The 144,179-nt window shown below is 42.0% G+C and overlaps 1 protein-coding gene across 4 annotated transcripts; it reads left to right on the forward strand.

Moving 5' to 3' along the window:
* Window positions 1-47,171: 47,171 nt before the first annotated feature.
* On the forward strand, window positions 47,172-94,198 carry NLRP3 (NLR family pyrin domain containing 3; the record flags this gene model as incomplete). 4 transcript variants are annotated; one of them, XM_081093253.1, is made up of 9 exons in its annotated part: window positions 47,172-47,448; window positions 54,216-54,320; window positions 54,732-56,526; window positions 59,175-59,345; window positions 63,165-63,335; window positions 65,818-65,988; window positions 89,109-89,279; window positions 89,799-89,969; window positions 93,621-94,198. In XM_081093253.1, the coding sequence occupies 9 exons, from the start codon at window positions 47,172-47,174 to the stop codon at window positions 93,718-93,720; spliced, it is 3,132 nt and encodes a 1,043-aa protein (XP_080949379.1). In that variant the 3' UTR covers window positions 93,721-94,198. The 4 variants fall into 4 exon arrangements, with proteins under 4 accessions (XP_080949379.1, XP_080949381.1, XP_080949380.1 ...); XM_081093255.1 differs by lacking the exon at window positions 65,818-65,988; XM_081093254.1 differs by lacking the exon at window positions 59,175-59,345.
* Between the last annotated feature and the right edge of the window lie 49,981 nt (window positions 94,199-144,179).

Here is a 144,179-nt window from a genome sequence, read left to right on the forward strand (position 1 = left end):
AAATTATCAAACCTGAAGTGGAGAATGGGCATGACAACCCTTCAATTTATATCCATTTATAGCCAGTCAGTCAGAAGTACCAGAGACAACTTGGGCTTGTGATTGGTATCTGAGTGGGGGCAGTCTTTTGGGACAGAGCCTCAAACCCATGAGATTTAACAGTATCTCTAGGTTGATGGTGTCAGAATTGAGTTGTAGGACATCTAATTATTGTCTAGAGAATCAGGAAATTGGTTGTTGAGTGAAGAGCAAACCCACACATTTGGTGTCAGAAGTGTGAGTAAAATAATTCAGAGGGTTCAATAAGGTTGTGTCAGCAAAGTGTTTTACAGTGCCCTGGCATGTGGTTTTTAAATAATGATTACTGTGAAATTACTGAGAAAAAGGAATCGAGTATAATCAAACAGACACTGTGTACTTATCCTTTTCAAAACTTGGTGCTGACCCCTGGAAGAGGTGGGCAAGGAAGCAACTGTGTGTAAGATGGACTGGAATTCTGCTTTAATGGTTAAGGATAAATGAACATAAACAAACCTGGATAGTGAGACATTCTTACCCATTGGGTCATCTGCTTCTTTCTCCTTCTACTCACTTCTGGTTTATTCTAGAAGTGGGTGTCTGAGCATCAATTTATCAGACATATGCCACCAAGAAAGATGAGAATTGGGGAATGCTGGAGGGAGGGCATTGCAGGGCCAAGGTTCTACCATGGAGCCTTAGAGACACAAGCTAAGCAGGCAAAGCTTTGCCTTAGTGAGTGTGGGCTGCTATGATAGAATATCACAGACTGGGTGCCTTCCATAACAGAAATTATACCTCACAATTCTGTGGCCTCTAAGTCTGAAAGCAGGGTCCTGATAAGGTAGGTTTCATTTTGATGTCTCTTCTCTTGACTTGTAGGTGGCTCTTATCTTGTGGAATGCTTACATGGCCTCTTCTTTGTTTTTGTGGAGATATCTCACTCTTCCTCTTTGTATGAGAGCATTAACCCCAACACGAGGGCTTTGCCTTCAGGACCTCATCTAACACTAATTACATCCCAAAGGCACCACTTCCTCAGACCATCACATTGGGGGTTAGGGCTTCAATATATACATTGGGAGTGAGGGACACAAACATTCAGTCCATAACAGGCTTGAACCACAGCTTATCCCAGTCTTGAAAGACCGTCTTGTGATCCCCTGGAACAAGGAGCTGCTCTGAGGTTGTCCCCCACTCAAGTTCCTATTTCCTTGGGAAGGCTGTCATGCATTTTCTCAGGACTTTTGAGGTTCTAATGAGGTGTAGAGCCTCTGGGCCACCCTGTTTGGAGTAGGACTGCAGAGTACAAAGCTGCTTAGCTATAGTCTGGGATGGGTTTCTCCACTTGGGCATCCCACAACTTGTACTTCTTGTTGGTGTGTGGGATGAGGGCCACAGAGATCTGGCAATTTTGATTACTTTTCCTTTTGCTGTGTAAGTAATCAAGTGTCTGGGCCTAAAAATGGCTTCTCGTGTCTTCACCTGCTGAATCAGTCAAGCCTTGCCTTGTCTTGTGTGTGCTTCATACAAATTCAAAAGAGGGCCTCCAGGATGTGGTGGGTAATGTGTTCCCAGTTGTCACAAAGACTGCTAGGTGGGGGCCAGGATCTGTCTCAAAGATTATTCCTCTTAAAGTGTGAATACCAGCTACCATTAGGAATACTTATAACTGGAGGTTTGTACCTTTGATCATATTTATCCAATTTCCCACCACCCCAACCCCTGCTTCTAGTAATCATAATCTGATCTCTTTTTTTATGTATTAAAAAAATTCCACAGATACTAGTAAGTGAGATCATACAGTATTTGTTTTTCTCTATCTGGATTATTTCACTTAGCATAATGCCCTAACTTCATCAATGTCACAAATGGCAGAATTTCCTTCTTTCTCATGGCTGCATAATATTCTTACACTAGTGGCCTGGTGCACAAAATTCATGCGGGGGGGGGGGGAGGGGGGCGGGGGTGGTGGTTGTCCCTCAGCCCGGCCTGAACCCTCTCCAATCTGGGACCCCTCGGGGGATGTCCAACTGCCAGGTTAGGCCCAGCAGTCGGACATCCCACCTGCTGGCCTGATCACCCCCAGCTGCCCCAGCTGCCAGCCCGATTGCCCCCAACTGCCCCCCCTCTGTCCTTCTCACCCCCAACTGCCCCCCCTTGTCAGCCTGATCACCCCCAACTGCCCCCGCTGCTGGCCTTCTCGCCCCCAATTGCCACCCCTGACTGCCTGATTGCTCCCAACTGCCCTCCCCTCCTGGCCTGATCACCCCTAACCACCTCTGCCTCAGCCCTGCCGCCATGGCTTTGTCTGGAAGGATGTCTGGAAGATCTCCTGGAAGGTCTCCCAGTCTAATTAGCATATTACCCTTGCATTAGTATAGATAGAGGCCTGGTACTTGGGTGGGGGCTGGCTGGTCTGCCTTGTAGGGGGTACTGGATCAGGGTGGGGCTCCCCTTGGGGGGCAGGGCCGGCGTGGGCAAGGGGCCTGGAGTGGTTTTCAGGCCAGCCACACCCACATCAGGCTGGGGGTCTCCATTGGGGGGCATGGCTGGCCTGGGCGAGGGGCTGATGGCCGTTTGCAGGCTGGCCACAACCCCCTCAGGGTGAGGGTCCCCACTGGGGGTGGATGGGCCTGGGAAAGCAGCTGATGGCCATTTGGGAGTGGTTTGCAGGCTGGCCAAGCCCCTGGCTTTGTCCAGAAGGACATCCAGAATGTCTCTGGAAGGTCTCCTGGTCTAATTAGCATATTATTCTTTTATTAGTATAGATATTGTGATTAATAGAGAGGTGATGTTATAAGTTGTGAATTCCTAATTGGGCAGGTCAAAATGAGTTGTGGAGAGGCAGAGGGAGACAGGCAGATGCCATGTCTGCAGAGCCCTCTATTCTGTGGTTCCTGGACTAAAACACTCCTCTCTGCAGTAACCTTTGTTGACCTCCTAATGATGGGATGAACACAAACAGTCCTCAACTCACTGATTGGCCCAAACCCCGTGAGCTAAACCACTAACTACCATTAAATTAAAGAAAAGACAACAGGACCATTTTTCACTATGGAGTGCATCACATAGAGTTTTCATATGAGAAAAACAGTTCAATATCCAGCAGCTCCCATCTGGAGTGCCAAGCAAAGGGAATGTACTAGAAACCACTGTTCTGTTTTTTTTTTCTCTCATGCACCCACAAACAATATTTGAACCTTTCTTTTATAATTCTAGTTCAGTTTCTGTAAAGAGAAAACCCGAGTCTTTTTTAAAAAAATATTTGCTTTTTACTTTTAAAAAAATATATATATTTTATTGATTACAGAGAGGAAGGGAGAGGGATAGTTAGAAACATCAATGAGAGAGAAACATTGATTCAGCTGCCTCCTGCACACTCCCCACTGGGGATGTGCCCGCAACCAAGGTACATACCCTTGACCGAAATCGAACCTGGGACCCTTCAGTCCGCAGGCCGACGTCTATCCACTGAGCCAAACCAGTTAGGGCCCGAGAGTCTTTTTAAGTGACTTAGAACATCTCTTTTCAGTCCTGACATCCCTAACATATTTTCTACATCTATATATATAAAAGCCTAGGCAACTGACTGACCATCTGTCCGACCGGTAGCTATGATGTGCACTGACCACCAGGGGGCAGACGCTCAATTCAGGAGCAGAAACCACAGGCACGGAAACATGGAACAGACTGATGAATCTCAGAGGGAAGAGTGGGAAGAGATTAACCAAAGATCTTATATGCATACTAGAGGCCTGGTGCATGGATTTGTGCACCGGTGGGGTCCCTCGGCCTGGTTTGTGGGAATTGGGCCAAAACTGGCTCTCTGACATCCTCTGAGGGGTTCCGGATTGCCGAGGGCCTCTAGTTTTCCTATAAAGTTCCATTTAATTAGTTTATTTAACATTAGCAGTTGACATACAATAGTATGTTAGTTTCAGGTGTACAACACGGGATATTTTTCAATAGGTAAGAGGTAACAATGCACAGTAGGGTGGTAAAGGCAGCTCATGGAGCTTTGGGAATCAGGGACTCCAGATGAGCAACTACAGCTCTCATATGGAGGCAAAGAATGCCACCTCATTAAACCCCATGGCCTTTCAGGGGATCTGCAAGGTCAAACAATTTTTTTCACTCTCACAAAGGGACAAGGGAACTCTCAACAGGCAACAGGACATGTGATATCACAACAAACTGGTTTCGAAGAATGTGTGAGAATCCAGCTGGTTTGTATGCAAAGTATAAGACAGTGTTACCCCCCTCATGAGACTTTAATGTTTGTTTATTTTGGGAAACAATCATATATATATATATATTCCTAGCTGGTTTGGCTCAGTGCATAGACCGTCAGCTTATGGATTGGGTTCTTCCAGCTGGTGTGGCTCAGTTGGCCCTTATGTCTGGGTTGCAGGCTCAATCCCCAGAAGGGGGTGTGCAAGAGGCAGCTGATTAATGATTCTCTGTTATTGATATTTTTATCTCTCTCTGAAATCAATAAAAATATATTTACAAAAAGAAAACAACCCTCTAACCCCCAAATCAATAAAAACATATTTTTAAAAAGTCCTGGGTTCTCATTTTTGAGACCAGATCTTCCTGGAGCTGCTGCTGCAGTTGGAGATTATTTTAGACCCTGAGCAAATTGACTTTCCAGTTTCAGGTATCCTTCTAGAACAGTGATGGCAAACCTATGACACGCGTGTCAGAGGTGACAGGCAAACTCATTTTCTTGGTTGATTTTTCTTTGTTAAATGGCATTTAAATATATAAAATAAATATCAAAAATATAAATCTTTGTTTTACTATGGTTGCAAATATCAAAAAATTTATATATGTGACATGGCACCAGAGTTTAAGTTAGGGTTTTTCAAAATGCTGACACGCCGAGCTCAAAAGGTTTGCCATCACTGGTCTAGAAGGGAAGGAGGATCTCTAATGTCTCTTGATTTCTGACAGTGACAGATGGTTTCCCTTGCATACAGGTTTCCAGGAGCCTGTCTTGTGGGTGGGTTTGGTGAGGATGAAGGGCAGGGCACCCATGGAGATCAGTGGTCCACAAAGTGAGGCTCTGGGTTCCAAAGAGAGGGAATACCTGCTTCCCTACTTTGCCCAGGGCTTAGGTGTTTTTCTGTCCAGATGTAAGAAACGGAGAACAGGGCCAGATGAAAATACTGCTTATATAATCTTACTAATCAACATCACTCAAATAAATTCAATAAAAAAATTCTGTTGGGCATGGGTATCGGCCATGGCATAGTGTTCCAGGGTCCCTGACCTCCAGGGACAGAACCATACACAGCAGACTGGGGGCCACCTTCCCAACAAAGGGGAGTTGGCTGCCATGTCCACAGCCCCAGCAGGGAGCAGCATTGCTGGGCTGACCCTCAGAGGGGACAGGAGCTACAGGAAAGGAAGGTGGGCCCAGATTTGTAGAAGTCAGATTTCAGGACTGAGTGCTTTTGTAATGGAATGACTTTTTGTCTTCCAAAAGTGCAAAATAATAACTGTATACAAGAGTCACTCCCACCTCTCTGCTCCCCCATCCCTTTGTCCCCTCATCCACTCCAAAGAAAAATATATTAGTGTTCATCCAAAAAAGCATTGTCGTTCTCCAGTATCTGGTCCTTCACCAGCCTCCTGGAGTGCCAAGCCTCCATGACTCTACATTAGTGACAGATGCCCTCCCTTCTCCAATGCTATTTGCACTCCCCTGTGCTCCTTGCTTTTCTTTCCTATTGTCCCATTCACCAAGATGCAGGGCTGATTGCCACTAACACTCACAACAACAGAGAGCAGCAGGAGCAAAGTGGGGGATCCCTCGCGTCTAGTGAGGCAAAGAGTTTGGCTGTGGAGACTGAGGCCAGGCGAGGGAGTTAAGGCAGCCTGGTTTTGCTTATGTGTCTGGGGGAAGAGAAAGAGGCCAGGTTCAGGTGCTGAGACTGCTCCCCTCCACACCTCAAGATGCAGCTGCAGCCAGGTTCTGGAAAGGAGAAGTGTCCAGAGTATAGGGGTTAGTCTGAGGGAAGTCCAAGAGCCAATGCATGCACTAGGTAGATGGTGACGCAGATACTGGTCCCTTCCTGGAACCTGTAACAGACCAGTGCACCAGGTAGATGGTAAAGCAGATACTGGTCCCTTTCTGGAACCCGCAACAGACCAATGCACCAGACAGATAGCGACACAGATACTGATTCCTTCCTGGAACCCGTGACGGACCTGCCCACGGCGGGAACTCCCACAGTTCATGCTCCCCTGCCCTCACTGAACAGCTGAATAAAAAATGCCTCCACTCCCTCTTGGCACCACTTCACGGGCCCCGCCCTTGGACCCATGAACCTCGCCCAAGAGTGCAGATTAAAAGTTCCTCTTTTTTACTTGCCTGACTCTCTGACCTTGTCTCCTACGCCACAAACCTTACAATAGCAGGAAAAGTGACAGCATTTCTAGGCCACATTCATTTTTTTTTCTTTCATTTTTCTTTTGGTTTGAGAATCCCAGTGCATTATAAACAACAACAGAAGAAATGACAGAATTACAAGCTGTGGTGTATTTTAAATTTTTACCTTGAGAGAAACCTCCATTTACAAAAAATTCAAGGTCTAGTGCAATAGCTAATTTCTATGTAAAAAAAAAAAAAAAAGACATTGATGGGAACATCTGACTCAATGCAAAACTTTGAACTTTTTAAAAAACTTTTTATTTATTTATTTATTTATTTATTTTATCACATTGATTTCACTCAGGACTAGATGAACCAGGACTAGATAGAGGCCTGGTGCACGGGTGGGGGCCAGCTGGTTTGCTCTGAAGGGTGTCCCGGATCAGGGTGGGGGTCACCTTGCAGGGCAGGGTGGCCTGGGCAAGAGGCCTGTGGTGGTTTGCAGGCTGGCCATGCCCCCATTGGGGTGAGGGTCCCCACTGGGGACGGTGTTGGCCGGGGCAAGGGGCTGTGGCAGTTTGCAGGCCAGCCATGCTCCCATGGTGTGAAAGTCCCTGCTAGGGGGGAGCCTGGCCAGCCTGGGTGAGGGGCTGAGGGCTATTTTCAGGCTGGCTACACCCTCTTCAGGGTGTGGGTCCCCGCTGGGGTGCCTGGCCAGCCTGAGTGAGGGGCTGATGGCTGTTTGCAGGCTGGCCATGCCCCCCAGCAGGGACCCTCACCCTATGGGGGCGTGACCAGCCTGGGTAAGGGGCTGAGGGGCATTTTAAGTCTGGCCAGTCCCCCCGGCAGGAACCCTCACCCTGATGGTGGTGTGGCCAGCTTGGGTGAGGGGCTAAGGGCCATTTTCAGGCCCCTCCCTGGGCGGCCGGCCTGGGCTACCCAGGCGGGAAGCTTGGGTCACTCCTGGTGACAGAGGAAGCCAACCCAAGCCTCCTGCTTGCTCTGGCCTGCTCCGTGGCTGCCGCCCACAGGCCCCTCCTTTGGCGGCTGGACCAGGTGGACGGGAATCTTGGCGTCCTCTGTTGCCAGGGGCGACCCAAGCTTCCCGCCCGCTCTGGCTGGCTCTGTGGCCACCACCATCTTTGTCCTGCTAATTTGCATATTCACTCCTGATTGGTTGTGGGGTGGCTTCATGGAGGTATGGTCAATTTACATATTTGTCTATTATTTGTGTAGATTGTTATGTGTTTATGTTGTCCCACAGTTCCCTTAAGCTGTCCTCCTGTTTTTTAATTGTTTTTTTCTCTTAGGTTCTCTGATTGAGTGATTATTTCAACTTTGTCTTCTAATTCACTGATTTGATCCTCAGCTTCCCCTAATCTGATGTGTATTCCTTCTAATGTGTTCTTTCTTTGTGCTATATCATTCTTTATTTCTGTTTTCATAATTACTATATTTGTTCTATGCTGTTGAGCATCTTTATCATTATTCTGAACTCATTTAGCTCTTCTTCTGCAGAATTCTCTTGTTCTTTCATTTGGGGGTTGTTTCTTTGTCTTCTCATTTTGGCTTCCTGTTTGGGTTTGTAACTATGTATTAGGTAGATATGCTACACCTCTCAATATCTAGTGCAGGACAGTGGCAAACACTGTTTTGACTAATTCAATCGGGCAGAGACTCAAAGCCTCCAGACTGTCTCTGCCTACAGGTTGGTAGATTCTGTGTTGAAGAGCTCTCAGGGAATCATCCACAGATATGGCAAGAGATTTTATTCAATAGGGTGGGGCAATTGCTTCTGCCTAGAGGCTAATTATTATTCTCAGTTTCTTAATGGGCCTCAGAAACTCCACACTATGGCACAATAGAATGGGTCAACTGTCTTTCCTCCAGACAATGTGTCCTGTATAGAAAATGTCTATGTGAGAAAGATGACCTCGGCAGCATGAGAGAATGACTCAACACAGGAAACCAGGGTATCTGCCTTCTCAGCTCTATCCCCAGAGTGCCCAATCCTGATTTCTGTTCACACAGCTCCAGTCCACTGTGCCAGAGCACAAGGAGAGTGGCTGCAAAGGGAATTTTGTGCATTGGCCCTTTTAAAGGGTTCCTGAATTTCCAGTCATCTCTCTCTGCCAGACAGCAACCAGTTTCTTTTCACAGCCAGATGTTATGAGGGTACCCTTCTCAGTTCTGTGCTCTCTGCTGGGGTGCCCAGCTTGGTGATTTCTCAAGTGGCAACCCTCCACGGCCAAGATATCTCTTTGGAAGTTCAGTTGCTGTCTGTGGGAGCCTGGCCAGCCCTTGCCTGCCTCTGCCCCCTCCTACTAGTTTCTATGCGGTCTCCACTTCTGTCCTCAATTATCAGGGTTCTCTCCACCTAGTCTTTTATTCATTATTCAGAGAGATTTTCTGTATTTTAGTTGTAGTTCCAGTTTGGTCCTGGGAGTGTGTCTGTGCATGATCCACTTACTCCACCACCATTTCTAAACTCCAAAGTCTTTATTCTTTATTAGTGCTATGTCAGTCTTTATTTCTGACTGGTGTTTTTTCAGTTACTATATATTTTTGCATGCTGTTGAGTGTCTTTGCCATCATTATTCTGAACTCTTCATCAGGTAAATTTCTTATCTCCATTTCATTTAACTCTTCTGTAATATTTTCTTATTCTCTCCATTGGGTCTTATTTTTTTAAAAAATTGTATATTTCTTTCTTTTTTTAAAAAAATGTATTTTATTGGTTTTTTTACAGAGAGGAAGGGAGAGGGATAGAGAGTCAGAAACATCAATGAGAGAGAAACATCAATCAGCTGCCTCCTGCACACCCCCCACTGGGAATGTGCCCACAACCAAGGTACATGCCCTTGACCAGAATCGAACCTGGGACCTTTTGGTTCGCAGGCCAACGCTCTATCCACTGAGCCAAACCAGTTAGGGCTGGGTCTTATTTTTTTGTCTTCCTATTTTGGTTGACTGCTTGGGTTGTTATCTATGTATTAGGTAGATCATCTGTGAATCCCAATCTCTAGTGCAGGACAATGTCAGATGCTGTTTCTGACTAGCCCTGACTACCTTGTTTGGGGCTATCAGGAGTCCACATCTTGTGGCTCCCTCTGCTGGGGCTGGGTACCTTTGGAAAGGATGTGCACCAGGGTCTACTTTTCCTAGCCCCAGGCCCAGAGGTGATCAGGCAAAGATTCTAAAACTCTAGAGATCTGCCTCTGCCTGCAGTTTGATTGTTAACAGCCTTGATTAGCCTCAGGATATTGATCACAGGGTGGGGCGAGTGGTCTTCCAACAGGGTGGAGCAACTGTTTTTCCTCCAGGCCAATACTGGCTGGATAGCAAAGATCCATTAGAGCAGTGGTTCTCAACCTTTCTAATGCCGGGACCCTTTAATACAGTTCTTCATGTTGTGGTGACCCCCCAACCATAAAATTATTTTTGTTGCTACTTCATAACTGTAATTTTGCTACTATTATGAATCGTAATGTAAATATCTGATATGCAGGATGTATTTTCATTGTTACAAATTGAACATAATTAAAGCATAGTGAGTAATCACAAAAACAATATATAACTATGTATGTGTTTTCCAATGGTCTTAGGCCACCCCTGTGAAAGCGGTTGAGAACTGCTGCAGAGAAAGATGCCCTCTGCAATGTGAGGGAATGTCTCAGCACAGGAAACCCAGGTGTCTGTCCTCAGAGCTCCAACCTCAGAGCCCCCAAACCTAGCTTCTGCTCACACAACTCTAGTCCACTCTGCCTTCCCTCTCCTGGAGCCCAAGGTGAGTGGCTGCACATGAAATTTTGTGCATTATCTCTCTAAGAGGGTGTCTGCATTTCCAGCCCCCTCTGGCTGGCAGACAGCCATCCTGCTGCTTTTCACAGCCAGATGTTATGCGAGCACCTTTCTCAGTTTTGGTGCTCTGGCCTGGGGAGACCAGCTTGGGGTTTAAACCTCAGAGTTCTCAGTAGGATACCCTACACCTGAGATATCCTTCTGGACGTTCAGCTGCTGGGAGTCCAGTCTCCTCTTTCGCACCTCTGCGCTTCCTGCCAGTCTCTATGTGGTCTCCATTTTCTGTCCTTGTTCTTCAGGGTTCTCTCCACGTAGTCTTCAGTTGATTTTTCAGGGTGATTTTCTTTGTATTTTAGTTGTATTTCCAGTTTGGTCCTGGGAGAGTGTCAGTGTAGCTTCCACTTACTCCATCACCGTTTTTAATCGTAATTCTCTGAAGATATTTTCCATTGATTTCTCCAGAGCCCCCGAGAGTGGAAGGGGAAGACACACACACACTGAGAACCTTCAATTTGAGAGAGCAACATTGATTGGCTGCCTCCTACACACACCCCAGCTGGAATCAAGGATTGATCTGGGTGGCAAAATTTTTAATCTTGATTTTTTTCTAATGAATGCAGGCGGCCCAGCCCAGTAGTGTCTCTAGAGCAGCCATGGGCAAACTACGGCCCGCGGGCCGGATTCGGCCTGTTCGGCTGTTCTATCCGGCCCACGGAGCCAAAAGAGCAGAGGGTTCTCTTGCCTCCCCTCCGCTCCTTCACCAGCAGCAGTGTTAACATGTATTAGTTCACACAAACAATCCATCCATGCTTTTGTTCCAGCCCTCCGGTGCAGTTTAAGAACCCATTGTGGCCCTCAAGTCAAAAAGTTTGCCCACCCCTGCCTAGAGCCTATTCATTTGTCACTAGTAGAAATTAGAGATATTTTCAAATTACTTTACAGTTGATAGGCTGAAATATCAATTATCCTTATCACCACTTCCAAATTATACCAGTTAATAGGTCCACTGCTAGACCTCATTAATTGGTGCATATATATTACAAACTTAAAAAAATTTGGGAGCTGCATTTCACTATAAGGCTGTCTTTAATAGCTTATGTGTTTTATTTTATGCACTTGGAAACATTGTTCTGAGAAGGGTCCATCCATTTCTGGCTCTCACTTCTCTCTCTATTGGCCCTCCCCAGTAAAGGAAGTTCCCTTGACTCATGTCAAAACCCTGCCCTCACAGATTGTGGTGGTTAGTTGGCCTTGTCTTGGCTGATGGCATCAGCATGGGTCAGGCTGCAATTACTCAGCATCTCTCCACACTGGTCACAGACTCTTAAAAATGAACAGCCCTGTGTCATCCTGTTACTGGCATTGGGTTTTTGGGTTCTCCAAGATAAAAATTGAGAGGAGACACAAGAAATTTCCAGAAAGATTTTACTAAGCTTATTCTCCAGCACAAGGGAGGCAGCACAGAGAAAATGAAGGTCCTCTGAACTGGCTCTGCTTGGCTGTTTTTATAAGCTGGGGACAAAGCCGCTTTTCGAAAAAGGCAGGCTTGTAAAATTTTCCACAAGGGAGTTGGAGAAGCAAGTGCTTAAAAGAGAGATACAATTTTTTATTTATTTTTTATTTTTATTTTTTTTAGCAGAGAGTGGAGGGGTGGTGACATTCTTGTGGTCAGCTTATCTGGCATTCCTTCTGGCCACCTGGCATCCACATCCTTGGGATCAGGGAAGGGGTGGTGGGGTAGAGCCACTCAGATAAATCTTTTTTTTTTAAATTTTGTTTTATTGCTTAAAGTATTACAAAGAGTATTACATATGTCTCCCCTTTTTTCCCCCTTGACCTTCCTCCCGCCTCCCCTAACCAATGTGTCTTGTGTCCATTGGTTATGCATGCATACAAGTCCTTCTTATCCGGTGTTCCTGGGATCCCAGGCCCAGGTGCTTATGCTGTCTCAATCTGAATGTCCTGCCACTGTTGTGGTCCACAGGGCTCAAAAATATTAGGTGACTTTCCCATATACTAGAACTTGCAGTGCTCAGGCAGGCAAGGCTGGGCTTGAAGCTGTCCCCTAGTATGTCCCCTACTCTAGAAAGCCCTGGTTCTCTGTATTTCCTTCTGGAGGGTTTCCTTCATCATTTCCTTCCTCATCTCAGTTCCTGGTTCCAAGTGCCTTTGGAGTCTCTCATGACTGGTCCTTTTTCCGTTTCTCTTTCTTGTTTTCTGGATTAAGTTTAGAGATGACACAGGGGTTAGTTTCTCCTGCCCTGTTTCGTTGTTGTTGTTGTTTTGTGTGTGTGTGTGTGTCTGTTTAGCTTTCTTTGTAACTTTTTAAAAGTTGCTGAAATTCTTTATAACAAAGAGATGGCACAGAATCACCTGAAGCAGAAACATCATAGAGATGATCTCAGAGGCAAAAATGTGGTATGTGTCTGTTTTCCAGTCTTTTATGTAAGCTTATATAAATATTTGAAATATTTAATTCATCTGCATGTACATGAGTGTCTCTAATAAAGTGAAATATAACTGTTTACTTTTAACTTTGAGCATCAGGAGTAGCATTGATGCTACATCTTTTCTTTACTCTCTCCTGGGCTTAAGAGAGAGTAAATCAGGGGAGGAAATGTATGAAATAATTGATTTTTATAAATCGTGGAACACACACACACACACACACACACACATTACATGAAATTGACCATTTTAACCATTTCAAATTTATAGTTCAGCAATGTTAAGTACGTTCAAATGGTTGTGCAATGATTACCACCTGTCGAGTAAGACTCCCTCCACGTTCTGCGTGGAGTAGGGTTCGGTATCTGAAAGAGGAGCTGCACAACAAATGAGAGTGTTATGCCCAGAATTCAAGATCCCCAAGAAACCACGCCAGGGAGCCAGTCCGATGCAAAAGCAGAGGGTCTCTTATACAAGCTCGCTTGGTCCCCCCCTTGCCTCCATTACTGGATGCAAGAGAGAGCCCCGAATCCCAAGAGAACAAAGAATTTATAGGGCTTGGGGTAGGGGGTTCAGGCAGGGTGCAGCTAGGGTCTGGTTACACAAAGACAGGGGGGTGGCCAGCATACTTTTGGCCTTGGGCTAGTTTCCCCGGCTTTCCCATTGGCCGAGATAAGGGCAGGCTGAGTAACTGATACACCCTGCGGCTTTTTCTTGAAAGAGGGGTTAAGGACACAGCCATCAGTCCTGCTCTGTCCTTTCAAGAGAAAAAGACACAAGATAATTTTGCAATATTGGGGGACCAGGCAGCAAGTCCGGAAGGACTTCCTCCGTGCTCAGGCCTCACCAAGCTTTTATTGATCTGGGATGCACCCATAGCATAGCCCTTAGACAGGTGACCCCCTAGTAACAAGCAGACTAGCCCATCAGCAAGGATTTACATAATAATAAATGGGGGAGTAGTTTCAGCTACCACTGTCTGGACAAACAGAGGTGGCGCCTAGCTCCGACCTTTGCTAGGGCTTCAAAGGCACCCAGCCTTGGCTGGGGGGGGGGGGGGGGTGTTCTCTGTCTATGCTTATCAGATAGTGAAGGCAATAAACAGTTTCCCACAACCACCATCCATTTCTAGAACTCTTTTTGTCTTGCAAAACTAACATTCTGTCCCCATTAAACAACTCCCCATTCCCCCTCCCCTCAGTCCCTGTCAACCACCTTTCTACTTTGTATTTCAAGTACTCTAGAAACCTCATATAGGTGGAATCACACAGCACTTGCTCTTTTGTGACTGGTTTATTTCAGTGGAGCTTAACGTTCTAAAACTTTCTGTAGCAAGTATCAGATTTTTCCTTTCTTTTTAAGGCTAAATAACATTCCATTGTATGTATAGACCACACTTTGTTTAACCACTTATTATTTGATGAGCACGGAGGTTGATCCTACCTTTTTGCTATTGCAAAAAAAAAAAAAAATAAAAAAAATGCTGCTGCAGACATGGGTGTAGTAAGATAACTGTTCTTTTGTTTTTATATATAACCAAACTTGACCAAACATCCCTTCTTTCTGATGAAGACACTGAAATGTTTTTCTTTGTTTAAATATAGGCTTTCAATTATAGAATGAATAAGTTCTGGGGATCCAAAGTACAGCAGTGACTATAGTTAAGAATATTGTATTGTATACTTGAATTTTTTTTATATATACTCGAAATTTTTAAAGAGAGTAATCTTAAATATTTTCACCACACATACAGAAGTAACTATGTTAAGTGACAGATGTGTTAAATGACCTTGTGTGGTAATCATTTCACAATATATAAGTGTATCAAATAATCACCTTGTATACTTTAAACTTGCACAATGTTATTTGTCAATTATCTTAATAAATTTGGGAGGAGGAAGAAATGATACGGCTGAGAGTCAGAAGTTGGCAATTCAAAAATCTTAGTTTCTAGCAGGCAATATGAATGAGAGGTGTGGACTGAGTCTAAGAGGTACAGAGAGTGATAGAGGATGTGGAAAGCTGAAGAGTTCATACTCTAGCTCAGTCAGGCCACCTGCCCTAGCTTCAGGTTTCATGTTACTTGAAGGAATAAGATGGTTGAATTGGTTCTAGATTTCAAAGACTTAGACAGAAACCTAAAATCTATTCAATAAAACATCTCCGATTTTATTTGTTGGTAACTAATTTATTTATTTACTTTTCTTGTTGATTTTAGAGAGAGAAGAAGGGAGAGGGAGAGAGAGAGATAAACATCCACTGGCTGCCTTCCACACTCCTACCAGGGATCAAGCCCACAATTTGGGTATTTGCCCTGACCCGGAATAGAACCAGAGACCTTTTGGTGCATGGGAGGATGCTCAACCAACTGAGCCACACCAGCCAGGGCTGTTGGTAACTAATTTAAAAATGAAATTAAACTGTGAGGCCAAGATTTTGCTTTTAACCCTAATAACTAAATATTTGCCTTTTCTTCCTAGGAAGAATTAATTATAAATTTATATTAAAGGAGTCAAAAATAGTAAAAAAAACAAACAAACAAAAAAAAAAACCCAACAGCACTGAAAATTAAACAGAAAAAAAATTCTAGAAGGAATTGAATATATCCCTTCTTATGTGAAAATGTTTATTGTTCATCAATAAGATTGAAATGTAAATGACTTGCTTATTAATCTTCTGTTTATTGATGTAAGGTTCACAAATTCTCACCACACCATCAGCTGCTTCTGAGATGCAACTTATCTGTGTTTTCTTTACCTCTAGAATGTTTGTTTTCCTCCTAGTTTCAGGTTTGCAATAAAGGTCCTAGATTTGCTTTAACTTGGAATGAGCCCTCTCCAAATACTATGGAGTCCTAAGGGAGAATCAGTTAAGGTAGATGAGGTGAGGACCCATAGTTGGCACTTTATCATGAGGGTCTCTGACTGAGGTGCTCTTCATGAGAGTAATTTTAGAGAAAAGTTTATAAACACAAAACAGGGAAAGTTAAATGGAACAAAAATGCCATTTCCAAATAAGGTGCATAGGTGTTTGTACGGAGGACTTGTCTGTTATAGAGCAGGAATTGACAACGTACTTTTTACAATCATAAGTCATATCTTCTTCAATCCATGTTCCAGCAAGTGTTGGGCCCCAAGAATTGTGGGACTTGTGGACGAAAGGAGCCACATGCTAACCTGACAAGCTCAGGGGAGGCCTGCTTGGCAGTCTTGCAAACTCAGAGATCTTAAATAACCACAAAGGATGGTCTGAAAATTAAATATTTAACTACAAACAGGTTATAGTGGGTAGTCATGTCATAGGCCAGGGGTGGGCAACCTTTTTGTGAGTGCGTGCCAAACCCAGCAAAATCTCTGACTCAAAATTCTTCTGCGTGCCAACCCTAATTTTTTGAGAACATGTTACGCCTACTTGATATCTCTTAAGGTGTACGTATGTGAAGAACCTTGAAGAAATAATAAAATTCATTTGAGCGACAAAAACACAGTATATGATGATGAAAAATACATTTATTTTTTTAATGTATACATGTACACTGATAGTCTGACAGAAAACTTTATGACTCCGTTTGATATTATCAATGGGACTTTTGCTGCTGCATCACTGATGGCAGAGATTTTACATCAGGTTTATATTTCGTGACCTTCAGAGATATGCACGAGCTACTACTTTCATCTGTCAGGCTACTCCTATTGCGAGACTTAACAGAATTCATCACTGAGAACAAAGATTCACAATTGTAAATGGAAGATTATAAGAGAGGGTTTTGCGTGCCAGCAAAAGTTACTGGTGTGTTGTGTTTGGCACATGTGCCAGGGGTTGCCCACCCCTGTCCTAGGCCAATATTTTTCCCGACAAAGATTAACTTTGATCTTTACTGAGCCCATTTGCCTTTCGGCCTCTAAGATAACATATCTGGGAGATGTCTGGGTAACTTGTAACTTCCTTTTCCCCTCTCCCCCCCCCACCCCTCAGGGCACAACACATGGCACCAGGACATTCCCTCATTGTTATTGTTATCAAGTTAATCATTAACTGTTAATTATGTTAAACTATCCTGTACCCATCTGTGTAAAAGAAGCACATGTCCATCATTTCACTTTTTACCCTATCCCAGAGGTTCCTCCCCCCCTGCTTTGCTTAATTCCACCTCCTTAATCTATCACCAATGAATTTCATGTAACTCACCTACATCCCTTTCCTTTGACTGCTATGTATAAATACAGATGTAACTCTCCATTCTCCAGAGCATTATCGCATTTCATTGAGGTTCTGCTTTCCGGCATAATTTGACAGTTTGGCTCAAATAAATTCACAAAAATTCTTTACAGGTCTGAATTCTTTTTTACGTTAGCAGACTGTGAAGCAATTGGACACATAAATGCATGGAAACCAATCTCATCTGAGACACTGGGGATGGCCACTCCCAGTGGCCCAATCCTAGGGAAATATGCCTCCATCAATAAGGAGAGTGCAATAGGGACAGGGCCTATGCCAGCTTCCCCTCCATATAAGGACTCACAAAGACTCAGCAATGCAAAATTATAACTTTACTTTCTAACACTGAATTCCCCCCCTCTTCTTTTCTTTATTAATGACTTGAGATACACACAGATGTAATAAAAATTTACATAAAAGGCTCAAGCATCTTCGAGATCTTCAGGCATCACGCTCATTTCATGACAATTGCCTCCTGTTAATACTGTGTAACAGAAACTGGGCATTCACAGGTACGCCATTACTCAAATATATTCCTATCTTTTTCAAAATAATTCTTTATTGTTGAAAGTATTACATATGTCTCCATTTCCTCCCTATTGACCCCCTCCAGTCTGCCCCCACCCCAGGCACTCACCACTCCATTGTCTGTATCCATGGGCCATGCATGTATGCATACAAGGTTCTTGGTTGATTATCTCCCACCCACCCATGCTCCCTCACCTTCCCTCCAAGAGTCCACACTCTGTTCCATGCTTCCATGTCTCTGGATCCACTTCTTCATCAGTTTATTTTGTTACTTAGATTCCACATATGAGTGAGATCATATAATACTTGTCTTTCTCTGACTAACTTATTTCACTTATCATGATACTCTCCACTCCCTCCATGCTTTCTCAAAGAGTAAGATATTCTACTTTTCACTGCTGCATAGTATTCCATGGTATAAATGTACCGCAGCTTTTTTTGGTATTTTTTTTTATTGATTAAGGTATTACATATGTGTCCGTATCTCCCCATTGCCCCCCACTCCCCACTCATGCCTTCACCCCCCTGTTGTCTGTGTCCATTGGTTAGGCTTATATACATGCATACAAGTCCTTTGGTTGATCTCTTCCCCTTACCCCCACCCTCCCCTACCTTCCCTGTGAGGTTTGAAGGTCTGATCGATGTTTCTCTGTCTCTGGATCTTTTTTTGTTTATCAGTTTATGTTCATTATTGTCGAGTAAGACTCCCTCCACGTTCTGCATGGAGTAGGGTTCGGTATCTGAAAGAGGAGCCGCACAACAAATGAGAGAAAAAGACACGAGATAATTTTGCAATACTGGGGGACCAGGCGGCCAAGTCCGGAAGGACTTCCTCCCATGCTCAGGCCGCTCCAATCTTTTATTGATCTGGAGTAGCCCTTAGGGTAAGGAGGTTTCAATGACACACAGATCATCAAACAATTTCCAGGAATAGACAAAGTATCTGATTAGCTCATCAATAGATTTCCGGGAGTATCTGATTAACAATAATCAACAAGGATCTACATAAGTATCTAAGGAATTAAGTGAACTAAGGTGGGGATGCTTCAACTATTATTACCTAAATTAACTGAGTGGCTCCTAGATTAACTGGGTGGTGCACAGCCCTGACCTTTGCTAGGACTTTCAAGGGCTACTAGCTTTTGGGGGGTCTCTGTCTAAACTCAGCTAGTGAAGACAATGAATGGACTCCGGCACATTATATTCTACACATGAGTGAGATCATGTGATACTTATCTTTCTCTGACTGGTTTATTTCGCTTAGCATAATGCCCTCCAGTTCCATCCATGCTGTTGTAAATGGTAAGAATTCATTCTTTTTTACAACAGCATAGTATTCCATTATGTATATGTATCATAGTTTTCTAACCATTCATCTGCTGATGGGCACTTAGGCTATTTCCAAATCTTAGCTATTGTAAATGGTGCTGCTATAAACATAGAGGTGCATATATCCTTTCTGACTGGTATTTCTGGTTTCTTGGGATATATTCCTAGAAGTGGAATCACTGAGTTAAATGGGATTTCCATTTTTAATTTTTTGAGGAAACTCCATACTGTTCTCCACAGTGGCTACACCAGTCTGCATTCCCACTAGCTGTGCACGAGGGGCCCTTTTTCTCCACATCCTTTCCAGCACTTGTCTTTTGTTGATTTGTTGATGATAGCTATTCTAACAGGTGTGAAATGGTACTGCATTGTCATTTTGATTTGCATTTCTCGGATGATTAGTGACTTTGAGCATGTTTTCATGTCTCTTGGCCTTCCTTATGGCCTCTTTTGAAAAGTTTCTATTTAGGTTTGCTGCCCATTTTTTGATTGGGTTGTTTATCTTCCTTTTGTTAAGTTGTATGAGTTCCCTGTAAGTTTTGGAGATTAAACCCTTATCAGTGATAACATTGGCAAATATGTTCTCCCATGCAGTGGGTTTTCTCGTTGTTTTGTTGATGGTTTCTTTTGCTGTGCAGAAGCTTTTTACTTTGATGTAGTCCCATTTGTTTATTTTCTCTTTAGTTTCCATTGCCCTAGGAGCTGTATCAGTGAAGATGTTGCTTTGGCATATGTCTGCTATTTTGCTGCCTGTGGATTCCTCTAATATTTTTATGGTTTCCCATCTTATGTTTCAGTCCTTTATTCATTTTAGTTTACTTTTGTGTATGGTGTAAGTGGTGGTCTAGTTTCATATTTTTGTCCAATTTTCCCAACACTATTGAAGAGACTGTCTTGACTCCATTGTATGTTCTTGCCTCCTTTGTCAAATATTAATTGAGCATAGTGGTTTGGGTCGATTTCTGTGTTCTCTCTTTTGTTCCATTGATCTATATGTTTGTTCTTGTGCCAGTACCAGGCAGTTTTGAGAACAGAGGCTTTGCAATAGAGCTTGATATCTGGTATTGAGATCCCTCCAACTTTGTTCTTCTTTCTCAGGATTACTGCAGCTTTTCGGAGTCTTTCTTTTATTCCAGATGAATTTTTGGAGAGTTCGTTCTAGGTCTGTGTAATATGCTGTTGGTATTTTAATGGGGAGTGCATTGAATCTATAAATTGCTTTGGGTAGTATGGACATTTTAATGATGTTGATTCTACCAATCCATGAATACGGTATGTTCTTCCATTTGTTTATATCTTCCTCCATCTCTTTTTTCAGTGTCCTCTACTTTTCCAAGTACACATCTTTTACCTTCTTAGTTAAGTTTATTTCTAGGTATCTTAAATTTATTGTGTGTGATGGTAAATGGGATTCTTTTTAAAAACTCTTTCTGTAAGTTCACTACTGGTATATAAAAATGCCATAGAATTCTTGGTGTTAAATTTTTATCCTGCTACATTGCTGAATTCATTTATTAAGTCTAATAATTTTTTGATGGAGTATTTAGGGTTTTCTATGTACAGTATCATGTCATCTGTAAATAATGACAGTTTTACATCTTTTTTTCCAATTTGGATGCCTTTCATTTCTTCTTCTTGTCTAATTTCTTTGTCTAGCACTTCCAGAACTTTGTTGAACAGGGGTGGTAAGAGTGGGCATCCTTGTCTTGTTTCTGTTCTTAGGTGAAATGGTTTTTGCCCATTGAGTATGATGTTGGCTGTAGGTTTGTCATATATGGCTTTTCTTATTATCCCTCTATTCCCATTTTGCTGAGGGTTTTTATCAAGAAAGGGTGTTGGATTTTGTCAAACGCTTTTTCTGCAGCAAGTGATATGACTCTTTAATTTTTATCGTTCAATTTATTTATGTGATTTATCATGTTTATTGATTTTTGGATATTATACCAGCCTTGCATCCCTGGAACAAATCCTACTTGGTCATGGTGTATATGATCTTTCTGATGTAATTCTGGATCCAAATTGCTAGAATTTTGTTGAAGATTTTGGCATCTAAGTTCATGAGGGATATTGGCCTGTAATTCTCTTTCATAGTGTTGATAGTGTTGTCTTTATCTTGCTTTGGTATTAGGGTAATGCTGGCTTCATTGAGCTTGGAAGTTTCCTTCCTCTGAGTTTTTGGGAATAGTCTGAGGAGGATAGGTTTTAGTTCTTCCTTGAATGTTTGGTAAAACTCCCCTGTGAAGCTCTCTGGCCCTGGGCTTTTGCTTGCTGGAAGCTTTTTGATGACTGCTTCAATTTCCTCCATAGTTATGAAATATTGAGATTTTTAGATTCTTCCTGATTGAGTTTTGAAAGGTTGTATTTTTCTAGGAATATGTCCACTTCCTCTAGGTTGTCTAGTTTGTTGGAACAGAGTTGTTCATAGTATTTTTTAACAATCCTTTGTATTTCTGTGAGATCTGTTGTTATTTCACCTCTTTCATTTCTAATTTTGTTTTTTTGGGTCCTCTCTCTTTGCTTCTTGGTGAGCCCGGCTAGAGGTTCATTAATCTTGTTTATCCTTTCAAAGAACCAGCTCTTGGTGTTGTTGATCTTTTGTATTGTTTTTTTTTTTTTTTTTTTTGGTCTCTATGTCATTTATTTCTGCTCTGCTCTTTATTATCTCCTTCCTCTGCTCACTCTGGGCTTTTCTTATTGCTCTCTTTCTAATTGTTTAAGTTGTATAGTTAGATAATTTATCACCATTTTTCCTTGTGTGTGTGTGTGTGTTTTTTTTCAGGTATGCCTGTAGAGCTATAAACTTCCTTCTCAGGACTGCTTTCACTGTGTCCCATAGATTTTGGATTGTTGTGTTTTCATTGTCATTCGTTTCCAGGATGTTTTTAATTTCTTCTTTGATCTCTTTGGTAACCCCATAATTGTTTATTTTATTTATTTATTTATTTATTTATTTATTTATTTATTTATTTATTTTGTGTGTGTGATTGTTTAATAGCATGCTATTCAGCTTCCAAGTGTTTGAATTTTTTTTTAATATATTTTATTGATTTTATACAGAGAGGAAGGGAGAGAGATAGAGAGTTAGAAACATCGATGGGAGAGAAACATTGATCAGCCGCCTCCTGCACACTCCCTACTGGGGATGTGCCCACAACCCAGGTACATGCCCTTGACCGGAATCGAACCTGGGACCTTTCAGTCCGCAGGTGACGCTCTATCCACTGAGCCAAACCGGTTTCGGCGTGTTTGAATTTTTTTATTGTTTTTATTGTAGTTTATTTCTAATACTAGTGGCCTGGTGCACGAAATTTGTGCACAGGGGAGGGGGTGTTCCTCAGCCTGGCCTGCACCTTCTCCAGTCTGGGACCCCTCAAAGGATTTCCTACTGCCAGTTTACAGGGTCAGGCCTAAACCAGCAGTCGGACATCCCTCTAGCAATTCGGAACTGCTGGCTCCTAACCACTCACCTGCCTGCCTGATTGTCCCTAACCACTCTGCCTGCTAGCATGCTCGCCCCCAACTGCCCCCTGCTACTGGCCTGCTTGCCCCCAAATGCCCCACACCAGCTTGATTACCCCCAACTGCCTCCCCTGCCAGCCTGCTCACCTCCAACTGCCCCCCTTGCTGGCTTGATTGCCCCCACCTTCCCTCCCCACTGGCCTGCTCCCCCCCAACTGCCCCTCCCCCTGCTGTCCTGATCACCTCCAACTGACTCCCACTGATGGCCTGCTTGCCCCCAATTGGCCCCACTGCTGGTCTGCTTACCTCCAATGGCCCCGTCCCCCACCAGCCTGATCACCCACAACTCCCCTCCCCTCTTGGCCTCTAACTGCCTCTACCTCAACCCTGCCACTATGGCTTTGTCCAAAAGAATGTGCGGAAAGTCTCCTGGAAGGTCTCCCAGTCTAATTAGCATATTACCCTTTTATTAGTATAGATAGAGGCCTGCTGCATGGGTGGGGGCCAGCTGGTTTGCCCTGAAGGGTGTCTTGGATCAGGGTAGGGGTTCCCTTGGGGCATGGGGTGGCCTGGGCGAGGGGCCTGTGGTGGTTTTCAGGCCAGCCACGCCCTAATGGGGTGAGGGTCCCCGCTGGGGGTGTGTAGCCAGCCTGGATGAGGGGCTGAGGGCTGTTTTCAAGCTGGTCACAGCCCCTTCAGGGTGGGGGTCCCTGCTGGGGTGCCTGGCCACCCTGGGTGAGGGGCTGATCACTGTTTGCAGGCTGGCCACACCCCCTTCAGGGTGGGTTCCCACTGGGGTGCCTGGCAAGCCTGGGTGAGAGGCTGATGGCTGTTTGAAGGCTGGCCATGTCCCCCGGTGACCCAAGCTCTTTTTTTTCAGTGCCTCCTTGAGTGGAGGGAAGCTGGTATCTAGGATTTATTTATCTTCTATAATTGAAACTTTGTAGCCTTGAGCGGAGCCCAGGGTGGGCCAGACCAGGTGGGAAGCTTGGCTTCCTCCATTGCCGGGGGCAACCCAAGCCTCCTACTCGTTCCAGTTCCATGGCCACTGCCATCTTGGTTGCGTTAATTTGCATACTCACTTCTGATTGGCTTGTGGGAATGGTTTGTGGCTGTAGCAGAGTGATGGTTTATTTGCATGTTTCTCTTTTATTAGTTTAGATTATGCCATTGTGGTCTGAGAAGGTGCTTGATATGATTTCAATCTTCTTGAATTTGGAGAGACTTTTTCTGTGACCCAATATGTGGTCTATCTTTGAAAATGTCCCATGTGCACTTGAGAAGTTTGTATATTCCATGACTTTGAGGTGAAATGTCCTGAAGATGTCAATTAAATCCATCTGAACTTGTGAGTCATTTAGGATTGTTGTTTCTTTGCTGATTTTTTGCCTAGAGGATTTATCCAGGGATGTCAGTGGGGTATTAAAGTCCCCTACTATAATTGTACTGTTGTTGATCTCTCCCTTGATATCTTCCAGGAGTTTTTTTGTTGTTGTTGTTTTTGTTTTTAAATATTTGGGTGCTCCTGCATTGGGTGCATAAACGTTTACCAGGCTTATATCCTCTTGTATCGATCCCTTTAGTATTATGCAGTGGCCTTCCTTATCTCTTGTTATGGCCTTCACTCTGAGGTCTGTTTTCTCAGATATAAGTACTCCTACCCCAGCTTTTTTTAAATTTCCATTTGTCTCAAAGATATTTTTCCATCCCTTCACTTTCAGTCTGTGTGAGTCCCTTGTTCTGAGGTGGGTCTTTTGTAGAGAGCATATATCTATGGGTCATTTTTTTTTTAATCCATTCAGCCAATTGATGTCTCTTGATTGGAGCATTTAGTCCATTCAAGTTTAAAGTTATTATTGATAGGTACTTATTTGTAGCCATTTAAATTTTTTCTTTATGCCTGTGTTCCTTCTTCCCTTTTTATTTCTTCTTTGTACACCAGTCCTTTTAGCATTTCTTGCATTGCTGGCTTAGTAGTGATAAACTCCCTTAGTTTGTTTTGTTTTGTTTTGTTTTGTTTTGTTTTGTTTTGTTTGTGAAGCTCCTTATTTCCCCTTCAATTTTGAATGATAGCCTTGTTGGATAGAGTATTCTTGGTTTCAGTCCCTTGCTTTGCATCACTTTGTATACTTACTTCCATTCCTGTCTGGCCTGATGTGTTTTTGTTGAGAAATCATTTGACAATCTAGTGGGAGATCCCTTGCATGTAACTTTCTGTCTCTCTCTTGCAGCCTTTAAGATTCTCTCTTTGTCCTGAATGTTTCCCATAATAATTACAATGTGTCCTGGTGTGGGTCTTTTCAGTTCATTTTGTTTGGGACTCTCTGCTTGTGTGACTTTTTTCTTCCCCACATAGAAAGTTTTCTGATATTATTTCTTCAAATAGGTTTTTTAACCCTTGTTCCTCTTCCTGTCATTCTGGCATTCCTATTATTTGTATGTTGCTTTGTTTCATGTTGTCCCAAAGCTCCCTTAGGCTCTCTTCCTGTCTTTTAATTTGTTTTCTCCAATTGCAGTTCAGTTTGGCTGTATTTTGCTTCCCTGTCTTCTAATTCACTAATTTGGTCCTCTGCTTCTCCTAGTCTACTGTTGAAACTTTTCATGGTGTTTTTTTTTTTTTATTGCAGCTATATCACTCTTTATTTCTTCTTGATTCTTACCTAAGTTGTTGATTTTTTTCATCCATCTGGTTTATGAACAGCATGACCCTTATTCTGAATTCTTTTTCTGACATATTGCATGTCTCTATTTCACTTAGCTGCTTTTCTGGCAATTCTTCCTTTTCTTTCCTTTGGGGGTTTCTTTGTCTCCCCATTTTTGGTCTGACCGAGGAATCTAGTTGTCAAGTTGTGCAGGGTCTGCTCTTTGGGTGGCGTTTGCTTCTCGGGCAGTGACTGTTCCTCAGGTGGTCGTGACAGTGACTGCTCTTCAGTTGGAGGTGGCTCCTCTGGTGGGTGCTGCTCACAGAAGTAGTGGTTCCACTGGCTTCTGGGGGCAGGCTGCTCATGCAGCTGCTGCTCCTTTGACTGGGGCAGGCTGCTCACAAGGCTGCTGCTCCACAGACGGGGTTGGAATGCTCATGGGGCTGCTGCTCCTTGGATGGGGGTGGGCTGCTCACACAGCTGCTGCTCCTTGGGTGGGGGCAGGTTGCTCACAGGGCTGCTGCTCTTTGTATGTGGGCAGACTGCTCATGCAGCTGCTGCTCCTCAGACGGGGATGAGCTGCTTGTGCAGCTGCTGCTCCTTGGATGGGGACGGGCTGCATCAGGCTGCTGCTCCTCAAATGTGGGTGGGCTGCTTGTGTGCCTGCTGCTCCTGGGGCAGGCTGCTCACATGCTGTTTGCATGGTCACAATGCCCTGGGCTAAAGCATTGGTACAGTCAGAGGGGAGTATGCTTTGGAACTCACAGGAGCCCACACCTGGGGTGGCTGGAGTCTCGGTGATCATGGGACCACAGCTGAGGCAGCATGTCCCTGGTAGGGGTGGCTGTATTGTTCCAGGTGTTATCTGAGGGCAACCTGGGTGGAGGTGAGGCTGGAGTCCCAGTCACAGCAGCTCTCCCCTTCAAAAAGGTGCAGCCTCCATGGAAGAGCTAGCTGCTCCAGGACTGTTTGCAATGGTAGCAGAGGCTGCCTGGTTAGGCGTGCCCAGTCAGCCTGCCCTCAGAGGTCCTGCGGGAAATAACTGTGCCTCACTCATGCACAGACATGCACCCCACACGTCCACACACTCCTTTATTGGTCCTTTACTCACTCAGGCTCTCTCCCTCACTGCTACCTTCTTCCTGCCTCTGTAGTTTGGTCTGGAGTGTTATTGACCCATTCGTGGATGGAGTGTCCTCGCTGGGTCTCTGCTTATGTGGCTTGCTCTCTACCACATTGGTCAAACAGGATAAAATTTCACCTTGACAAGACACGACACAAAGGGAACAAAACACAAATGTACTCACAACACTGATAACCCTAATATAAGTGACCACCAGAGAAAAGAAAATTAGGAGAGAGCCGAAACCGGTTTGGCTCAGTGGATAGAGCGTCGGCCTGCAGACTGAAAGGTCCCAGGTTCGATTCCGGTCAAGGGCATGTACCTGGGTTGCGGGCACATCCCCAGTGGGAGATGTGCAGGAGGCAGCTGATCGATGTTTCTCGCTCATCGATGTTTCTAACTCTCTATCTCTCTCCCTTCCTCTCTGTAAAAAATCAATAAAATATATTTCAAAAAAAAAAAAAATTAGGAGAGAGAAAAGAGAGCACAAATGATATCGAAGAGAGAAAAAATGGTATGAGAGAAAAGAAAAAGAACAAAAAGGAAGAAAAAGGAAAAAAAATATATATGGGGAGAAAACACCAGAGAACAAACAGATAAACCAAAACATACAAACACCAACTACTCAGTTAAAAGGGTGGGGGCAGAATCTTATATACAAAAAGTAAGGTTAAGGAATTGCATAAATAGGGGGAGGACCTCAGTTCAGAATAGAGAAAGTAGAAAGAGGATGTGTGGATAAGAAGAAAGAGAAAGAGAAGAAAAAAAATAATAATAATTAATTAAAAAATAAGATGAAAAAAAATTAGAATGATGAAAAAATAATGCAAAAAGAAATAGAAAATAAACAAACAAAAAAGTAAAATAGAGATAGAGAACAAAACAATAATAAAATAAAATAAAAATAAAAATGAAAAAGTCAAGTGTTCCTTTCCACCAATTAAGATCCCACTCTTCTGTAATGTCTGCCACTTCTCAGTTTCCTGTTGCTGGGACTGAGGCCTCTCTTTAGGCCAATGCCTAAGGGCTCTCAGGGACTATTCTGATTTTTTTTTTTTTTTGTATCCTTGTGCCACTCAGTGTGTGGCGGTATTGGTTGCCTGGAGACTGCAGGGAGGGGCGATCTCTTCAGGAGAAAATGGCTGCCTAGGTGCTCTGTGTCAGGTATGACTCAATGCCAGACTCATGGCCACCTCTCTCTGACGCTCTCTTCTCCTTGGCCTCTCCCTAGACTCCACAAGTCTGTACCTCCACCTGCACCTCATTCATAGGTGAGTGTCTGTATTTGAAAGGTCCTACTAACTAGGTTCAGCAAGCAAAAGTAAAGACAAAAAAGAGGGGAAAGAGCTGAACCACTGTGAGCCCCTCTACTCCTGGCATGGCGTGGCCTGGGTAGCCGTCCAGGCTGCCCTCTTGGGCTCAGTCTTTCGTGGCTGTGGACCCAGATCTAGAATCCCCTGCCACCAACAGTCCTGTGGACCTCCTTTCCACAGTCAGATGCTGTGCTATGCCTGTCCCAAGGGACGTGTCCTCGGTGCCATGTGGTTTCCCTCTGACCCTCTGGGCTTGGAGGTCTTGCAGTTCTCTCCAGCCAGATCCCTGATTTTACCATTCTCTAGGCATCCTCTTCCCTTCCTGGCTGCAAATTGTCTCACCAGCAGTGTCTACTTTGTGAATTCAGGGTGGATGTTATTTGATTTAGTTGCTCATTCTATCTGCTGTGGGATAAGGCTCGGGACACATCCCTCTATTCCGCCACCATTTTGTCTCCTCCTGTACCACAGTTCTTTTATCCACTCATCTACTGATGGGCACTTGGACTGTTTCCAGATCTTAACTATTGTAACTTGTGCTGCTATGAACATAAGGGTGCATATATTCTTTCTGATTGGTGTTTTGGGTTTCTTAGGATATATTCCTACAAGTAATAGCACTGGGTCAAATGGCATTTCCATATATATATTTTTGAGGATACTCTATACTGTTTTCCATAATGGCTGCACCAGTCTGAATTCCCACCAGCAGTTTACTAGGATTCCCTTTTCTCCACATCCTCACCAGCACTTGTCATTTGTTGATTTGTTGATGGTAGCCATTCTGACAGGTGTGAGGTGATATATCAGTGTTGCTTTAATTTGCATCTCTCTGATGATCAGTGACTGAGCATCTTATAATTATTATTTTTTGTTGTTAATCCTCACCCAAGGATATTTTCCCATTGATTTTTAGGGAGAATGGAAGAGAGAGGGAAAGACAGAGAAACATTGATATGAGAGAAACACATTGATTGGTTGCCTCCTGCACGAGCCCAGGGCTCAGGCCAGGGAGGTGCCAGCAACCAAGGTACATGGCCTTGCCCAGAATTGAACCCGGGACCCTTTGGTCTGCAGGCTGATGCTCTATCCACTGAGCCAAACCAGCAAAGGCTCATATGTCTTTTGGCCATCTATATGTCCTCTTTGGAGAAGTGTCTATTTAGGTCCTTTGCCCATTTTTTAATTGGATTTTTTTGTCTTCCTTCTGTTAAGTTGTATGAGTTCCTTATATATTTTAGATATTGACCCTTTATCAGATGTATTATTGCCAAATATGTTCTCCCATACAGTGGGCTCCCTTTTCTTTTGTGATGTTTTCTTTTGCTGTGCAGAGGTTTTTTATTTTGAGATAGTCCCATTTGTTTATTTTCTCTGCCTTAGAAGATATATCCATAAATATATTGTTACTAGAGGCCTGTTGCATGAAGAAATTCATGCAATAGGTCTTCCTTCCCCTGCCTGCTGGCACCAGTTTTCCTCCAGCGCCCAGGACCCAGGCCTTTGCTCAGGCCGCAGCGAAGAAACCAGGCCTCTTCAGTCTTCAGTCGTCTTCAGCTTTCAGTCGTCTTCAGTCTTCAGTCATCTTCACTCTTCAGCCGTCAGTCCTTGCTCTGTTCCTGCACATGCAAATTAACTTCCATCTTTGTTGGGTTAATTTGCATACTCATCCTGATTGGCTGGTGGGCATAGTGGAGCGACACCAATTAGCATGTTTCTCTTTTATTAGTGTAGATGGGAGATGTCTGACATCCAGCACGGCCTAGGGTTCAGGATTTGAAGAAGGGGTCAACACACAAATGAAAACACTGACAAGAAATATGAATTATTAAGGGGTGAGGGCCAGATGGAAACCTCTCTCTAGGAGAAGCTCTCTGAAACCTTGGCCTTGTCAGCTTTTATTCAATTTTAGATAGCAGACAGACCATCTCAAAGGTCAGTAAAGATCAGTAAAGATTTACTTTGAGGCTATTAGGTCAGGAAATTGCTTCGAGCCATTGCTATCTCAACACAGAACAATTGGTGCATAGCTTTTAGCCCCGCTAAAGCTCAAGATTCATCAGCCTTCCAAGTTCCTTGATGCACTCTCATGATAACATTGACAATAGATGGCTTCCCGCATCTGACCTTTTGCTGCCTATGTTTTCTTCTAGGACAGTGGTTCTCAACCTGTGGGTCACGAACAATGAAAATACATCCTGCATATCAGATATTTACATTACGATTCATAATAGTAGCAAAATTACAGTTATGAAGTAGCAATAAAAATAATTTTATGGTTGGGGGTCACCACAACATGAGGAACTGTATTAGAGTCGTGGCATTAGGAAGGTTGAGAACCACTGTTCTAGGAGTTTTATGGTTTCACGACTTACATTTAAGTGTTTTATCCATTTTGAGTTTATTATTGTTTATGGTGTAAGTTGGTGATCTAGTTTCATTTTTATGCATGTATCTGTCCAATTTTCCCAATATCATTTATTGAAGAAACTGTCTTGACTCTATTGTTTGCTCTTACCTCTTTTGTCAAATATTAATTGAGCTTAATGGCTTGGGTCAATTTCAGGAATCTCTGTTCTGTTCCATTGATCTATATGTCTATTCTTGTGTCATTACTAGGTTGTTTTGATTACAGTGGCTTTGTAGAATAACTTGAAATAGGGTATTGTGATTCTTCCAACTTTGTTCTTTCTCAAGATTGCTGAGAATATTTGGAGGCTTCTTTGGTTTCATATAAATTTTTGGAGTGTTTGTTCCCGGTCTGTGAAATATGCTGTTAGTATTTTAATAGGGATTCCATTGAACCTGTAGATTGCCTTGGGTAGTATGAACATTTTAATGATGTTGATTCTACCCATTCATGAACATGGTATATTCTTCTACTTGTTTATATCTTCTATTTCTTTCTTCAACATCCTGCAGTTTTCTGAATACAGGTGTTTAGCTTCGCTGGTTAAGTTTTTTCCTAAGTATTTTAATTTTTTGTGCAATGGTAAATGGGATTGATTGTTTAGTTTCTCTTTCTGAGAATTAATTATTGGTGTATAAAAAAGCCATCAAGGTTTTTCAATATGGTGGCCAATGGAACAGGTAGGCTGCAAGATAGTGTGTGAATGAGAGAGCGAAAGGAGAGTGTATGGATCTGCGGAGAGTGTCTGTATTTGTGAATGAGGGACAGCTATATTCAATAGGACTGTTGGGGACTGGTGCACTAGGCTCCCTTGGCTGGGAAGCCTCTATTACTGCTGAAATCTCTCCCAGAGCAGCCAGCTCTGCTGCAGAGATCATGTCACATTGAAGGGGAGAGCAGCTGGGATAGAAGCCCAGCCTTACCTTCAACCAAGGAGACCTCCAGTACCTCCTGGGACCCTACAACCACAATGCCCAGGGACCAGCTGCCTCAGCTGTGAACCCATGAACACCAAGACTCCAGCCTCCCTGTTCTGCGGGTGCCTAAAAAGTTTGTCCAGGGGAGACAGAGTGGCGCTGAATATGTGGAAGGTCCTGCACCTTCTCACAGAGCAGATAAAAGAAACAGCTGAATTGAGTAACATCCACCTGGAATTGGTGAATTAAACACAGCTGGTGAGGCAATCAATGGACAGTAAGTCAGAGATCACCTAGAGCCGTGGTCGGCAAATTGTGGCTCGTGAGCACATGCGGCTCTTTGGTCCCTTGAGTGTGGCTCTTCCTAAGCCTTAGGAGTACCCTAATTAAGTTAATAACAATGTACCTACCTATATAGTTTAACTTTAAAAAATGTGGCTCTCAAAAGAAATTTCAATCATTGTACTATTGATATTTGGTTCTGTTGACTAATGAGTTTGCCGACCATTGACCTAGAGCAGTGGTTCTCAACCTTGGCTGCACATTAGAATCACCTGGGAATCTTTTTAAAATCCTCAGAGGCCCAGAAATCAGGATTTCAAAAATATTTCCAGGTGATTCTAATGTGAAGCCAAGGTTGAGAACCACTGACCTAGAGGGAGGTGAGATCTTGGATCCAGGCTGGAGGGAGAAATGCCTGCACTGGGGACTAGCGTATCAGGGGGAGACTGCACTCTACCAAACCTGTGGCCTTTGGGGTCAGTGTAGCACTCGAATGTGGAAGGGGGTCCACAGGGCTCCTAGCAGAGGGGGACTCTAGATCTAAGCCCAGAGCCATGGGAAACTGTGCCAAGAACGGCAGCCTGAAGTTCTATATTGGCCACGCAGTGCCAGGGGAAAAAGATGCAAGTCAGTGCAGTTCCTTTAACTTTTTTTTTTTTTTTAACAGCCTTGCTTTTGCTTGCTAAGTCCAGTATATACGATCTCCAATTAAAGACACTCACCGAGACTGCAGGGGAAAGTTGTTTTTTTGGAAACTGGGGATCAGAATAAGGAGAGATGAGCAGGAAATCAACTCTGGGTCAGTGCATCCCTCCAACCAAGCATTAAGTGGGGCAGGGAAAAAAGAATCTAAACACTGGGTAGAGGAGTCATTTGGTCCTGGAAATTAATACAGAAACACCACAACCCAGGGCTTGTGTCAGAAATTGACTCTTAGACACAGATGATTCTCACAGCCACTTGGCCTGGAGCTCAAATCCCCCTAGTATTACCTAAAACAATCAAGGCTTAACTACAACAAGACTGCACACAAAGGCCACTAGGGGGTGCACCAAGAAAGAATAAAAAAATGTGGAGACAAAGAAACAGGACGCAAATGTCAGAAATGGAAGCCATAGAGCTCAAAACCACACTTTTAAGGCCTTTCAATAATTTTCGAAAAACTGCCGATAAATGTAGTGAGATCCTCAAGAAATCTAATGAGACCCTCGATGTTGTGATAAAGAACCAACTAGAAATTAAGCATACATGGACTGAAATAACGAATATTATACAGACTCCCAACAGCAGACCAGGGGAGCGCAAGAATCAAGTCAAAGATTTGAAATGCGAAGAAGCAAAAAACACCCAACTGGAAAAGCAAAATGAAAAAAGAATCTGAAAATACGAAGATAGTGTAAGGAGCCTCTGGGACAGCTTCAAGCGTACCAACATCAGAATTATAGGGGTGCCAGAAGATGAGAGAGAGCAAGACATTGAAAACCTATTTGAAGAAATAATGACAGAAAACTACCCCCACTTGGTGAAAGAAATAGACTTACAGGTCCAAGAAGCGCAGAGAACCCCAAACAAAAGGAATCCAAAGAGTACCACACCAAGACACATCATAATTAAAATGCCAAGAGCAAAAGACAAAGAGAGAATCTTAAAAGCAGCAAGAGAAAGAAACTCAGTTACCTACAAGGGAAAACCCATACGACTGTCAGCGGATTTCTCAGCAGAAACTTTGCAGGCCAGAAGGGAGTGGCAAGAAATATTCAAAGTGATGAATACCAAGAACCTACAACCAAGATTACTTTATCCAGCAAAGCTATCATTCAGAATTAAAGGTCAGATAAAGAGCTTCACAGATAAGGAAAAGCTAAAGGAGTTCATCACCACCAAACCAGTATTATATGAAATGCTGAAAGGTATCCTTTAAGAAGAGGAAGAAGAGAAAGGTAAAGATACTAATTATGAACAACAAATATGCATCTATTAACAAGTGAATAAATAATCTGATGAACAGAATAAACTGGTGATTATAATGAAAAAAAAAAAAAAGAAATTGACTCTTGTGTAAATACAACTGAAGTGAGCAGAGAGATCCTGCCTGCTTGAAAACAAGGTTGTGGCTTATGAGCCAGAAGAGTGGTGGACCACAGGGAACTTCAACACTGTGCTGACTACCTGACAGGAAATAGACATTCCAGGCAGAAGAGTAGAGGAAGGGAACGTCCTTCACTAGTTCACTTTTGTATTTTTTTTCTTTTACTTAAGAAACTAAATTTTTTTCTCACTTGATTTTACTTTTTTTATTATATTTTTATTTTTAATTATTATTATTACTACTATTATTTTACTTCTTTTTAAAGTTTTTTTCCCTCTATTTTACTTTATTTTGGGATTAGTGTTCTATATTCTATTTTTTTTTCTTTTAGCATTATTTTACTCTATCTCAATTTTTTCTTTATGCCAACACTCTCTTCCTCATTTTTTCCATTTTTCGTTCTATTTCTCTTACCCTGTTCCTGCTTTAGTTTTTCTCTATCCTTTCTTTTTTGCTTCCTATTAAAAATTGATCTTACTCATACGTCTAATTTCCTCTCCCCTCCTCCAAGTCCATGCACACTTCTCTCTTCTCTTTCTTCACTAGCCATTTTTTTCTTTTTCTTTGTTTCTGTCTTATTGTTGCTATTTGTTTGATTTTTGGTTAGTTTGTTTTTGTTCTTTTTTTTGCTTCTGTTTTTCCTCTCCTCACTTGTTCTCTTCTTCTACTAATAGCTTAATTAATTCCAACCACCAACTCAGGCCTGTCTACTCTCTACTCTCCTTTTCCAGTAATAGATGAATACATAGATAGATAGATTAAAGAAAGGGAAAAATTGTATATATATATATATGTAAATATATATATATAATTTCCTCTCTTTTTTTATTTTTTTTATTTTAGTAAATCTTTATTGTTCAGATTATTACATTTGTTCCTCTTTTCCCCCCCATAACTCCCCTCCACCCAGTTCCACCCAACCCTCTGCCCTTACCCCCCCACTGTCCTCATCCCTAGGTGCACAATTTTTGTCCAGTCTCTTCCCGCATCTCCCACACCCTTTTCCCAATCAAGAATAGTGAGTCCATTCCCTTTCTATGTCCCTGATTCTATTATAACCACCAGTTCATTCTGTTCATCAGATTATTTATTCACTTGATTTTTAGATTCACTTGTTGATAGATGCATATTTGTTGTTCATAATTAGTATCTTTACCTTTTTCTTCTTCTTCCTCTTCTTAAAGGATACCTTTCAGCATTTCATATAATACTGGTTTGGTGGTGATGAACTCCTTTAGCTTTTCCTTATCTGTGAAGCTCTTTATCTGACCTTCAATTCTGAATGATAGCTTTGCTGGATAAAGTAATCTTGGTTGTAGGTTCTTGGTATTCATCACTTTGAATATTTCTTGCCACTCCCTTCTGGCCTGCAAAGTTTCTGCTGAGAAATCCGCTGACAGTCGTATGGGTTTTCCCTTGTAGGTAACTGAGTTTCTTTCTCTTGCTGCTTTTAAGATTCTCTCTTTGTCTTTTGCTCTTGGCATTTTAATTATGATGTGTCTTGGTGTGGTACTCTTTGGATTCCTTTTGTTTGGGGTTCTTTGCACTTCCTGGACTTGTAAGTCTATTTCTTTCACCAGGTAGGGGAAGTTTTCTGTCATTATTTCTTCAAATAGGTTTTCAATGTCTTGCTCTCTCTCATCTTCTGGCACCCCTATAATTCTGATGTTGGTACGCTTGAAGCTGTCCCAGAGGCTCCTTACACTATCTTCGTATTTTCGGATTCTTTTTTCATTTTGCTTTTCCAGTTGGGTGTTTTTTGCTTCTTCGCATTTCAAATCTTAGCCTTGATTTTTGTGCTCCTCTGGTCTGCTGTTGGGAGTCTGTATAATATTCGTTATTTCAGTTCGTGTATGCTTAATTTCTAGTTGGTTCTTTATCATAACACCGAGGCTCTCATTAGATTTCTTTAGGATCTCAGTAACTTTATTGGCAGCTTCTAGAAAGTTCTTGAGAGACCTTAAAAGTGTGGTTCTGAACTCAATATCCTCCATTGACAGTTTTTTCCTATTTCTTTGTCTCCGCATTTTTTATGCTTTCTTGGTGCACCCCCTAGTGGTCTTTGTGCGCAGTCTTGTTGTAGTTAAGCCTTGATTGTTGTAGTTAATACTAGGGGGATTTGACCTCCAGGCCAAGTGGCTGTGAGAATCAGCTGTGTCTGCAGTGGGAAAACTTCCGTCCTCTAGGGAGGTGCTAATCTTGCCTTTGCCTGAGGCTATCCAGCAAATGGCTCTGCGCTTGGGTGGGGCGGGTCGCACGGGATCAAACAGGTTGGGCGGAGGGAGCAGTTATGGCTGCTCTCAGTCCCGTCCCCAGAGGCTCTGCCTCTCAGAGTCCCAGCAACTGCTGCAAACCTCGGAGAGGAAACTGCCCTTGCATTCCGACTGATGCTAGACCGTCCCGCTTCTCCCGTTTGAGTCTGGGTCCCTAGAGACTCACCCAGAACTGGAGCTCAGAGCCTGAGACTCCCTCCCGATTGAAAACAACAACCGCGCCCTCAGCTACCAGCCCGCTCTGCGCATACCTCCGCACCTTTGTATTTTCCGCACTGCGCCTCCTCTGAGTCTCATATGCTGTTCTCTTTCCTTCTAGTTGAAGAATTTCCCCTCAGCCAGCTTTCCTGTGATTCTGGGTGATGTCCGTTCCGTCTTTTAGTTGTATTTGTGAAGTGGTTGTTTGAGGCAGCTAACTCCAATGTTTACCTATGCCGCCATCTTGGTTTTCTCTCCTCTCTTATTTTGTATTTTGTTTTTCACTTTTCTTCTTATACAACTCATTCTCTTTCTACCTCCTCTATACTAAATTGTGGCCATTTCCCCATTCATTGAATTCCTTGATCTTACCTTCTGGAAATAAGCTCCACCTCCTAGGATTCATCTGGGTGTTTTTTGTTTGCATTTTTTTGATTAGTTATTTTTTTTTTTTAGTTTTCTCCCCTTATACACATATTTTTTCCCTTTCTGTTTTCTTCTCTTTCTTTTCTCTCTCACATTTTTTTCCCTTTTTAAATATCATTTTTGCACTCTTTTCTCTTCCCTAATTCTCCTTTCTCTGGTGGTCACCTTTATTTGGAGTTATTGGTGTTGCCAATACGTTTGTGTCTGGTGCCCTGTGTGTTGTGTCTTGTTGTGTTGTATTTTGTGCCTTTAAGTCAACACAGAAGGGAAAGAGCCACATAACCAGACACTCTGTGAGGAGCAAACATGGGGAGACAAAGAAACAGCCTCTATTCGAAAGAAAAGAAGGAATCACTGGAAGAGGAAGTAAATGAAATGAAGGCAAGCAATATGTCAGAGAAAGAATTCAGAACAATGGTCATAAGGACGCTGAAAAGGATGGAAGACAAATTCAACAACGTGTAAGAACCAAGAGGAAATGAAGAAGAACTAAGAAGAAATAAAAAATGACATCACTGCAATAAAGAACACAATAGAAAGCATTGCTGGTTTCTGTAGTGTAGTGGTTATCACGTTCACCTAACACAACAGAAAGCATCAACAGTAGACTAAAAGAAGTGGAGGACCACATCTGTGAGCTAAAGACAAGGTGGAAAAAAATACCCAAGCAGAGTAGCAACTGGAAAAAAAAAACTTAAAAAAACAGGAGGAGAGCCTAAGGGAACTTTGGGATAACGTGAAATGAAACAACATCAGCATAATAGGGGTGCCAGAAGGAGATAAAACTGAGCAAGGAAGAGAAAACCTGTTTGAAAAAATAATGATAGAAAACATCCCTGATATTGGGAAGAAGAAAAAAACTCACACAAGTCCAAGAAGATGACAGAGTCCCAAACAAGATGAATCCAAAAAGACCGACACCAAGACACATTATAATTGAATTGACAAACACCAATGACAAAGTAAGAATCTTAAAGGCTGCCAGAGAGAAACAGAAAGTCACCTACAAGGGATCTCTCATCAGACTAGCAACTGATTTCTCAACAGAAACACATCAGACCAGAAGGGAATGGAATGAAATATACAAAGTCATGCAATGCAAGGGTCTGCATGTAAGAATACTGTACCTAGCAAGGCTATCAATCAAAGTTGAGGGTGAAATCAGGAGCTTCACAGATAAAAAAAGGACTAAGGGAGGTTATTACCACCAAACCAGCAATGCAAGAGGGGCTAAAGGTTCTGCTACAAAAAGAAGAAATGGGAAAGGATGAAGAAACACAGGCATAAAGAATAAAAATGGTGACAAACATGTACCTATCAATAATAACTTTAAATGTAAATGGATTAAATTCCCCAATCAAAAGACATAGGGTAGCTGAATGGATAAGAAAACATGACCCATATGTCTGTGGTCTAGAGGAGACCCATCTCAGAACAAAGGACTAACACAGACTGATGGTGAAGGGATGGAAAAAGGTTTTTCAGGTGAATGGAAATGAAAAGAAAGCTGGGGTAGCAATACTTATATCTGACAAACTAGACCTCAAAGTGGAGGCCATAACAAGAGATAAGGAAGGCCACTTTATAATACTAAAGGGAGCAATTCAACAAGAAGCTATAACTCTGGTAAACATATATGCACCCAATATAGGAGTACCCCAATATATAAAAAAACCTTTGGGAGGATATCAAGGGAGAGATTGAAAGCAATACAGTCATAGTAGGGGACTTTAATATACCACTAACACCACTGGATAAAATCCTCTGAACAAAAAATCAGCAAAGAAATATCAATCCTAAATGACTAACCAGATCAGGTAAAATTAATTGACATCTTCAGAACATTTCACCCCAAAGCCAAAGAATATACATTCTTCTCAAGGGCACATGGGTCATTTTCAAAGATAGACCACATATTGGGATACAGGAAAAGTCTTTTTAAATTCAAGAAGATAGAAATCATATCAAGCATCTTCTCAGATCACAATGGCATAAAATAATAAATAACTACAATAAAAACAATAAAAAAATAAAACACCTGGAGGTTAAATACCATGCTATTGAACAATGATTGGGTTACCAAAGAGTTCAAAGAAAAAATAAAAAGCATCATGGCAACAAATGACAATGAAATCACAAACTCTATAGGACTCGGTGAAAGCAGTCTTGAGAGGGAAGTTTGTAGCTCTACAGGCCTACCTCAAAAAACAAGAAAAAAAATGGTAATAAATTATCTAACCCTACAACTCAAAGAGTTGGAAAGAGAGCAATAAGAAAATCTCAGCATAAGCAGAAGGAAGGAAATAATAAAGATCAGAGTGGAGATAAATGACACAGAGTCCAAGAAAAAAAAAATACAAAAGATCAACAAAACCAAGAGCTAGTTCTTTGAAAGGATAAACAAGATTGATGAACCTCTAGCCAGGCTCACCAAGAAGCAAAGAGAGAGGACGCAAATAAAAAAAATCAGAAATGAAAGAGGTGAAGTAACAATTGATCTCACAGAAATACAAAGAATTATGAAAAAATACTATGAACAATTCTATTCCAATGAAATGGACAACTTAGATTAAATGGACATATTCTTAGAAAAATATAAGCTCCCAAAACTCAATCAGGAAGAATAAAAAAGCCTAAATAGGCCATTCACTACCAAATAAATTGAAACAGTGATCAAAAATCTTCCAGCAAACAAAAGCCCTGGTCCTGATGGCTTTACAGGGGATTTCTACCAAGCACTCAAAGAAGAACTAAAACCTGTCCTCCTCAGACTATCCCAAAAAATTCAAGAGGAAGGCACACTTCCAACTCTTTCTATGAAGCCAGCATTACCCTAATCCCAAAACCAGATAAAGACACCACAAAAAAAAAAAAAAAAAGAGAGAACTACAGGCCAATATCCTTGATGAACATAGATGCTAGAATCCTCAACAAAATTCTAGCAAATCAGATGCAGCATTACATTAGAAAGATCATACACCATCACCATGGGATTTATTCCTGGAGTGCAAGAATTGTACAATATCTGCAAATCAATAAATGTGATACATCATATAAACAAATTGAGAGACAAAAATCACATAATCATATCAATTGATGCAGAAAAAGCATTTGACAAAATCCAACACCAATTCTTGATAAAAACTCTCAGCAAAGTGAGAATAGAAGGGTCCTACCTCAACATAATAAAGCCTTATATGAGAAAACCTACAGCCAACATACTCAATAGTAAAAACTAAATTCATTTCTCCTAGGAACAGGAACAAGACAGGGTTGCCCACTTTCACCACTCCTCTTCGACATAGTACATAGCGATCAGACAAGAAGAAATAAAAGGCATCCAAATTGGAAAAGAAGCAAAACTGTCATTATTCACAGATGACATAATACTGTACATAGAAACCCCAAAGACTATAAAAAACTGCTAGTCTTAATAAATTGAATTCAGCAATATAGCAGGATACAAAATTAACACAAAAAATCTATGGCTTTAAAAAAAACATATTTTTATTGATTTCAGATAGGAAGGGAGAGGGAGAGAGATAGCATCAATGATGAGAGAGAATCATTGATCGGCTGCCTCCTGCTCATCTCCTACTGGGGATCTAGACTGCAACCAGGCATGTGCCAATTGAACCTGGGATCCTCCAGTCTGCAGGCCTGCGCTCTATCCAGAGTCAAACTGTCTAGGGCTCTATGGCTTTTTTATACAACAGCAATGAACTCACAAAAAGAGAAACTAAAAAAACAATCCCGTTTACCATTACACCAAAAAAATTAAGATACCTAGGAATAAACTTAACTACAGACGTAAAAGACCTGTACTCAGAAAACTACAGGACATTGAAAAAAGAGACAGAGGAAGACAAACAAATGGAAGAATATACCATGTTCATGGATTGGTAGGATCAACATCATTAAAATGTCCATACTAACCAAAGCAATTTTTAGATTCAATCCAATTCTCATTAAAATACCAACAGCATATTTCACAGACTTAGTAAAAACTCGCCAAAAATTCATCTGGAATAAAAACAAAACAAAACACCCAGCATAGCCACAGCAAATCCTGATAAAGAAGAATAAAGTTGGAGGGATCACAATACCAGATATCAAGCTATATTACCAAGCCATGGTTCTCAAAACTGCCTGGTACTGGCACAAGAATAGACGTATAGACCAATGGAACAGAACAGAAATCAATGAACCCAGAAATCAACCCAAGCCATTATGCTCAATTAATATTTGACAAAGGAGTCAAGAGGATACAATGGAGTCAAGACAGTCTCTTCAATAAATGGTGCTGGGAAATTTGGTCAGATACATGTGAAAAAACGAAACTAGATCACCAACTTACACCATACACAAAAACAAGCTCAAGTGGATAAAGGACTTAAATATAAGACAGGAAACTATAAAAATCTTAGAAGACTTCATAAGCAGCACAATATCAGACATGTCGTAGCAATATTTTTACTGATATAGCTCCTAGGGCAATGGAAACTAAGGAGAAAATATACAAATGGGACTACATCAAAATAAAAAGCTCCTGCATAGCAAAAGAAACCATCAACAAAACAACCAGAAAGCCCACTGCATGGGAGAACATATTTGCCAATGCTATTTCAGATAAGGGTTTAATCTCCAAAATTTACAGGGAACTCATATAATTTAGCAAAACGAAGATGAACGATCCAATCAAAAAATGGGCAAAGGACCTAAATAAGCACTTTTTGAAAGAAGGCATACAGAAGGCGTAGAGACATATGAAAACATGCTCAAGTCACTAATCATCTAAGAGATGCAAATAAAAACATCAATGAGATATGTCACACTTGTCAGAATGGCTATCATCAAATAGGTTTTCAATTTCTTGTTCTCTCTCTTCTCCTTCTGGCATCATGATGATGTGACTATTGGTACACTTGATATTGTCCCAGAGGCCCTTTACACTATCCTCATTTTTCTGGATTCAATTTTTCTTTTTGCTCTTCTGTTTGGGTGTTTTTTGCTTCCTTATATTACAAATTAATGATTTGAGTCTTGGCTTCACCTACTCTGCTGTTGACTTCCTGTAAATTATTCTTTATTTCAGTTAGTGTATCCTTCATCTCTGACCTGTTCTTTTTTATGCTATGAGGTCCTCACTAAGTTCCTTGAGCATCCTTATAACCAGTGTTTTGAACTCTGCATCTAGTAGATTGCTGGTCTCCATTTTGTTCGGTTCTTTTTCTGGAGTTTTGTTCTGTTCTTTCATTTGAGCCATGTTTCTCTGTTTCCTCAATTTGACTCCTTCCCTGTGTTTGTTTCTATGTATTAGGTAGAGCTGTTATGTCTCCTAGGCTTGGTAGGTGTCCTGTAGGGCCTACTGGCAGCCTCCCTGATCACCCCAGGTGGGCACCCGAGGTGCATCCCCTGTGTAGGCTGTACATCCTTCTGTTGTAAATGAGTCTTGATTTCTGTAGGCATGTCAATGGGAGGGATTTACCCAGGCTTATCAGCTACCAGGCCCAGCTGTGACAACTGGCCACCTACTTCTGACTACCTTGGAGGATCAGTTATGCAGGAGCCCACCACACAGAGCAGAACTTACTTCATTGGGGCTCTGGTATCCTCTAAGTCCATCACTTCTGTGTATCGCTTGTGGAGGTGGTTGAGTGGTGGTGCTTTGATGTGGTCTGAAATTGTCCACTGGGTGCACTGATGCTGGCACCTCTGGGGAGGTGCAGGCCAAGGTCATCCACTGCCTGTGTTCTGCCCGGGGCCATCTGACATAAGCTGCAAAGTAATCTTCAGGTAACTGCTTCTTGTCCTGGGCTTGGAGTTGCCCAGGTGAGGCCAAGCTGTGAAAAAACACCAGCTTCTGCTAGTGGTGGGCCTGGGGCCACTTAGTAAGAGATATGGGATTTGTTGAGGCCAGATACTGCTTTTCTTGAGATATTTTAGAAAAATCTGAAGCATGAGCCAAGAGAGGCTGTTCAAGGTAAAGGCTCTGGAAACAGCTCAGGTGGGCCCTGAAGTTGGGTGGGACAGGGCCTCAGGGAATCACCAGGGTGGAGCAAACAGTTGGAGCCAGGTGATGGAGTCTCAGATTTGGTGCCTGTCTGCTGTGAGGAAGGGCTCATCAAAAGAACAATGGCTTCTGCCAGCACTTCTATCTTAAAGAAAGTTACCCCTCCAGCTCTCTCCCTGATGCCAAACAATTCAGTTCCTCCCCATATGTCTCCAGTGCCTTTCAAGCTGATGTTCCTGTACTAAAGCTCAGAGGGAGTAAGTCCAGAGTAAGTCCATGTATAGGCCCTTTAAGAGGAACTGTCTGGGATTCCAGCAGCCTCAGCCTCCCTCAGTCACAGTCACCACTGGTTTTTACAGCCAAAAGTTATGGAGACTTCTCTTCCTGACATTGGAAACCTGGGATGGGGACCTGGTGTAGATCAAAGACTTCTCACTCCTCAGGGGGACCTCCACAGTTGAGATATCCCTTCTGATTTTTTCTGCCACATGTGGGTCTGGGACCAGCCCTTCCCCATCTCTTCCCCTTCTGCCAATCTAGATATGGCTTCTTCTTTATATCTTTAGTTGTAGGACTTCTGGTCAGCTCAATATCAGGTTCTGAATGATGTTTGTTCTCTAGTTTAGTTGTAATTTTGATGTGGTTGTTTTTGAAGGTGAGTACCACATTTACCTACACCGCCATCTTGGCCAGAAGTCCAGTTTCCTCATTCTTGCAAAGAAAATCCCTGGTTCCTGGTTTGGCCAATGAGCTCCTTTTACTTTGAAACTTGACCTTATTTGTTGTCAGTGGAGCCTCAGCCTCCAAGGTCCTCATTGCTCCTGTAGGACCCTGGCCCTAGAGACATGGACAATTGGGACTTGGGTTTGCTCTCTTGCCCTGGCATCAGTAGGAGCCAGGGATTCTCTTTCATCTTAGAGCTGTGTGTAGTTCTATAACTGTGGTAGTACCAGGAGCTAATCACTGATATTGACTTCTCTGAATCTGGCTCTGTTCAAAAGACCTCACATTTATCCATTTGCTCAGTCCTTATGACAGCTGCTGTTATCCCATTTTACAGATAAAGAAACTGAAGCACAAAGAGACAAAGTCATTGCCAATGCTGCTTTGCTAAACTTGGACACTTTTTCTTGTTCCAGAGTTCCTGCACCCACCTGGGATGCTGATTGCCCTTCACTCATCACACACTATTGAACTCATGCCATTGTCAGACTATGGTCCTGGGGCCACTGCAAGAGCCAGGAAAGCAGGTCTGCATGCTTCTTTTTCTCTAGCTCCTTCAGGATAAGGGAAGGTAGTTTCCAGCTTTGTTTTTGTGCCTGGTACACATTGGGTGTTCCATAAATGTTAGTCAAACAAGTGAGTCAATGAGTCTTAAAGTAGAATTTGTACCTATCCAAAGAAAATGAAATTAGAATTTTGGAGAGATATCTGTGCTCCCATGTTCACTGCATCTTATTCACAATATCCAAGACATGGGAGCAACCATTAAGGAATAAAATCCTGCCATTTGTGACAACATTTATGGAAAATGAAATAAGTCAGTAAGAGAAATAACATGTAACTTCACCTATATGTGTAATCTAAAATAGTTGAACTCACAGGTACAGTTTCTGTTATACAAGATGACTAAGTTGTAGAGGTCTACTGCACAGTACAGTGCCTAAATATAATAATACTGTACTGTGTACTCACTATTTGTTGAAAGGGTAGACCAGGGGTCCTCAAACTATGGCCCGCAGGCCACATGCAAATACAAATATTGTATTTGTTCCCATTTTGTTTTTTTACTTCAAAATAAGATATGTGCAGTGTGTATAGGAATTTGTTCATAGTTTTTTTTTAAACTATAGTCCAGCCCTCCAACGGTCTGAGGGACAGTGAACTGGCCCCCTGTTTAAAAAGTTTGAGGACCCCTGGGGTAGACCTTATCATCAGTGCCCTACACACATACACATATCATCATTATGTGGAAAGAAACTTTGGGAGGTAAAAACGTGTTTTTGGCATTGATGGTGATGGTGTCACAGTGTATATTTACCTTAATAAGTTGCTTAAAAATAACAGGCAATGGAGAAAAACTGCACTGTCTGCTGCTGCTTCCACAGTCTTAGAGAGCACTGGTTCTGTGGGTCACACTCTCCCTCTTTTTTTTTTTTTAATATATTTTATTGATTTTTCACAGAGAAGAAGGGAGAGAGATAGAGAGAGTTAGAAACATCGATGAGAGAGAAACATCAATCAGCTGCCTCCTGCACATCTCCTACTGGGGACGTGCCTGCAACCCAGGTACATGCCCTTGACCGGAATTGAACCTGGGACCTTTCAGTCCGCAGGCCGACGCTCTATCTACTGAGCCAAACCGGTTTCGGCCACACTCTCCCTCTTGATCCGCTACTCACCAGCCCGGTGGGATCCCATCTCACTCCTCTTTGTCCTCACAACACACATCACTGCTTCTCCCTTCACCCCCACACCACCCTGGTGGCTACGTAGAGAGGCCAGACCCTGTGATGTGACTAACCGTTAGTCTCTGCCTTTGCCTGTGATGCAATCTTGTTCACTCCACACTGAGACCACATCCTTCCTGCTCCTGCTGGGCTGGGACAACTATAAATTCATCAGGTTTCCTCTTGGGCTGTTCCTGAGGTAGACATCTTTGTGAGTCCAGCTTTTGGGTGAGTCCAGCTTCATGGAACAGGGTGGCAGAATGGGCCTGGGGAGGAATGGAAAGAGTTTTTAGGACCAGAACTTGACTAGGGATTTCTTCTGCCAGCCTCCTGTGTATCTTTCAACAAAGTTTATGAAATGTTCTTTTATATTTATCATTATGTGGGCTCTATATGTGTGTGTGTGTGTGTGTGTGTGTGTGTGTGTGTAGGGACAGGAGCAGCATCACAGCTTATCCCAGGACGCCCACTGATTTGCTAAGGTCGTGGCAAGTGCACTAGGGTTAGGATTAGGGGAGCATGGAGGAGAGTTGGAGTCCTGATGTGGATGGAAAAGTTGGTGGGGTCAGTAATTTTCAATCTTTCTCATCTCATGGTTACTAAAATTCTGCAGCACACCAAAAAATATATTTTTTGCTAATCTGACAAAAAGTAGATATAATTTTGATTCATTCACACCAGATGGCTATTGTGTTGGCTGCTGTCATTATTTTTTGTTGTTGTTAATCCTCACCTGAGAATGTTTTCTCCATTGCTCTTCAGAGAGAGTAGAAGAAGGAAGGGAAGGAGAGAGAGAGAGAGAGAGAGAGAGAGAGAGAGAGAGAGAGAGAGAGAGAGAGAAACATCTATGTGAGAGAGACACATCGACTGGATGCCTTCTACACGCGTTCTGACTGGGGGTAGGGAGTGAAACCACAACCAAGGTATCAAACCCGTGGCCCTTGGGTGCACAGGCTGACGCTCTAACCCCTTAGAAGCACAGGCCAGGGCTGTTGCCATTTTTTAATTTGACAATCTAAGGCAGAGATGGGGGATGTTCAGCCCTCAGGCCATATAAGGCCTGAGAAATCATTTGGTCTGGCCTTAGTAGAGGTGAGTTAATTAAATGTTTGACCAAATATAGCAGGCTAATTTTTAAGTTGATAATTTTGTATGGCCCAAGAATGATGTTATAAATATCCAAATGGCCCTTGGCAGGAAAAAGTTTCCCCACCCCTGATCTAAGGGAAAAGAGGTCAGGTATTGCATGTTTTAAAAATACTTGTGGTTCACCTGTTGGAAATCGCTGGGTGGGGTAGATAGGGAGGTCTGCATAGCTGATGGATCTGAAGATACCTCCCCCCGCTCCCACAAATGCATAGGGGATGGACTTGGGTGGATTGTGAGGCCAGAAGTGGAGAGGCAAGGTTGGAACTAGAAGAAGAGTGATGAGCATGTTTGAGGTCAAACATCAAACTATGGTCATCATGAATCATGATTTGGACACTTACTCTGTGATTATCATTTATGGCTTTGCCTGATTTTCTTTTCTCAACTCAGTTATATGAAGGGGAAAATCCCAAACAAAACCTAGGAGAGTGAAAGAACTGATTTATAGTCTTTGTGGAACTTGAAGTCTAATTAGGAAAACTGAGTTGGTGAACTCAATAATGAAAGTCTGTGTGATAGGAAGTGGGTAAAGGAGGAGAAAACGGGGACATCTGTATTAGTGTCAACAATTAATTTTTAAAAATGTAAAAAAGAAAAAGAAAGTCTATGTGTGATAAAGGCTGGAAAAGTGTCCTTGCCTTTTAACCATCTCTTTTACTGTCTTTGATCATTTCTGTTCTTATCTGGCAGAGATAACTAGTTAAGTAATGGAGCCAATGGTCTCACACCTTTTCAGGCTATAAAAAGTGCAGATTAGAGGCATGAGCTAAGAAATCTATGAGTCCAGTCTCAATTCTGGCTTTGTCCCTATCTAGCTTCATCTTCCTGACTTGGTCTCCACTTCAATCAAATGGGGTGAGGTATAAATGCACCTCACAGGGCTTTGTGCAGGTGAGATAGGAGGAAGCATCAGAGCCATGCCTAGCTCATGACACACTCAATCAGTGTGAGTTACACTAATTATTATGATCACATTTTACAGGAGACATTAAAGAGATGTATGTTCATTGTTCCCCTGTGCACCCAATTTCCGTCTCTCTGAAGGTTTTCTCCATCAGTGGGTTGTCAGAAGGACAGTCTCAGACCATGCCTTCCTCCTCCCACTGTGCATTCTCTCATCTCTCCAGTATTTCCTTAATTACTCATATTTGGGTCTTCTTTTTTTTTGCTCCCCATCCATTTTTCTTTAGGTCAACAGAGAAACAAGGAACCAGAGTCCTTCTGTTAGAACGAACTTAAGAACCATTTTTTTTTTCATTCTGTCATTTTATAGATGAGGAGACTAAAGTTTGCCCAAGATTGTAGCCCAGTCATTAGTGTGACCCACACTCTCCTGGTGACCCACAGAAGTGGCACCATGATGCAGTACTGGGCATCCACCACTGTGCTGGTGTGACTATATTTGTGGGTCTAATTATTGTTTCTCTCCACAGGGATGCTTTTCTTCTATGGCTCAGGGCACTCTTGAGTTGAGCCAAGAGTAAAATTGTCTGGTAGGTATTAGGCTTATTTTTCAAAACTTCAGATGGAATTCATTACAGTTCAGTGACATATTTTTTCTTTCAGTCTTCCTACTTTTTGATCATTTAGTTCTCTCTGAGGGTGAACTTTGAAAGAGACTCGCCTTACCCATATGCTGTTTTCACCCCTCTTTCTCAGTGTGGACCTATGCCCAAAGGTCCTGACAAGGGCTTCAGACAAGCATGGCCAGCGTCCGCTGCAAGCTGGCCCATTACCTGGAGGACCTGGAGGACATGGACTTGAAGAAGTTCAAGATGCACTTAGAAGACTATCCTCCTCAGAAGGGCTGCATTGCACTTCCTCGGGGCCAGACAGAGAAAGCAGATCCTGTGGATCTAGCCACCCTTATGATCGACTTCAATGGGGAGGAGAAGGCATGGGCCATGGCAGTCTGGATTTTTGCTGCAATCAATAGGAGAGACCTTTATGAGAAAGCCAAGAGGGATGAGCCAAAGTGGGGTGAGTAGAAGAAGACAGTAACTGTTTTAATTGTGATAAGATATACACACAATATAAAATTTACCATCTTAACCTCCTTTAAGTGTATGTTTCTTTAGTATTCAACACATTCATGTTGCTATACAATTAATTGACAGAATTCTTTTTCATCTTGCAAAATGCTATACCCATTAAACAATTATTCATCTGCTTTCCTCAGCTCCTGGCATCCACCACCTACTTTCTGTCTCTATGAATTTGACTCCTCTAGGTACCTTTTACAAGTAGAGAATTTGTCACCCAGGTTGTCACATAAGACAGTATTTCATTCCTTTTTAAGGCAGAGTAATATTCCATGGTATTTCTATACCTTGGGATATAGTCCTAGAAGTGGGATTACTTATCAATGGGTATTCAGATTGCTTCTAGCTTTGCATTATTGTGAATAATGCTGCTATAAATGTGGGTGTACAAATTTAAATTCTTTGGGTATATGCCCAGAAGTGGAATTACTCAATTATATGGTAATTCTATGTTTAATTTTGTTGAAGAACTGTCATACTGTTTTCCATAGTGCCTGCACCACTTTATACTGCCACCAGCAGTGCATAAAGGTTAGAATTTCTCCATATCATCACCACACTTATTTTATATTTTAATAGTAGCTAACTTAGTGGGTGTGAGATGCTATCTCATTTTGGTTTTGATTTGAATTTCCCTATTAATTAGTGATATTGAGTGCATTTTCATGTGCTTGTTGGCATTTAATCTTTGAAGGAATGCTTATTCCTTTTGCCATATTTCAATTGAGTTGCTTGGTTTGTTGTTGTTGACTTGCAGGAGTTCTTTATATATCTTGGATATTAAGCCCCTATCTATCCTAATAAAAGACAAAGATGCTAATTGACCATACCTTTGCTACGCCCATCAGCCAATCAGAAGAGTATGCAAATTAACCCAACAAAGATGGCTGTTAAATTTGCATACTGCAGGCGGGGCAGGACAGTGCAATCCGCCACTTGCCCCGCCGCCATCAGCCATCTGGGCCTGCTGTGTGCGACCTGGGGTGGTGGAACGGGCGGCAGCACGATCAGCTGCCCTGCCCCGGCGACCCAGCGCGGGATCCGGGCCTGCCATCTGCCACCCGGGGAGCAGGCCTAAGCCAGCAGGTGGTTATCTCCTGAGGGGTTCCAGACTGTGAGAAGGCACAGGTTGGGCTGAGGGACACTGCCCCCCCACCAGTGCACAAATTTTTGTGCACCAGGCCTCTAGTTAGATATATGATTTGCAAATATTTTCTCCCATTTCATCCATGGGTTGCCTTTTTAAAAAAATACTTATTTATTGTCTAAAGTTTTACATATGCCTCCTTTTTCCCCAATTGACTCCCCCCAGTCCCCCCAGCCATTCCCACCCCGGGCAAAACCCCACTGCCCCAGTGTCTGTATCCATTGGTTATGCTAATATGCATTCATACAAGTGCTTTGGTTGCTCTCTAACCCCCCCCCCCCCCCATCATTTCTCTGGATCTATTCTTTTTTTTTTTTTTTAAATATATTTTATTGATTTTTCACAGAGAGGAAGGGAGAGAGATAGAGAGTTAGAAACATCGATGAGAGAGAAACATTGATCAGCTGCCTCCTGCACACCTTCCACCGGGTATGTGCCAGCAACCAAGGTACATGCCCTTGACCGGAATCGAACCTGGGACCTTTGAGTCCTCAGGCCGACGCTCTATCCACTGAGCCAAGCCGGTTACGGCTGGATCTATTCTTGTTCATCAGATTATGTTGATCATTATATCCCACATGTGCGTGAGATCATGTTATATTTATCTTTCTCCAACTGGCTTATTTTGCTTAGCATAATGCTCTCCAGTTCCATCCATGCTGTTGCAAATGATAAAAGTTCCTTCTTTTTTATAGCGGCATAGTATTCCATTGTGTAGATGTACCACGGTTTTTTAATCCACTCATCTGCTGATGGGCACTTAGGTTGTTTCCAAATCTTAGCTATTATAAATTGTGCTGCTATGAACATAGGGGTGCATAAATCCTTTCTAATTGGTGTTTCCAGTTTCTTAGGCTATAGTCCTAGAAGTGGGATTACTGGGTCAAATGGGAGTCCCATTTTTAGTTTTTTGAGGAAACTCCATAATGTCTTCCACAGTGGCTGCACCAGTCTGCATTCCCACCAGCAAAGCAGGAAGGTTTCTTTTTTTCCACATACTCACCAGCACTTGTTGTTTGTTGCTTTGTTGATGATAGCCATTCTGACAGGTGTGAGATGGTACTGCATTGTCATTTTGATTTGCATCTCTCAGATGATTAGTGACTCTGAGCATGTTTTCATATGTCTCTGGGCCTTTTGTATGTCCCTTTTTGAAAAGTGTCTATTAAGATCCTTTGCCCATTTTTTGATTGGATCGTTCATCTTCCTTTTGTTAAGTTGTATGAGTTCTCTGTAAATTTTGGAGATTAAACCCTTATCGGAAATATCATTGGCAAATATGTTCTCCCATGCAGTGGGCTTTCTGGTTGTTTTGTTGATGGTTTCTTTTGCTGTGCAGAAGCTTTTTATTTTGATGTAGTCCCATTTGTTTATTTTTTCCTTAGTCTCCATTGCCCTAGGACCTGTGTCTGTAAAGATATTGCTATAACATATGTCTGTGATTTTGCTGCCTATGGAGTCTTATAGGATTTTTATGGTTTCCCATGGTACATTCAAGTCCTTTAGCCATTTTGAGTTTGTTTTTGTGTATTGTGTAAGTTGGTGGTCTAGTTTCATTTTTTTGCATGTATCTGACCAAATTTCTCAGCACCATTTATTGAAGAGACTGTCTTGACTCCATTGTATCCTCTTGACTCCTTTGTCAAATATTAATTGAGCATAATGGCTTGGGTTTATTTCTGGGTTCTCTGTTCTGTTCCATTGGTCTATATGTCTGTTCTTGTGCCAGTACCAGGCAGTTTTGAGAGCCGTGGCTTGGTAATATAGCTTGATATCTGGTACTGTGATCCTCCAACTTTATTCTTCTTTCTCAGGATTGCTGTGGCTATGCTGGGTGTTTTTTTTTTTTATTTTTATTCTAGATGAATTTTTGGCGAGTTTTTACTAAGTCTGTGAAATATGCTGTTGGTATTTTAATGGGGATTGCATTGAATCTAAAAATTGCTATGGTTAGTATGGACATTTTAATGATATTGATCCTACCAATCCACGGACATGGCATGTTCATCCATTTGTTTATGTCTTCCTCTGTCTCTTTTTTCAATGTCCTGTAGTTTTCTGAGTACAGGTCTTTTACGTCTGTAGTTAAGTTTATTCCTAGGTATCTTAATTTTTTTGGTGTAATGGTAAATGGGATTGTTTTTTTCATTTCTCTTTCTGTGAGTTCATTATTGGTGTATAAAAAGGCCATAGATATCTGGGTGTTAATTTTGTATCCTGCTACATTGCCAAATTTATTTATTAGGTCTAGTAGTTTTTTGATGGAGTCTTTGGGGTTTTCAATGTATAGTATCATGTCATCTGCGAATAAGGACAATTTTACTTCTTCTTGTCCAATTTGGATGCTTTTTATTTCTTCTTCTTGTCTGATCACTATGGCTAGCACTTCCAGTACTATGTTGAACAGAACTGGTTAAAGTGGGCATCCCTGTCTTTTTCCTGTTGTTAGGGGAAATGAGTTTAGTTTTTCTCCATTGAGTATGATGTTGGTTGTAGGTTTGTCATATAGGCTTTTTATTATGTTGAGGTATGATCCCTCTATTCCCACTTTTCTAAGAGTTTCTATTAAGAAATGGTGTTGGATTTTGTCAAATGCTTTTTCTGCATCAATTTATATGATTATGTGATTTTTATCTCTCAGTTTGTTAATATGATGTATCACATTTATTGATTTGCAGATATTGTATAATTCTTGCATTCCAGGAATAAATCCCAGTTCATCATGGTGTATGATCTTTCTAATGTAATGCTGCATCCGATTTGCTAGAATTCTGTTGAGGATTCTAGCATCTATGTTCATCAAGGATATTGGCCTGTAGTTCTCTTTTTTTTGTGGTGTCTTTATCTGGTTTTGGGATTAGGGTAATGCTGGCTTCATAGAAAGAGTTGGAAATGTGCCTTCCTCTTGAATTTTTTGGGATAGTCTGAGGAGGACAGGTTTTAGTTCTTCTTTGAGTGCTTGGTAGAAATCCCCTGTAAAGCCATCAGGACCAGGGCTTTTGTTTGCTGGAAGATTTTTGATCACTGTTTCAATTTCTTTGGTAGTTAATGGCCTATTCAGGTTTTTTGATTATTCTTGATTGAGTTTTGGGAGCTTGTATTTTTCTAAGCATATGTCCATTTCATCTAGGTTGTCCATTTTGTTGGAATAGAGTTGTTCATAGTATTTTTTCATAATCATTTGTATTTCTGTGGGGTCGGTTGTTACTTCACCTCTTTCATTTCTGATTTTGTTTATTTGGGTCCTCTTTCTTTGCTACTTGGTGAGCCTGGCTAGAGGTTCATTAATCTTGTTTATCCTTTCAAAGAACCAGCTCTTGGTGTTGTTGATCTTTTGTATTGTTTTTTTGGTCTCTACATTGGTTGCCTTTTTACTCTGTTAATGATATCCTTTGATGCATCAAAGTTGATAAGTTTGTTTTTTAAATCATTTCGTTTATGTTTCCTGGCTTCCTCCTCTTTCGATATGGTAGGAGAAGGTGGAAGAAAGCAGTTTTCTTTTTTCTAACTCCTTTAGAAACCCAAGTCAGGGCTTATGTACCCCTAAGAAACTTCCCTGATTAGTTCCACTTTATCCACATCTTTTCCGTGTCTGAAACTTCCTCCAGGTCTCCATCAAATTCTTTGTCTGTTTGCATGGCTAACAGGCTCTGGCTCAGGGGCAACCTCTCACCTTACAGAGCTATGTGATGTGTGTAGAAAAGCCTCTTTTATAAACATTACTTTGGGCATGTGAAGGGCAAAATATTGTCTTCCTTTTTGTGGACAGGGTAGGGGTGAGGTTCTTCCTTTGACTTGGTGTTCTGAGCAAGGGAAGACAACAGGGAAGGCTCAGAGGAATCTAGAAAATCATAGGATGATGATTTTGAGCTAGTGAAAAGGAAAGATATATATGAACCCGCAGATCAGAGGAAGCATGGCAAGGCGGGGCACCAATGTGGGTGTGATAAGGAAGAGAAAATGACATAGGGGCACCAGGAGGGGTGCATAGCTGTGGGTGTTCACATAACACAATTATAATTGTGTCAGTACTTACATACTCAGTAACCAAAGTTAAATCATAGTTGCAGAAGTAGTTCATTAAGTAGTTTTTACAGATTTTGTTCATTTTTCACAAGAACCCCATGAAGCCAGCACTTTCAAATGAACTTTCAATTTCATTATACTAAGGGCAATAAGCCAGTCACTAAAAGAGAAATACTATAAGAGTAGGCACAGAAAATGGTGGTTGCCAGGGGCTACAGGGAGAGGGGAATGGAAAATTATTTAATGGGCATAGATTCTCAGTTTTTGCAAGACTTCTGGAATTGATTGCCAAACAATGTGAAGAGAGCCTGTAAGAAGTTCTGATTGTCTGTGGCGGTGTCCTCATCAGGACCAAGGCCAGGATTCAACGCCAGGTGTGTCTTTGGTTCAAGCCTGGCTCATAACCACTACGACATCTTAGCTTCCACATCTGGGTTTTGAGGTAGAAAAATTATTACTAGAGTTAGAACTTCTTTTGGGGGTGGGGGTGGGAGGAGTGGCTAGAGCAAGCATGTCAAACCTGCGGCTGGCAGGACCCACTGGCTGTGAATTTGACATGCTTGGGCTAGAGTTAGGTTTTAAGTAAGAGTTAAATTGTGGTTTTGGTTTGAGTTAATGTTTGGATTTTATTTTGTGATCAAGTTACCAATAGCATTTGCATTAGGGGAAGCAGAGGCCTATTAGGAATCCTTCCTGTCCCTCTTGGGCTCCTGCCCACTTAAAGTTATCCATACTGTCTATTTCCCCTGAATTTCTCCTAGGACATACCTCTTTGAAATGTGTCATTTAGTGACTGTTTATATCTGTAGTTCTCAACTGTGGATGCAGGTTGGAACTTTATAAATGTAATGGTGCCAGACCCCACCTCACATGGGTTGAAAATCAGTACTTTTTTTTCCCAGAGGACATTCATTCTTTTACTCACTTGTTTGTGTTTTTTTTTTTTTTTTGAAAATAAGTATTTTTAAAGCTTTGTAGGTGAATCTAAAGTCAGCCAGGATTCTGCACCACTGAGTTAGACATAAACCAGATAGGTAATTCTCCCTCTTGAAGACCTAGAATGAGGGTAAGATGAATTCCAGGCACTTGGGGTCAGGGAGGGATGATCCTGCTGGCCCATGGTCATCTTGGGGATATTGGGGAGCATGGAGATGGCCTCAACAACAGAGCATTGTGGTGGTGGTGAGAGGGTTTGGCTGCCAAATACATATGAAGAACAGAGAAACCTGCCTGCCCCACATTTTTGCCAGGTGTTTTCTAGGCCTGGGAGAGAGATTCTGAGACTGGATTCTGTGGGTACACAATGCTCAGAGGGTGGATCACTGCCATTACTTTGAAATTAGGACCAGGAGAACACCCTTGACTGGACCTTTGGCTGCACACCTGTCATTTGCAACTCTGAGCTATGTTTTGGGTTGGCAGATGTCCAGGCAAGTGCCTTTGACCTGTGCCTAGTGCTGAGTCTCAATTATATCACCGTAGGCAAGAGTCCTAGTTTTTGACACTTCGTGTATTTTTCTTTATAATTTCAGATAATGCACATGTTTCTGTGGTATGCCGGGAAGAAAGCCTCGAAGAAGAGTGGATGGGTTTATTGGGGTTCCTTTCCAGAATCTCTATTTGTAAAAAAAAAGAAGGTAATCATGGGGGTGGTGCTTTCATTTGGGTTTGGAGACATAGTCTGGGAGGCACTGGAAAGCTGGTCATCCTCTTAAGTGCTCCTGCTCCTTGTAGCTGAAGACATGGATACATGTTCACCTGGCTCCTTGCTCGCCCCAAACCAAGGAGAGCCATTGAGTGTTTCAGATTTTAAAAAGCATGGCCTGCAGGGAGTAAGACTGAATAAAAAGGATTTTTGGCTGGGGGCAGCACAAAGGCACTTTGCTGTTCTTCTGATCAACTCTGTATAGGAAGATTTATAACCAAGTAGTGGAGAGGAACTGCACCCCATCTCTTAGCTCCAGTCACCACAGGCTCCTGTTGAGAGCTCAATTTAGGTGGATATGCTCAGGCTTCTCCCAGAGTCTAACTTTCTGTCTCTGCCATAGATTACTGTAAGAAATACAGAAATCATGTAAGAAGCAGATTCCAGTATATCAAAGACAGGAATGCCCGTCTGGGTGAAAGCGTGAACCTCAACAAACGTTACACCAGGCTGCGTCTCATCAAGGAACATCAGAGCCAGCAGGAGAGGGAGCATGAACTCCTGGCAATTGGTAGGACCTTGGCCAAGATGCAAGATGGCCCTATGAGTTCCATGAACTTGGAATTGCTGTTTGATCCTGAGGATCAACACACTGAACCTGTGCACACGGTGGTGTTCCAGGGATCAGCAGGCATTGGGAAAACAATACTGGCCAGGAAGATCATGTTGGACTGGGCATCAGAGAAACTTTACCAGGGAAGGTTTGACTATTTGTTCTACATCCACTGTCGGGAGGTAAGCCTGGGGATACGAAGGAGCCTGGGGGACCTGATGGTCAGCTGCTGCCCTGACCCAAACCCACCCATATGCAAGATTGTGAGGAAGCCTTCCAGGATCCTCTTCCTCATGGATGGCTTTGATGAGCTGCAAGGAGCATTTGATGAGCACACAGAGGCGCTCTGCACAGACTGGCAGAAGGTGGAGCGGGGAGACATTCTCCTGAGCAGCCTCATCAAAAAGAGGCTGTTTCCTGAGGCCTCGCTGATCATCACCACGAGGCCTGTGGCCCTGGAGAAACTGCACCACTTGCTGGACCGTCCACGGCATGTGGAGATCCTGGGTTTCTCAGAGGCCAAGAAGAAGGAATATTTTTTCAAGTATTTCTCAGATGAACAGCAAGCTCAGGAAGCCTTTAGGTTGATTCAGGAGAATGAGGTCCTCTTCACCATGTGCTTTATTCCCCTGGTCTGCTGGATCGTGTGCACTGGACTGAAACAGCAGATGGACAGTGGCAAGAATCTTGCTCAGACATCCAAGACCACCACTGCAGTGTACATCTTCTTCCTCTCCAGTTTGTTGCAATCACAAGCAGGAAGCCAGAAGCACCACGTTTCTGCCAACCTTCGGGGCCTCTGCTCATTGGCTGCAGATGGAATCTGGAACCAGAAAATCTTGTTTGAGGAGGGTGACCTAAGGAACCATGGCCTGCAGAAGGCGGATGTGTCTGCTTTCCTGAGGGTGAATCTATTCCAAAAGGAAGTGGAATGTGAGAAATTCTACAGCTTCATCCACATGACTTTCCAGGAGTTCTTTGCTGCCATGTACTACTTGCTGGAAGAGGAGGAACAGCAGGATGCAAAGAACATGCCACAGAGTCATTCGGAGCTCCCCAACAGAGACATGACAGTTCTTCTTGAAAACTATGGCAAATTTGAAAAAGGGTATCTGATTTTTGTTGTCCGTTTCCTCTTTGGTCTTATAAACCAGGAGAGAACTTCGTACTTGGAGAGAAAACTGAGTTGTAAGATTTCTCAGCAAATCAGGCTGGAGCTGCTGAAGTGGATTGAAGCAAAAGCCAAGGCCAAGACCCTGAAGATGCAGCCCAGCCAGCTGGAGTTGTTCTACTGCTTGTATGAGATGCAGGAAGAGGACTTTGTGCAAAAGGCCATGGACTACTTCCCCAAAATTGAGATCAATCTCTCCACCAGAATGGACCATGTGGTTTCCTCTTTCTGTATCAAGAACTGTCACAATGTGCAATCCCTTTCCCTGAGGTTGCTCCATAACTCGCCCAAGGAGGAGGAGGAAGAGGAGGAGGAAGAGGAAGAGGAAGAGGAAGAGGAAGAGGAAGAGGAAGCTCAACACTCTGATGTGGACCAGTGTGTTGTCCCAGGTCCTCATATGGCCTCTTCTCATCGGTAAGGAAACCAATTTCAGGCAGGTCGTAGAACATGCCCTCTGCTTTTTAGCCACCTTTTTCTTTGCTCTTGCTCCCTCTCCCCTCTTATCAACTGTCTTTCAAATGCAGTTGCCACAACAATGCAATGCAACCACCATTTCTAGTAGATACCTTCACTGGTAGAGACTGAGCAATAGAAGAAGGGTAGCTAGACAAATGGGATGAGAAAAAGCCAATGAAACAATAGAGTACTGAGTAAAAGTGTTTGTAAATTCAAATTGCTTATAATTCATTTGGGGATTCTAGTTCATATTAGCCAGTCAATACCAAAGGGGCAAAATAAGCCAAGTGACTTTGTTCCAGGATCACAGAGGACAGAGGGCCCTTAGCACTGAGCACCAAATGAAGTTTTCTCAGATTGAAGCCTGAGCCTGCCTTGATAGAGTGGTGGAGATGTGGGTGAGAGGAGTAAAAGGTAAAGGGATTTGTGCAGTGGAGTACGGTAAGAACAAGATGTGAATGTGGTCTGAGGAAGAGTGTGTGTAGGAGACAATGGGGAGGGACACAGCTTCATTGGAACAAATGCAATACGGTGAAATTGAGGAAAATAGGGCTAGAAAGAGAGAGCATTCCTAGGCCCCACTGTGCTTGCAATCAAGTTATCACCAACAGCACTACATCACAGTCTGTTCACCCATGTGCTGGGGGGTTGGAAGCCCGTGGTTGGTTGGTACAGTGAAGCAGTTGTTACCCAACTTCTGAAATCCTTGCATGGAACTGCCACAACCACAATAGCTGTGGGAAGGTGCATGGGTGTGACCTCTGTAGAAGACACTAGACATCAGACAAAATTAAGGAGAAAGTAGGCTGGACTCTTCCATCAGCAGCAATGAATTTTCAATAGATTTTCTCTGTCTCTCCAGCATCTTTATTGTGCTGTCATCAAGGACCATCCTCTGGTCCTAATCCCAGTGACTTAAAGTTCAGTTGTGGGGACAGTTGGGAAATGCAGGTAGACTGAGGAAGATGGGCGATGGAAAGAACACTTGAAGAATGCACCTGAGGCACCCAGAAGGGGAACTCCCAATCTGCCAGATCCTAAAGGATGGGGAATGAGAGAGTTGAGTTGGGCAGAGGCAGCCCAGACAAAACAGCAGAGGCTCAGAGGGTGGGAGGTGGGAAAGTGGGATATGCTTCTATAGTGGCAAATAGTTTCAAATAGCTAGAAAGAAGATAGGGTAGGTGGAGAGAGAAAGAGGCAGACCTGCTCATTAAAGCCCTAAAAGACATGACCAAGAATCCACAGATGTGAGGAAGACTCACAGAGACTCTGAAACACCTAATGAAAAGCCTGATGCAGTCTCTCCAGATCTCAGATCCCTTCTTCTGAGGGCAGGTGCTTGCTTCATGTGTTCTAGAACCTTCTTGGGACCAGTGGCAGGGGCATCCACTCAGTGCCAGTTAGAGGTGCAGGCCAATGCCTGGTCGGTGTGGCTCATGGACTAGGAGATCACAGTTCGATTCCCAGTCAAGGCACATGCCCAGGTTGGGGACTCGATCCCTGGCAGGAGGCAACCGGTCAATTATTCTCTCTCATCATTGATGTTTCTATCCCTCTCTCTCTCCCCTTCCTCTCTCTGAAATCAATAGAAAACATGTAAAATATTTTTAAAAAAGAAGTGCAGGCCCAACCCAAGACCTGTGGGGTCAGAATCTGCATTTGAACAAGAGCTGCACATTGGAATCACCTGAAAATCTTTAAAATATTGATGTATCTGGTCCCATCACTGAGAGCCTGATGTTATTTCCAGGGTGTGGCTTGGCCTAGGGCAGGGGTGGGCAACCCCTGGCACGCGTGCCAAACATGGCACGCCAATAATTTTTGCTGGCACACGAAACCCTCTCTTATAATCTTCCATTTACAATTGTGAATCTTTGTTCTCAGTGATGAATTCTGTTAAGTCTTGCAATAGGAGTAGCCTGACAGATGAAAGTAGTAGCTCGTGCATATCTCTGAAGGTCATGAAATATAAACCTGATGTAAAATCTCTGTCATCAGTGATGCAGCAGCAAAAGTCCCACTGATAATATCAAACGGAGTCATAAAGTTTTCTGTCGGACTATCAGTGTACATGTATACATTTAAAAATAAATGTATTTTTCATCATCATATACTGTGTTTTTGTCGCTCAAATGAATTTTATTATTTCTTCAAGGTCCTTCACATAAGTACACTTGAAGAGATATCAAGTAGGCATAACATGTTCTCAAAAAATTAGGGTTGGCACCGCAGAAGAATTTTGAGTCAGAGATTTTGCTGGTTTTGGCACGCACTCACAAAATGGTTGCCCACCCCTGGCCTAGGGACTTTTGAGAGTACTGCTGATGCCACTGTGCAGCCAGGGTGAGAACTGGTCTCTGCATCACTTGGTAGAGTGACAGCTGACCAATGCGGGGGAGAGAGAGGGATAGAAATATCAACGATGAAAGAGAATTACCAAGGCTCCCTGCCTTCTTCACTCCTTGGTGGGCAACCTTTGATTTGGTGATTTATTTCTTCATCTCTGGGGGGCCATTGTCTCAATGGGTACCAGGCACTCCTGGTTCCTTAGCTTGTTTGCTGTTCTTAAAGACTGATTTTCTTCTGCATTTTCCCTTCCTTTCTAGATGGGTGAACTGCTATCTCACTTCCAGCATTTGTCGGAGCCTCTTCTCTGTCCTGGGTGCTAACCAGAACCTCACTGAATTGAACCTCAGTGGCAATCCTTTGGGGGATGCAGGGATGAAGGTGTTATGTGAAATGCTACAGAATCCTGGCTGTAATATTCAGAGATTGTGGTAAGAATCTCTCTGTGGTGTGTGTGTGTGTGTGTGTGTGTGTGTGTGTGTGTGTGTGTGTAGAGAGAAAGAAAGAGAGAGAGAGAGGAAGAGAGAGAGCTGGAGGAATATCTCAGGGGACAGATCAGTGGTTTTAGTTTCTCAGGGATGCCATGGCAATGTACCACAGATTGAGGGGCTTAAAAAACAGAAATATATATTTTTCACAGTCCCAGAGGCTGGAAGTTTAATATGAAGTTCTGGGCAGGGTTTGTTTCTACTGTGGATTGTTTCCTTGGGTGTAAATGGCATCTTCTCCCCGTGTGCTCACATGGTCTTTTTCTGCATGTCTGATCTCCACTTCTTACAAGGATGATTAGACCTGCTCTAATGACCTCATTTTAGCATAATGACCTATTTAAAAAGTCCATCTCCAAATACAGTCACACTCTGAGGTCCTAGTGGTTAAACCTTCAATGTATGAATTTTTTTGTGGGGAGCACAATTCAACCCATGACAAGTGAGAAGGCAGAAGAGATAAGAGTCCAGTTATTTGGGAAGTATTGGATAGAGAAGGATGAAGGGGAACGGAAAACAAGTCATTTGCTGGTGGTGGGTTAAAAGAGATATGACCTTCAAAAGCTTCCATTTCCTCATTGGCCATGCTCATAGATGTGAATCTGAGAGTTTCATCACATACAATGATGGCTACTGGGCTGGGACCCATCAGGACATTTTGTACAGATTGAATTGTCACAGGGAATTTCTGGTAGCTTTATTCTAAAGTGCTTGTTTTGAGTCCACACATGAATCAGACTCATGTGCCCTGAGTTGAGCACAGGGTGTATGGGTTATCCCTGCAGCCCTGTTCCATAGCACAGCTGCATTCTTGACAGCCCACCACTCTGAGATGCCTTACCTTTGTCTCTTGCTCATCATACCCACCCCATCCCCAATCTTATCAATTTTTCCTACTTTACAAGCCATTGCCCAACTTTCCTCATCTTCACTCCACCAGCCCAGATCCAACAACCACAATCACTTTTTTTGGATATTGCAATGGCTTCCAAGATCATCAACTTCCAAGGGCAGGATTTGTGTTTGTCTTGACATTGCCTTAAGAAGTGTCTTAGCACACATTAGTGCTCAAAAATACACACTGGCCCTGACCGGTGGGCTAAGTGGTTAGAGCCCCCCCTCTCTATTTCTCTCTCTCTCTCTCTCTCTCTCTCTCTCTCTCTCTCTCTCTCTCTCACACACACACACACACACACACACACACACACCCCTTACACTTAAGGGTTGCAGGTTCAATTTCTGATCAAGGGCACGTACATGGGTTGCAGGTTCCATCCTCTGGCCCTGATTGGGTCACATGGGGAGGGGGAAAGGCAATCAATCCATGTGTCTCTCTCACATCGATGTTTCTCTCTCTCTTGTCTCTCTCCCTCTCCCTCCCTCCCTCCTTTCCACTCCTTGAAAAGCAATGCAAAAATTATCCTCAGGTGAGGTCTTACAACCACCACAACAAAATACATACCTGAAGGAATAACATGGCTGTTTATTCTCCCTGCATCCACTTTTGCTACACTCCAACCCCTTGTTCATAACAGAAGTCAGAGGGTTATTTTAAAAATTCTACCTTAATCATGACATTCCACTTGCTTAAGTGCTATCTCTTCACTTTTAAAAAATGGAATACAGTCTTTTTAAATTGATTTTATTGGGGTAAAGTTGGTTAATAAAATTATCTAGGCTTCTGGTGTACAATTCTGTAATATATCATCTGTATATTGTATTGTGTGTTCACCACCCCAAGTTAAGTCTCCTTTCATAAGCATTTATCCCCCCATACCCTCTTTTACTTTCTCCAACCCTCTTTCCCTCTGGTAATAACCATAATGTTGTCTGTGTCCATATTTTGTGGGGGTTTTTGCTTAATCCCTTCATCTCTTTCACCTAGGCCTGCAACCTCCCACCCCTCTGATAGTTGTCAATCTGCTCTCTATCTATGAGAGTGTTTCTATTTTGTTTGTTAGTTTATTTTGTCCATTAGATTCCACATATAAATCATGTGGTACTTGTCTTTCTCTGACTGGCTTATTTCATTTAGCATAAAAATCTCCAGGTCCACCCTAACCAGTCTGGCTCAGTGGATAGAGCATTGGCCTGTGGACTGAAAGGTCCCAGGTTCAATTCTGGGCAAGGGCATGTATCTTGGTTGCAGGCACATCCCCAGTGGTGGTGGGGGGTGTGCAGGAGGCAGCTGATCGATGTTTCTCTCTCATCGATGTTTCTAACTCTCTATCCCTTTCCCTTCCTCTCTGTAAAAAATCAATAGAATACATTTTAAAAAAAATCTCCAGGTCCATCCATGCTGTTGCAAAAGGTAAGATTCCCTTCTTTTTTGACAGGCACACAGTATTCCATTGTGCAAATGTACCACAACTTTTTAAAATATATTTTATTAATTTTTTTTAATAGAGAGGAAGGGAGAGGGATAGAGAGTTAGAAATATCGACGAGAGAGAAACATCAATCTGCTGCCTCCTGCACACCTCCTACCGGGGATGTACCCGCAACCAAGGTATATATCCTTGACTGGAATCGAACCTGGGACCCTTCAGTCTGCAGGCCAATGCTCTATCCACTGAGCCAAACCGGTTACAGCATACCACAACTTTTTTAACCAATCATTTACTCATGGGAATTTGGACTATTTCCAAATCTTGGCAACTGTAAATAATGCTACAATGAACATAAGGGTATATCTCATTGCTCTCTTGATAAATTACAAATCCTTTCTAATTTTTGCCTTGAAGACTCCTTCTTTCCTTGAAGGCTCTGGCTGGGTTTGGCACTTCACCTGCCTCTCTGCCCTCATCCCACACTACTATCCCCATTGCCCCTCTGGATGCCCCTGTGTGATCCTAGGGAGTGAAACATAAATAGGGAGGTGTGGGTGATAATGAGTTGCTTTGCAGATAAATACATATTTAGTGGTTCATTTGCTTCTAATTGGTGTGAAGATGGAGACAGAACGATAGGGTGGTCCAGAAACCTCTAGGATATCTTAACTATTGTCCTGGAAAGGAAATAGGTTATTGTTCTTTTTCCTATGACAGAGACAAATCATTATTTTTAGTAATGGTGAGTGAGCGTATGTGTGTTTGTGTGTGTGTAAAACAAATCAAGAATCAGAACTGCTTGCTCCTCCAGTATGGATGGGGATCTGGGATTAAATCACTGAGCAGAATAGCAGGAATGGGGCTGGCAAAGTAAAGTAGATGGGTATAACCCTAGAGAGCCCGGCATCTGTCTGAGGGAATTTCAACTGTTAAGAGCATGTGGTACAGAAGTGGAACCCACAGCTTCACTACCCTTTTTATTTACAGAACAGGAACATGCCATTTATATATTGGAGAGTTGACCATTATTTACAAAGGGAGTTCACTGCCTGGTGCTCAGCAGTTGTGGTCTCAGGCTGAGAGAGCTAACTTCCCTATATGACTTGGGCTGTATTCAGGAGTTGTGATAACTTTTCAAAAACTTCATTATGCGCATGAGGGCATGTGTGTGTGTGTGTGGCGGGGGGGGGGGGGGGGGTTGGGGGCGGTAGGGGAGACCGGGGGAAGGTCAATGGGGAAAACAAGGAAACATATGTACTACTATTTATAATACTTTAAACAATAAAATAAAATTAAATAAAAACTTCATTATGATTTTTCCTTTGTAATGTGAGAATACAAGTGTCCCTGTTTAGGCTAAAAACATGTGCAAACCAGAGGCAATATGAGGCAGCTGTATTCTGACACTTTCTGTTTCTGTGCTTGGCATCAAGGTTGAGACAGTGTTGCCTTTCCCATCAGTGCTGTTTCTACATCTCCTCGGTCCTGAGTAGCACCTATATGCTGGTGGAACTGGATCTGAGCCACAATGCTCTGGCAGACTGCGGAGTCAAACGTGTGTGTGTGGGACTGAGGCATGCATTCTGCACTCTGAAGAAGCTGTGGTGAGTGTGAACTCATTTCCTCCTTGAAGCATGAACAGTGGCTCAATGAGCTCCCACAGGCTGGAGTGTTAGTGAGGGGATGGCCTTGGCTGCTCAGATGTCCCCTGTGTTACCTCAGGTGTTAGTCAGTAATTCCATCAGTTAGTGTTTGCTGTGGAAAAAGCCACATGCTAAGCACTGGAGGGGGAACTCAGTCAAAGTACTATGTTGCCTTTAAGGTGTTCACTGCCTAGCTGAAGAAATACAACCAGTATAATGCAGTGGTCTGGAAGAGTCTTGGGACTTCATGACAGGCCCTTGGTTTCAACATTGAATAGGAAAAATGGTGCTAAAGCATTGCACACACTTAATATTCTGTGCAGCCCTTTACCAAATGCTTCTGAGACACTTGAATTTTGAAGAAGAGAAGAAAGCACTTGAAAATGGTACAGTTAATGTACACCTATTAGGATGGTTATTATAAAACAGTGATGGCGAACCTATGACACACGTGTCAGAGGTGACACCCAAACTCATTTTTTTTGGTTGATTTTTCTTTGTTAAATGGCATTTAAATATATAAAATAAATATCAAAAATATAAATCTTTGTTTCACTATGGTTGTAAATATCAAAAAATTTCTATATGTGACACAGCACCAGAGTTAAGTTAGGGTTTTTCAAAATGCTGACACGCCGAGCTCAAAAGGTTCACCATCACTGTTATAAAACAACACAAAACAGAAAACATCAAGTGTTGGTGAGAATGTGGAGAAAGTGGAAATCTCATACTTTGTTGGTGGGAATGTTAAATGGTGCAGCTGCTGGGGAAAACTGTGTCAGTTCCTAAAAACATTAAACAGAATTACCAAAGAGTTGAAATGAGGCACTCAAACATGTCCTCAGCAGCGTTATTCACAATAGCCCCAAGGGGGAAACAACCCAAGTGTCCACCAATGGATAGATTTAAAAAATGTGGCATATTCACAAATAGAGCCATAAAAGGAATTCTAACACATGCTGAAACACGGTTAAACCTTGGACATTATACTAAGTAAAATAAGCCAGACACAAAGGCCAAATTCTATATGGTCCTCTTATGTACATGAGGTTCCTAAAATGGTCAAAGTCATAGAGACAGGAAGTAGAAGGGTGGTTGTCAGGGATTGGGGGAGGAGAATTGGGAATTATTATTTAATGGAGACACAGTTTTAGTTTGGGATGATGAGAAAGTTCTGGAGATGGAGGGTGGTGATGGTTGCACAACAATGTGAATATACTTAATGCTACTGAATTGTACACTTACAAATGGTAACAGCCCTGACCAGTTTGATTGGAGCATCAGCTCATGAACCAACAGGTCTGAGGTTTGATTCCTGGTCAAGGCACATACCTTAGTTGCAGGCTCAATCCCCAGCCCTGGTCGGGGTGCATGTGGGAGGCAACCGTACTGTGTGTCTCTCTAACATCGATGTCTCTCTTTCTCTTTGTGTCTCTCCCTCCACCTTCCCCTCCATTCTCTTTAAAAAATGGTTACAATGGTAAATTGTATATTGTGTATATTCAACACAATCCTAATATATAAAAACCCAGGGTCCGTAATGACCAACTGAAGGCTCCACCGAACACCGGAAGTCAGTCCTGCAGTCAGTGCTGGGTTGCCGTGGGGACCCAGCACTGACTGCCGCCTGTGTGGGGGGCTGCAGATCAGGCCCAGAGAGAGAGGCAGGGTCTGATCTGCAGCATCTGTGGCAGTTGTTGATCAGCCATTGCCTCTCTCTTTCTCTCTTGGCTTCACCAGCAGCTGAGCCTCTGTTTCTCTCCAGGCCTCTGTGGGGGCTGCTGATAAGCCCCAACTCTCTGATCAGGCCCGGAGATAGGCCCGGAGTCACTGACTGCCATAGAAACTGACCAATCAGAACCAAATCTGGGTCAACTGTGAGAAACCAATGGCTGCCTAGGAGGTGGAGCTTTTGACGCTGACTGGCATAGAAACCGACCAATCCCAAATTGGCCGGCAGGGGAGGGCAGTTAGGTGTGATCAGGCAGGCAGGGCAGAGTAGTTGGCGTTGAGATCAGACTGGCAGGGAAGGGCAGTTGGGGGCGATCAGGCAGGCAGGCAGAGAGGTTAGGGACGATCAGGCAGGCAGGCAGAGGCAGTTAGGGGCAATCAGGCAGGCAGGCAGGTGAGTGGTTAGGACCCAGCAGTCCCAGATTGGGAGAGGGTGCAGGCTGGGCTGAGGGAACCCCCTTTCTGTGCATGAATTTCGTGCACTGGGCCACTAGTAATAAACATAGGGAGCTGGGAAGATGCAGTATCAGCATAGATTTAGAAGGTGTTTACTTGCTATTACACAAAGAAAAGGAAATAAAAAGTTAATATAGAGCTTGGATGCACTCTTCCATGTGTGGATTGGGCTAGATGCAGTGACAGGACAAGTGCTTCCTTGATTCATAGCAGAGTGGGTGAAAGGTGTGTTGAATTTCTGTCATTTCTGTGGAAGGTTGGTCAACTGCAGTCTCACATTGGCATGTTGTGTGGATCTCGCATCCGTCCTGAACATCAACCAGTCCCTGACCAGACTCTACTTGGGAGAAAATGCCCTGGGAGACTCAGGAGTTGGAATTTTATGTGAAAAAGCAAAGCATCCACAATGTAAGCTGCAGAAGCTAGGGTAAGTATTCATGGTGTCTCAGCAGAAAAGCAACTTCTTTTCAAGGATGCATTATTGGGAATATGTGGAGCTTATTCTCGATGGAGTGATGGTGAAGAACAAAGGAGACAATTTCTGGAGGGGTTTGAAGATACTACCTACTGCTAGTAAGGTATTTATGACTATAGAGTTGGCGACTCTCAGAGTAAAAATAAACACCCCAGAGAGATTGTTCCTCTCAATTCTCCACTTGCTTTTAAGACATTCAATTTTTTATTGGATGCAGGCACTAGGGTAGTTGGATTCAGGACTGTGCAATTTGCTGTTTTCACTTGAAGGTTTTCAATCAAGGTGACCTGATATTGTAACATGCAATTGTAAGTAAGCCAATGGGGCCCTTTGGTATTTAATAAAGGTCCTATTTGATGAGAGGCATACAGAGTAATTTCTTGTCCTAAGGATAATTTAAAAGCAAACTCTAAGAGCAGGGCAGCTGCTGTGACTACCCTGAGACATTGGCCCAGGCCTGGGCTACTCTAACCAGTTCTTTTGATAAGTAGCCAATTGGTCTCTTGGTTGGTCCCAAGGCCTGTGTTAAAACCCCTAATGTAATCCCCTGCCATCATTTTAATTAGAAGGGGTTTTCAAAGTCCTGCAAACTCAAAGCAAGAGTTTTGAGTCAAAACCTTCTTTAGGCCTTTGATGGCCCTTTGTTGATCTTTTCCACATTGTAAACTAGTTGTTTCCTGCTGATTGCTTTCTTTTAGGGTCTCATATAGGTGTCAGGCTTTTCCTTCATATGTTGGGATCCAGAATCTACTGTATTTGGTTAGCCCTGGAAAAGCTCGTAGCTGTCTTTGGGTAATCGGCTCCGGAATACCTAGGATAGCCTGAATTCTTTCTGAAGACAGCATTCCTTTTCCAGGAGTTAGCATAAAGCCTAGATACTCTACTCTTTGTTGAAGGATTTAAACCTTATTTTTAGAGACCTTAAAGCTTCTCTTGGCTAGGAAATTTAGGATTTGTAAGATATGTTTGCACCCCAGTTCTTCAGTAGGAGAACAGATTAGTAGGTCATCCATATATGAGATGACCTGTCCACACTCCTCGAATGATAAGTCTCTTAAATCCTCTGCCAAGGCCTGTCCAAATAATGTGGGCTATCTCTGAATCCTTGGAAGAGAATTTTCCATGTAAACTGTTTTTTTTTTTTTTTGTCACTGGGCATCTGTCCATTCAAAGGCAAACAAGAATTGGTAATTTGGGTCTAATGGGACACAAAAGAAAGTATCTTTCAAGTCTAATGCTAAGAATCATTGAGTTTGAGAGGGAAAATTTCCCCAAATTGTATATGGATTTCGTATTATGAGGTGTATAGGAATTACAGCCTCAATAGTTCATAAATCTTGGACCAACCTATATATTCCTTCTTTTTCCCTAATAGGTAGGATAGGGGTGTTGCAAGGGGGGAATTACAAGGAATCAGCAGTCCGTGACCAAGGAATATTGTAATAACCTTTTGTGGGCCCCTCCCTTCTTCTGGATTTATAAGATATTGCCATGTATTTGGAAATTTGCTAAGATCCGTCAGTCTGATCATGGCCAGGTTGGCCCTCTGGGCTCAGCCTGGAGTTCTCATGGCCCAGACCTGGAGGTTAAGCTCCTGGTTTATGTCTGTATCTATTTCAGCTCTCCTCTTTTTACAAGTAAGGTTATAATTGGAATAGGATTTGAAATATCTGTTGAAAAAAATCACTAAGATTTTCACTTTATTTAAAATATCTTTCCCTAACAATGGAATGGGACATTCTGTCAAAATTAAGAATTGGTGAACAAAAGTAGTTGCTCCTTCCCTGGCTCAGTTGTTTAGGCATTGTCTGGTGCACCGAAAGATTGCTAATTCAATTTCTGGTCAGGGCACATGCCTCGGTTGTGAAATCAACCCCCAGTAGGGGGTGTGCTGGAGGCAGCCAATGGATGTTTCTCCCCCTTTCCCTTCCTCTCTCTCTCTCAAAAAAAAAAAAAAAATCAATGCAAATATTTCTTTAAAAGCTAGGGCTTAAAAATAAAAGGTAGTTGCTCCCCATAGGCAATTTATTTTTTTTTCTTTTATTTTTTTTTGATTTATTTTATTTTATTTTATTGCTTGAAGTATTACAAAGGATATTATATATGTGTCCATCCCCCCCCCCCCCCCGCCCTAGACAGTCCCCTAGCCTCCCCTATCAATAGGCAATTTAAAGGTAGTGTAAAGTATTTTGCTTGGCATTTTCCATCTACTCCTTGTATAATGCTGCTGAAGGAAGAGAGAGAGCCCTACAGGAGGTTGGCACAGAGAAGGTGACTCCATGTCCAAAAGGAAATTAATGTACCTTCCTGCCACTTTGAGGGTTACCATTGCCTCTGTTGCTTCAATGATGGTGTTCCTAGCAGGAGCCAACTGGGACACAGGGCCCCTTGATTTCAAGGCCATTGTGTGGGTAGGTTTTGGTCTAGGGACCTTCTGGGTCCCGGGATAGTTTGTCTTCCAGTGGCTGAATTTGAGGCAGAGGGGGCACATTTTTTGAGTAGGCAACTTCCTAGGGCACTCCCTTTTCCATATGGGCTGCCCGAATTTATGGCAATTGCTGGGAGGAGAAATTTTGGGTTTTCCCTTCTGTGGCATCATCAGCCACTGTTCTTTTAGGGTGGAAAGAAGCTGTGCCTGACTTTTCTCTTTGTGCTTTTCATTTTCTAAAGCCCCTCTCTTCATCCTCTTGGATCACTGTTGTAAAATACCAAAGATGCTACTTTTAACATCCCTTCTGTGGGAGTAGCTGGTCCTATTTTTAATATCTGTCTTTCCTCCTAATATCTGGGGCTGATTGGGTCATGAATTTGTCTTTCAGGACAATAGCTCCAACTGGATCATTGGGATCTAGTTTGGTGCACTTAATTAAAGCTTTCCTTATCCTTTCTATGAAGGTGGTGGAATTTTCTTGGGGACCTTGGTCAATGGTTGCCAGTTCATTATTACTAGAAGATTTCTTTTGGGAGGCTTTTTATTCCCTGCAGGAGGCAAAAAAAGCATGTGATCTGTGGTCTGTCTCACATCCTCTGAATTATAGTCCCAATTAGGATTAGAAGATAGGATGGCCTCTGTTCCTGGTGGAGTTATCATTTTCTGTATGGACCTCATTTGCATAAGCAGGGCTTCTTGGAGGATTCAATTAATATCCTCCAAGATAAATCATACATTAAAGTGAGCCTTTTCCATTCTTGGATAAATTTGCTGAGGCATTCTGTAAAACTTTCCAACTTATTCTTTATGCCTATTAAGTCTTGCACGCTAAATGGAACCTGAGTTCTTAATATTCCCTCCTGTCCTAGGCTTTCATCGAAGGGAAATGTTGAGATTGTATTCTTTGTTTTTCTTTGAAATTTGTTGTTTAATCTTTGCTCTGACTGGTTGATTCAGTATAGGGTGATGCTAGTTCTGGGGAAATTGGTTGTTGAGGCACCATGGGTGGATTCGGGCATTCACTCTCAAGATTTAGTTCTTTCTTTGCTATGGCTGCTAAGAGCACAGGATCTACCTTATAGTATTTGTACATTTTTTAGTTATTTCTCAGGGCCATGAAGACCTGCACATATGGTATTTCAGTCCACTTGCCCTGCCTTTGACAAAATAAGTCTAGCTGCAAGATTGCATTATAATTTAGGCTTCGATTTCCTGGCCAAACTCCCCCATCTCCTAATTTATATTGAGGCCAAGCTATATTACAAAAGAAAAATAAAGTTTTTCCTTTTAAGGTTTGAGAGTCAAATTTTCCCAGTTCTTTAGGCTGTATCTCAGAAGTGAATCTTATGGTATTGGATTTTGGTTTTCCATCTAAATACTGCCTGGAGAAAGCATCCCTTCTCAGGCATGGGTTTCCAAAATTAACTAGTTTTACTGTGTAACCAAAATTTCTGGCTGCAGTTACCCATAGATGTGTTTATCCCATGCCCTGAGGGTGACCTTACTAATGAGCAGGGCAATAATCAGATTTCCTGGGAATGGATTATACCTGACTCAGACAGGGAGCTCAACTCCATGCCAGTCTCCTGAGCCCCTACTGACATCTTTATTCCCATTTAATTTAAAATTTCCTTAGCCTCTGAACCCTTCTTCCCTGTACCATGGAGGGAGGTCTTGTACCTTCTGGGTACACTATTCTATTTAGGCAACAATGCCATCAGTTACTGACCTGTTTTTCCTGCCAAAGACACTGCTAGAGCAAGAATTGCACTATTTCTAGTCCCACCAGCAGTTGTAAATATGGGACCCTTCTAGGGTCTTGCAGTATTCACATTCCCTAAAAACATTTGCTATCCAACATATTTTTCTACTGGAATGTCTGAATATCTGCCATTCTTGCCTACTCCTCCACTCTCCTGGGTCCTGCAGAATCTATGCATAACAGATGCCTGAATAGAGTGAGTAACCCTTCCTTAGTTCATATCTAAGCAGGTAATTCACTGATATCCCCTATATTTTGATAAGGTTCAGTAGGACAAAGCCAACATTCCCTGCTACATCTGTCAACCTTATCAAGATACCTAACAAATTGTCTTTTGGTCTCAATGTTAGGTATTCGAGCTTGGAGTATGTACATGAAGGACATCCTCTAATCTCATTTATTTCATAAATAGAGGCCTGGTGCACAAAATTTGTGCACGTGGGTGGGGGAATCCCTCAGCTCGGCCTGTACCCTCTAGCAATCTGGGACCACTGGCTTCTAACCTCTCACCTGCTTGCCTGCCTGATTGCCCCTAACTACCTCTGCCTCAGCCCCCACCATGGCAGCTTCATCTGAAAGGTCATCTGGGATGATGTCCGGAAGATCGTTTGGCTGTCTGATCTAATTAGAATATTATACTTTTATTACTATAGATTGGCATGGAACCAGTTCCTCAATCAATGGGGTGGACTAAAGGGACCCGATCAGCCAGGCAAATAACCATAAGATCTAAGCTTCAATTTGTTCAACCAGGGTGTCTCACTTATGCCTCTGCTCACACAACAATAATAGTTGTCAATTAATAGCATCTGGCCAGTGTCTTTCCTTACAATGTTCATATAAACAAAAAAAGAAAGGGATATCCTTCCTGAACCTAGTGTAATATCTTGCAAACTTGTGGGGCCCCCAATTAGTCCTACTAGTATTTACTATGCAGCCCTGCACATACAGCAAGTTCCTCCCCTTAAAGTCCTATAGAGAGAATAAATGCAGATATAGAGGCCAAAAACCTGATGGAATAGAGAGTGAATAAACAGTGGCTTTAATTAATTCCTTTAGCAGTCATGTCTATGAACAGATGAGCTAGTGATTAGAGGTAGTGGGTCTCTGTGTGCAGTTTGTGAGCAGGGCTCCCAGAAGTTGTTACCCTTCTGGTCACCCCACACTCTCTTACTAGTATATCTCAGTTTCTCTCCTGGGCATCTAAAACAGCTGGGAGGGCTCAGAACACTGGATGATCAACCCTTATTTATGCATCCTTGGATGAGCCAGCCAGTTAATTACAAGTGAAATGGAAGTCCCTATGAGGCCCCTGCATGTCTTAGGGTTCAACCCCAGACACCTCTGCAAGGTTCTTACTCACATAGGCACATTGGAAACTCAAAACAGGAGGGAGGAATTGCCTCTTTTCTTCAGATCCTAGGCAAGCCTATGTACTCATCCTTCTCCTCATATCTGTCAATGGACATAACTTTATTCCAGTTGCCTCATTTCTTATGCTGTTGATCACCCCCTCTCCCCCAAGAAAACTAACATGCATGCACAAAGGGTTAACTGGCTAGGAACAAAACTTACTGCATTCCTGCATCCCCAACAAAGTGAAAGCAGGTGATTCAGCAATTCTAGTCATTGCACCAGAAAGACATTACCAGAGAGCTACTCAAGTTGGAAGGGCTCGCCCCTCAGCTCTTGTCATGCTTGTGAGAAAGAATTTAGACCAGTGACAGAAAGCAGTGTTAAAAGCAAAGCAAGAAAATTTGTAGGGAAACAAAGCAAGCAACTTTATTAGCAATACACTTGGCTTAAAGCACAAATGGACAACTCAGCAAGGGAACATCCCCAAAAGGAGTCTCTCACACATATTTGTATCTTCCCACAATGCCAGATTTATTAGGGGAGACATCCCCAATAAGCCAATAGAGTCTCATGCAGATTACATACAGAGAGGGGGAGTTTATAGAATGAGCATCCATTGTAAAGTTCTAATCACTGGAGGCTAGAGTGGTGACATGCATGCATTGGAGTGGAAGTCCAGTAGGGCTCTGAGCATGACCCATGGTACAGCTGAGCTCAAGAATTGGGTGGTTGGAGCTTTGAATTCTCACAGCCCACAAGTGTTGGAGATCCCACTCATACCAGTGTCGAGTTTGAGTACTTATCCAAAGGTTTAGACTTGTCGTTTGGGGTATTCTGGGGTCCTCCTAAGGGCATTGCCATTACACCCCCTTACCTCTGTCTTGACATAGCACTTGACATAACAGTCATAGCTGACAGTGATTTCATATTTGATTGTCAAATGATTCTAAAAAGTCTGTTCTGCTCTTGCTTTATACAGGAAGGCACAGATATTTCCCACTTACTCTCTGCCCCCAGACATGCATAGGCTACCCCACTATCAACATCTCTCACCAGGTGATACTTTGTTATTATTGATGAACCTACACTGACACATCATTATCACCCAAAGTCCATAGGGTACATTACAGTTCACTGTTGGTGTTGTGCATTCTACTATTTGGATAAATGAGTAATGACATGTACATACTATTGCAGTATCATACAGAGTGGTTTCAGTGCCCCTAAATCCTGTGCTTGGCCTATTTTGTCCCTCCTCCCCCTAATCCCAGGCATTTATTTATTTATTTATATTTTGGGTAACAATCTCTTATCAAATATTTTCTCCCTATGTGACTTGTCAAGAGAATGAACAGATATATAAGAGAAAATATTTGCAAGAACATATTTGATAAGAGATTGTTACCCAAAATATACAAAAAATCTTTTAAAACAAAACAAAACAAAACAAAGAACCTGATTTAAAATGGGCCAAAAACCTTAACAGACACCTTACCAAAGAAAATATACACAGAAGGCAAAAAAAGCATCTGTGAACATGCTCCATATTATATGTGAACAAGGAAATGTAAATTAAAACAAATAAATGACATCAATGGATAAATCCTCTAGACAAAAAAATCAGCAAAGAAACAGCTATCCTAAATGACTAACTAGATCAGATAGACATAATTGACATCTTCAGAACATTTCACCCCAAATCTACAGAATATACATTCTTCTCAAGTGTACATGGGACATTTTCAAAGCTGGACCACATATTGGGTCACAGGCGAAGTCTCTCCAAATTAAAGAAGATTGAAATCATATCAAGCATCTTCTCAGACCACAATGGCATAATATTAGAAATCAACTATAATAAAAACAATAAAAAATATTCAAACAATTGGAGGCTGAATACCATGCTATTAAAAAATGATTGGGTTACCAAAGAGATCACAGAAGGAATTAAAAACATCCTGGAAATGAATGACAATGAAAACAACAATCCAGAAGCTATGGGACACAATGAAAGCAGTCGTAAGAGGGAAGTCCATAGCATTACAGACCTACCTCAAAACCAAGAAAAACCGATAACAAATTATCTAACTCCACAACTTAAAGAATTAGAAAGAGAGCAACAAGAAAAGCCCAGAGTGAGCAGGAGGAAGGAGATAAAAAAGATCAGAGCAGAAATAAATGACATAGAGGCCAAAAAAACCCCAAACAAAAAAAAGATCAATGAAACCAAGAGCTGGTTATTTGAAAGTAAAAACAAGATTGATGAGCCTCTAGCCATGCTTACCAAGAAGCAAAGAGAGAAGACCAAAATAAAGTCAGAAAATCAAGAGGTGAAATAACAACAGATCCTACAGAAATACATAGGATTGTAAAAAAATACTATGAACAACTCTATTCCATCATCACACTAGAGGAAATGGACATATTCCTAGAAAAATACAAACTTCCAAAACTCAATCAAGAAGAATAAAAATATCTGAATAGGCTGATTACGAAGGAGGAAACTGAAGCAGTCATCAAAAAGTTTCCAGCAAACAAAAGCCCGGGGCCAGAAGTCTTCACAGGGGAGTTTTACTAAACATTCAAAGGAGAACTAAAACCTGTGCTTCTCAGACTATCCCAAAAATTTTAAGAGGAAGGCACACTTCCAACCTCTTTCTATGAAGCCAGTATTGCCCTAATTCAAAAATCAGGTTGATCTCTTACCCCCTCATTCTCCCCACCCCACCGCCACCTTCCCTCATGGGTTGGACAGTCTGTTCAATGCTTCTATGACTCTGGTTCTGTTTTTATTCATTACTTTATGTTGTTCATTATAGTCCACAAATAAGTGAGATAATGTGATATTTCTCTTTCCCTGACTGGCTTATTTTGCTTAGCATAATGCTCTGCAGTTCCATCCATGCTGTTGGAAATGGTAAGAATTTCTTCTTTTTTTACAGCAGCGTAGTATTCCATTGTGTGGATGTATCACAGTTTTCTAACCACTCATCTGCTGATGGGCACTTAGGCTGTTTCCAAATCTTAGCTATTGTAAATGGTGCTGCTATGAACATAGAGGTGCATATATCCTTTCTGATTGGTGTTTCTGTTTACTTGGGATATATTCCTAGAAGTGGGATTACTGGGTCAAAAGGAAGTTCTATTTTTAATTTTTTAAGGAAACACCATACTGTTTTCCACAGTGGCTGCACTGGTCTGCATTCCCATCAGCAGTGCAAGAGGGTTCCTTTTTCTCCACATCTTCGCCAGCACTTGTCATTAATTGATTTGTTGATGATAGCCATTCTGACAGGTGTGAGATGGTACTGCATTGTCATTTTGATTTGCATCTCTCAGATGATTAGTGACTTTGAGCATGTTTTCATATGTTCCTTCACCTTCTGTATGTCTTCTTTCAAAAAGTGTCTATTGAGGTCCTTTGCCCATTCTTTGATTGGATTGTTTATCTTCCTTTTGTTAAGTTGTATGAGTTTCGTATAAATTTTGAAGATTAAAACCTTATCGGGGTTAACATTGGCAAATATGTTCTCCCATGCAGTGGACTTTCTTGTTTTGTTGATGGTTCCTTTTGCTGTGCAGAGCTTTCTATTTTGATGTAGTCCCATTTGTTTATTAACTCCTTAGTTTTCATTGCCCTAGCTGTATCAGTAAAGATATTGCTGTGAAAAAAGTCTGCTATTTTGCTGTCTATAGGTTCTTCTAAGATTTTTATGGTTTCCTGCCTTATGTTTAAGTCCTTTATTCATTTTTAGTTTATTTTTGTGTATGGTTTAAGTTGGTGGTCTAGTTTCAAATTTTTGCATGTATCTGACCAAATTTCCCAATATCACTTATTAAAGAAACTGTCTTGACTCCATTGTATGCTCTTGCCTCCTTTGTCAAATATTAATTGAGCATAATGGTTTGAGTTGATTTCTGGGTTTCAATGTTCTCTTCCATTGGTCTATATGTCTGTTCTTGTTCCGGTACCAGGCAGTTTTGAGAACAGTGGCTTTGTAGTATATCTTGCTATCTGGTAGTGTGATCCCTCCAACATTGTTCTTCTTTCTCAAGATTGCTGCAGCTATTTGGGGTCTTTTTTAAATCCAGATGAATTTTTGGAGAGTTTGATCTAGGTATTTAAAGTATGCCATTGGTATTTTAATGTGCATTGCATTGAATCGATAGATTGCTTTGGGTAGTATGGACATTTTAATGATGTTGATTCTACCAATGCATGAACCAGGTATATTCATCCATTTGTTTATATCTTCCTCTATCTCTTCTTTCAGTGTCCTGAAATTTTCTGAATACAGATCCTTTGTCTCCTTGGTTAAATTTTTTCCTAGTTATATTAATTTTTTGTTGCAATAGTAAATGTTTTTTTTTTTTCAGTTTCTATTTCTGTGAGCTCATTATAATAATAGAAGCATAATATGCTAATTAGACTGGACAGCCAAACGACCTTCCGGACATCCTTCCAAACATCCTTCTGGACAACCTTCCAGAGGAAGCAAGGGCTGTGAGGGCCAAAGCAAGCCACTGCAGCTGTGAGGGCTGAGGCAAACCAAAGTGACTGTGAGGGCCAAGCTCCTTGCATGAATTTCATGCATTGGGCTTCTAGTCTATTAAAAAGCCATAGGTTTCTGGGTGTTAATTTTGTATCCTGCTATGTTTCAGAATTCATTTATGAAATCTAGTAGTTTTTAGATGGAGTCTTTAGGGTTTTCTATGTACATTATCATGTCATCTGCGAATAATGACAATTTTACTTCTCCTTTTCCAATTTAAATGCCTTTTATTTCTTCTTGTTGTCTGATTGCAATGGCTAAGTGGTGAAAGTGGGCATCCCTGTCCTGTTCCTGTTCTTAAGGGAAATGGTTTTAGTTTTTGCCCATTTAGTATGATGTTTGCTGTAGGATGGTCATATAAGGCTTTTATTATGTTGAGGCATGATTCCTCTATTTCCTCTTTGCTGAGAATTTTTATCAGGAAAGGGTGTTGGATTTTGTCAAATGCCTTTTCTGCATCAATTGATATGATTATGTGATGTTTGTCTCTCAATTTGTTTATGTGGTGTATCACATTTGCTAATTTGCGGATATTGTACCAGCCTTGCATCCCTGGAACAAATCCCACTTGGTCATGGTGTATGACCTTTCTAATGTAATACTGGATCTGATTTGCTAGAATTTTGTTGAGGATTTTAGCATCTCTGTTCATCAGGGATATTGGCCTGTAATTCTCTTTCTTTATAGTGTCTTTATCTGATTTTTGAATTAGGGCAATACTGGCTTCATAGAAAAAGGTTGGAAGTGTGCCTTCCTCTTGAATTTTTTGGAATAGTCTGAGAAGGATAGGTTTTAGTTCTTTTTTGAATGTGAAGCTGCCTAGCCTAGGCTTCACAGGGGAGTTTTATCAGTCTATTCAGATTTTTTAAATTAAATCTTTATTGTTCAGATTATTATATTTGTTCCTCTTTTCCCTCCCCATAACTCCTCTCCTCCCAGTTCCCACACCACCCTCTGCCCTCACTCTCCACCCACTATCCTCATCCATAGGTGCATGATTTTTGTCCAGTTTCTTCCCACATCCACCACACCCCTCCCCCCCGCAAGAATAGTGAGTCCATTCCCTTTCTATGTCCCTGATTCTATTATAATCACCAGTTCATTCTGTTCATCAGATTATTTATTCACTTGATTTTTAGATTCGCTTGTTGATAGATGCGTATTTCTTGTTCAAAATTTGTATCTTTACCTTTTTTTTTCTTCTTCCTCTTCTTAAAGGATACCTTTCAGCATTTCATATAATACTAGTTTGGTGGTGATGATCTCCTTTAGCTTTTCCTTATCTGTGAAGCTCTTTATCTGACCTTCAATTCTGAATGATAGCTTTGCTGGATAAAGTAATCTTGGTTGTAGGTTCTTCATCTTCATCACTTTGAATATTTCATGCACTCCCTTCTCGCCTGCAGTTTCTGTTGAGAGATCAGCTGACAGTCGTATGGGTATTCCCTTGTAGGTAACTGAGTTTCTTTCTCTTGCTGCTTTTAAGATTCTCTCTTTGTCTTTTGCTCTTGGCATTTTAATTATGATGTGTCTTGATGTGGTCCTCTTTGGATTCCTTTTGTTTGGGGTTCTCTGCGCTTCCTGGACTTGTAAGTCTATTTCTTTCACCAGGTAGGGGAAGTTTTCTGTCATTATTTCTTCAAATAGGTTTTCAATATCTTGCTCTCTCTCTTCTTCTGGCACCCCTATAATTCTGATGTTGGTACGCTTGAAGTTGTCCCAGAGGCTCCTTACACTATCTTCGTATTTTTGGATTCTTTTTTATTTTGCGTTTCTGGTTGGGTGTTTTTTGCTTCTTCGCATTTCAAATCTTTGACTTGATCCTTGCAATCCTCTGGTCTGCTGTTGGGAGTCTGTATAATATTTTTTATTTCAGTCAGTGTATGCTTAATTTCTAGTTGGTTCTTTATCACAACATCGAGGGTCTCACTAGATTTCTTGAGGATCTCACTACATTTATCGGCGGTTTCTAAAAAGATCTTGAAAAACCTTAAAAGTGTGGTTTTGAATTCTATATCCAGTAGTTTGCTTTCCTTCATTTCTGTCATTTGTGTCCTGTTTCTTTGTCTCGGCATTTTTTATACTTCGCTGTGTCGATAGAGTGGCTTTCTGTGCTCTGTGTCCTCTAGGACCCAGTGGTTCAGCCTCCCCAATTACCTAAGGAGGACACTCTTGGTGCACCCCCTTGTGGGCTTTGTGCACAGTCTTGTTGTAGTTAAGCCTTGATTGTTGTAGGTAACACTGGGAGGATTTGACCTCAGGCCAATTGGCTGTGAGAATCAGCTGTGTCTATGGTGGGAGAACTTCTGTGCTGAAGATACCCTTTTCGGGCAAGACTTGCTTCAGTGGGGCTTTGGTGCTCACTGAGTCTTCCCCCTGAGTGTGTTCCTTATGGATCTGTGGAGTTATAATTGGATGGTCCCACTCTGACCACTGGGTACACTGGCTCTTGGATCTAAGGAGGTTCTATTCTAGCCTCTGCCTGAGGCTACCCTGCAGAAGCCAGCTGTAAAGCAAAGCAAGTTGCGCTGGGGCCTGGGAAGCTGCAGTTTGTTAAGTAAATTTCAGATTATAGAGGGCCGGGCCTTTCATATGCAAAAGCCTCCTTGCAGGGCTTGGGCGGGGCGGAGCCCCAGGGGATCAACTGGGCAGGCATAGCGAGCAGTATGGCTGCTCTCAGTCCTGTCCTCAGTGTCCTGGCAATCGCTGCAAGCACATCTGAGAGAAAGCTGCCCTCGAATTCTGATCAATGCCAGACAGTCCCGTTTCTCCTGGAACTGGAGCTCAGAGCCTGAGACTCCCTCCAAATTGAAAAAGACAATCGTGACCTCAGCCTCCAGCCCTGTCCGCATGCACCTCCGCACCTTTGTATTTTACTTCTGCACTGCACGTCCTCTGAGTCTTGGTATGCTTTTCTCTTTCCTTCTAGTTGTAGAATTTCCACTCAGCCAGCCTTCCTGTGGTTCTGGATGATGTCAGTTCCATCTTTTAGTTGTATTTTTGAAGTGGTTGTGTGAGGCAGCAATCTCTGGTGTTTACTTATGCCGCCATCTTGTTTTCTCCCTATTCAGATTTTTTTGATTCTTCATGATTGAGTGTTAGAAGGTCATATCTTGCTAGGAATATGTCCATTTCCTCTAGGTTGTTTAGTTTTTTGGAATAGAGTTGTTCATAGTTTTTTTTACAATCCTTTGTATTTCTGTGGGGTCTGTTGTTATTTTGCCTCTTTCATTTCTGATTTTGATTATTTGGGTCCTCTCTCCTTGCTTCTTGGTGAGCGTGTCTAGAAGTTCATCAGTCTTGTTTATCCTTTCAAAGAACCATCCCTTGGTTTTATTGATCTTTTGTATTGTGGTTTGTTTGTTTTTATTTTTGGTCTCTATGTCATTTATTTATGCTCTGATCTTTATTATCTCCTTCCTTCTTCTCACTCTTGGCTTTATTTTGTTGCTCTCTTTCTAATTCTTTAAGTTGTGTAGAATTAGATAATTTATTACCAGCTTTTCGTGTGTGTGTGTGTGTGTGTGCGTGTGTGTGTTTTAGGTAGGCCTGTAATGCTATGAACTTCCCTCTCAGGACTGCTTTCACCGTGTCCCATAGGTTTTGCATTGTTATGTTTTCATTGTCATTTGTTTCCAGGATCTTTTTAATTTCTTCTGTGATCCCTTTGGTAACCCATATTTTTAAAAATATATTTTATTGATTTTTTTTTTAACAGAGAGGAAGGGAGAAGGACAGAGAGTTAGAAACATCGATGAGAGAGAAACATCGACCAGCTGCCTCCTGCACACCTCCTACTGGGGATGTGCCTGCAACCAAGGTACATGCCCTTGACCGGAATCGAACCTGGGACCTTTGAGTCCGCAGGCCGATGCTCTATCCACTGAGCCAAACCAGTTTTGCCCCAATAATTTTTTAATAGCATGCTTTTCAGTCTCCAAGTGTTTGAATATTTTTTATTGTTTTTATTATAGCTGATTTCTAATATTATGCCATTGCGGTCTGAGAAGATGCTTGATATGATTTAAAACTTCTTTAATTTGGAGAGACTTTGCCTGTGACCCAATATGTGGTCCAGCTTTGAAAATGTCCCATGTGCACTTGAGAAGAATGTATATCCTGTAGCTTTGGGGTTAAATGTTCTGAAGATGTCAATTAAATCCATCTGATCTAGTGAGCCATTTAGGATAGCTGTTTCTTTGCTGATATGTTGTCTAGAGGATTTATCCAGTGGTGTCAGTGGGGTAGTAAAGTCTCGTACTATGATCGTATTGCTGTCGATCTCTCCCTTGCTATCTTCCAGAAGTTTTTGTAATACGTTTGGGTGCTCCTGCATTGTGTGCATATATGTTTACCAGAGTTATAACCTCTTGTTGTATCTATCACTTTAGTATTATGAAGTGGCCTTCCTTATGTCTTGTGATTACCTTCACCTTGAGGTCTATTTTGTCCGATGTAAGTATTGCTACCCCAGCTTTTTTTTTTAATTTCCATTTGCCTGAAAGATATTTTTCCATCCCTTCACTTTTAGTCTGTGTTAGTTTTTTGTTCTAAGGTGGGTGTCTTATAGACAGCATATATATGGTCATGTTTTGTTACCAATTCAGCCACTCACTGTCTTTTGATTGGAGCATTTAGGTCATTTACTTTAAAAGTTATTATTGATAGGTACTTGTTTATAGCCATTTTATTTTTTGTGCCTGTTTTTCTTCTTCCCTCCCTTTCTTCTTCTTCTTTTTACAACAGTCCCTTTAGAATTTCTTGCATTGGTAGCTTGGTAGTGATAAACTCCCCCAGCCTTTCTTTTTCTGTAAATATCCTGATTTCCCCTTCAATTTTGAATGATAGACTTGCTGGATAGAATATTCTTGGTTTCAATCCCTTGCTTTGCATCACTTTGTATGTTTGCTTCCATTCCTTTCTGGCCTGATGTATTTCTGTTGAGAAATCATTTGATAATCTAATGGGAGATCTCTTGTAGGTAACTTTCTGTCTCTCTCTTGCAGCCTTTAAGATTCTCTCTTTGTTGTTAACGTTTGCCATTGTAATTATGATGTGTCTTGGTGTGGATATTTTTGGGTGTATCTTGTTTGGGATTCTCTGTGCCTGTATGATTTTTTTCTTCCCCAAATCAGGAAAGTTTTCTGACATTTCTTCAACTAGGGTTTCTAGCCCCTGTTGAAGGGCTAGAACCCCCATTCATTTCATTCCAGAACCCCCATTATACTTTTGTTGATTTATTTCATGTTTTACCAAAGCTCCCTCAGGCTCTCCTCCTATCTTTTGATTTTTTTCTCCAATTACAGTTCAGATTGGATGTGTTTTGCTGCTCTGTCTTCTAATTTGCTAATTCAGTCCTCCGCGTCTCCTAGTCTACTGTTGAAAGCTTCCATAGTGTTTTTAATTGTGGTTATATCTGTCTTTATTTCTTCTTTTTTCCTACATAGGTTGTTGATTTTCTCATCCATCCAGTTTATGAACTGTTTTACCCTTATTCTGAATTCTTTTTCTGATATATTGCATGCCTCCGTTTCATTTAGTTCCTTTCCTGGCGCTTCCTCCTTTTTTTTTTTTTTTTTTTTTTTGGAAGTTGTTCTTCTATCTCCCCATTTTTGCTCTCACTGAAGGATCTAGGTATCAAATCATGTGGTGCCTGTGGCTGCAGCAGAGGGCCTGGTGTTGGGTCATGAGGTCTCAGGCTGTGGCTGCTCCTCTCATGGTCACAGGGTGGCAGCTGCTCCTTGGGTGGTCACAGACTGCTCCCTGGGGGTTGTGTGATGGCTGCTGGCTCCCCATGTGGTCATGGGCAGCAGCTGCTGGATCCCCTCGCATGTGCTATAATGGGTGGTAGCTGCTGTCTCCCCTCATGCACACTTTTGTGGGCAGCTGCTGCTGGCTCCCCACATGGTTGCAGATGGTGGGTACTCCTCTCATGGTCATGGGGCAGCAGCTACTCCTTGTGTGGTCACCCGCTGCTCTCTGGGGGTTGTGGGGTGGCTGCTGTTTCCCCATGCTTTTGCGGGTGGTGGCTGCTGTCTCCCCTCACGTGCGCTGTTGCAGGCAGTGGCTTCTGGCTCCCCTTGTGCATGCTATGGTGAGCAGTGGCTGCTGGCTCTGCTTGTGTGCGCTGACATATGTGTTGGCTGCTGGCTCGCAGTGCTATTGTGGGTGGCGGCTGCTGTTCAATCCTGGGTGGTAGCTGTTCATGCAAGTAGTCTCTGTGCCTGGGGCTAAAGTGTCTGGCTGGCAGCTGGGGAGTGCTCTCCAGAACTCACTGTAGCTCTTATCCGGGGAGGCTAAAGTCTGGGTGTTTGTGGTTCACAGCCAAGGCAGCAGTTCCCTAGCCTGTGTGACTGTAGGTTCCCAGGTGATGTTGGAGAGCACCCTCAGTGGAGATAGGCTGGGCTCACAGCAGCTCTCCCCTTTGAGATGGTGTGGCCTCTGTGGCAGCACCAGTGCTCCTGGAGAGATTATAGCAGTAGCAGCTGCCCGGCTATGCAAGCTTGGTCTGACAGCCCCCGAAGGTCCTGAAAAATCTAGCTATTCCTCCCTCAGACACACACACATCACATGTCCACACACTCCCTTTTTGCTCCCTCTTTCACACACACTCTTCCTCACTACCATCCTTCTGGCCCTCATCTTGGAATCTCCTATAACTAAAAGTTTGTGCCTTTTGACAAATATCTCCCTTTTCCTCACCCACCCAGCTTCTGGTAACCACCACTTGACTCTGTTACTATGAGTTTCACTTATTTTTTTTTAGATTCTACATATATGTGGGATCATGCAATATTTGTCTTTTTCTATCTGACTTATTTCATTTAGCATAACATTCTCTAGATTCATCTATGTTGTTACAGATGGCAGGATTTCCTTTTAAGAAGGCTGAATAATATTCCTAATATTTTACACTCTCTCTCTCTCTCTCTCTCTCTCTCTCTCTCTCTCTCTCTCTCCCCTCCACACATTCTTTGTGCTCTTTTGATTAGTCTTAGCATGGTCTATCTCCATTCCTTTATTTTTATTTTTTCCATCTCTTTTAATCTGTATGTGTCTTTTTATTTAAAGTGGGTTTCCTGTAGACAGCATATAGTTGAGCCTTGTTTTTGTTCATTCTAGAGTACTTGTGTTCTAATTGGTTTGTTTGCACCTTTTATGCTCAAAGTAATTATTGATATAGTTGACTTAATATCTATTACATTATGCCTATTTTCTGTTTACTTTTTTATTCTTTGATTCTTTTTCTTCTCTCTTTTTTGGTGTGGTTTTAACTGAGCCAATTCATCAGAGACAGGGTTGAATCATATATGAGCATTTATTCCAATACTGCTGGCAGTATGAGAGAGCAATAGGTCACCCACAAAAATCTGCTCTCTACCCCCTCATCCCCCGTCATAAGCCAGCTACTTATATTGGGTAGGATAAAGATTACACAGGGAAGTAGGAATTACAGGCATGGGGAAGTAGGCAATGCAGGCTGGGGTGGAACTCCATTGTTTAGACAACAAGGTTGTTAATCTTTCCATGATAATAGGCAGTTCTTGAATGAGAATGGACACATTCCAAAGTTGACTCCCAGGTCCAAGATTGACTGGCAGGTCCAAAGTTGACTCCCGGGACCCAGGGTCGTACAACTCCCAGTCAGATTAGAATGTCCTTTCTTTAATCAGAATAAGGCAATCTCAGTTAACAGAGCATGATTAATATTTCTTATAACTATAGCTAGTCCCAGTATTCTATTTTTGTTCCTAACAAAAGCATATTTGTATATACAACTTTATGCATGTTTATATTTTGTTAGATATAGTCAAATTTTCTATTCTTGAACTTTAGGCCACTGTCTCTTTACCTCAATATTATACCTCATACATTGAGCTTTTACAAGATTCTTTAACTTTTGTAACTCACTCCCCACCCTACCCTTTGTCCTGTTCTTACTTACTGCCTTTTTTAATAGTGGGACTTTCCAGGAGGCTGATTAGCCAGTAAAGAGAGAACAATTCTAATTTTTAAAAACACTTTCAGTTCCCCCTACCTCTTATCTATCTTTTACATAACAACAGAGGGTGCTTTCAAATGAAAATTTCATAACATTGAGTTATTGCTTAAAGTACCTTCAAAAGTTCTTTTTTGAAGTCAGAGTAAAGTTGGTATATCTTACCTTGGCACACCTTACCTTGACCACCTCTAGATTGTTGCTTCTGCCCTCTTGCCTATCACACCTTCCATTCTATTTTGAGTTATATTGGATTCATTTTTAGTTCTAAGAACCTGGCCTACTCTTCCATCCTTCCTCAACCCTGCATACTATTTTCCTTTTGCTTGGAGGGTTACCCTTACTCTTCCACCACCACCATCCTTCTAGGAATCTCTATCTTATTCTTTAAGTACTTTTGGCTTCTGTTTTTTCTCCATTTAAAAATACAGATAAAAACAACACCTGTGACTTGGTTTAGTAATAATTCAATGAGATAATCTTGTTAAGTCATCATCAGAGCCAAGTACATAGTAAATATTCAACAAATGTAAAAATCTTCTTCAGTTTTCTTTGTGAGTCATTTTTGTGACACCAAGATATATCATTATTAAAATTAAAACACACACGATGATTTAACTTAATATGGTAGATGACAAGATATCTGTGCTGTGGATGAAAAGGGGCCATATGCTAACCTGACAAGCTCAGGAAAGGCCTGTGTGGTGGCCTTACAAACTCAGAGACCTAAAGTCACCACAAAGGATGATCTGCAATTAACTTTTTAACTGAAAGCAGTTATAGCAGGTAGTCATGTCCTAGTCTAGAAGCTTCCCTGACAAAAGTCAGCCTTTATCTTTTAAAAATATATATTTTTTATTGATTTCAGAGTGGAAGGGAGAGGGAGAGAGAGATAGAAACATCAATGATAAGAGAGAATAATTGACTGGCTGTCTCCTGAACACCCCACACTGGGGATTGAGCCTTCAACCCAGGCATATGTCCTGACCTGGCATTGAACTGTGACATCACAGTTCATAGGTCAATGCTCAGCCACTGAGCCAAGCTTAACTAAGCCTATCTCATTATCTTTTGCATCTAAGATAACATTCCTTTGGTTTGTCAGGGTAACTCCCCTTTTCCCAGACCCCTCAGATAACCAATGCACCAGGGCAGACCATAAATCCTCTCATGTTATTTTTATTATGTTAATAGTTAACTGCTAACAATCCTATACCCACCTATGTAAAAGGTGTATGTGTCTATAATTTTACTTTTCATCCAATCCTAGAGGTTTCTCCTCTCCCCTCCCACTTTGCTTTCTCCCACTTCCCTAATTTGTCACCAATGAATTTCATTGTAACCCACTTTGTCTTCGCTTTTGATTGTAATGTATAAAATAAGGTGCAAAACTGCCATTCTCTGGAGCATTATCTCAATCCATTGAGATTTTGCTTCCTGCAATTGTTGACAGTTTGGCTCAAATAAACTCACAAAAATTCTCTATAGGTTTGAATGTTTTTTACATTGACAGTGTTCAGTAAATGTGGCACTGAGTTGAATGGATTGGTTGAAACCAAAATACACAATGTTAGTTACATTCTTCTAATCTAGTACTAATATATTGGTTGGTAGGTCTCGATTGTTTGATTGTCTAAGCATTTTGTTACATGATATGCACCCATCACTCAGTCTCAGTGCTTACTAACATTTTGATCATTCAGATGTGACTTATTCTTAGCAGAACATCACCATCTGATTGTGACTGCTGCCACTTCACTGTGCTCCTCAAACATCTGTTTCAAATCCCTTCTAGTCTTTTTCTGGATATACTGATAATATTTGCCATTCTATAACTTTCAAAATATTCTTTTCTTTTTTGATGTCTGCCTCCAGTCTTTTGGCATGTTCTTCATCTTTGCCAACATATTAGACTGTTTGAGCTGTGATACAAAAATACCATAGCCCTGTCCAGTGTGGCTCAGTTGGTTAGAGTGTCATCCCATGCACCAAAAGGTCATGGGTTTGATTCCTGGTCAAGCACATATCTAGATTGCAGGTTCAATTCCAGATTGGGAAGCAACTGATCGATATCTATCTTACATCAACATTTCTCTTTCCTCTCCCTGTCTCCCTCTCTCTAAAAAAAAAAAAAACAAAAACAAAAACAAAAAAAAACACACAAAAAAACATAGATTTGGTGACTTAAACAACAAATATTTATTTTTTCACAGTTACAGAGGCCAGGAGCACAAGATCAAGGCTCTTATAGATCTGGTTCCTGGTGAAGACTCTTACTGGCTTGCAGTCACCTTCTCACTGTGTCATCATGTAGCATAGGAGTGAAAGTGCTCAGGGATCTCTATTATAAGGGCACTAATCCCATCATGAGGGCTCCACCCTCAAGACCTAATCAAATCTCTCAAAGACTCCACCTCATAATGCCATCACATTGGGAGCTACAAATTTCACATGAATTTTGGAGGATACAAACATTAGGTCTATAATAGGCAGCAATCCTGCAAATCCCTTCTGCATATTCACTGAGGATCCTGAGATGAAATTTTTAACTAGAGATAAAATGTACCAGAAGCTACTTGAAACTTGCCTTGTTTCTACTTGTCCCTCTTGGGCTTTGTTTCCCCTCTTCATCTTGCTTACTCTGTCTTTTTCATTCTGATTCATGGGAAGATGAAGACAGTGGGTAGGTAAGTACTTATGTTTCGTTTAAGTCATCTGTTCATGCTACACTGTCTGAATTACTTCTTTCTGTGTTTCTATTTTTCCTGATTCTAAGACTCTTTAGAGCTTAAAAACATGTGATGGTTAAGAATTCTAGCAGAAATAAATATGATTGCATGATATGCTCTTTAATCAAGGACTTGTTGAAGGCCTAGTATCTGTGCCTTCCTATATACTGTATATCACCCTCTGAAATTCTATGCAGGAGAGATCGAGCTCTCTATTCAGAGGCCCCTGCTCTTGTTGGGTAAGAAAGTAAGCTCACTTGACCCAAAAGTAGTACAAAGAAAACATTAATTCCACTGAATGTAATGCATGGCTAGGGCTTTATGTTCCAAGGAGTGCCTTATAGTGCAGCGTGACATGGACAGATGGGGCAACAGATAGGGGAAGACTCCAGAAGGCTTAAGTCTGGGTTTCCTCTCCATCATACACTTGTTCTTGAACCTTAAGAGAAACACATAATTTGATGACACTCAAATTTCTAATCTGTAAAAAAAATATATAATACAGTTGCAGTGCCACCTTTCCTGGTTGATATAAGAATCAAATAGACAGCTGACTCTCACAGCCACGTGGCCTGGAGGTCAAATCCCCCCTAGTATTAGCTACAACAATCAAGGCTTAACTACAAGACTGCCCACAAAGACCACTAGGGGGTGCACCAAGAAAGCATAACAAAATGCGGAGACAAAGAAACAGGACAAAATTGTCAATGGAAGATATAGAGTTCAGAACCACACTTTTAAGGTCTCTCAAGAACTGTCTAGAAGCAGCCGATAAACTTAATGAGATCCTCGAGAAATCTAATGAGACCCTCGATGTTGTGATAAAGAACCAACTAGAAATTAAGCATACACCGACTGAAATAAAGAATACTATACAGACTCCAAACAGCAGACCAGAGGAGCGCAAGAATCAAGTCAAAGATTTGAAATGCGAAGAAGCAAAAAACACCCAACTGGAAAAGCAAAATGAAAAAAGAATCCGAAAATACGAAGATAGTGTAAGGAGCCTCTGGGACAACTTCAAGCATAACAACATCAGAATTATAGGGGTGCCAGAAGAAGAGAGAGACCAAGATATTGAAAAGCTATTTGAAGAAATAATGACAGAAAACTTCCCCTACCTGGTGAAAGAAATAGACTTACAAGTCCAGGAAGCGCAGAGAACCCCAAACAAAAGGAATCCAAAGAGGACCACACCAAGACACATCATAATTAAAATGCCAAAAGCAAAAGACAAAGAGAGAATCTTAAAAGCAGCAAGAGAAAGAAACTCAGTTACCTACAAGGGAATACCCATACGACTGTCAGCTGATTTCTCAACAGAAACTTTGCAGGCCAGAAGGGAGTGTAAGAAATATTCAAAGTGATGAAGACGAAGAACCTACAACCAAGATTACTTTATCATTCAGAATTGAAGGTCAGATAAAGAGCTTCACAGATAAGGAAAAGCTAAAGGAGATCATCACCACCAAACTAGTATTATATGAAATGCTGAAAGGTATCCTTTAAGAAGAGGAAGAGGAAGAAAAAGGTAAAGATACAAATTATGAACAACAAATATGCATCTATCTACAAGTGAATCTAAGAATCAAGTGAATAAATAATCTGATGAACAGAATGAACTGGTGATTATAATAGAATCAGGGACATAGAAAGGGAATGGACTGACTATTCTTGTGGGGGGGGGTGGAAAGGGGTGTGGGAGATGCAGGAAGAGACTGGACAAAAATCGTGCACCTATGGATGAGGACAGTGGGTGGGGAGTGAGGGCCGAGGGTGGGGCGCGAACTGGGAGGAGGGGAGTTATGGGGGGGGGGAATAGGAACAAATGTAATAATCTGAACAATAAAGATTTAATTTAAAAAAAAAAAGAATCAAATAAGGCAGATTTCTGCAATGTTGTGGGATGGCCTGAGATGTCTTTATGAGGAGCATGCATGGCCAGAGGGAATTGGTGTAAGAAGGAGGAGGACTGTGAAGTCAATCTGGCTCAGTTTATTTTCACTCTGAATTTTCCACTGATCCCAGCAAGATATCTGCTGAGACCATAATTTGTCTCTTTTATGGGGCCAGAAACAGGGATTTGTGCTTTCCTCGGGTTATATCTGTGATTCTAGCTCCTGGCCTTTATGTTGGAGGGATGCAGCTCTTCAGATAAGATGAGGTTCCTGTGGTGAGATAGTTGTGCAAATGTCCAAGGAAGGCTGGACATTGAGGAGTTTTCTTCCCATTTCTTCTACAGGTTGGTGAAGTCAGGCCTTACATCAGTTTGTTGTCCAGCTCTGTCCTCAGTGCTCAGTGGCAACCAGAATCTCACACACCTTTACCTACGGGGTAATGCTCTTGGAGACATGGGGGTGAAGCTACTGTGTAAGGGACTCTTGCACCCCAACTGCAAGCTTCAGATGTTGGAGTAAGTGCCTTAGCTTATTAAAGTGATATTGTGGAACAACCTGAGATGTCAGAATACATAGTGGGTAAGAGGAAGGGTGTATAGAGGAGTGATGATGAGATAATCTGTATCTAAGAAGTGATGTCCTCTGAAGGTTTGGCTTATTACAGAATCAAGGGACTGGAAAGAATTCTACTTCTAGATGATATAAAGGTAAAGATGAGTTCCTTTCACCACAAATCTTTCCACAACAAAAGAATGGGGATGGTATGGCTCTTGTATTTTAAGGAATTTTGGGAGGAGACAGAATTTAGGAAACATCAATTCAGAAAGTGCTATTGCTAATTGGATCTGGATAATCCAGTAGACTGGAAAAATACTCTTATCTGAAAAGAAGAGAAGAATAGTCATGACACATATAATTATTCCAAGCTTGTTTATCCTGCACTTTTTCTTTGTTTGAAATATTACAGGCTAAGATCTGGGAGACCTGGAGGAAGGGAAGGGGATATTTTCTTTGAATCATTCTCTTTCTTGCAGACTAGACAATTGCAGTCTCTCCTCACACTGCTGCTGGGATCTTTCCACACTTCTGACCTCCAACCAGAGCCTGCGGCAGCTGAACCTGGGCAACAATGACTTGGGTGATCTGGGGGTCATGCTGTTCTGTGAAGTGCTGAAACAACAAGGCTGCCTCCTAAAAAGACTTCAGTAAGTGCTCTCCTCAGACATGTGAGGGGCAGGGATCCAAGTTCTAAGGAAAAGTTGGCCAGTTACCAAAATCCAAGATGGTTCTTTTGCACTCAGGGTGAAGTTGGGCCTGGTCCAGGTATTACAGATATGTTTGTTGTTCTTGGTTTTTGTTGTTGTTGTTAATCCTTACCCAAGGATATTTTTCCAGTGATCTTTTAGAGAGAGTGGAAGAGAGAGGGAAAAACAGAGAGAAATATCAATGTGAAAGAAATTGATTGTTTGCCTCCTGCATGAGCCCTGACTAGGGACCGGGGAGGAGCCAGAATCAAACCCGGGATCCTTTGGTCCACAGGCCAACACTCTATCCACTGAGCCAAACCAGCTAAGGCAAAGATATTTTAAAAATAGGGTAGATGAGTCATGACCTACACATTCAACTTCATTCAGATATTTAGAATATTTAAAGTTCAGTTGGGTATGAAAACACTTTCCATACATATTCCTAAAAGAAATGTACAGTCTAATGGAAGCAGCCAAATGGAATTATATTTCTATGCAGTGGCTTGGACTTAATAGAACTAGACCTATCTATGGTTCAGCCTTATTGCAAAGGTATTAGTATAGAGGGATGCTGTTGATCTTGTTTTTGAGTATTTATAAATGGGAAGAGCATGATCCAGAAACATGAAGATGAGAAATACCATAAAATCCAGCCAATGAAGTATATTGAAACAATTGACTCCCTTCCATCACCAGGATACTACTGAGATACTCATTACTTTTGTAGTAAGAGCTTCCTGTTAGTGTCAGACTTCAGTCATCCCCGAGGAACATACTCCCCAAAGAAGATGTTTCCTTCACTTGGCTTTAGAGGCACCATACTCTCCTCTGGGTTTTCTCCTACTTTATTGGTTATTTCTGCTCAGTCTTCTTTTTTGCTTCTCATTGCTCTGACCTTTACATGCTGAATCTCTGGGACTCACCCATTGCCTAATTTTCCTTCTCTACATTTTCTCCCTTGTTCATATCATTTAGTCTTCTGGTTTTACTACATATGTTTTATACCCCCAATTTATATCTCCATGAATACCATGTCCAAATGCTTATCTGACATTTACACTTGGGTGTCTAATAAGGCTCCCAAATTTCACATGTTTAAATCCAAGTCTGTGCTATTCCACTCTGTCTGAAACTTGCTTCTTCCCTCTCTCAACCAATGGTAACTGTCATCCAGATGTCACCATTGATGCTTCTTCTTCCTTATGCATATCCACTCCATTGGCATGTCCTGTAAGCTCTTCTTCCACAGCATGCCCACTCATTGTCCACCTCTTGCCAGCTTTATGGTTCTTACCTTGGTTCAAGCCACCATCATTTCTTGTATGGATTGCTATGGTGGCATTCTGTCAGGCTACTCTGCATTTATTTTGATTACCATAGAAGATGGAGGGTACAACTAAAACAGGACTCACTCCTATCAATATGCTCCAGTGACTGCCTATCATATTCAAAGTGAGAGCTATAAACTCATGGCAGAGCCTAAGACGCTCTGTGATCTCAGCCTGCTGCTTCTGCAAATTCATCTTCTCCTAACCCTGTTCCTTCCGCTCCTTTCACACTGTTTCACTTAAACACTGTATTCTCTGGAATTTTGCACTTGGTGTTTCCTCTGCCTGGAACTCTCTCATTTTTTGATATACACATGCCTTGTTCTCATACATCCTTAAATTATCTTCTTAAAGATCTTCCTCTGTGTGTTTCTTGCCATACTATTGAAAGCATCAGGCCAGCATGCTATTTCCTGTTCTCTTCATATTTACCTTCATAATGTTGACCACCATCATATATGATATTTTCTTGTTTATTTATTGTCTACTAGAAGCCTGGTGCATGAAATTCATGCGGGGGGGGGGGGGGGGGCGTCCCTCAGCCCGGCCTGCTCCCTCTCCAATATGGGACCTCTGCAGGGATCGGGCCTACATTGGCAGTCAGACATCCCTCTCACAATCTGGGACCACTGGCTCCTAACCGCTTGTCTACCTGCCAGCCTGATCGCCACCTAATTGTTCCCCTGCTGGCCCGATTGCCCCCAACTGCGCTCCCCTGCCAGCCCAATGGCCCCCAACTGCCCTCACCTGCTGGCCTGGTCACCCCCAACTGCCCTTCCTTGCCAGCCTGGTCACCCCCAATTGCTCTCTCCTGCAGGCCTGGTTGCCCCCAACTGCCTTCCCTTTCTGGTCATCTTGTGGTGGCCATCTTGTGATGACGTGGGGGTGGCCATCTTGGGGCAGCCATCTTGTGACAACATGAGGGTGGCCATCTTGTGATGATGTGAGGGCGTCACATGAGGGCGCGAGGGCTACCTAGGCTTTTATTAGTATAGATACCCTCCCCCAAGAATATGAATTCTATTAGCTAGGGATTTCTGCCCTTTTCTATTACCTCAAGGCTGAGAATTGAACTGGAATGCAGGTTTGAATAAATAAAAGTTTGAATCAGCATTGCATCCTTGTGCCAACACAGGAAAAGCCAAAATTCTAGAGCTAAGAAAATAGAGGAACAAAAGAAGAAATTGGTCAGGATGAGCTGGGACATTGCTGTATGTGGTATCACTGAGCAAGTTCTGAAGGGCATTCTGGGACAAAGGACAGGCTCAAAACAGACTTGAGAGTCTATAGATGCACTCAACCTCTCTTGTCAGCTTGGCTGCCATAAAAGAAAAAATAGCATAGATTCGGTGCCTTAAAGAACAGACATTTATTTCTCACAGTTCTGGAGGAAGGAAAGTCCAAGATCTGCTGATTCAGTTTCTGGTGAAAGCTCTCTTCTGAGCTGTCAGATGGCACCCTTGTGCTGCCATCACATGACAGAGAGAGAGAACACTCTGGTAGTTCTTCCTATAAGAACACTAATCCTATTGTGAGGACCTATCCCAGTGAACTCATCTAACCCTAATTAGATTCTAAAGGCATCATATCCAAATATCATAACACTGAGGGTTAGGGCTTCAACATACAAATTTTGGAGGAACATATACATTCAATTCACAACACAATCAAATCAAGATTCTTAAAAATGATGCAGGACAAATGGTATGATTTCTCATTTGAGTGGCAAGGAAAAGAGGAGAAAGAATTCAAGTCAAAGAAGAAATGAGAGGCCTACCAAGCAATTGCAACATGTGAACTTTATATGGCTTTTGATTAAATAAACATAATGTAAAAATTATCAGACAGTTGAGGAAATTTAAACATATTAGACATATGTTAATATTAAGGAATTATTGTTAACTTTTTAAACTGTAATAATGGCATTATATTATGTTTTTAAAAATCTTCTTCAGTTAGTGTTATATCATGAAATATTTATACATGTGTGACATGCTGTGTTTAATTGAAACAAGACTGGCCATGAGCTATTAATTGTCAAACCTGCTGAACGGCTACATGGGAATTTATTATACTATTCTCTTTATGTTTATTATATGTTTAAACATTTTCAAACTTTAAGGTTACAAATATAACATAAACTATGTTAGGTATGAAGTGCAGAACTGGAGAGCTTAGAAGTGTGTGAGAATAAGGGAAGTGAGGTGATATATTTTAAGGCCAAAAATTCTGAGTGTTCATTTGAAGAGCATAACTCAAGGCTCTCTGTTTGCTTTTATAGGTTGTGTAAAATGTATTTTAATTATGATACAATCTGCGCGTTAAAAACACTTCAAGAAGAAAAGCCCGATTTGACCATTGTCTTTGAACCTTCTCAGTAGTGATGGAGGCAGTGCTGCCAGATTCCAGCCATCCAAGTGTGGACAAGTATGAGTAAGCACTCCTCCAGCATGGTTAAGACCACTGCTCCTCGGGTCTTTTGGTTCCGTGTGGGAGAGCAAAGTTTGCCAGTAGTGCCTTTACAGAGAGAATGTGAGCATCTCCTTTACCCTTGGGACAATGAAATCATTCATATAATATGGTTCTCATCATAGCATTTTAGTCAGAGGATGTGTTCCTCTTGGTGACTTTATATAACTAACTCATTACTAAACCATTTTTTCTGTCTTTTCGCCCTGTTTCTAAATCTCTTTCCTTTTTTTGTTCTTTTCACTTTTGTCATCTTTCTCTCAACTGATCATAACAGAATGAGCCAACTATATATTATGTTGTAATTTTGTGACAGCAACTTATTTATTTTTTGTAACAGTGATATTTTCTAATAAAAAATTCATGTTTATTGTATTTGGTTGAAAATTCATAAAATATAGAAACGGTTGTATTTATTGAGTTAAACTGCTTTCTTTCTTTAATTTTAAAATGGGGTGCCTAGAGATCTTTTTACTTATTTATCTAAACAACAAAAGATAAATTGCTTTATGTATTTAAAAAAATCTCTTTGCCAAATGATTCAATTGTAATGAATGTAAAAGAAAATCGCTTCACACAATCTCTGAAGATTGAAATGCCAGCTCTGGTTGGAGAGGAGGTTGAAAATCATTTAAAGTTTTAAGAGTAGATGAATCCTATACTCATAAATAGAATGTAAAAAATGTGTTTTGCCTTTAATTATAAGAAATCATCTGGGATTTATTTCATACCAAGAGCACTTAATCTACCACACTTTACGTAGCATTAAATCTTTAATAAATATTGATAATTGCTTCTCTATACAAGGGGAAACTCTGAACCACATAGAATTATTCAGGATGGAAATACTACTTCCTCTGTCAAATGAGCCATCCAGACCTCTGCTACCCAAAGTGTGGCCTATGGACTGTTGATATAAGGAACTTGGCAAAATTGTTAGTCAATGACATTATCAAGTATGCTTTTTAGATAAGCTGACTTTTTTTTTCCATGGTAAGACTCTCTCTATAAAGGAAGCTATATGTGATTTATAGTCAGGTGCAAACACTTAATCTTGTCTAGGGCCAGCACTTTAAGTAACTTTGAACAAGATATTGGTTTTTATATCTCCTCAAAGTGATCTATTGCAGACTGCCTCCCTGATACAAACACCTTGACATGGAAGATGAAATGTAGTTAAAAACACTTAGATACCAGGGATTCCAAAATGGTGGTGGAGTAAGTGGAAGCTACACTGACACTCTCCCAGGACCAAACTGGAAATACAATTAAAATAAAGAAGAACTGCCCAGAAAATTCAACTGAAGACTAGTTGGACTGAACCCTGTTACACAAGAATGGAAAGTGGAGGGCAACCTTTTTGTGAGTGCGTGCCAACACCAGCAAAATCTCTGGCTCAAAATTCTTCTGTGTGCCAACCCTAATTTTTTGAGAACATGTTACGCCTACTTGATATCTCTTAAAATGTACGTATGTGAAGAACCTTGAAGAAATAATAAAATTCATTTGAGTGACAAAAACACAGTATATGATGATGAAAAATACGTTTATTTTTTAATGTATACATGTACACTGATAGTCCAACAGAAAACTTTATGACTCCGTTTGATATTATCAGTGGGATTTTTGCTGCTGCATCACTGATGACAGAGATTTTACATCAAGTTTATATTTCGTGACCTTCAGAGACTGTACGAGCTACTACTTTCATCTGTCAGGCTACTCCTATTGTGAGACTTAACAAAATTCATCACCGAGAACAAAGATTCACAATTGTAAATGGAAGATTATAAGAGAGGGTTTCGTGTGACAGCAAAAGTTACTGGCATGCCATGTTTGGCACGCGTGCCAGGGGTTGCCCACCCCTGACCTAGAGACTGGTCTGAGGTGTGAAAGTGCTGGCTGGGCTCTCATAGACAGCAGCTGAAGATCCATAGGGCTATCTCAGCTGTGGGAGGTTCCCACTGAAAATTCTGAGTCTAAACCCCAAGCTGGGTTCCCCAGTCCAGAGTACCAGACCGAAAAAAGTGCCCATATAACATCTGGCTGTGAAAAGCAAGATTGCTATCTGCCATGGAAAGACTGCTGGAAATGCAGGCACAATCACAAAATTTTGTGTGCAGCCACTCACCTTGGGCTCCAGCAGTGGTAGGGCAGAGTGGACTGTAGCTAAATGAGCAGAAACCAGGATTGGGGGCTTTGGGGATTGAACTTGGAGGGCAGACACCCAGGTTTACTGTGTTGAGTCATTCCTTCATGCTACAGATGAACTCTCTCTGGTGGTGGAACTTTGCTATTCAGGCAATTTTTTGCTCAAGCAAGCTTGTGTGTGTGTGGGGGGGGGGGGGGGGGCAGGGGGTTGGGGGGGGGAGGAGTTGCTCCAGCCTGTTAGAAGACTCTCATCCCACCCTGTGGTCAATAGCCTGAGGCTAATCAAGGCTAATGACAATCAGACTGCAGGCAGAGGAAGAGCTCTGGAGGTTTTGGATCTTTGCCTGACTAATCCTGGGACGAGGGCTAGGTAAAGCAGACCCTAGTGCACATCTTGGTCATTTCCAAAGGTACCCAGCCCCAGCAGCGGGAGCCACAGCTGTGAATTGCTGATAGCTCCAAACAGGGTACTCAGGGCCAGACAGAAACAGCATTTGACACTGTTCTGCACTAGAGATTGGGAGGAATAGCAAATCTACCTAATACATAGACACAAATGCAAATAGGCAGCCAAAACGGGGAGACAAAAACAAAATACCCCACAAATGAAAGAACAAGAGGATTCTCCAGAAAAAGAGCTAAATGAAATGGAGATGAGAAATTTATCAGACATAGAGCTCAGAGTAATGATGGCAAAGATGCTCAAACAGCATGAGAAAATACATAGTAACTATGAAGAATGGCATAGCACTAATAAAGAACACAGTGGAAGAAATGCACAGGAGATTAAGGAAAGCCAAAGATCAGATCAGTGAATTAGAAGACAGGCCAAAAACCCCACTCAACCAGAGAACCAAAAAGAAAAAACAATTACAAAAGAGGTGAACACCAAGAACACATGAAAAAATGCTCAAAGTCACTAATTATCAGAGAAATGCAAATGAAAAGCACAATAAGATGTCACCTCACACCTGTCAGAATGGCTATCATCCCAAAATCAACAAACAAGTGCTGGCAAGTATGTGGAGAAAAGGGAACACTAGTTCACTACTGGTAGGAATGCAGATTGGTGCAGCCTCTATGGAAAACAGTGTGGAGTTTCCTCAAAACCTTAAAAATAGAACTTCAGTTTGACCCAGCAGTTAGTTCCACTTCTGGGAATATATAATCAAAAGCCCCAAGACATCAATCAGAAAGAATATATACACCCTATGTTTATATTTTACAATAGCTAAGATTTAGAAACAGCCCAAGTGCTCATTAGTAGATGAATGGATAAAAAAGCTGTGGACAGAGGAGATCCAAGATGGCGGCCGATGGGACGGCAGTCAGCAAGATAGTGTGAGTGACCGAGAGAGCAGAAGGAGAGTGCATGGATGTTCAGGGAGTGTGTGTATTTAAGAGTGAGGGACAGTTATATTCCACAGAACTGTCGGGGACTGGCAGACCAAGCTCCCCTGGCCAGGCAGCCTCTACTACCACTGAAATCTCTCCTGGAGTGGCCAGCTCTGCCACAGAGACCACACCATCTTGAAGGGAAGAGTGGCTGTGATCGGAAGCCCAGCCTTACCTTCATCCCGGGAGACCTTGGATACCTCCCGGGACCCTAAAGCCACAATGCCCAGGGACAAGCATTGAACCCACAGCTGTGAACCCACAAACATGAGACTCAAGTCTACCTGACTGCATGTGCCTAAAAAGTTTGTCCAGGGGGAGACAAGGTGGTGGCCAAATACACAAACTGGTCCTGTGCCTTCTCACAGAGAAGATAAAAGAAACAGCTGAATCAAATAACATCCACCCAGAATTGGTGAATCAAACACAGCTGGCAAGGCAATCCATGGACAGAAAGGTCAGAGATCACCTGGAGAGAGGTGGGATCTGGGATCCCGGCTGGAGGGAGAACATGTGCAGCTGGGACTAGAATCTCAGAGGGAGACTGCACTGCACCAAATCCGAGGCCCTTGGGGTCAGTGTAGCCCTGAAATGTGGAAGGGAGTCCACAGGGCTGCTGGTAGTGGGGGACTCTAGATCTAAGCCCACAGCCATGGGAGACTGTGCCCAGAAAAGCAGCCTGAAGTTCTATACCGGCTGCGCAGTGTCGGGTGGAGAAAGACATGAGGCAGCACGGTTGCTTTGTCTTTATAACTTCCTTGATTTTAATTGCTAAACCCAGTGCATAGGATCTTTCAATTGAAAACACTCACCAAGATTGCAGGGGAAGGTGGTTTTTGTGGAAACTGGGGAGCAGAATAGGGAGAGATGAGAAGGAAACCAGCTCTGGGACTCCGTCCATCCAACCCAGTCTTGAATGCAGCAGGGAAAGGATGAATCTACACATCCTGAGGAAACCCTGGGGGACTGGATTGAAGGGCCATTTGGTCCTGGAAACTAATACAGAAACACTGCCACCCAGGGGCTATGTCATACATCAACACTTGTGTAAATACAACTGAAGGCAGGCAGAGAAACAAAATGAGCAGAGTGATCCCGCATACTTGAAACCAAGGTTGTGGCCTATGACACAGAGGAGCAGTGGATCACTAGGAATTTCAAAACTGACTACTTAACAGGAAACAGACGTCCTAGGCAGAACAGTAGAGAGGGGTCTTAAGCCAGCCCCCATGGGTCATTGAAGCTTCACTGAAGCAAACAAACTTCACTACTTCTCTTTTTTATTTTTTTATCTTTTACTTAAGAAACTATTTTTTTCCTCACTTTATTTTACTTTTTTTTAATATTTTTTTATTGATTAAGATATTACATATGTGTCCTTATCCCCACGTTACCCCCTAGCCCTCCCACCACCCTGCTCATGCCCTCACCCCCCCATTGTCCGTGTCCATTGGTTAGGCCTATATGCTTTGGTTGATCTTCCCCCCTTACCCCCACCCTCCCCTACCTTCCCTCCAAGGCCCGACAGTCCATTCAATGCCTCTCCGTCTCTGGATCAGTCCTTGTTCATCAGTTTATCTTGTTCATTATATTCCACAAATGAGTGAGATCATGTGGTATTTATCCTTCTCTGACTGGCTTATTTCACTTAGCATAATGCCCTCCAGTTCCATCCATGCTGTGGCAAATGGTAAGAGTTCCTTTTTCTTCTTCCTCTTCTTAAAGAATACCTTTCAGCATTTCATATAATGCTGGTTTGGTGGTGATGAACTCCTTTAGCTTTTTCTTATCTGTGAAGCTCTTTATCTGACCTTCTATTCTGAATGATAGCTTTGCTGGATAAAGTAATCTTGGTTGTAGGTTCTTGGCATTCATCACTTTGAATATTTCTTGCCACTCTCTTCTGGCCTGCATGGTTTCTGTTGAGAAATCAGCTGACAGTCGTATGGGTATTCCCTTGTAGGTAACTGAGTTTCTTTCTCTTGCTGCTTTTAAGATTCTCTCTTTGTCTTTTGCTTTTGGCATTTTAATTATGATGTGTCTTGGTGTGGTCCTCTTTGGATTCCTTTTGTTTGGGGTTCTCTGAGCTTTCTGGACTTGTAAGTCTATTTCTTTCACCAGGTAGGGGAAGTTTTTTGTCATTATTTCCTCAAATAGCTTTTCAATATCTTGCCCTCTCTCTTCTTCTGGCATCCCTATAATTCTGATGTTGTTATGCTTGAAGTTGTCCCTGAGGCTCCTTACACTATCTTCATATTTTTGGGTTCTTTTTTCATTTTGCTTTTCCAGTTGGGGTTTTTCCTTCTTCGCATTTCAAATCTTTGACTTGATTCTTGCGCTCCCCTGGTCTGCTGTTGGGAGTCTGTATAATATTTTTCATTTCAGTCAGTGTATGCTTAATTTCTAGTTGGTCTTTTATCACAACCTTGAAGGTCTCATTAGATTTCTTGAGGGTCTCATTAAGTTTATCGGCAGTTTCTAGAAAATTCTTGAAAAACCTTAAAAGTGTGGTTTTGAACTCTATATCCAGTAGTTTTCTTTCCTCCATTTCTGTCATTTGTGTCCTGTTTCTTTGTCTCCACATTTTTTATGCTTCGCTGTGTCGATAGAGTGGCTTTCTGTACTAGGTGTCCTATAGGGCCCAGTGGTTCAGCCTCCCCAATTACCTGAGGTGGACACGCTTGGTGCATCCCCTTGTGGGCTTTGTGCACAGTCTTGTTGTAGTTAAGCCTTGATTGTTGTAGGTAACACTGGGAGGGATTGACCTCCAGGCCAATTGGCTGTGAGGATCAGCTGTGTCTGCAGTGGGAGAACTTCTGTGCTGGAGTCCCCGCTCCGGGGCAAGACGTGCTTCAATGGGGCTTTGGTGGTCACTGTGTCTGCCCCCTGAGTGTGTCCTTTATGAATCCGAGGAGCTGCAATCTGGATGGTCCCACTCTGACCACTGAGCATACTGGCTCTTGGATCTCTAAGGAGGTGCTAATCTAGCCTTTGCCTGAGGCTATCCAGCAGGAGCCAGCTGTGACACAATGCAAGTTGCCCTAGGTCCTTGGGCCAGCTGTAGTTTGTTAGGTAGTTATCAGATTGCAAAGGACCAGGCCTTTCATATGCAAAAGCCTCCGTGCACAGTTTGGGCGGGGCGGGGTCTCAGGGGATCAACAGGGCAGAGTGAGCAGCTATGGTTGCTCTCAGTCCTGCCCTCAGAGGCCCTGCGTCTCAGTGTCCCAGCAATCGCTGCAAGCACCCCTGAGAGAAAGCTACCCTCGAGTTCTGACTGATGCCAGATAGTCCAGTTTCTCCCGTATGAGTCTGGGTCCCCAGAGACTTGCCCGGAACTGGAGCTCAGAGCTTGAGACTCCCTCCCGATTGAAAAAGACAACTGTGTCCTCAGCCGCCAACCCTCTCCACATGCGCCTCTGTACCTCTGTATTTTACTTCCGCACCGCACCTCCTCTGAGTCTCTGTATGCTTTTCTCTTTCCTTCTAGTTGTAGAATTTCCACTCAGCCAGCCTTCATGTGGTTCTGGATGATGTCCTTTCCGTCTTTTAGTTGTATTTTTTGAAGTGGTTGTGCGAGGCAGCAATCTCAGGTGTTTTATTATGCCGCCATCTTGGTTTCTCCTTTCTTTCTTTCTTTCTTTCTTTCTTTCTTTCTTTCTTTCTTTCTTGTTGTTTGTTTTATTCTGTTTTTTTTATTTTCATTTTTTTATGCTTCTGTTTTTCTTCTTTTCACTTGTTCTCTTCTTCTAATAATAGCTTAATTAGTTTTAATCACCAACTCAGGCCTATCTGCTCTCTATTCTCCTTTTTCAAAAATAGATAGATAAAGAAAAGAAAAACTTTATATATATAAATTTTTAATATATATTTGCAATAATTATTTTCTTTCTTTCTTTGTTTCTTTATTTTTTAGTATTTTGTTTTTTACTTTTCTTCTTGTACACTCATTCTCTTTCTACCTCCTCTATACTGAATCATGGCCATTTCACATTCATTCAATTACTTGACCTTACCTTCTGGAAATAAGTTGTGCCTCTTCAGTCAGCTTCCCTCCTTGTTTTCTGGGTGTTTGTTGTTTCCATATTTTGAATACTTTGTTGGTTTTCTTTCTCCCCATATACATATATTTCCCTCCTTCTTCTTTCTTCTCTTTCTTTTCTCTCTAACCTTTTTTCCTTTCCTCAATATCATTTTTGCACCCTTTTTTCTCCCCTAATTCTCTTTTCTCTGTTGGTCACCTTTATTTGGGACTAGAGGCCTGTGCATGAATTCGTGCACAGGGGTGTGTGTCCCTCAGCCCAGCTTGCACCCTTTCCAATCTGGGACCCTTTGAGGGATGTCTGGCTGCCCATTTAGGCCTGGTCCCAGTGGGGTTGGGCCTAAACTAGCAGTTTGACACCCCTCTCAAAATCCAGGACTGGTGGCTCCCAACTGCTCATCTGCCTGCCTGCCTACCTGATTGCCTTTAACTGCTTCTGGCTGCAAGACTGATCACCCCCTAACCACTTCCCTGCCACCCTGATTGCCTCTAAATTTCCTCCCCTGCCAGCCTGGTCACCCCTAACTGCCCTCCCCTGCTGGCTTGGCCACCCCTAACTGCCCTTCCCTGCAGGCCTGATAACCCCCAACTGCCCTCCCCTGCAGGCCTGGTACCCCCAACTGCCCTCCTCTGCAGGCCTGGTCACCCCCAATTGCCCTCCCCTGCTGGCCTGATCACCTCCAACTGCCCTCCCCTGCAGGCCTGGTCCCCCCTGACAGCTCTCCCCTGCAGGACTGGTCCCTCAAAACTGCTCTTCCCTGCAGGCCTGGTTGCCCCCAACTGTCCTCCCCTTCAGGCCTGGTAACCCCCAACTGCCCTCCCCTGCTGGCCTGATCACCTCCAACTGCCCTCCCCTGCAGGCCTGGTCCCCCTGACAGCTCTCCCCTGCAGGCCTGGTCCCTCACAACTGCTCTTCCCTGCAGGCCTGGATGCCCCCAACTGTCCTCCCCTTCAGGCCTGGTCACCCCCAAGTGCCCTCCTCTTCCCACCCTGTCACCCCTAACTGCCCTCCCCTGCAGGCCTGATTGCCCCAACAGCACTCCATTTCAGGCCTGGTCCCTCCCAACTGCCCTCTCCTGCAGGCCTGATTGCCCACAACTGCCGTCCCCTGCCTGCCATCTTGTGGTGGCCATCTTGTGTCCACATGGTGGTGGCCATCTTTGACCACATGGGGGCGGCCATCTTGTGTGTTGGAGTGATGGTCAATTTGCATATTACCTCTTTATTCGATAGGATAATTGGTGTCGTGAATACATTCATGTTTGGTGCCTTCTGTGTTGTGTCTTGTCATGTATTTTGTGCCTTTAAGTGAACATGGTAGAGAGTGAGCTACATAACCAGACACCCTGAGAGGAGTGAAAATGGGGAGACAAAAAAACAGTCCCCCTATGAAAGAAAAGGAGAAATCACTGGAAAAGGAAGTAAATGAAATGGAGGCAGGCAAGAAATTTGTCAGAGAAAGAATTCAGAGCAATGGTCATAAGGACACTGAAAAGGATGGAAGACAAATTCAACAACATGTGTAAGAACCAAGAGGAAATGAAGAAGAACCAAGAAGAAATGAAGAATGACATCGCTGCAATAAAGAACACAATAGAAATCATCAACAGTAGACTAGAAGAAGTGAACTACCACATCAGTGAGCTAGAGACAAGGTAGGAAAAAAATCCCCAAACAGAGCAGCAACTGGAAAAAAACCTTAAAAAACAGGAGGAGAGCTTAAGGGAGCTTTGGAACAACATGAAAAGAAACAACATCTGCAAATAGGGGTGCCAGAAGAAGAGGAAACTGAGCAAGGAATAGAAAACCTGTTTGAAGAAATAATGACAGAATACTTTCCTGATATTGGGAAGAAGGAAAAACTCACACAAGTCCAAGAAGCTCACAGAGTCTGAAACAAGATGAACCCAAAAAGACCAATACCCAGACACATTAAAATTAAATTGACAAGCACCAATGGCAAAGTAAGAACCTTAAAGGCTACCAGAGAGATAGAGACAGAAAGTTACCTACAAGGGATCTCTCATCAGACTATCAACTTCTTTCTCAACAGAAACACATCAGGCCAGAAAGGAATGGAATGAAATATACAAAGTCATGCAAAGCAATGATCTGAATCCATGAATACTGTACCCAGCAAGGTTATCATTCAAAATTGAAGGTGAAATCAGGAGCTTCACAGACAAAAAAGGACTAGGGAAGTTTATTACCACCAATCCAGCAATACAAGAAATGCTAAAGAGACTGCTTGAAAAAAGAAGAAATAGGAATGGAGAAGGAACACAGGCATAAAGAATAAAATGGTGACAAACACGTACCTATCAATAATAACTTTAAGTGTACATAGATTAAATGTCCCAATCAAAAGACATAGGGTAGCTGAATGGATAAGAAAACGTGACCCATATATCTATGGTCTAGAGGAGACCCACCTCAGAGCAAAGGACTAACACAGACTGATGGTGAAGGGATGGAAAAAGGTTTTTCAGGTGAATGGAAATGAAAAAAAAAAGCTGGGGTAGCAATACTTCTATCTGACAAAATAGACCTCAAAGTGTAGTCCATAACAAGAGATAAGGAAGGCCACTTCATAATACTAAAAGGAGCAATTCAACAAGAAGATATAACTCTGGTAAACATATATGCAATATAGAATTACCCAAATACATAAAAAAACTTCAGGGGGATATCAAGGGAGAGATTGAAAGCAATACAGTCATAGTAGGGGGCTATAATACATCAATAACACCACTGGATAAATCCTCTAAACAAAAGAATCAGCAAAGAAATATCAATCCTAAATGTCAATTAATTACATCTGATCTAGTGAGTTATTTAGGATTGATATTTCTTTGATGTAATTGCTCCCTTTAGTAATGGACCAAATTGACATCTTCAGAACATTTCACACCAAAGCCACAGAATACATATTCTTCTCAAGTGCACACAGGTAATTTTCAAAGATAGACCACATATTGGGACACAGGCAAAGTCATTTCAAATTTAAGAAGATAGAAATCATATCAAGCATCTTCTCAAATCACAATGGCATAAAATTAGAAATCAATTACAATAAAAACAATGAAAAAAATCAAACACTTGGAGGCTTAATAGCATGCTATTAAACAATGACTGGGTTACCAAAGAGATCAAAGAAGAAATAAAAAGCATCCTGGCAACAAGCAACAATGAAAACACAACAACCCGAAATCTATGGGACACAGTGAAAGCAGTCTTGAGAGGGAAGTTCATAGTTATACAGGCCTACCTTGGAAAACAAGAAAAAATGGTAATAAATTATCTAAACCTACAACTCAAAGAGTGAGAAAGAGAACAACAAGAAAAACCAAGTGTAAGCAGAAGGAAGGAAACAATAAAGATCAGAGTGGAAATAAACGACATAGAGAAAAAAAACAATACAAAAGATCAATAAAACAAAGAGCTGGTTCTTTGAAAAGATAAACAAGATTGATCAACCTCTGGCCAGGCTCACAAAGAAGCAAAGAGAGAGGATCCAAATGAACAAAATCAGAAATGAAAGCAGTGAAGTAACAACTGATCCCACAGAAATACAAATGATTATGAAAAAATACTATGAACAACTCTAACAAAATGGACAACCTAGATGAAATGGACATTTTCTTAGAAAAAATATAAACTCTGAAAACTCAATCTGGAAGAATCAAAAAACCTGAATAGGCCAATAACTCTTGAAAAAATTGAAGCAGTAATCAAAAATTTTCCAGCAAACAAAATCCCTGGTCTGGACAGCTTTACAGGGGAATCCTACCAAGCACTCAAAGAAGAACTAAAACCTATACTCCTCAGACTATTCTAAAAAATTCAAGAGGAAGGCACACTTCTAGCTTTTTCTATGAAGCCACCATTACCCTAATTCCAAAACCAGATAAAAACACCAAAGAGAGAGAGAGAGAGAGAGAGAGAGAGAGAGAGAGAGAGAGAGAGAACTGCAGGCAAATATCCTTGTTGAACATAGATGCTAAAATCCTCAACAAAATTCTATCAAATTGTATCCAGCATTACATTAGAAAGATCATACACCATGACCAAGTGGGATTTATTCTGGGGATGCAAGGACGGTTCAATATGAGCAAATCAATAAACATGATACAACGCATAAAGAAATTGAGAGACAAAAATCACATAATCATATTGATCTTCCTCCTGATTAAAACTCAAAATGGCTGAGGTTGCCATGGGCAGGGGGGGGGGGCCAGCTGTGGGCAGCCAGGGACAATGGCCCTGATCACAGACCAGGCCTAGGGACCATACCTGTGCACTAATTTCATGCACCAGGCCTCTAGTAAGAACAATAAAATGGTAAGCAATACATATCTATGAACAATCGAACATAAAAATCAAAATAAATGAGCAAGAAATGTAATGAACAAAATAAACTGGTAAATAAAATAGAATCAGAGGCATGGAAGCATGGAAAAGACTGGTGAAAATCAGAAGAAAGGGGAGAGTGGTGGCAGGAACTAGGGGGAGGGGAGTAATGGGGGAAATAGAGGCGACATGTGTAATACTCTCAACAATGAAGATTTAAAAAGCAAACAAAACATAAACACAACAGATGGTGAAATAAAGAGCTTTTCAGACAAAAATACAAACAAAAATGGCTAAAGGAGTTTATCACCACCAAAGTGGCACTGCAAGAAATGATAAAGAGACTGCTGTAATGAGAGGAAGAAAGAGAGAGAGAGAGAGAGAGTAACATAGGCATAAAGATTTAAAATTTCACCCCAGCTGGTTTGGCTTGGTGGATAACCAGGGGACAGAATTGTCTCAGGTTCAATTTCAGTCAAAGGAACATGCCCAGGCTGCAGGCTCTATCCCCAGTAGGAGCCATGCAGGAGGCAGCCAATCAATGATTTTCTCTCATCATTGATGTTTCTATTTCTTTCTTCCTCTCCATTTTTCTCATATATATATAATTAAAATGGCAATAAATAAGTATCTATCCTATATAATAAAATGGTAATATGCAAATTGGCCCTAACAGCAGAATGACAAGGGAACGACTGGTCGCTATGATGCACACTGACCACCGGGGGCAGACGCTCAATGTAGGAGCTGCCCCCTGGTGGTCAGTGCGCCTCCACTCTCATCCTGTGTGAGGCTTTTGTGCTGAGGTGGGTCCCTAGTAAACAGCATATAATTGAGTCATATTTTTGAATCCAGTCAGCTACCTTATGTGTTTGATTGGAGGATTTAATCCAAGGGTCCTCAAACTTTTTAAACAGGGGGCCAGTTCACTGTCCCTCAGACCATTGGAGGGCCAGACTATAATTAAAAAAAACAACTATGAACAAATTCCTATGCACACTGCACATATCTTATTTTGAAGTAAAAAAACAAAACGGAAACAAATACAATATTTGTATTTGCATGTGGCCCGCGGGCCGTAGTTTGAGGACCCCTGATTTAATCCATTAACATTTAAGGTTATTATTGACTAGAGGCCTGGTGCAAAAAAATTTGTGCACTCGGGGAGTAGGGGGGCATCCCTCAGCCCAGTATGCAACCTCTCGCAGTCTGGGACCCCTTGGGGGATGTACAATTGATGGCTTAGGCCCTCTCCCCACATGGGGCATTAAAACTTGGCTGAGGCAAATGACACTTCACTTTTTTATTTTTTACCTTTTATTATTTTTTGTTTTTTTTTTTAAATAGTTTTTTGTATTGTTTTCTTCATTCTATTTTATTATTATTTTTATTGTTATTTTGTTTTACCCTATTTTTCCACCCTTTTCTTCCTCAATTCTCCATTTTTCATCCTGTTTTCTCTTCTCTTGTCCTACTTTTGTTTTTGTTTTCTTTCCTTTTACCCCTTGTTAAAAATTGATCTTCTTTATCTGATTTATTGATGTGTTATTATTATTATTGTAGTCTCTGTTGGCTTACTCATATATCTAATTTCCTCTTCCCTGATCCAAGTCATTATACCCTTCTCTCTTCTTTTTCTTCTCTAGTCAAGATTTTATGCTTTGGTTTTCTTCTCTCCTCTCTTACTGTCTTCTCTTAATTGTTTAATTAGTTTCACTCACTAGACTCAAGCCTAACTACTTTCTCCTCTATTCTCCTTTTCCAAAAGGAAATTAATAAATACATAGATAAATTAAATTTTTTTGTTTTGTTTGCTTATTTATTTAATTATTTTTCTTCTCTTCTTATGCACTCATTCTCTTTCTACTTCCTCTCTACTGAGCCATGGTCCTTCCCCTATCTATTCAATTACTTAACTTTACATTCTGTATATAAGCTCTGCCTCTACAGATTCTGCCCCTCCTTCCCTTTTTCTGGGTGTTTGTTGTTTGCACTTTTTGGTTTATTTGCTTGTTTTATAGTGTTTTATCTCCATATATTTTTTCTTCTTTTTCTATCCTCTCTCACCTTTTTTTTCCTTTTCTCTATATCATTTTTACTTTCTTTTCTCTCTCCTATTTCCCTTTTCTTGGTGGTCACTGTTATTGGGGTTATTGGTGTTGTGAGTACATTCATGTTTTGTTCCCTTTGGTTGTGTCTCCTCAAGTTGTATTTTGTTTCAGTCAACATGGTAGAGAGCAAGCCTCATAACCAGACACCCAGAGAGGAGATTCCATCCATGAACTGGACAATAACATTCAAGATCCAACTACACCAAGAGAACCCAAATATCCCAAGTAGGGGGCATCCCCAGAATAGCCATCCCAGAAGACCTGAAAGATTGCACCACTGTGTCCCACAAAACATCTCTCTCTCTCTCTCTCTCTCTCTCTCTCTCTCTCTATATATATATATATATATATAAATACATATACATATATATATATATATATATATATATATATATATATATCCTATCTAATAACAGAGAAACATGGTAATTAGCCATACCTCCGCTACCTTTCCCACTGGCTAATCAGGGCGATATGCAAATTAACTGCCAACCAAGGTGGTGGCCGGCAGCCAGGCAGCTTGAAGCGAACAGGAGGTTTGCTTGCTTCAGTGATGGAGGAAACCGACGTTCCCCACCTGCTGCTGCCAGCCTCTGAGCTTGCAGTTTAAGAAACATTGTTACAAATATAGAAGCTAAAAAAAACCCCAGAAACCTGCTTTCAGCCAGCCGGGCTTCAAGCAGCAGGACCACAACATTGTTTCAATTATTGAATAAATGCAGATCCCTGCTTTCAGCCAGCCGGGATTTCAGAGCTGGAGTGAGCAGGATCACAACAGTGTTACAATTATAGAACACAAACAAACCAGATCCCTGCTTTCAGCACCTGAGGCCTCAGAGCTGGAGAAAAGCCTGAGAGCTAAAGCTGGCCCAGAATAAAAAAAAAAAGAAAAAAAGGACAAGTTGGGAGCTTCAGTCACCCGCCAGCCTGAAAACAGCCCTCAGCCCCTCACCCAGACTGCCCAGGCACCCCAGTGGGGACCACCACCCTGAAGGGTGTGTGACCAGCTTCAAACAGCCATCATCCCCTCATCCAGGGTGGCCAGGAACCCCAGTGGGGACCCCCACCCTGACCCAGGACACCATTCAGGGCAAACCAGCTGCCCCCCACCCATGCACCAGGCCTCTATTCTATATAGTAAAAGGGTAATATGCCTCCCAGCACCGGGATCAGCGCAGCCGCGAGGCCTCCCGGCACCGGGATCAGCGTGACAGGGGGCAGCGCTCAGACCCCCTGATCGCACTGCGGCAATGTGTGTGACAGGGGGCGGTGCCCCAACCCCCCAATCGGCCCTACCCTGAGCATGACTAGGGGTGGCATCGCAACCTCCCGATCCGCCCTGCTCTGTTCATGACAGGGAGCAGCACCACAACTCCCCAATCGGCCCAGCTCTGAGCCCGACCAGGGGCTGCACCTACGGATTGGGCCTGCCCTCTGCCACCCGGGAACAGGCCTAAGCCAGCAGGTCGTTATCTCTTGAGGGGTACCAGGCTGTGAGAGGGCACAGGCCAGGCTGAGGGACGCCCTCTCCCCCCACCCCTGAGTGCACAAATTTTTGTGCACCGGGCCTCTAGTATATAAAAGCCATAGTGACTGGTCGACTAGTCACTATGACATGCACTGACCACCAGGGGGCAGATGCTCAACACAGGAGCTTCCTTTTGGTGGTCAGTGTGCTCCCACAGACAATCTCCCATGGCTGGCCAACTTCCTGTGGTCCCTCCCCCTTGCCAGCCAGCCTTGATTGGCCCTGATAGCCGGCCAGGCTGAGGGACCACACCCATGAAAGATTCATACACTGGGCCTCTAGTCTACTATATAAGACACTCTCAAAAAATATGGATGTCATAACAGTGTGATCTAATACATAGAAACAATCACAAAGGAACTGCAAAAATGGGGAGACAAAGAAACAACCCCCATATGAAAGAAAAGGAGGAATTACCAGAAAAGGAAATAAATGAAATGGAGGCAAGTATTCAGTCAGAGGAAGAATTCAGAGCAATGGTTATAAGGACACTGAAAAGACTGGAAGACAAATACAACATGTGTAAGAATCAAGGTGAAATGAAGAATGAAATAGTTGCAATAAAGAACACAATGGAAAGAAAAATAAAACACACACACAAAAGAAGGAGGCATAGTTTACATCAGAGGATGGGAGCTGGGTAGTTTTGGGGGATCCTTTCTCTTTACCTCTGTTGGATGGGAGCAACAGGAAGCATTTCCCCAGGTGGTTTCCTCCGGGTACAAGGCAAACACATATTTCATGCCATTACTGTGTTAGGTCCATCCGAATGGAAATGGGACCACTTAGGTCTCTAGCCTTCCTGACAAACAAGAGTAACAGTTTCTTTTATTTAGGGTGCATACAGAATATTTAATCCATTCTACTCAGGTATTCATTCCCTCATATTCTACTTCTATTTGCATGGTGGTGGCAGTGGCCTAGGGGATCTTGTCCTGTGATATCTATTCCTAAATCTAGTCTTAGCCAATCTGTTGACCTAAAAGCTGAAATATCCAAGTCATTCAAGTTATCTATAATCAATAACTTAAATGGGTATGCATGATCCTGATTGTATACCTTTCACCAGCCCACATTGTAAGCCCCTGCAATTTTTCAGATCCCTAAAGCAAATAGAACTCAGTACATGATTGTTATTAAGACAGTTCACAGATTTTGGCATCAATTTCAAGGGGATTTGTCCTGGTATGGCTGTTCAAGTTGAGGTGTATCCGCCCTTAACCTATGTGTGATGGGTCCAACCTTGCTCTACAGTCTGAAAAGCAGTCTCTATGGTAATCCAGGCTAAGAGGGTTCCAACTTGCTTTCCTTCCAAGTATTGATTCGAACAAACATAGTCTTCCAGTTGATGGTTATGAACTGGAAACTCAAGAGGGCCTTGGGTTAGGAAGCCTTCTAACCTGAGAGAGATTAAAGTAGAAGAGATACCCAGTATATAGTTCTTAAGAAATTTGGTCCTTAGTTTCCATTGTAGGAAGATCTTGAGGCATCCCAGGGTCTATTGGCATCACCTACAGCCAACTCTAAGTAAAACAAACAAACAAAACAAAAAAACAAAAAACTTTTCTTAAAATTTTAGCCCTAGGAAGGTTGTCAAACATATTCTACCAAAAGATTATATAGCATTCAAAGTGACATGAAGGTATTAAATACAAACATAAGCTAGTAAAACTTCAGTTCCCACAACTAAGATTACTTTTAAAAAATACCTGATTAATGTAACATATAATAATTTATAGAACTTTTGCTTCAGAAAAGGACTAACCAAAATAAGGTGTATTTTCTAACTTCATTTGTCCTTGGGTGTGATCAGCAAAAGACACTAATTGGATTTCTGCTATCGGTCTCCCTGAGTACATTGATATAAGCTATTTACTCTTTATTTAGGGAGGCAAAATGCAAATCATTTACTCTTAAGTGTCCTTGGTTTAGGGAAGATAGGATTTACTAGATGGCTCCAAATTGCTATTTAACTATTTCAATTTGTCTATTTTACTTATCCTGGCATACTGGCCTGTGTTGTTTATTTAACATCTTTTCAATATTTTTCTTTATAAATATTCTATAATTTTCACAAATTTTTCTTTAGAAACCTTACAACTTCCAGAAATAACCAGTTTTAGAAACTACTTTTTTTCTCCTTCAAAATGTATTTTCATGCCTCATGCTTTCTCTATTATATCAAAACTAGAGGCCTAGTGCACAAACTCATGCATGGGTGGGGTCCCTAGGCCAGGTTGGCGAGCAGGACTGATTGGGGCCATCTTGCCCAGTCCCAATAGGGGCCAAGCCAATCAGATCTGGGCCAATCAGGGCCTGCCGGCTGGGAGGGGAGGGGCCACGGGAGGTTGGCCAGCCAGAGGGAGGGACTGAGGCGGGGGGGAGGGACTGCAAGAGGTTGGCTGGTTGCGGGAGGTTGGCTGTGGGAGTGCACTGAACACCAGGGACAGCTCCTGTATTGAGCATCTGCCCCCTGATGGTCAGTGCGCATCATAGCGACTGGTCGACCAGTCATTCTGGTCGTTCCAGTCGTTCGGTCATAATGGTCACTTAGGCTTTTATATATACAGATCATAATTTCTTCCCATAATTTTTAGAATTCTTAACCCTTAGAAACCTTAACTTTTAGGTGGCATATAAGTAATCAATATTCCTCAGATTAGCAATACATTTACATTTTAAAAGATATTTCAAATAAAATATAAGACTTATTCATTAATAGAATCAAATCCATCCTCTAGATTTTCCCTAAGAGGCAAACTCAAATTAATTCATATTTCAGTATCCTGTTACTTAAAATTATTTAGATGTTTATCATTTAACCCAGCAATGCTCCAAAGCCTTTAAGTTATCAAAGACTTTGGAAAATTATGTATAGGTATATGAGACTGGAGAAAAGGGTGGAGAGAGAAAGGAGTAGGCCCCGTAGCCTGTTCCCAGACTTCTAGCTGCTTGGATTCAAAATTGCCACATTTTCCTTAGAGATAACATGCTAAGGTTTGGGTGATAATGAGTTCAGCTTCTGATAATATCAAGACTGTTATGTAAAGAAACTGTTCTTTGGGAAGGGGGTGAGAATGTGGCCTTGGGATCTAAAGGCTCAGTGAGGGGTTCCTTCCTTTTTCTCTGTGATCCATATGCTCCATTTACCAAATAGCCATACCCAACCTTCAAATCATTCCCCCTTCTTTTCCTGAGAATACTATTCCCAAGATAGATATTAACTCAGGTCTATTTATACACTTGTGGGCCCCAAAATAGGTCTACTTGGTCAACTAAGCCATGTGGGTCTTCCAGCAGAGGTTTTAACTCTTATTTTTTACACTGCTCCAACTTTTTTCACAACCTAGAAAAAAGTGGCACAGAGGCCTCAGGGCTGGTTGGAGCCTTATCATGACAACCCTCCTCCTGAGGGGGAGGCTGGGATTGTAAATCACCATCTTGAATGTTCCCTGAGATTGTCCCTGGGTCGCATAGGGAGCAGAAGGCAAGGCAAGAGACCCCCCTTGTTCTCTTTTAGGCTTCTGTGCCTTTTCAGGGAGAAGGATGACAGGCCCCTTTCTTCAACAGAGATCACAGTCATTCTCCTCTTCAGTGACTGCACTTTTATTATTAACATATTTATAATTATTACTGAAAAGCTTTATCATAAATCCTTCATTTTAGTTACATCTATTATATCTTAACAACTTTGAGATTTTAAAGCCAATTATTACCTAAAGCATTTTCTTGACCAATTTTGTAAGAGGGATAACTCAATGTGAAAGTATTATTTTATTTTTCTCTATAAGAACAGGAGTGCCCCTGCTTCACTTTAGAGGGTACTTATACAGATCTTTTCTCCCAGTGTTATGGGAAAAAACAGAACATTGGGGACTAGTTATGGTTATGGGAAATACTAATTAGGCTCTTAACCATGATTGACCTTTCTGTTCAAAGAAAGGACATACCAACCTGGCTGGGAGTCGTACACCCCCAGGACCTGGGAGTCAACCTTGGAATGTGGTCCATCCTCATTCAAGAACTGCCCATTATCATGGGAGCATTAACCTCGTTACCCAACCTAGCTTACTTCCCCATATTCATAAACTAGGGAAGAGCAAACTAAAGTCCCTAAAAGATAGAAAGCCAACTTTATATTACAGACACACAGACAGAAATCTCATTAGCTAAGAGTTTCTGGTGGCTGAAGTCCTGAGAGCTGGAAGAGTCCCCAAGATTGAAAATTCTTGGCAGCTGTTGGGACTTTCCTGCAGTCTCTGTCACATGTTCAGCCTCACCACACATAACTGGGTTTCCCCAAAGTGGGACTTGCCCCATCTTTAAACAAATAAAACAAACAACAAAGAGACATACAGCATCAACAGAAAAACTCTATCAGGTGCACACAAAACACTAACAGTTTACAACAGAGAATGTCCTGCATTAAGAACCACTAAAGCAGAGCAATGTCTTCTTTCCCTGAATCTCAGCATCTCTCCAATGGATTATTTGGGGAAATATATTTCCTAGGCCTAGAATTTCTGTTTCCCATCTTCAGCAGGTCCCTTGTGACTATGCACTCAACCCCCCATATTGGAGGTTTCTTGTACTCCCAGAGATCTGCTTCATCCCTCCCTGGTCACTTCCCTTGCAGGATAATAGAATCACAGATCATAACTCCACACTTGATTTATGTCCAAGACACATCCCAGTCATATATACCTGACCTCCGAGGATACACAATCACCAAAGTAGTACTCTGTCCAATTTTCCACCTTAGCTCATGCATGAGGATACCTGATTGCTATGGTTCTTGTTTAGGCCCTTCATGTGTTTCTAGCTGACTCTTGATCCTGAGCTCATAGTTGGCCCGGGGATAATGGTTGTTCCTCCTCACCGAGGCTGCTACAACTTGTCAGCGGGGTACAACTCCTCAGGATAGGGGTCCAACTCCCCCTGTGACAACCAATGGTATCCTGGACATGCCCCCAAATTGTAAGAAATAAGGTGAGCCCCCAAATTCAGTGGTCCTGGTAGAACACAAAACATACTTGGGAGCCAGGCAGCAAGGCAAATATCTTTATCCCTGCAGGAGGGTGCGCACACATGGTCTGGGAGCATACACACACTGAGCAGGGGGTTTGCTTGGATTTTTAAGTCTGACGCACATGACCTGTACGTCACTCTTGATTAGAGCTCAGGTGCACAGTCTTTCACGATTGGCTAATTTGAAGGGAGGGATTGGCCTTTGCCATTTCAAGATGGTGGCCCCCAGGGTAGCTGTAAGTCATGCAGCCAAAATGGCAGTTATCAAGTCACGCAGTCCAAAATGTTCTTTGACAGAAAAGATGACTTGTTTATTCTCACACAGTGCTCCCACTTCTAGGAATATATCTGAAGAAACCCAAAAACACCAATCAGAAAGAATATTTGCATCTCTATATTCATAGCAGCACAGTTTATAATACTTAAGATTTGGAAACAGCTCAAGTGCCCATCAATAGATGAGTGGATAAAACTGTTGTGATGCATTTATACCATAGAATACTATGCAGCAGTAAAAAAAGAAGGACCTCTTACCCTTTGAGACAGCATGGAGGGATCTGGAGAGTATTATGGTCATGGAAATAAAGCAGTCAGAGGAAGACAAGTATCACATTATTTCACTCATATGTAAAATCTAATGCACAAAATAAACTGATGAACCAAATATATCCAGAGACATAGATGCAAGGTACAGACTGTGAAATCTTTGAAGGAAGTTGGAGATTGGGTTTGGGGTAGGTGAGCAGAGATCAACCAAGAACTTATATGCATATATGCATAACCTATGGAGACAGACGATAGAGTGGTAAATGCCTACAGCGGGCTCAGGGATTGGCTAAAAAGGGTCAATGGGGGAAAAAAGAGATATATGTAATACTTTAAAGAATAAAGTTTTAATTTAAAAACAAACAAACATAGCCCTAGCTGTTTTGGCTCAGTGGATAGAGTGTTAGCTTGGGTACCAAAGGGTCCCAAGTTTGATTCTGGTCAAGGACATATACCTTGGTTTCAGCCTCTTCTTGGCCCAGCGCTGGTAGGGGCTCATGCAGGAGGCAAGCAATCAATGTGTTCCTCACACATTGATATTTCTCTCTGTCTTTTCCCCTCTCTCTAAAATACACACACACACACACACACACACACACACACACACACACACACACCACAGAAAAACCCACTTAGCTATGCTGGAAAGAGAGAAAGAAAAACTTCTGGGGACTAGGAACTTAAAAGTGGATTAAGTGCTTGCCCCTCAGTGATTGGAAGACTTTGTAAATAGATGCAGAGACTCTACTATGTTACTATTAATATAAAAAAAATTATGAAATTTTCCACACTAGTAGAAATAAAAAATGAGTAAAGTAGCTGGATATAAAATCAATATACAAACCCCAAAGTCATGCAGTTAGGGAAAAAAAACATTCTTTTCAACCATTATAGTAAAGATTGGGTCAGGCATGAAGAGCAGAGGGCACTAATTCTAAAGGAAAATGTAAATGAAGAGCAGGATACTTGTCTAGTCTGAAGGTATCTTTTCACAGCTGGCTAATCAGTTGCAAAAGAAAAGTAGTAATTATATAGAAAAAGCAGAAATTGGAAAGTACCCTGACTTTACAATAAAACATATCAATGGGTCCCTGGCTGGTGTTGCTCAGTTTCTAGAGCATTGGTCAGTGCACGAAATGGTGGAAGGTTAAATTCCCAGTTGAGGGCATGTACCTGGGTTGCAGGTTCGCTCCCCATCCTTTGTGCTGCATGTACAGGAGGCATCCAAACCAAATGTCTCTCTCACATCAATGTTTCTCTCTCTCTCTCTCTCTCTCTCTCTCTCTCTCTCTCTCTCTCTCTCTCTCCTTCCTCTTCCCTCCCTCCTACTCTCTCTGAAAAGAAATGAAAAAATTATTTTCAGGAGAGGATTAACAACAAAAAAATATAATAATGGGGCAGATGGATATCTGCTTTGGGGTAAGTTACCTTGAGAAGGAACAAATATTACCTACAACACATGTCTGATATTTTGTTGCCTATGGATTCTTCTAAGATTTTTATGGTTACCCACCTTATGTTTAAGTCCTTTATCCATTTTGAGTTTATTTTTATATATGGTGTTATGACTTGGGTCGATTTCTGGGTTTTCTGTTTGGTGCCATTGGTCTATATGTCTGTTCTTCTGCCAGTACCAGGTAGTTTTGAGAACGGTGGCTTTGTAGTATAACTTGATATCTGGTATTGAGCTCCCTCCAACTTTATTCTTCTTTCTCAGGATTGCTGTGGCTATTAGGAGTCTTTTTTTAAATTCCATATGAGTTTTTGGAGAGTTTGTTCTAAGTCTGTGAAATATGCCATTGGCATTTTAATAGGGATTGCATTGAATCTATAGATTGCTTTGGGTAGTATGGACATTTTGATGATGTTTATTCTACCATTCCATGAACATGGTATATTCTTCCATTTGTTTATGTCTTCCTCTATCTCTTTCTTCAATGTCATGTAGTTTTCTGAGTACAGATCTTTTGCCTCATTGGTTAAGTTTATTCCTAAGTATCTCAATTATTTTGTTGCAATGGTAAATGGGGTTGTTTGTTTAGTTTCTCTTTCTGATAATTTATTATTGGTGTATAAAAAAGCCATTTATTTCTGGGTGTTGATTTTATATCCTGCTACAGTGCCAATTTTTTTTATTTTATTAAATCTAGTCGTTTTTTGGTGGAGTCTCTAGGGTTTTCTATGTACAATATCAAGACATCTGCGAATGATGAGAGTTTTACTGCCTTCTTTCCAATTTGGATGCCTTTAATTTCTTCATCTTGTTGTATTGCTGTGGCTAGGACTTCCAGTAAAATGTTGAAATAGAGTGGGGAAAGCAGACATTGCCATCTTGTTCCTGTTCTTAGGGGAAATGGTTTTAGGTTTGCCCATTGAGTATAATGTTTGCTGTGGGTTTGTCATATATGGACTTTATCATGTTGAGATATGCTCCCCCTTTTCCCACTTTGCTGTGAGTTTTTATCAAAAACGGGTGTTGGATTTTGTTAAATGCTTTTTCTGCATCTATTGATATGATCATGTGAATTTTGTCTTTCATTTAATTTATGTGATGTATCATGTTTATTGACTTGCAAATATTGTACCAGCCTTGCATCCCTGGAATAAATCCCACCTGGTCTTTGTGTATGATCTTATTAATATACTAGAGGCCCAGTGCACAAAAATTTGTGCACTCGGGGGGCGGGGGGGGGTTTCTCAGCCCAGCCTGTGCCCTCTCAGAGTCTGTGACCCCTCGGGGGATGACCATCTGCTGGCTGAGGCCTGCTCCCCAGGGGATTGGGCCTAAGCTGGCAATCAGACATTCCTCTGGCAGCCTGGCAGCCCTCGGGGGATGTCCACTTGCCAGTGGGGAGCAGACCTAAGCTGCAGTCGGACATCCTTAGTGCTGCTGAGGAGGCAGGAGAGGCTCCCACCACCACCGCTGTACTGGCAGCCATCAGCCTGGCTTGTGGTTGAGCAGAGCTCCTCCATGTGGGAGCTCACTGACCACCAGAAGGCAGCTCGTGCATTGAGCGTCTGCCCCCTGGTGGTCAGTGTGTTTCATAGTGACCAGTCATTCCCAGTATTTCTGCTGTTATGGTCAGTTTGCATATTACCCTTTTACTATATAGGATAGAGGCCTGGTGCAAGGGTGGGGGGCCGGCTGGTTTGCCGTGAAGGGTGTCCCAGATCAGGGTGGGGGTCCCGCTTGGGTACCTGGCCAGCCTGGATGAGGGGCTGATGGCTGTTTTCAGGTTGCCTGCACCCCTTTCATGGTGGGGCTCCCCACTGGGGTGCCTGGCCAGCCTGGATGAGGGGCTGAGGCCTGTTTTCAGGCAGGCCAAGCCTGAAACTGAAGCTCCCAGTCTCTCCTTTTTTTTATTTTTTTCTTATTCTGGGATTTATTTACCTTCTGTAATTGAAACTTTGTTGCAGCTCCAGCTCTGAGGCCAGCTGGCTGAAAGCAGGTACCTGGGGTTTGTTTAGCTTCTATAATTGCAACATTGTTGCATCTGGAGCCCAGAGCTGGGCCGTGGCAGGCGGGGAACCTTGACTTCCTCCATCGTCGGGGCAACCAAACCTCATGTTCACTTCAGTTGCATGGCTGCCGGCTATCATCTTGGTTGGCAGTTAATTTGCATACCACCCTGATTAGCCAATGGGAAGCGTAGCAGAGGTATGGTTAATTACCATGTTTGTCTATTATTGGATAGTATTGCTGGATGCAATTTGCTAAGATTTTGTGGATTTTAGCATCAGTGTTCATTAGGGATATTGGCCTATAATTCTCTTTCTTTGTAGTGTTTTTATCTGGTTTTGGAATTAGGATAATGTTGGCTTCATAAAAAGAGGAAGTGTTCCTTCCTCTTGGAGTTTTGGGGATATTTTGAGAAGTATAGGTGTTAGTTCTTATAATGTTTGGAAAAACTCCTCTGGGAAGCTCTCCTGGCAGAGGCTTTTGTTTGCTGGGAGTTTTTAATTACTGCTTCTATTTCCTCCTTTGTTTTTGTTCTATTCAGGTTTTCTGATTTTTCTTGATTCAGTTTTGGGAGATTGTATTTTTCTAGGAATTTTTCCATTTCATCCACATTGTACAGCTTGTTGGTATATAGTTATTCGTAGTATTTTCTTACAATCCTTTGTATTTCTGTGTTGTCGGTGGTTACTTCTCCTGTTTCATTTCTGATTTTATTTATTTGGGTCCTCTCTGTTTGTTTCTTGATGAATATGACTAACGGATCATCAATCTTGTTTATCCTTTCAAAGAACCAGCTCTTGGTTCCATTACTCTTTTGTATTTTTCTTTTAGTCTCTATGTCATTTAGTTCTACTCTAATTATTACTATTTCCCTCCTTCTACATACTCTGGGCTTTTTTGTTGTTATTTTCCTAGTTCTTTAAATTGTAGGGTTGAATAGTTTATTGTTAATTTTTCTTGTTTTTTTTGAAGTAGGCATGTAGTGCTATGAACTTCTTCCTCAGGACTATTTTTGCTATTTATGCAGTTCCACATCCTGTGTGGTTCAGAGTTCAGGATCTGGAGAAGGGGCCTCATGCAAATGAAAGAGATGAGACAAGAAATAATAATTTGAAAATATTGGGGCCAGGCGGGCAAGCCCAATGCAAGAGAAAGGACTTCCACTGGTGCCCAGGTCTCGCCAGCCTTTTATTCAATTTTGGATACACATCTAGCTCTTAGTCAGGTAATTGCGGTAACAGACAGACTATCTTAAAGGTCAGTAAACATTAGAAAGATTTACTCTGAGACTATTTGGTCAGGAAATAGCTTGAGCCCCCATTGTCTGGACTAAACAATCGGTGCATAGCTCTGGCCCTTGCCAGGGGCTCAAGATTCACCAGCATTCCGGGATCCTTGTTTACACTTCTCTGATAGTGAAGACAAAGGGTAGCTTCCTGCATCTCCCCATTTCTTTTCCTTAGTAATTCTTGAAAAGTAAATGCCGCCTGAAGAGTTCGAGTCCTTTTAAGACTCTTCATTCTGCATCTTTAGAATAGAAATAAACATATGAGAACAAAAATGAGACAAGCAATAGTGATTATGCTGAGAGGCAAATGTAATGAGATCCAGTGGGAGGGGTTAAATTCTTTCATGTCCTTTTTAAATTGTTGCCAGGCATCTAAGGAATTAGTTTGTAAGTTTGCCTGGGATAATTGTACAATATGCTGTTGCAATTCTAAAGTATCAAGGTTTGTGTTACCTTTACCCAAGCACCAAGAAGGTGATTTTTTATTGATTCACAGGGGTGCAAGGTACTATTATAGGGATCAGGGGTAACACAAATCTGGGAAAAATTATAATGACACTGCAAGGATATTCTTTGCTCTAGGCTGTGGATTTTATCACCCATCCACAAGACTGTAGACTTCAGTGCCAACAATTCAATCTCAAACTGGCTGTCAATTCTGTTTTGCATAGACAAGGTCTTAGTTACATTTTCCTTAACTTGTACATACTGAGAAGTTGAACAGTTTGTACCATGGATGAAGCAGCAATGCCCACAGAAGTAAGTAACATTACAAGGGCAAAGATTCCTGCAGTTAACATTCCAAGAAATCTTTATTTTTTTTTATTTTTTTATATGTATTTTATTGAGTTTTTACAGAGAGGAAGGGAGAGAGATAGAGTTAGAAACATCGATGAGAGAGAAACATCGATCAGCTGCCTCCTGCACATCTCCTACTGGGGATGTGCCTGCAACCCAGGTACATGCCCTTGACCGGAATCGAACCTGGGACCTTTCAGTCCGCAGGCCGACGCTCTATCCACTGAGCCAAACCGGTTCTGGCTCCAAGAAATCTTTTTTGTCTTTTTAAGATTTTTACCAGATCATGTAACAGTTGGTAGGTTTGATGAGATTCCCAAGGCTCGATTAGGTTAGTAGGAACCCAAGCAAAAGCTGGTTGTTTTAAAATCATGAGGGAATCCGTTTGGAATGTAGAATTAATACAATGGGATAGTGTGCAGGCTGTGCATGGCACCTCATACACATGGCTTGTAGCATTAAGGTGCATCTGGATGGGGCCTGAAAGGAGTACAAATGGATCAAACACACAGGCAGTGGTAAATACTGTCTTATTGGGAGTTCCCCATAAGGCATGAATGTAATTATCTGAGCTATAATTAAAACTATACCATTTAATAGGTGCAAGTGCAGCAGCTAATTTTCATTGCGTATTTTGTACGGGCCAATTGTCATGTTGTAATTGAGATCCAACAAATCCTCCTCCACGCTACAAAATAGAGTGATTAGCTACAACATATAGATAGGATGCATTCCCCTTCCATTTCAGGGTGCGATTGTTACTATACTCAGACACGTAGGGGCTCCAATCCACAAAGGAAAAACTGTTATTAAGTTTGCTGGTGGTGGGGTAATCACTATAACAGTCTTGCCAATTAATTTCTTCCTCGGTGGGGTGCCATTCATAAGACTTTTTACATAATGGCTTGGAGGAGGGGGGTGTCTTAGTACAGTTACATTATCTGCCTCTCCCTGGATCAAGGAGTGATAGTAGATGTATTTGGGATTTTTCTTTCCCTTCCTTTGGTGTCCATGCTAGCCAGAAGACTCTCTTTAATTTTACACACAAAGGAGCAGTGGTTTGATTCTGTGTCATACAAAAGGGAAGCTGGGTGGTGACACCCATGTAATTATACTTTGCCCATATACTTCCTTGCCCCACCTGTGGTCCCCCTGGATGACCAAGGTGTTTGGTATTATTGGTGACTACATTAGGCAGGGGATCACCCCACGAAAAGGATCTTACCCATGTGGGTCAGGAACATAAGTCCAAAATACTTCCCCATTTGCCCCTGGAATTATCACCGCACAGCTGATTACTGCGAGCATGGCAAGAAAGAGCTTCTCAGGCATTCTTGGGGCTTTGGTCTCCTCACAAATTCGCTCAGCTTTTTGGACTGTCTTCTTCACAATGCCCCAAGTGACCTCCAGGCTGTTCGCTGACCTCCTCCCACTCCTTATCTTTAGTGGGTAGTTTGAACCTACTGCTATCTGCAGCTGGGTTAGTCAATTGTCTGCAGCTGTAAGGCATGGCTCCAGGTGCAGGATCCTCATTAACCTGGCCAGTTCCTCCCTTGGATCCAGGTTGAAGTTTAATATTTCTTGTGGGAATCCACACAGGCTTGGAAAAATTTTCTGGAACTATACAAGCGTACCCTCGACCAAATGTTAAGAGGGGATCAGGGCCCTTCCATAAGCCAGACTCAGGATCTTTCCATTTAACCAGACTACGTTCCTTTGGCTTATTCTGACACCAGTGTATTTCCATGGGTGTCTTGCCATTGGCATCACAAGTGAAAAAATTTGAAGTAATTAAGGCTTGGTATAGTCTACTTACAGGCGATTTCTCCATAATCCCCCCTTTTTGTTTTTCAAGTTGGGATTTTATCTGCTGATTCTGTCATTCAATAATGGCCTGTCCTTGGGAATTATATGGTATTCCTGTAATGTGCTGAATTTTCCACTTTTTACAAAATTGCTGGAAATGACAGCTTGTGTAAGCAGGTCCATTATCAGCTTTAATAATTTTTGGAATTCCCATGATGGCAAAAGCAGCTAGGCAATGATTAGTAACCTGTTTTGCCATTTGCCCTGTAGATGCAGTAGCCCATAGGACTTTTGAAAAGGTGTCTACAGAGACTTGCGATGCTCCAATATATCCAAAGGGAGTATAATGTGTCACATCCATTTGCCAGATATGGTCCCTTAGCAAACCTCTAGGGTTGACTCCTGTGTTAGGCCCTTGAGGTAGATGTAACATGCAAGTGGGACATTCTTGACAATCTGTTTTGCCTGCTGTCAAGAGATTGAGAATTGTTTGGACAATATTTTGGCAGGCTGATGTAAAAGCTGATGAGACTCTGAGGCCTCTTTTAATAAAGCAACCAATTGATCAGCATGTGCATTTCCTTTTGTGAGTGGGCCAGGTAATGCACTGTGAACCCTGATGTGAGTGATATAAAAAAGATATTGTCTCTGTTGCACAATCTGCTGAACTTGTTTAAATAGTAAAAATAAACTTTGGTCACTGAGCCATTTCAAACAAGCAGTTTCAATTCTATTCACTAGGCTCGAAGCATAAGAAGAGTCAGAAATTATGATAAGAGGCTCTTGGAAATCCTGCAATGCAGCCTTAATAGCTTCTAATTCAATTCTTTGCACAGAAGTATGACTGGTCAGTGTCAGTCTGAATTCATTGTATGATGGGCGGCTTTCCCATTAGATGATCCATCAGTAAAAACAGTTAATGCTCCAGGGATAGGTTCCTACCTAGTATTTTTTGGTATAATAATGGGAGTATAATATAAAAATTGTAGTAATTTGTCTTTTAATAGGTGACAAGTAAGTTCCCCTGAATATCCACTTAGACCAATTTGCCAATTTAAGTCAGTTTGCAACAACATTTTTAATTGCTTCCCAGTAAGGGGAAGATAGATGCATTCTGGTTCTTCTCCTCTAAGCTGCCTGCAGTGCTTTCTAAGCTGAGATATCAATTGAGCCATAAGTTCTACATGTGTAACAGCAGTTTTAGAGGACTGATGCCCAAGGTGGACCCATTCAATAATAGCAGGAGAGTTTTTATTCTGGAAGATGACACTAGTGGGACTATTTGCAGTATGATTAATCTGTCTCAGTAAAGGCAATTCAGTCTGTACCTGTGCTACTTGGGCTGAGGAGATTGCCTGCTCAATTCTTGCAACTCCCTTCTAGCTTCATCTGTTAATGTTCAGGGGGAGGAATGGTTAGAGTCACCCCTAAGTATATTAAATAAATTTGTCATTTCTCCCGTAAAGATTTTCAGATAAGGTCTTAACCAGTTAATGTCCCCTAATGATTTCTGAAAGTCATTTAAAGTTTTAAGGCAATCTTTTCTTATTTCCACTCTTTGAGGCCTAATGCATTGGGTTTCAATTATGATTCCCAGATATTTGAAAGGCATCTCTTTCTGTACCTTTTCTGGAGCAATTTTTAAGCCCCATTAGGGAGTTCCTTTTCTAATTGGGAAAACATTGCCAAAGTCTGCTCTTATCGTGGACTTGCTAAGTGCAAGTCATCCATGCAATGAATAACGTAACATTGGGAATATTTGTCTCTTAAAGGCTGAACAGCTTGAGTCACATACTTTTGACACAAGGTGGGGCTATTGGCCATTCCTTAAGGCAAAACCCTCCATTGATATCTTTTCATGGGTTCTATATTATTAATAGATGGCACTGAAAAGGCAAATCTTTGTTTATCTTGAAGTGCCAAGGGAATGGTGATAAAACAATCCTTAAGACCTACTACTATAAGAGACTGATCTAGAGGGATTTGTGAAGGTGCTGGGAGTCCAGGCTGTAAAGCTCCCATGGTATGCATAGTGGCATTAACCTCTCTAAGATAATGTAGCAATCTCCATTTTCCGCCACCGTCTTAGGTATAGTAAATATAGACGTATTCTAAGGGCTATTGGAAGGTTCTATGTGACCAGCTTTATTTGTTCCTGTATTAATTCATGAATATGACCTAATTTCTCCTTGGTTAATGGCCACTGATCCACCCATATAGGTTTATAATTTTTCCATTGTATAGGGTCAGCATGAGGGTGAGGAGACTGAGAGGTGACCGCTTCTGAAAAGGTTAATATCCTAATCCTCTTCTTCCTGGATCTCCTTTGGCTTGTCTGGGTTCTTTAATTCCCTGATTACTTTTTCCTAAGCCTTGACCAGTCTAATATACCATTAACTTCTGTCCTTTGCCTGTAATAATACAAGCTTGTAAACCTTCTAAAACATCCCAGCCCCATAAATTGACTGCAATTCCAGAGACTATGTAGGGCTGAAACCATCCTGTCTGTCCTTCCTCATCTTGCCACCTTAATACTGCAGCACTACATTGTGTGTTATCAGGAACTCCCACCTCCCTAATTGAGCCCATAGCTTCTGCCATGAACCAACTTAGAGACCAGAATTCGTTGCTGATAACACTGAAATCTGCTCCAGTGTCTATTAAGCCTTTAAACATTTTTCCTTCTATTCTTAAATTAATCATAGGACAGGTTTTGCTAATTTCCTGTATCCAATAGATGTCTGAGCTTCCAAATCCTTGCATTCCTCTTTTCTTATTTATAACTTCGTCTTGCTGAACATAAGATAAAAGTAGTATCTGAGCAATTCTTTGTCCTGAAGTAATTTGCATAATATGATTGCATTCTAATATAACTTTAATTTCTCCCTCATAGTCTGAATCTATTACTCCAGGCAGAACATTTAGTCCTTTTAGAGTGTTTCCACTCCTCCCTAAGTTTAATCCTAAAGTTCCCGGTGGCACAGGTCCCCAGATTCCTGTAGGAACAGCTTATTGAGCCATATCGGGGATCAAAGTGACCACTATAGTACTGTTAAGATTTAGGCCTGCGCTCCCTGGAGTGGCTCGGATCAGGGAGTCCACTGTAGGCCTTGCAGGGCAGATTTCCCCTATTGATGATGGGACTGGGGGTTGCCCCTCTGGCCGTTTCCCTGCGGTTGGCCATACCCTATGTCTTGATCTAACGGCTGCCCATTTTTATGAAATTTTGATATACATTGACCGACCCAATGGTGGCCCTTCTGGCACCTAGGACACAGAGAGGTTGAAATTGTGTTGATTGGCAGAAACCAAGATGGCATAGGTAAACACCGGAAATTGCTGCCTCGCACAACAACTTCAAACATACAACTAAAAGACAAAACGGACATCATCCAGAACCACAGGAAGGCTGGCTGAGTGGAAATTCTACAAATAGAAGGAAAGAGAAAAGCATACAGAGACTCAGAGGAGGTGCAGTGTGGAAGTAAAATACAGAGGTATGGAGGTGCATGCGGAGAGGGCTGGCTGCTGAGGACACGGTTGTCTTTTTCAATCGGGAGGGAGTCTCAAGCTCTGAGCTCCAGTTCCGGGTGAGTCTCTGGGGACCCAGACTCATACGGGAGAAACTGGACTGTCTGGCATCAGTCGGAACTCAAGGGCAGCTTTCTCTCGGAGGTGCTTGCAGCGATTTCTGGGACACTGAGAAGTGGGGCCTCTGAGGGCAGCCATAGCTGCTTGCTCTGCCCTGTTGATCCCCTGGGACCCTCGCCCCGCCCAAGCTGTGCACTGGCTTTTGCATATGAAAGACCTGGCCCTTTGAAATCTGAAAATTATGTAACGAACTGCAGCTGGACAAGGCCCCAAGGCAACTCGCATTGCTTCACAGCTGAGCTCCTTTTGGGTAGCCTCAGGCAAAGGCTAGATTAGCACCTCCTTAGAGATCCAGGAGCCATTGTGCCCAGTGGTCAGAGTGGGACCATCCAGACTGCAGCTCTTCGGATCCATAAAGGACACACTCAGGGGGTAAAGTCAGTGAGCACCAAAGCCCCACTGAAGCAAGTCTTGCCCTGGAGGGGTGTCTCCAGCACAGAAGTTCTCCCACTGAAGACACAGCTGATTCTCACAGCCAATTGGCCTGGAGGTCAATTCCTCCCAGTGATACCTACAACAATCAAGGCTTAACTACAACAAGACTGTGCACAAAGCCAACAAAGGGATGCACCAAGCGTGTCCACCTCAGGTAATTGGGGAGGCTGAGCCACTGGGCCCTATAGGGCACCTAGCACAGAAAGCCACTGTATCAACACAGGGAAGCATAAAAAATGCAGAAACAAAGAAACAGGACACAAATGACAGAAATGGAGGAAAGCAAACTACTGGATATAGAGTTCAAAACCACACTTTTAAGGTTTTTCAAGAATTTTCTAGAAACCGCTGATAAATTTAGTAAGACCCTCAAAAAGTCTGGTGAGACCGCCGGTAAATGCAGTGAGACCCTCAAGAAATCTAGTGAGACCCTCGAGGTTATGAAAAAGGACCAACTAGAAATTAAGCATACACTAACTGAAATAAAGGATATTATGCAGAGTTCCAACAGCAGACTAGAGGATCACAAGAATTAAGTCAAAGATTTGAAATACGAAGAAGTAAAAAACACCCAACCGGAAAAACAAAACGAAAAAAGAATCCAAAATTATGAAGATAGTGTAAGGAGCCTCTGGGACAGCTTCAAGCATAACAACATCAGAATTATAGGGGTGCCAGAAGATGAGAGAGAGCAAGATATTGAAAAACTATTTGAAGAAATAATGACAGAAAACTTCCCCTACCTGGTGAAAGAAATAGACTTACAAGTCCAGGAAGCGCAGAGAACCCCAAACAAAAGGAATCCAAAGAGGACCACACCAAGACACATCATGATTAAAATGCCAAGAGCAAAAGACAAAGAGAGAATCTTAAAAGCAGCAAGAGAAAGACAGTCAGTTACCTACAAGGAGTGCCCATATGACTGTCAGCTGATTTCTCAACAGAAAGTTTGCAGGCCAGAAAGGAGTGGCAAGAAATATTCAAAGTGATGAATGCCAAGAACCTACAACCAAGACTACTTTATCCAGCAAAGCTATCATTCAGAATTGAAGGTCAGATAAAGAGCTTCACAGATAAGGAAAAGCTAATGGAGTTCATCACCACCAAACCAATAGTATATGAAATGCTGAAAGGTATCCTTTAAGAAGAGGAAGAAGAAGAAAAAGGTAAAGATACAAATTATGAACAACAAATACACATCTATCAAGAAGTGAATCTAAAAATCAAGTGAATAAATAATCTGATGAACAGAATAAACTGGTGATTATAATAGATCAGGGGCATAGAAAGGGAGTGGACTGGCTATTCTTGGGTGGAGGTGAAAGGGGTGTGGGGGATGTGGGAAGAGACTGGACAAAAATCGTGCACCTATGGATGAGGACAGTGGGGCGGGGGAGGGCTGAGGGTGGGTGGGAACTGGGTGGAGGGGAGCTATGGGGGGAAAAAAGAGGAACAATTGTAATAATCTGAACAATAAAGATTTAATTTAAAAAAAAAAAGAAACTGTGTTGATTGCATTGGAAGGTGGGATGCTCACACTTTTCCCTAGAGCGCCACCTTGTGTCCTTCTTGGTTGCCTACATTCTTTTTTAAAATAGCCTGTTTTCCCATAATTATAACACCTTTTATTCCCCACTGTTTCAGCGGAGGCGAATAAATTTGCTTGAAAAGTGCCTGACCCTACGTTCTGACATGCTAGAATCATTTCTGTAATGGTACTACCTTCTCTCAGAGGCATCAGGCATTTCTTACAATCTGCATTGGCATTTTCATAAGCTAATTGCTGAATTTAAATGTCTCCTGCTGTCTCATGTTGAATCTGACGTCTCACTGCTCAAGTGAGACGAGCCACAAAAATCAGAAAATGATTCTAAAGGCCCCCGCATACATTTTCTAAAAGCTCCCTCAGAGTCCCCTTTTGCTGGTAAAGCCCACCAAGCTTTCCTTCCACAAAGTCTAATTTGCTCATATGCCTGTTGCACATAGTTTAGCTGATTTTGCACATCAATATACTGTCTCATCCTGCCAGCATTTCATAAGTTATTTGAGCATTCAGCCCGCGGTTTGCATGGGCTTGCTCCTGACATTTCTCCAAAAATTCTCCCTTCCATAGTAAATAATCTCCTCCATCCAGAGTTGCACAAGCCAGAGAACACCAATCATAAGGAGTTAAGAATGCTTCAGAAATATTATTCATAATTTCTCCTGTAAAAGGAGCCATTGGACCATTTTGAACTACACTTTCACATAAGGCCTTTATCATTTTAAAGTCAAATTTTTCATGGTTTCTTATTATCTGATTCGGGAACTGTGGCTCAGATACCTGTATCATAGGAAAAGCAAGTCTTTCCTCCACTGTCATGTCCTTCAATCCTTCTCTGAAGGCTCTTTGCATAGGTGATTCTATTAATGGCAAATTAAATATTTTAGGATTAGGACATGAAGGTGGAGGGGGCCATGAAGGTCATTCCTCCAATTTTTCTTTTTGCTCCTCTTTAGGAGTGGAGGGTGCAAGGGGAAAAATTTATCTTCCTTAGCCTATCTGAAAGGCTCTAGCAAATGATATACCATGTTCCACACGGAAAAACAGTTTGGAGGCAAGTTTTTTCCCTGCTGCTGAGCTTTTTTCAAGTTCTGACCAATTTTTTCCCAACATTCAAGATCTAATGTACCTTCTTCAGGAAACCAAGGGTTATGTTCTATAACAACATGCAAAAACTGTAAGAGAATACTTTCTGGAACTTTAATGCCTTTATCCTTAAGCATGCAAACCAAAAGCCGACAATAAAGTTTCTCCCCTTTTGACAAATTCTGCCCCATTAGTGCAGCTAAAGAAGAGATACTCCTACCCTACAATTTCTGCAGCTGGTCCTGGGCTTTGCATGTGGTGAAATTCTCCACCTATCCAGTGTCCCTACCTATCTGGTGAAATCTTCGTTTTTTTCGCTCTAGGCGAATTCTCCAAATTTCCCTCGTTGAGGTGCCAGATGTGAAGTTCCATGTCTCGCATGGTTCAGGGTTTGGGATCTGGAGAAGGGGCCTCATGCAAATGAAAGAGATGAGACAAGAAATAATAATTTGGAAATATTGGGGGCCAGGCGGGCAAGCCCAATGCAAGAGAAAGGACTTCCACTGGTGCCCAGGTCTCGCCAGCCTTTTATTCAATTTTGGATACACATCTAGCTCTTAATCAGGCAGGCAATTGCAGTAACAGACAGACTATCTTAAAGGTCAGTAAATATTAGAAAGATTTACTCTGAGACTATTTGGTCAGGAAATAGCTTGAGCCCCCATTGTCTGGACTAAATAATTGGTACATAGCTTTGGCCCTTGCCAGGAGCTCAAGGTTCACCAGCGTTCTGGCATTCTTGTTTACACTTCTCTTATAGTGAAGACAATGGGTGGCTTCCTGCAGCTGTGTCCCAGAGATTTGGGGATGTTGTGTGTTCATTTTTATTTGTTTACAGGAAGTGTTTTATTTCTTTCTTGATCTCATTGGTAACCAATTCATTGTTTAATAACATGCTATTTAGTCTCCATCTGTTTGAAGGTTTAGGGTGGTTTTTTTTTTTTACATGCAATAAACATTAATATCTCAAGAAAATAGATTTTAAATATAATAATGTTATATGAAATAAACATTAATATTTCAAGAAAAAAAGATTTTAAGTATAATAATGTTACCAAAACTGTACTAATATAGTATGATATCACAAAAGTTGTAGGAAATATTAAAAATCTACAAATAACAGGATTACTTCTATTATATTCTAAAATAATTTTCCCTTTGGCTCTATTTTTGTTCATCAGTTTATGTTGTTCAATATATTCCACAGATGAGTGAGATCATGTGATATTTATCTTTCTCCGACTGACTTATTTTCCTTAGCATGATGCTCTCCAGGTCCATCCATGCTGTTGCGAATGGTAAGAGTTCTGAAGGTTTAGGGTGTTTTTACTGTCGTTGATTTCTAATTTCTTTCCACTGTGATCTGAGAAGATGCTTGATATGATTTCAATCTTTTTGAACTTGTAGAGACTTTTTTTGTGTCCTAACATGGGGTCTATCTTTGTGAATGATCCATGTGCACTTGAGAAGAGTGTACATTCTGAAGCTTTGGGGTAAAATGTTCTATAAGTGTCAATTGAATCCATCTGATCCAGTGTGTCCTTCAGAGTCAGTTTCCTTGTTAAATTTTTGTCTGGAAGATCTATCCAGTGACGTCAGCATGGTGTTAAAGTCCACTACTATGACTGTATTGTTCTTGACCTCTCTTTTAAAGCTCTCTGGAAGTATTTTTGTATATTTAGGTGCTCCCATATTGGGTGCATATATGTTTACCAGGGTTACAATTTATTGTTAGAGAGATCCTTTTAGTATTACATAATGACCTTTGTTTCTCTTATGATGGCCTTCATTTTGAATCTATTTTGTCAGATATGAGTATTGCTACTCCAGCTTTTTTTTTTCCCCCCATTTGCAAGGACAATTTTTTTTCAACTTTTCACTCTCATTCTGTGAGTCTTTTGTTCTGAGGTGGATCTCTTGTAGTCAGCCTATATTTGGGTCACGTTTTTGTCTCCATTCAGCTACCCTGATTGAAGCATTTGATCCATTTATATTTAAGGTTATTATTGATAGGTACTTATTTATTGCCATTTTAATTCTGTATGCCTAGATTTGCGCCCCCCCCCCCCTTTTGTTTTTGTCTGGGAAGCTCTTTATTTGACCGTCTATTTTGAATGATAACCTTGCTGGATATAGTAACCTTGGTTTCAGATCCTTGTTTTCCATTACCTTAAGTAGTTCATGCCATTCTCTTCTGGCCTGTAGAGTTTCTGATGAGGAATCAAGTGTCAGACTTATGGAAGCTCCTCTTTAGGTAACTGTTTGCTTTTCTCTTGCTGCCTTTAAGATTCTCTCTTTGTCTTTCATTTTGGCATTTTAATTATGATGTGTCTGGGCATGGGCCTATTTGGGTTCTTCGTGCTTGGGGTTCTCTGTGCCTCCTGAACTTGTGTGACTTTTTTCCTTCACCAGGTTAGGGAAGTTTTCTGTTAATATTCCTTCAAACACGTTCTCTATCGCTTGTCCTGTACTAACACTTTTTGAAACTGTTCCTTGCCTTTTCTTCATGTCTGTCACTCCCTTCTTGGGTGTTCTCACCTGTTCATTTCTTCAGACCTTTGGGCTTCCAACAATGCAGAGAGCCTTTGACTAGGGGGAAATACACATGCTGATCTTTATCCTCAGAGTAAGAAAGATATGAAGCATGTGCATGTGATTTTCAATTTCTTCAGGCAGGAATCCCACTTTATTCATTTCAGTGTAACCCATGGAGACTTGCACAGGAGAGCACTCACTAAGTGGTTATTGATTTGTAGCTTTGGTCTGATCATTGCTGGTTCTCGCCATTGGTTTCCTCTCTGCCAAGCTGACATGATAGTGGTAGCTATTTCTAGTACTTCTCAGCAGTAACCAGTAATAAAGCCAATATAAACTGTTGCTCCACTTTTGTGACATTCTAGCTGATATCACTGACCCCAAACACTCTTTATGATGCATTTCTGTAACAGTATTATTATTCTTCAATGACGGTTTCATGTTTCCTTCATTTTCCCACCACACCTCAGTCTGTGAGCAATTCAGTGGGACTTCCCTTGGAGCTACAAGGTGAATCAGTTAAGTGCCAGCACAACATGGTGCCATGGAACTGCAGGGAAGGAAAACTCTATTTCTGGGCCATGATCTAGTAGGCACATGGCAGGGTGGGTTAATTTTCTTTCTAGTGACCTCCTGCGTCCCTTTCCTGTATTGGCTGACCCGTAGCAATATCTTCCAGGACCTCAGTGATCGGTATTTCCATGTGGTTCTAGGTTTCCGTGTTTCAGCCTAATAGTGATATTGGTTAGTGCCCTGCATTTCTGATAGGAGCAGCCTCTAATGGCCTGGTCAGGATATAATCCTACTTTTGCTTCTAAGAAGATACTCAGTCATCACCTAGTGGGTTCATGAGCAAGCTATATTTCATCCATTATCATGCATTTATTTGAAATATATTTATTCTGTCTGTAATCTCTAATATACCCTGGTTCTTTCACTCAAAACTCAGGAAACATCATCTGTTACCTGTGTTGTGGCATCTTTTCTATGACAGCATATCTTCAATTATACCATGTTATCTCCACTAGTGGTGGACTCCTTAATCTCTTACTATTTCTAAGTGTCTGACCTTTCTAAGCCAAGCTTCAGCCACTCACATCAATCCACCCAACTCTGGTTAGCAAAAATCCTTGAGAACCCAAAGATTTGTGTAAACTTTGTGTTTTTCCTTTTGTTCCTAACAGCGTTTATGTATTCCAGAGTACTCATGAGTAAGAAAATTTGCATACAATCACCACATTGTAGTCCCTTACTGTAATGACACAGCTGGTGTTGAAAGGTGCTATGTGAAAGGACAGAGGTCATAGAGGATGAGGAGCAAGGACAGACCCTAGGAAGTGGCAACGATGTGATGACTTTATTACATTACTGAGCCTTAGCTGCCAGCTCTAGAAATTTGGTGACCTTTTTCTTTCTCTCCATAAACCCCCTCCATAAACTCAATCTGGGTCAATATCCTGCATGATCAGTTCAGGTGATTGTTTTAGGAGAATTGTCAGAACACCACACCTTAAAAACCATGTGCTAGTCTTAAAACCCATTATTTTGAATGACATTGGGCTCATTCTTGGTGAATTCACAAAGTTTCTACTATTTATTTTGATAAATAATTTAATGTAAAATAAACATAAAGCATTAATTATCATGGTGCTGCAGTAACAAATAAATGGTCTCTACCATGATGAAATTTTTGTCCTAAGACCAGCTCATTAGTATTATAAATGTCCAAAATGATTACCAAAAAAGTTTTTTGTAGAGATTATCTTCCTTCTCACTCTCCAAAGCCATTCAAAGATATACAAATCAGTGACCAACTTTTCAAAGAAAGATCATTATTCTCATTGGTTTTCTACCACTAACACATCCAGGTTATCTGACTTTCGGAAAAAGAAACCTTGATTCTATCCTTTAACTAAGTGCTCTGCTTTCAAGTTCCTAGGCATCATATTTTTTAGATAAAGTTATTGCTTCTATCCACCCCCACCAAGTTGTATTGAGATATAATTGATGGATAACGATGTATGTTTAAGGTGTACATTATTTGAGACACATATATACTGCAAAGTGGTTACCACTACAACCTTCACTAACTCCTCCATCATGTCACACAATTTCCATTTTTTTTTTTGTGGTAAGAACATTTAAAATCTACTCTCTTAAGAGCAACCTTTAAGTATATAAATATAGTATTGTTAGCTATAATCATCATGCTGTGTATATTTTTTAAAAAACAAAATACATTTATTTCTGTAGACTGTTTGAAAGCAGATGTTCTTCACAACCCCAATACAGCACATATTTCCTCCCCCAAAATGAATTGAGCAAGAAAAAAAATAAAAAGAACAATATGAAATATGCTCATGAAGAACATCTCATATTTATTTGAAAAAATAAAAATCCTTTGAATGTGTGGTGCAGACATAGGATTAAAACCACAGGTGTTCTGTTTCCCCTAACACCAGGGCTCTGCTGCGCACATAGCTAAGGTGGCAGAGGAGGCCCTCTGGCCTCGCCATTCTTTCTGTCCACAGAGGACCTTCCTGAAAGTAAAACATCAGTTCCTAGTTTTACCTAAATTCCTATTCCACACTCCGGGCCTCTCTCCTTAATATCCTCTTCACTGGGAGCTTCTAAAGTTAACCTGGAAAAACTCTTTCTGTCAGATTTGGACTCAAACTTTTTTCCTCACTCCATGCCACAATAAAATTTCAATCAAATGGATGAAAACATGCTGTTTCAGAGGATATGACAAAACTAATGTCTGGCATCTTTTAAAGCAAATTTTATCTCTTCTCTTTTGGTCTGATTCAGGCCTAAACGTCTCACCACCAAGCACCATCTCTGTTGGACATGTCGATTAGGCAACTTTGAGTGGGGTGGGTGAGGGAGTGGGTCAGTACAGGCAGAGGTTCTAGGAGCTCTTGAGCCTGACAAATGGGGATACTGTGTGTGCTTATGAAGGCCACAGTCTATGGTGTGGCTCCTGGCACAGCTGCCTCCTCAGCAGTAAGCAGGTAGGCAAGATAAGGTCTTGGTGGAGGAAGCCAGGCAGGCTAAGAGAAATGCCAGAAAAAAGGGATCTTCACAGTGTAATCCACCTCACCATTCTTTTGACATCGTTTCTATAAATGCTGACTGACTAATATATAACTTGTAGATAAATAGCATGTTCGTAAAGAATTCTAGGAATTAACTTCAAAAGATATAGATTCCAACCTCAGTCATCTCAGCTCTGGGAGTTTTGCTGACCTTTAGCTATAAAACCAGGATGACATAAAACCAGATGACAAAAACCAGGATGATGCACACTAGACCATTGCTTGACAAGTTTTGAGGTCCTTATCAGAGTGTACAGTGTTGGTCTGCACAGAGAACTCTTCACCCCCCTCCCTTTGATCTGCTTTCCCTCTCCCTCCTTATAAAAACCTGTGCCTGTACTGAGATGTTATAATGGTCTTTGGGAGGAGAGTCCCCCATCTTTTTAGGCTGCTGACTCTTAAATAATGCAATTTTCCTTATATCAGCACCTGTCTCTGGAATATTGGCTTTCAAACAAACCTTAGGTAGCAGAAGCCTGGCAAGAGTTGCTTCAGATCTGATGATATGCATGACCTTGGCATCAAAATGATTTTTCTTCAGAACAAGAAAAAGGGGAACAAAAGAAAAAGAAGATAAGAGGAAGATGTTCCATGAGTTTTGGCTATAAGATATAACAGGACTCATAAGGGAAGCAGAAAAGGGGAGTTGGGTTGCAGACAGGGTGGTGGGTGTTGCCTCTCATTGTGTCTCCTCTCCCTAGTGGGCTGGTAGCTGAGGCCACTGTCCCCCTCCCCCAGGGAGCAGGCAAATTACCTTGGCAAGGAAGAAGGCTGGGGTTACTTGGCCTGGGTCTCATAATTGGTTTCCCCTACCTACCAACACCCATTTGGAGCTCGCTCTTTTTTTAAAACATTGATTTCAGAGAGGAAGGAAGAAGGAGAGAGAGATAGAAACATCAATGACTAGAGAGAATCATTGATTGGTTGCCTCCTGCATGCCCCACACTCCGCAACTCCGGCCCGCAACTCCGGCATGTACCCTGACCGGGAATCAAACCATGACCTCCTTGTTCATAGGTTGATGCTCAACCACTGAGCAATCCCAGCTGGGCTGGAGCTAGCTCTTGATGAAAACTTTCTTTAACTTTAGTAAAATTCGGCACAACCTTCTTCACTAAGGTCTTGTCCATGCGAGTTTTGGCTCACTGCAGCCCACTGACATTCTCACTGATCCATGTGAGGTTGAGCTTGGACCTCTTGCTCATGGTGTCCCCAGTGGTAAAGTGCATGAAGGCGAACAATCAATCAGATGTTATCTGTGTAAATCCTGATATTCCCACCCTGCTCGCCAGGGAAGATGGTGGAGCAGTCATATTTAAAAGTCATCTAGATAACCACAGAACTGTTGTTGCACACTAGGTTGTACACCTCCAAGCAAGCCTTTTTGTCTCAATCTTGTTGCGTGGGGCGTAGCGGGGACACTGTCCTGAGCCACCAAGATACCATGGCGGCAGCGATTGGAGTGCCGAAGGGACTCTTGGAAGGTGGGCAGGTAACAGCAACAGCAACAGTCACGGTGACAGAGTTACTAACTCCAAACTCCCAGCATCTCAGTAGTCACCATCATGCTGCATATTTGATCCCCAAATAGTATTCATCTTCCCACTGCAAATGCCTACCCTTTGACCAAAATCTCCCTAATTTCCCCCACACTCCTGCCCATAGAAACCTCTGTTCAGTTACTGATAGTTTCTGTAGATTCCACATATAAGTGATGTCATACAGTATTTGTCTTTCTCTGTCTTGACATTTCATTTAACATGGTGCCCTCCAGTTCCATCCATATAGTTGCAAATGGAAGGATTTCTTTCTCATGGTTCAATAATATTCCATCATTTTTTAACTTTTTTTTTCTCAAACCACATAAAACACTTGTGATTTTTTAAAACCAGTGTGGTTTTGCTTATATTGTCCTCTGGGCCGTGAATATGTTCACTTCTCTCCTCAACCTCCTGCATCATAGCCTTTCCCAAAGGCATCACTTAGGTTCCTGCTTCCTTTTCAGATGCATTTTATAGTATTTCAGCCTAGGTTGGGTTATAGCCTGAGAAGGGGGTGGAGGGGGGGGGGGTAAATGACTTACCTCCAGAACATATGGTCATTAAAGGAGGACTGGGATTAGAGAGCTGCATTTATTATTATGCTGGGTACAGAATTGTAGAGAGATGACCACTAGTGCCCTGAAATTTCCTGCCTATTTCAAGAAGACTCACCTGATACTGATGAGGCCACTGGGACACCTTCCCAGATGAAAATGAGCCTCACATCTGAATGTCTTCTGTGGTCAAGTCAGTCACCTCGGGACCTAACTGTGCCTGCTATGAGCTGTTCCACCATGAAAGTCTTCTGTGCTGTCTTTCTGAGGTGCTTAAATTAGACTTTTTTGTTTATAAACCAATTCAGCAACAAATCCTATTTGTTTTCAGAGCCTTCGCCTCAGTATGGCTTCCTTCCATTCTTGTGCTTTCCTTTGGTCAGGTGTTTGATTTCTTTCTCATGAACAAAACTTAAAGTTAGTCAGAGGAGACTTTGAGACCCAAGGGAAGGATTTCTTATATGTTATGTATTTTAAGTTTTATATGTGCTTATATATAAAAATCCAAACATACAGAATTGTACATATAAGCAGTCAAATTTTCTCATTTGATTTATTTTTTAAAAATTTATCTTTATTGTTGAAAGTATTACAGATGTTCCCCTTTTTCCCCCCATTGATGCTCTTCACCCTGCTCCCACCCTCTCCCCAAGCTCTTATTTGGTTTCAATCCCACATCCCCCCAAGTAGCCATTGTTATGGTTTTATGTATATGTGTCCATAAGGACACATGCAAAGTCAGCCACGTACATTTTTCTAAAGGTGAAGAGAAAATGGTAGGCTGGACATAAGGGCAGCAGGTCTATGTTTAGATTTTTTTCTTTCTTCTTCTGCTTACCAGTGCAAACACAAGACAAAACAAAACAAAACAAAACACATTATCATAGAGAGGCAATTTTAATTAATTGATTATTTTAAAATTAAATATGATTGACAAATAACATTACATTAGTTTCAAGAGTGTAACATACTGATTCAATATTTGGATATATTGCAAAATGATCACCACAATAAGTGCACATCTGTCACCACACATGGTAACATAATTTTTTTCTTGTAATGAGAATATTTTTATTTTTCAATTACAGTTTACATTCAATATTACTTTGTATTGGTTTCAGATGTACAGCATAGTGGTTAGACAATCATATACTTCACAAAATGTTCTTCCCAATATTTTCAGTACCCATCTGACACCACATCCTATCTAATAAAAGAGAACCATGGTAATTAGCATACAACCGCTACCCTTCCCATTGGCTAATCAGGGCGATATGCAAATTAACTGCCAGCCAAGATGGCGGCCGGCAGCCAGGCAGCTTAAACTGAACATGAGGCTTGCTTGCTTCAGTGATGGAGGACTGCAACGTTCCCTGCCTGCCTTGCTAGCCTCTGAGCTTGCAGTTTGAAACATTGTAACAAATATAGAAGCTAAACAAAACCACAGAAACCAGCTTTCTGCCGGCTGGGATCTCAGAGCTGGAGTTGATACGGAGTTTCGATTATAGAACCTAAACAAACCAGATACCTGCTTTCAGCACCTGAGGCCTCAGAGCTGGAGCCAGAGCTAAAGCTGGCCCAGAATAAAAAAAGAAAAAAGAAAAAAAGGAGCAGTTGGAAGCTTCAGTCCCAGCCTGAAAACAGCCCTCAGCCCCTCACCCAGACTGGCCAGGCACCCCAGTGGGGACCCCCACCCTGAAGGGTGTGTGACCTGCTGCAAACAGCCATCATCCCCTCATCCAGGCTGGCCAGGAACCCCAGTGGGGACCCCCACCCTAATCCAGGACACCCTTCAGGGCAAATCAGCCAGCCCCCACCCATGCACCAGGCCTCTATTCTATATAGTAAAAGGGTAATATGCCTTCCAGCACTGGGATCAGCGGAGCCGTGAGGCCTCCCGGCACTGGGATCAGCGTGACAGGGGGCAGCGCCCAAACCCCCTGATCGGCCCTGCTCTGTGCCTGATAGGGGTGAGCTCCCCAACCCCCTGATCACCCTGCGGCTCTGTGTGTGACAGGGTGTGGCGCCCCAACCCCCCCCCCCCCATGGGCGCTGCTCTGTGTGTGACAGGGTAGAGCCATAACCTCCCCATCGGCCCTGCCCTGAGTGTGAGAGTGGCGGCACCCCAACCCCCTGATCGGCCCTGCTCTGTAGGTGATAGAGGGCGGTGCCCCAACCCCCCCCCCCCCCACGGGCCCTACTCTGTGTGTGATAGGGTAGAGCCATAACCTCCCCATCGGCCCTGCCCTGAGTGTGACAGTGGCGGCTCCCCAAGCCCCTGATAGGCCCTGCTCTGTGGGTGATAGAGGATGGCACCCCAACCCCCTGATCCGCCCTGCTCTGTCCGTGACAGGGGGCGGTGTGCCAACTCCCCTATCGGCCCTACTCTGTTGGTGACAGGAGGGAGCTCCTCAACCCCCTGATGGGCCCTGCTCTGTGCGTGACAGGGGGGAGCTCCCCAAACCCCTGATCGACCCTGCTCTGTGCGTGACAGGGTATGGAGCCCCAACCCCCCTGATGGGCCCTGCTCTGTGAGTGACAGAGGGCAGTGCCCCAACTCCCGGATTGGCTGTGCTCTGTGCGTGACAGGGGGTGGCGCCCCAACCTCCCCATCGACCCTGCCTTGAGTGTGACAGGGGGCGGTGCCCCAATCCCCCAATTGGCCCTACCCTGAGCGTGACTGAGGGTGGCATCGCAACCTCCCAATCCGCCCTGCTCTGTGCATGACAGGGGCGGCGCCCCAACTCCCCAATCGGCCCTGCTCTGAGCCCGACCAGGGGCTGCACCTAGGGATTGGGCCTGCCCTCTGCCACCGGGGAGCAGGCCTAAGCCAGCAGGGCATATTCTCCCGAGGGGTCCCAGACTGCGAGAGGGCACAGGCCAGGCTGAGGCACCCCTCTTCCCCCCGAGTGCACAAATTTTTGTGTACCGGACCTCTAGTATAGTTATAATATTACTGACTATTCTCCCTATGCTGTACTTTACATTTCCCTGAATATTCTGTAACTACCAATTTGTACTTAATAATACCTTCACCTTTTTCACCCAGCCCTTCCAAACTCTCTCCCATCTGGCAACCATCAGTCTGTTCTCTCTATGTATGAGTCTCTTTCAATTTTGTTTGTTCATTTACATTGTTCTTTAGATTCTACATATAAGTAAGATTATATGGTATTTGTCTTTCTCTAACTGACTTATTTCAGCATAAGGCCCTCTAGATCCATCCAGGCTGTAACAAATGTTAAGATTTAATTCTTTTTTGTGGCCTAGTAATATTCCATTGTGTGCATGTACCAGGAATTTTTTATCCACTTGTCTATTGATGGGCACTTGGGTTGCTTCCATAATGTGGCTATTGTCACGAAAGCTGCAGTAAACGTAGGGTGCATATATTCTTTCAAATTAGTGTCTCAGTTTTCTTTGGATATATACCCAGATGTGTGATGGTTTGGTCATAAGGCAGTTCTATTTACAATTTTTGAGGACTCTCCATATTGTTTTGCATAGTGGCTGCACCAATCTGCATTCCCACCATTAGTGCACAAGGGTTCTCTTTTCTCCACATATTTGCCAACACTTGTTGTTTGTTGATTTATTGATGATAACCATTCTGACTTGTGTGAGGTGGTATCTCATGATGGTTTTAACTTGCATTTCTCTGATATTTAGTGACACTGAGCATCTTTTCATATGTTTATTGACCATTCATATCTTTTAAAATTTATTCTTTTAGCAATGTTCAAATATATATTACAGTATTATTTACTACTAGTGGCCAGTGCATGAAATTCGTGAAGGGGTGGGGAGGGGCGTTCCCTCAGCCCAGCCTGCACCCTCTCCAATCAGGGACATCCCTCTTGCAATTTGGGACCCCTGTCTCCTAACCGCTCACCTGCCTGCCTCCCTGATTGCCCCTAACTGCCTCTGCCTGCCTGCCTGATCGCCCCTAACTGCCCTTCCCTGCTGCCTTGGTTGCTCCCAACTGCCCTCCCCTGCCAGCCTGATCTTGCCCCTCACTGCTCTCCCCTGCCAGTCTGATCTCACCCCCAACTGCCCTCTCTGCCTCAGCCCCCACCACTATGGCTTTTTCTGGAAGGAAGTCAGACATCCAGAAGATGGCCAGTCAACCTGGTCTAATTAGCATATTACCCTTTTATTAGCATAGATAGATTATATAGGATAGGATTGCTTAAATAGTGGGCGGGGAAGCCTTTAAGCAGGAGGAGATGCTCTTGGCAGACAAAAATATACAATCCCTGTATCTGGACTGATAGCCAGCCATATGCACTATACTGCCAAACTGGTCATTAAAAAGTTGAACCACTTTCTTACACCTTACACCAAACAGCTGTTGCCCTTAAAACCCCTCCTCAGCCCCCACCTTAGATTCTGCCTTAGCAGTTCACTCAGATTAGGTTCTGATTTGTTGGTTTCTATGCCAGTCAGCATCAAATGCTCCGCCTCCTAGGCAGCCATTGGCTCCTTGCACTTCACCCAGATTTGGTTCTGATTGGTCAGTTTCTATGCCAGTCAGCACCTGAAGGAAGGAGCTAATAAAGATCAGAGCAGAAATAAATGACATAGAGATAAAAACAAACAAACAAACAAACAAACAAAAACCCAATACAAAAGATCAATGAAACCAAGAGCTGGTTCTTTGAAAGGATAAACAAGATTGATGAACCTCTAGCCAGGCTCAAAGAGAGAGGACCTAAATAAACAAAATCAGAAATGAAAGAGGTGAAGTAACAACTGATCTGACTGATATACAAAGGATTGTAAAAAAAAATATTACGAACACCTCTATTCCAACAAACTGGACAACCTCGATGAAATGAACACATTCCTAGAAAAATACAAGCTTCCAACACTCAACCAGGAAGAATCAAAAAACCTAAATAGGCCAATAACTACTGATGAAATTGAAACAGTAATCAAAATGCTTCCATCAAACAAAAGCCCTGAACCAGATGGCTTCACAGGGGAGTTTTATAGAACATTCAAAGAAGAACTAAAACCAATCCTTCTCAGACTATTCCAAAAAATTCAAGAGGAAAGCACACTTCCAAGCTCTTTCTATAAAGTCAGCATTACCCTAATCCTAAAACCAGATAAAGACAACACAATAAAAAATAATTACAGGCTGATATCCTTAATGAACATAGATGCTAAAATCCTCAACAAAATTCTAGCAAATCAGATCCAGCATTACATTAGAAAGATCATACACCAGTGATGGCGAACCTATGACATGCATGTCAGAGGTGACACGCGAACTCATTTTTTTGGTTGATTTTTCTTTGTTAAATGGCATTTAAATATATAAAATAAATATCAAAAATATACATTTTTGTTTTACTATGGTTGCAAATATCAAAAAATTTATATATGTGACATGGCACCAGAGTTAAGTTAGGGTTTTTCAAATGCTGACATGCTGAGCTCAAAAGGTTCGCCATCACTGTCATACACCATGACCAAGTGGGATTTATTCCAGGGATGCAAGGCTAGTACAATATCCGCAAATCAATAAATGTGATACACCATATAAACAAATTGAGAGACAAAAATCACATAATCATATCAATTGATGCAGAAAAGGCATTTGACAAAGTCCAACACACTTTTCTGATAAAAATGCTCAGCAAAGTGGGAATAGAATGATCATACCTCAACATAATAAAAGCCTTATATGAAAAACCTACAGCCAACATCATACTCAATGGGCAAAAACTAAAATCATTTCCCTTAAGAACAGGAACAAGACAGGATGTCCGCTTTCACCACTCCTATTCAACATAGTACTTGAAGTGCTAGCAAATGCAATCAGACAAGAAGAAGAAATAAAAGGTATACAAATTGGAAAAGAAGAAGTAAAATTGTCCTTATTTGCAGATGACATAATACTGTACATAGAAAACCCTAAAGACTCCATCAAAAAATTATTAGACTTAATAAATGAATTCGGCAATGTAGCAGGATACAAAATTAATGCCAAGAAATCAATGGCCTTTTAATACACCAACAGTGAACTTACAGAAAGAGAGCTTAAAAAAAATCCCATTTACCATTGTACAAAATAATTAAGATACCTAGGAATAAACTAACTAAGGACACTCAGAAAACTACAGGACATTGAAAAAAGAGATAGAGGAAGACATAAACAGATGGAAGAACATACCATGTTCATGGATTGGTAGAATCAACATCATTAAAATGTCCATACTACCCAGAGCAATCTAAAAATTCATAGATAACAAAAACATTTTGATGATTGTCAGATGGAAGGGGTTAGGGCAATGATGGCGAACCTTTTGAGCTCAACATGCCAGCATTTTGAAAAACCCTAACTTAACTCTGGTGCCATGTCACATATAGAAATTTTTTGATATTTGCAACCATAGTAAAACAAAGACTTATATTTTTGATATTTACTTTATATATTTAAATGTCATTTAACAAAGAAAAATCAACCAAAAAAATGAGTTCGCATGTCACCTCTGACACGCATGTCATAGGTTCACCATCACTGGGTTAGGGTGATCAGTGAAAAAGTGAAGTGATTAAGAAGTAAAAAAAAGTAGTTACAGAATAGTCATGGGGATGTAAAGTACAGTATAGGGAATATAGTCAATAATTTTCTAATAACTATACATGGTGTCAGATGGCTGTGAGATTTATCAGGATAGTCTCTTAGTAACTTATGTAATGTATAATCACTGGGGTATACACTGGAAACTAATATAATATTGTATGTCAACTCTAATTTAAAAATTTAAAAATAATTTAAAGTAAAACAAAATCAAGGAGTGAGGAGGGAAAGGAGAAATTCAAACTCCATAGTCTACAAAACTAGGAAGCATGGAAATACTGGCAACTGTATTTACATATAACAAAAGCATGTGACCCATGGAACTTGCAAAAGAAACTGTCATTTCAGAGTGTCAGGGAAGACTGGAGAGTTCTGATGGGCATGTATCAGACCATACTTAGAGTAAGACTTTAAAACCTTAATTTTTAAAGAAATCCTCAAAGTAAATATTTATTCAAGTATAAAATAAAACATCTGTTAGTAAAATTATTAGATATAAAGAACAGAAAAATAAGAACATCCTTGTGGGAGTCAACCAAATGTATACTCAGAGGTAAAGTCACATGCAATCTCCTTGATCACTGGAGCTGGGTGCTCCAGGAATGTCTATTGTGTGGCTTATGTGGGCCCTCCTGTTACAATTGAGTCTTTATTGCTATTGGCCCATTTGTGCATGGGATTGACCCTCAGGTTGGCTGACTGTGAGTCTCAACCCCAACACAGTGTGCACATTTCTATGCAGGTGCTGACAACACAAAATGAAGTTTGCCTCAGCAGGTTTTGGTGTCAGCCAAGATCTCCCTTTGGATATGCTACTTGTGAAGCTTATTGCATCC

This window comes from Myotis nattereri (genome assembly GCF_964212035.1).
Source record: "Myotis nattereri genome assembly, chromosome: 5".
NCBI classification, from domain to species: domain Eukaryota; kingdom Metazoa; phylum Chordata; class Mammalia; order Chiroptera; family Vespertilionidae; genus Myotis; species Myotis nattereri.